This window comes from Sceloporus occidentalis, unplaced genomic scaffold, assembly GCF_023333645.1.
Source record: "Sceloporus occidentalis isolate IW3139 unplaced genomic scaffold, rSceOcc1.0.p SCAF_23, whole genome shotgun sequence".
Classification (NCBI taxonomy): Eukaryota; Metazoa; Chordata; class Lepidosauria; order Squamata; family Phrynosomatidae; genus Sceloporus; species Sceloporus occidentalis.
The window spans coordinates 15,091,638-15,195,735 of record NW_028317003.1 but is presented as its reverse complement, the minus strand read 5'-3'; the positions used below and the strand labels follow the sequence as shown (position 1 = coordinate 15,195,735).

The following is a 104,098-nucleotide window of genomic DNA, read 5'->3' as shown; positions in this document are numbered from 1 at the left end:
TAAAAATATTAAGCCTTTTGTTGGTCGGAAAACACAACCTTTTTTGCAACTATTCAAAATATGCCGACGTTGTTCTGAGCCACCGAATCGGGTTTCTTTTTCAAAGTGGGTTGAGGCAGCGACAGGTCTGAGACCTGAGCATTCTACACGGCACAAGTAATTCTTCGGGCTCAAAGATACTCTTCAAGACTAAGCCCTAGATAAGAGCAGCTGGAACGTATGCTCTGTATATGTAGGCAGCTGGGGGAGAAAAGGCTGGTGACAAATTAAATTAAAAGGTGTAAAACGCACCGAGAAGAAAAAACAAATTGAGATGGTGAAAACAGGTGCCAGTTGAGTTGACTAAGTAAATGGTCACACGTCCTTTTTACTGTTTTTTAATACATGATTAGGAGTTCAGCTGAATTAGGGCAGATTTCATGCCCCTGTGACCTTTTCTTAAGTTTTGTACAGGCTGGGGGGAGGGGGACCCACCTGCAGTTAAAATGTTTCCCAAAGAGAGGTGATTACCTCATTGGAGTAAGGACTCAAAAACATCCAATTAGCTTTTTTTCTGGGAATCTTCAAAAAAGGTGACACTGAGGTAATTTTACACATAATTAAAACAAGACATAAATATTCTTATTAGCTAGTGTCAGAGTCCCTGTAATATTATGTGCTTCCCCATGTAGAAGGCTGCTCCTTTAATGTGGTCAAACTACCTGCAGTGGCCACTTAGCATATATATGGGAAATGCCCACTGGGCATTATGTGAGCGCACTTAGTCATGAATAAGGTTATGATGGTGGCAGAGCCATGGCCATGTCCTATTTTTTTTTTTCAAATCAGTCACTGAAATGGAGGGGCCTTTACCTGTCCTAAGTGCTTTCAACAAATTTAGTTATTACTGAAATATTAATAGCATACCTGGGAGCTTTTCAGGTTTGGCTACCCAGAGGAGGCTTTGTGAGGAGATGGAGCTACCCATGGGTGGAGGGAGGGCTAGTTATAGGTGGGACTAGCCATCATACCTGGGAACTTCACATGGTAGGCCACAAGGAGCCCACTGGGGTTGGGGTGCAGTGATACTGACCAAGTGTGTGTATAGTTTTACCTACATGTAAATGAGCACCATAGTATAAATTGCTAACAGCTTCACTCTTATTACTAAGAATAATTGTGTTGACGCAGGTAAAGCAGTTGGTAATTGTAATAAGGGAGAAAATTGATGCCTAAAAATAATACAGAACTTTTTATATCCAGAACCACAAAATGAAAAAACTTCAAATAATTTAAGTTTTTTTTGTAGACATTTAATTCATTTAGAAAGAAAGGCCAATGCAGACTGCCAATTGCTCTAGCTAAAGAGCAAGCGCTACAGTGGCTGGTGGGTCCTTTTAACACACACATAAATAAATAAATATATATATATTACACTGAGTCACAGTGCATTATAATGAGTCACAGGCAGCAAGAGTGCTTTATAAGACTGCCCTGTTCCTAATCACTAGCTATTGCGCCTCAAATAGAGAACAAACAAAATGGAAAGATGACCATAAAGCAGAGTGACTACATTATCCACTTTTCTCCAAGGGACACGTTAAGAATATATGGCATGCATACTGAGAAATCGATCCCTCCCTAGAAGTTTACAAAGCCCACACCTGCAGGGCATCGCTTTACATGCTGGTCAGCAACAGAGAAGATGTATATCTGTCTTGGAAAGAATCACCATTAAGTCGTTGACCCGGCCTGCACAAGCCCTTTGCAATCTTGCACTTTTGTTTTTGACCGCGGGCTGCTTCCACCTCGTACAATTTAACTTTTTGTTTTGGGCAGTTTGAGGCCACTCCTAAAACCCCTGTTTAGCTTTACTTTAGGATGTTTCTTGACATTTAACATACACGTAAAATGTGTGGATTCGATGGAATTGTCACGTTTCTATGGCAGATGGAGCTTCTATGAAAATAAATCCAGAGAAACTAAACAAAAGAATGAATGTTCTGAGCTTGGATACAGAAGGCAACATTAGAATTTTAGGAAAGGCATTCAAAACATGTTTCTATTGTTCATTTATTTAATGCAGGTGCAAAAGTTAAAAGTATGTGGGATTATTTGGACAGGAATAATAAGGTCGCAAATGTTTCCCCACAGGGAATTTTTAACACCAGTTCCTGCAAAATTTGTTTTGTGGATATGTTAATAAAAGCAGTTTAAAAGAACAAAAGGTACCCTCATACCTGCCAGGGGGGTAATAGTAATAGGTAATTACAATGTACTTTTCTTAATAGCACAAACACAGACGTCCAATAACACTTTACCTGCATATAAATATATATAATTAAACTGAAATGGCAGACGACACAAACATCTTATGGGGGTCTCGTTTTAAGACTGTATGAGCAAAATGCACTCTTTAAAATGTATGTTGTTTATGAGGTTGCAATATGGCACCATTTGGTAAAAAAAAAAAAAAAAACGGGTAATAAAGCCAACAGTTTCAGGATATATCTTACAAACCGTCTTTGCATCACTGATGCAGTCTTGCGGTGGATGCCTCCTAATGTTGCTAGTCTATAAGACAACACTGAACATTGGGGAACTACGCATGTACAGGTAACACGTACACATTTCCACCACGGCTGGGTTTGTTAACCCTTTCAATCCCAGGGGTTTTTGGTACCTCAAAGCCCTGAGCAATTTTGCCATTTTTGGGGTACGTCGGTTTAGCGATGATTCTCTTTTCCTGTGAGTAGTGTACCCATGTAAACTATACATTGTTTTTTCAAGGAGAGATAGAGCTTTCGTTTGATACCATAGTTGGATGATTAGCATAATAATTTATTATGAGAAATTTAGTAAAAACTAGCAAAGATTAGAAAAATAAACTAATTTTTTTTTTCATTTTCCCTCTGAATCCTCAGAAAATTAGGTAAAGTGATGGAAAATCCCCTCCAAGTTTATCAATTCAGGTGTCCTGATTTCAGAAATACCTAATTTATATAGATTTTCCAGACTTTCCCAGCATACTATAAGGCAAGGGCGTCCAAGTTTTTTCTGCAGTGGGCCACTTCACTGCGTGAAAAAATGGCCTTTAATAAAATATGCAGATTAAAATAAAGTAAATGACACAAAACCTTTACTTTTCCTCCAGGGCCGGCCCTACAATGGAGCCGACTGGGGCAATTGCCCCAGGCGGCACTTCAGAAGGGGCGGCACTTCAGAAGGGGCGGCACTTCAGAAGGGGCGGCACTTCAGAAGGGGCGGCACTTCAGAAGGGGCGGCACTTCAGAAGGGGCGGCACTTCAGAAGGGGCGGCACTTTGCCGCCCCAAGCGTTTTTTTTTTGTTTTTTTTGAAGCAGAGGAGAGAGAGAGGGGCACCGAGTGGTTTTCACTTACCCGCTCGGCGCCCCTCTCTCTCTCCTCTGCGGCGAGTTTCCCTGTTCGGTCTCTGTGCCGGCTTGTAATGCAGAGCGCCGGAAGTGACGTGAATTTCCGGCGCTCAGCATTACAAGCCGGCACCGTGGCAGCACAGGGAGACTCGCCGCAGGACTGTTTAAGGGTAAGTACCGGTGGGGGGGGTAGATAATGCCACCCCCCCCCGGCGTCGGCGGGGGGCAGCATTTTAAACTTCGCCCCAGGCGGCGTTAAGTCTTCGGCCGGCCCTGTTTTCCTCTCACTGATTTCTGGGCCTAGAAAGTTTTGTGACTACAAATTCAGGATTCTGGATAAGTCAAAAATTTATTTTAGGGATACACCGAAATGAAAATTTTGGACCAAAACCGAAAATTCAGGGTTCACTTAGCCAAAACTGAAAATGACCCCCCCCCACATACTTTTAATAAAAGTTAAAAAAAATTATATATTATGCTTGTTAACAGCAATCTCAGGCATACCCAGATTTCAGCATGTACTGGTTGGCTGGGCATTGTACCAGTAATTTTTATCCAAGTGTGTAACCACACTTTTATTAAAAGTAACACACCACAATTGGACAAAAAAAAATCAACAATATGACTTGGCATGATAGGAGTGTGATTGCTAACAGCAAACACACTCTTTTCATATCCAGGCAACCAGTAAATGCTGGAACCTAGGCATGATGGGACTGTGATTGCTGTTAGCAGATTGCTGTTAGCAATCACACTCCTATCATGCCAAGTCAGCCAGTACATCTTGGTACAGGGTGGCTGTAAGTGCAGACCCCATACTGCTGGCAGCATCAATACACAAGCGGGGCAGCTAGCCAGGTTTCAGCATGTACTGGCTGACTTAGCATGATAGGGGTGTGATTGCTAACAGCAATCACAGTCCCATCATGCCTAGGTTCCAGCACTTACACATCCATGCTATCACACACACACTCATTCATATAGTCATTCATTCACACATTCATTCCCACATTCATTCCCTCAGAGGCATACTCATTCAAACAACCTCCCCCACCCCCTACCTACTACAGCTCTCGATGCCGCTCACAGACTTCAGCAGGGGGCATGGCCTCCCTCGTTCTCCCCACAGAGGAGGCAGGACTGGAGCAGAGATCCTGTTGTACGCCCCTGCTATAAGGTGTACAATTTTGTATAATTTTTATGCCTCTGGCTTAACGGGTTTGGGGGTTGTGAACGGGGGCAGGAGGGTTATACTGGCTAGATGTTATGCTAGGGCAATGGGAAGTAAGGTTTTTTTAATTTATCTTTTTTTATATATATTTTTTTAATACATTTTTTTTGTATTTTATATATATTATTTTTACACAGAAATGGTTAGAGGTCCTCCTAGGGACCTCCTGAACATGCCAGTGATGTCACAATGACACTGTATAGAGATCGCAGCGTCTCTGTGCCTCATCGGAGGGCAGGATATCCCTGCAGGGATGTGTCCCTGACGCTGCACGAAGGGCTGGACGTACCGGGACGTCCATAGGGGTTTCTTAATAGGCGTTTTTTGGACGTCCCGGTACGTCTATAGGGGATTGAAAGGGGTTAAAGCTAATGGAACTCTGCCTGGAATTGCTTAATAAATACACACTTAACTGGGATGCTTTTGGGTGTGAAAGGCTTGTAATTTAGTAAAGCGTAAAGGACATGATTCATATATGAGGTTGCAGGGTTGTTGATACAGTTGACATTTTACACAATTGGGTGGTGTTTGCACGTCAGAAGGAGAAGACCCATCTCAGCTTCCTCATTTACTTTATTCACTAAAGGGAGAGTTTTCAGGAAAGTTGGGAATTCAACTCCCACACTTCACTATTCATTAGGAAGGGCCAACGTTGGCACGTTTCTTCAGCGGCCCTGTATAAAGCATAACTTAACGAGTAAGTAGACTTTGAAGGAATCAGATGAGCAGAACATGACTACGGGTTATAACTTTATAATACATAATCAAGAAGTTAAAACCACATTTTGGATAACCATGTTTTAGAACTTTCTTCCCAACGTCTTTACATTGACCTGGGGGTAGGGGTAGCAAGTTGTTCCTAACAAAGGATACTCAATGGAGCAGAAACCCTTGAAAAAAGGATGGTGGAAAATAGAAACTCACCCTATTGTCATATTATAGAACATAAAAGATTTTTTTTGACAAATGGTATTTAGCAAACTAGTTGGTCCTGTCAGCGATTTTGGAATTATTTAATATTCGATAAATTTAGTGCAAAGTAAAGGTGGCTTTACTAGAATGTTAAATACTTTATAACAACTAATTGGTCTCAGTCCCTTGCCAATAAAAACAGTGTTTCTTCATTGCAAAGAAAAATTATTCCTGGAGAAACAGAAAAAACCCGGAGTAAAACGTTTCTGTTAATACTTTATTAGTGTAATCATTTATTCCAGCTTTTCAGTTGGAGAAAACATAATGCAAATGGCAAATAAAAACATGGTGTTTTTTTTTCAACCCATAAAATTTAGCACAACATTCGGTTTTGCTCTTTGTTCAGAAAAATAAAATTAAAGGGTAAAAAAGGGATGGAAACAGTATTGATAGAAAAAAAAAGTTAGGCACATAGCTAACATTTACTGTACAAAGGTATTGTCAAACAGTTCTATTTGTTAATATAGAGTATTTAAATACTTGGAGGGACCGTTGAACCATTCTCTAAAAATGCAAAAGACTAAAGAGCGATAAAGAAGACTTTTAAAACAAGTCCTTAAATAAAAAGAAAGTGGCGCATCCAAACGAAGGAATGTACATTGCAGAGGATGGAAGGAGATAACCATGTTTAAAAACATAATTAAATCTGTATTGCCACCCTTACAAAATGAATGATACACTCCTTTAGTTAACCATGCGTTTAAGCAGCAGTTTAACCCCTTGAGAACTTTTAGTTATGCCGCAGATCGGATGAGCCTATCTGTGTATGCAGCTAGTTATTTACAAATGTTTTCTGATAGAAGGAAGAAAGGGCGAGCGAAATGTGTCAAATTTGCCTGAACGCTAACAGAATGGCTCCATTTACCGTGAAGAATTGTATGGCTATTGCAGACTGTTTAACAAATTGACATGCTATTTTTTTTCCAGCATTGTTTCAACCTCAGCATTCTTAACTCAAAGTTTATGCCGACGTACAACTGCGTATGCGAATGAGAATATTGCACTTTTGTTGTTGGACTTCAAATTTTCTATGCTCTTTTCCAGCATTACAAAGGTTTAGCAAATATCAGCAGCACAAGTTTGGAAACCAGCTAACAGAAATGTTTCATTCCGTGGTATGTTATTTTTTTTCTTTAACTATTAAGGCTAAAACAAGTGCATTTATTTTCAACAATGGCACAATAATTTCCGGCAGCTCATCAACGCACCCGTATGCTAAATGATACTTGGCCAGCCATAAGTGCTTCATACATGTAATATACAATCAGTTTGCAGGGTTTTACAGTTCATTAGTAGGAATTTCGCACAATTTCATAGTCTGGAACATAATATAATTGGCTACATCAGGGTGATTCCACAATTAAAGACATCTTTTATTAAATAGGATAAAACTTTTTCACTTAAAAATTAGATCAGATCCTTCTACGTCAGAAGATCTTAATACACCCAGAATTATGCAAATTCCACACAATGTGTAGGGATTGAAACAGAATGTGACATCTTAAAGATCTGCGTGATACGTAGTCTATACGATGGCAGTACGCTTCTTTCTATAAGGCTGAATCCATAGGCCCCACCATCGTGAGAAAATGGGAAAGGTAAGCCTGTAACACAGTCCCTGGCAGCTGTGGCCCACCTGCTGTCGCACTATTATTCCCCAAAACCCTCTGCTGCGGCATCAAAGGCTGGCTGAGAAAAATAGTAGTTGGAGTAGAACAGCTGTAGGGTTCCAGATGGACTTGACAATAGGAAGAGCAACAGAACGATCTGTGGCATTATCCGTGTTCTACACAAAATGCTTCCACACAACCAAAGAAAATTGTAGTAATGCACACAGCCCTCTACAAGATTCAAACATGTAGTGAATGCTGTGCAAAAGGTGTATTTTGTATGTAAAAAAATAAAATACCGTTTATTTTTGTACTAAAATTAGCCGGGGGTGTCCTAATACAGTTCAATACATTTGATGTGCAAAAATACAATGCTTCTAACACAGAGTCATCAGAATAAAGGAGTGCTATACATATCTACGATGCAGACGGATGGGAAATAACGTAACGGATAACAGCGTTGCTCCATTTCAGAGTTTCTTAAACACACACATACACGTTCAGATGGAGGAAAAGAAAGTTAGCTTTTATGCGGATATGACAACCCCAGAGAAATCCTTTCTACACCAAAGGTGAACCAAATATTAAAAAGGGTGAAAATCAGGTTCTTTCCTTAATTTTACAATTATATATTTTCAAGCACATATTTTTTGTGAGTACAACTCCAAACCAAAGGTTTCTTTACTTAGTAAAGACAAACACCACCATGGTCCTAACATCACTGTCAGGCCAGCTCCAGCTTCTACAATACACTGCTCTATTTTGTTTTAAAAGAGCAACACATTAGTATTCTGGGTCAAAGGCATGCACTGAGCACATTCATTAGATCCTAAATTCAATCTGTATTAAAGTTTATTCATTGATTTGTTAAAACCGATTTGTTGAGAGGGGGAAAAACCTGCACTGGTGACCACCAAGCCTGATGAGAAAATGATGGAGAATATAACTTACTCCTCATTAGGGTTAAGCTATTGAATAGGCTAAAAACCCCAGGCAGGAACTGTTCTGCTTTCAGCAACTGACCTGTGGAAACAATGTGAGATACTACTAAGTATATCGTCACTTCTTGAACTCCGTGGAATTCCAACACGCCAACTCACCTCATCTACATCAATGCTGACCTAGACCTACCAGGCCACGATGTGAGCATCACAATGAATGATACTAATCAGCAGTTACATTGCACAATCTCCCAGCTCCAGCACATGCCAGCTTGACTCTTCAGCATACCTCTGTATTTGTGCTTGTACTTCATGTAGAAAAATACAATCTGGCACATCTCCAACACCAGAAATCCCACATTCTCATTCCCCTTTGTCAGAAATGAGAGGCCCAACATTGCAAGCTGAACATTTTGTAGATCAGCCGTCTTCTCAATGTCACAAATGCACCAAGAAACGCTAAGACATACAAACCCAACCAGATGATGATCGAACAGTAGGTGAGAAGAGTAACACGTTTTATGGATGTGTTAGTAATATCTATGACCGTAAATGACTGGTGCAGAAATATCAGGAGATGTTTCTAGGCCCCAGCAAACATCCATGACATTGTTCAGCATTTCTTGGATAAGTCTTTAGGGCACTGCTTTTCTATTTTTATTTTGGAGTGTCACCTTTTCTGTAAGGAAGGCGCTTGAGAAGACTGTAGTCTCTGTTTATATTTCCGCATTCGTTCTGACCTGGAGTGCAGTTTATTGAACAGCTCGCGGAATTTATACTGTGAAAATAAGGTCTCCAAGAAGCCTTCTAAAAAAACATACACAACTCTCCGGTTCAGCTGGTTGTGCTGAAACATTTCAAAGACCCGAAGAATGCCTTTTCGCGTTGTTTCTGCCCCGATAATGTGTTTTAGTTCATCTAGAGAAACAAAAAAAAGCAAGGTAAAAACACAACTATGCCACATGTACACATTTCAGCATAGCGACGAGAGATAATCTACATAGATGGGATCTACTGTAGACACAGTAATGATCTTTGCAAGAAATAATACATAAAATACACAAGAAAAGTTAGGATTTATAAAAGTTGTGTTTCTAAATTTCCTAAATAGAAATGAATAAAACAAGAGAAAAGTAAACTGTATTAATTGTAGGTGCTCTTTTTCTTAAAACGAACACGATAATGGCTTAGGCTACCTGGCATAATCTCCAATAGCTTTGTTTTAGCTGCCACTCTTGTTCTCATACGAATGCTCCGGTCTCTTCGCAGAGCCGTCTCGGCTAATATCCCATTTGGCCAAAATGAGTCCCTGCAAAACAAGAATATACAAATGAATCAGACATGGACGGCAATCTGTGGGATAGGCCTCTTTAGCAAGAAAAAATTCCTTGGATTTAAACTTAAGGCTGCACGACAACAACTACTGGGGCAAAGTTTGTGTTCTGTCAAACCGTCCTGTCTCCTCTCCAAGCTATATGTTGAGGCCATGGTTGTTGCCACTCATAGGCTTTTTAGCTGGCATTTCATAAATAGGTACTGAATTCCACAAGCCCTGTATGGACACTATGCCACCAGTTTACTGTGGTGCAGTAACACACACTATCTCTGCAAAGCCTCATCCAGTCTTCCGGTACACAACAAGATGTCAAGATGAATTATAAATATAAAATCAATAACCAATTCTGTTATACAAAAGGCTGCGGGGCTATTGGTAGGGACGGCTGTGGCTAAGGGGTAGGGACATTCAGCAGTGCTAGAAATGATGACATTAATGTAGCATTTAGTTTTAAATATGTTAATACATGTCAATAACACATCCTTATATAGCAAACTCATATTTAAGATGCCATTGCTTATAGGTATGCCTAGTCTGGAAAGAGAAAAAAAAATAGGTAGATGTCCCTTTTCAGTAATGAGCAGGTGAAAAAAAGTTAAGGTGATCATAGCCAACGGCATAACCACTTAAGAGCCCCAGTGTGAATGATCATTTAAGTAAAGAATACATATGTATTTCATTATAAACATCCATTCTGAATATTATCCCTATGAAACTATTTAAAATGGATCTTTCTTGCCTTCACCTAAAATCTATACCTGAAATGCTTCACATAATCTGCTACTTGGTCTGGTGATGTCATCGATTCCACATGATCAACAATTTTCCTAAAGAAAAAACGAATATTAACATTTATCAATGTGCCATTTAACAATCAGGATACTTATTTCAAATTCACTTAATGAATGACATTTCCGACAGTGTACATTATACAAGGGTGACTAAACATTAAACAACATACATGTATTCTAATTCCATGTTACCCCGACAGACTTCAGAAGACACTTAGTAATGCAAAATGGCTAAAAACTGAACTTCAGGAAATCACAAGGAAAAAAATCATGATAAGTATGACTTTAGACACTGACTGCAATGAAGAGGTAATGTAAAGTAATATATGGCACGCAAAAGATAAACTAAACTCAAACCTATTAATTGTGTCTCCATATGTGGCTCTAATTAGCTGCTGAAGGAGGCTTGTAATCTGCCTTCTTAACCACTGATTCCGTTCTTTTAGGTCAAAGACTTCATCCATAAGGAGCAGCATAACTCGAAGAGGAATATTGTCATCAACCTATCAAAAGAAGATTGCTTACAAGTTAATTTGCTTTTAAAATTATCAGTTTAGAAAATTTTTCAAAATAAGTATATATCTATATATATATATTTTTTTTTTTTATTTTTTTTTATTATTATTCTTAAAATTATAAAAAAAAAAAATCTCTAGTAGCATCAGGTAATTATTTGAAGCATAAGAGAATAGATTTTAAATTCTTACATTTTTACTAGATAAGTAACAGTTATATAAAGTTGTTATAACAAACCAGTCAGTAAATAAGACATACTTCAACATTAAAAAAGGGAAGATGCAAAAACATCCGGAAGAACACAAGTGGCCCCATGACGGAAATTCCAAAGGACTTTAATACACAGTCATTTGTCAAAGTGATGGGAACATGGGTATACCCAGTAAGACATCACGGAATGCTTTGATGTGACATATAAAATGTATAGGAGAAGACAGGTGCAGAATTAATGACGATGACCAATATGCATAGAATCGCCAATCTTTGAGGCACAAGTTCTAGTTAAAGATAAAAGATCTATTGTATTCTCTGAACTATGAAGGCTTCTTTCAAAAACACGGGGGGAAATTCCACATCTTCTTATAAAAATGACAGCAATTACTTTTTTTTCTTCCAAGCCAAACACCTATATTAGTTAAAATGTATGTAACCTATGCACTGTAAAAATAATGATAAAGATTTAATTGGAATAATAAGATACTTACATGAACTAAGTGCATTACAAACATCCTTTAAAACCTTTATTCACCCACAATTAACATTACCAATCCCCCAAACATATAAGGAAGTTGTGAAGGAGATTTACTTAAATACAGAAGGAAAACTTATGTTTACTTTCAAATTAGTTTACGGTGTTTCGTGGTTCCTAAACCGTGTAATTCTAATTTTGGGCGTTATCAGGATAACTGTCACTGTATGCACACATTCACATTTTGTGCTTGCTTTATTTAGTTTGTTCTAACATATCAGGTAGTGCGCCATGTATTTGACCCTTCCTGATATCTTGTACTTTTGCATATTTGTTACACTTAAATGTGTTAGATCAAACAAATTTTAATATTAGACAAAGATCACTTGAGTAAACACAAAATGCAGTTTTTAAGTCATGATTTCATGTGTAGAGGAGAAAAAAAGGTATCCAACTCTACCTGGTACTAGGTGAAAAAGTAATTGCCCCCTTAGTTACAAAATCATCCAATTAATCAATTAACTAATGTAATTAATTATTGGGTTGAATTTCACTAGACACGCCCAGGCATGATTACTGTCAGCCCTGTTGAATATGAATTAGAACCTGTCTTGCAAAGTGAAGTCGGCTAAAAGGTCTCAAAAAGCAGCATGGGATCTAAAAACATTAAACAGATGAGAAACAAAGTCATTATCATCTATCAGTTTGGAGGGGGTTACAAAGCCATTTATAAGGCTCTGGGACTTCAGTGAACCACAGTGCCAGCCATTATCTACAAATGGAAAAAAACGGAGGCGCCGGCCTGCCTAAATTCCTCCGAGAACGTATTGATGATTCATCCAGGAGGTCACAAAAGAGCCCAGACTAACATGTAAAGAAATGCATGGGAGAGTAGCAACACTGCTGATTAAAAGGCTCGTCTCACATTTGCCAAAAAACATCTTGATGACCCTGAAGACTTTTGCTATGATATTCTGCAAACTGATGAGTCAAAAGTATAACTTTTTGGAAGACCAATAAGAACATTATACCAGCAAACACGTTGTTGCCTGGGGCTGCTTTGTTGCTTCGGGACCTGGGCAACTTGTCAATTGATGGAACCATGAATTCTGCTCTCTACCAGAATATCCTGAAGGAGAATGTCCGGCCATCAGCTCATGACCTAAAGCTCAAGTGCAGTTGGGTTATGCAGCAGGACATTGACCCGAACCAAGTCCAACTCTGAATAGCTCAATAGAAACAAAATGAAAAAGTGGTCTACTCAAATTTCTGACTTAGTCCAACTGAGATGCTGCAGCATGACCTCAAAAAGGGAGTTAATGTTCGGAAACCCTCCAACATGGCTAAGGGCCAAGAATGGGCCAAGATTCATTTCACAGCGATATAAAAGACTAATTGCCAGTTATCGCAGCCAAGGGTATACATGGGTGATATAGGTCTCGATTAACTCTTTACCTTCAATAAATGAAATGATCATGTAAAAAAGCTGCATTTTGTGTTTACACAAGTTGTCTTCTATTAAAATTAGTTGGATGATATGAAACAGTTAAATGTGACAAATAAGCAAAATAGAAACCAGGAAAGGGGCAAATGCTTTTTCATAGCACTGAACAAATGATATTTCCTATAAAGATGGGGTAATTACACAGAGGGAATTAATTACAGATATCTTGAAGACAACACAAGTAGATTTTTCATTTATTTCAGATATACAGCTTTTTATGCAATTCATCTGCACAGTAAAAGCAATTTAAGATATGGAAATAACTGCTATGTAGCAAACAGCAGATTCTCAAAGGGAAAACTACTTAAAAACAGAATCTCAATATTATATCAGAAAAACATAATTACTATCAAAGATAGAAGTGAATTATCCATAATTGTATGTTATACAAAACTTTAATTCATTTAAAAGAGGTTTAAAGCTGAAACTCACATTGTCATCCAGCTGTGCTGATATTTTAAAGTGCTCTGGATCATCGGGTTTTGGTACAAGGATAGGAGCCTTTGAGGTAAAATAATATTTAAATGTTATGTCATAGCTACACATACAGCTACATATTTAATTAGGTCATCATAAGTATAAAGCAAAAGAACCACAGCAAAATCTTGCATACTAAAGCACTATTACAACGTTAATGAGACAGGGACCAGGTATTAACAGTCTTAAAAGGTACGACAGGTGTATAGCCTATATAGTCGTCTTAGACAAAATCTAGCATGTTAAACAAAGAAAGCCTTCGTGGTGATTTTTTTTTTCAATCCACTGAAAATGTAATCTTGCAGAAACAACTACTGAAACATTACAAATGAGGAAAAAATGACACTTAATTTGTGTGTGCAGGGTTTGGATGTTAGTACTAGATTTGACTTTTTTTATTTTTTTATAAAGGTTCAGGACAGAAGGTGGAATAGCACCTTTAAATGGCATACAGTATTGGGTACAAGCAGTAGGAAATCGCTATTGCTAGGCATCGCACCCGGCACCTTGATGACGTAAACTAGGTAGTGATTAGTGTCAGGGTGAATAGGCAAGCGACAGGTTACTGTGCTGAAGGCCATTGTCCTGCTCACTCAGACAATGTATGGATTAAACACCAGAATATCAGAGAGCCACATGGAGCCCAGCACCCACCGCCTACCATGTGTCACCCGACTACGTCCAAACGCCAAAAATATAGTACAGATACACAGTTAAAGCATGGGGATCAAACATACACTTATAGACGTGCCTTTGACGTCGAGAACCGGTTTTGAGCTGCACGTACCTTAAAAAAGGATTGCTTTAAATCTTGCCCTATTTTTTCTGACATTTTACCCATATTATCAGACATTTTATTCATTCCTTCAGCCAAGCTATCAGGGATTGATTTAACGGCATTGGAAACATTCCTCATAGAATTGCGTAACGGATTCACAAATGTGTCCATCTAAAATAAAAAATAAACAGAACCTCAGAATGATAGATGTAAGTGAAGTCAAAGGAGATGCACAAAGCCCAACTTTGGCAAAAAAATATTAAAGAACTACTTTTTATACATTAAGACTTAAAGTTCTTGACATAATTTGATTGATGTTAGAAGTTTTGTTAGAGACCAGGTACATGGAATTCACTGCCAGAAGGGGAGGATGGTATTGACAGTCCCTGTTCTGTAAAGAAAAATAGTTACATAAATGTGTTTCAACATACTTAAACCCTTCTTTTCTGCTTAACCAAATCACCGCATTATCTAATCTCTCTCTCTGAGGTCTAGATTCAATAAACTATTTCCTGCCCTTGGTAGTAGTACAAACTACAAATGAGACACCATAGAGAAGCGCCCTGGCCCCAGTTATGAAGCCATTTTATTATATTTTCTATTAGAAAGAAATTGTGCCCCCTGGTGTTAAATTCATGTCATATTTTAAGGTTACAGCAATCAGAGCACAAATGTAATCCATGGCAACAACATACTGTGGGATGTAATAAAAACACAAAAAAATAACGCTTCAACAAGACCCTTTTCATAGTTTCACTGGGGCCATTAAAATAAATTTTAATGAATTGTGACAAGTGTTTCTTTAAAACAGTTCTTTTGGCAAAGACTGGTCTCTCTGTTTTTGATATAATTAAGACACACTATTAAACTAATAAAAGGACACGTTCACTTGGTTCAGTGACACTTAAATCCGTACTATAAGGACCCATATACGTCCCACATCAAAAGAAACACAAAGTACCAGACACAATACAAACATACAGGCTTGCAAAATTTGCTTAAAGCCACACAAAAAAAGGCAGAAAAAATACAGGCTGCGGGCGGTCACACAGTCTTAAATGTGTAACTGTTACAAAAAAAAACAAACAGATTCTTGCAAGAAAACATTTTAATGAGGGTGAAGAAAAAAAAAACACGTAGGTGAGCAAAACTGAGGCATCTACTGATTAAATTATAATGATTTTTAGTGCTGAATATACCCAGTTATTTAGTGCACTAAAGTAGGTTTTATTTTATGTTGTTCCAATAAACCTTTATCTACAGACCTATAGGCTGCCATTGTAGGCAGTAGATTTGTGCATTCAGATCCACATTTTACCTGTAACAAAATTTGGCAATTTCGTTCATACGAGGGACCCCCAATAAAACAAACAAAAACAAAGTGGAGAGCTCTGAATTTTCATTTGCATCTTGGAGTACTTCCACAAAAGGGCAGAATCATGGGGACTGCCTTTCCACCATTCCGCCAATCAGACGAAGAAAGAAAACAGAAGAACAAGAAGCAGCAAGAGAGGAAGCGGAGCGGTGAGGTCAAGGAGACAAGGACATGGAATCATTCGACGGACAAGGTGGAAACACATTGAGAGAAAGTGTGTAAGAGTGAATGAGAGAAAGTGTGTAACAGTGAATGAGAGTGTGAGAGAACCTGAATGAGTGTGAATGACCACAAATTTTGTTTCAAAATCCAAAAAGCCCTCCCGATTTCTCCCGAATCGAAAGGGCCGGAAACTAAATCTGTTGGACTAAAAACGAACAGACCAAAAACGAAACAAAAAATTTGGTCCATTTGCACAAGTCTAGTTGTCAGCCGTGTGATTGGAGGACATAAACAGCCCAGTGCCATGGTTGTGTATGGCAAATCAGACTACTAAGTCTGAGTGTCAGGCTAGATAAACCTAAACATTCTATTGTTACCTCAAAGCAGTATAATGTGCTTACAAAAAAATAGCAAATATACAGATGCCAAACAATGTTTTATGTGAAAACGATATTTTTTCCCCTTTTTTTTCTTAATGGGAAATTAACCTTTTTAAAAAGCTGATCCTTTTCAAGTGATGCTAGTAATAAACAAAAATGGTGCAAGTTCTTCAGGAAGCACATGTAGTTGATTAGCGTGAATGTTTATCTGACAGACTGACATGTAGACTTTTAAATTGGTCATTATAAATTCATGATTTGCCAAGCCTGCACATACAACTTTTATTGTTCAGGAACGGTGTATAACTTTATCGTGGGCATTACAGGTTTGTTTAGCCTTTTTAACTGAAATGAAATGGAAGCCATACCTTGCGTGCAAAGTCTCCTTTCCCCTTATTATAGGCTTTGTTCTCCAGAAAGTCCATTACGTATGGAGCAAGTGCCGGGCATGCTTTTATCAGCTCAGGGTTTAATAATAACTAAATAGATTGAAAAAAAAGGAAGTGTCAAGACAAACGCTGTATCCAATATGTAAAAACACATGAATATGAATTAACAAAGCAAAACAAATAAGGTTTAATGCAAGTCTATTACTCTTGAACATGGTAAGGCACAGTCCTAGAACATGCTATTACGAAATGGAAAATATTTATGCCAAAAATTAGTCACATGTCGGACAATTACCTGTAAATATGCGTTCAGATCATTTTTTCTCTTTTCTAGAAATTCCTTATCCATATTGTTGAATGTTTTCTTCCCTGGAAGCTTCAACAGACTGCCAAGGTTTTCAAACTGAAAACATAATTTTATTTTATTTTTTTAAAAGAAAGCCCTTGAAAGATAACATGGGAGATATTAGAGTATAACTGGGCAAAAAAGCATCAGAGGACAGGTACCGAATTCTAGTATATTCCCAAGCTGGAATCATCCGCACAGAAAGACACACAAACATTCAGCACAAACTAGACTAAATAAACACTGTGGGAACGGAGAACAGTCATTCCGAGTATAGAATGTTGAATGTGAGTTTATAGTCTCCCTGAGCATTTTCCCGAGGTAGAGATGCTTGCTGAAAACCAAATCCTGCACTTCAACAACGAACGCAATAGAGGATACAACAGAACAGCTTTTAGAGAAGATTATCATCTTCAAAACGTATACTGGACAGACTTGATTAAGTTACAGACTCTGAATCGTTATTATAAATGTTTTAAAATGACTGATGAGGGCTTGAACCAACACAATCATTTAAATGCACGCTTTAAAGAAAGTAGTTGAGATATAGAGCTGCAGTATGATGCTGGTTGGTCACACTGATAGCCTGAACAACATGCCTGGCTTGCATCACGTTTTTGCCAAAATGAAGAAGCCCTGAGCACAGATGCACTACAGTAAGCACTATATAATCTGAGAGCGGATTCAGGTCGAGCCGGGACAGGCAACCTTTTGCTCTCTAGCACCAGCATACTAGAACTCTCATGACATCCTGACAGCAATACGTCAGCATAATGAGTTGTAATCAGTAACAGAAAAAAACCCACCAAAAACTACCATCCTGATGCTAATCTGAGCATCTAGTAGTATATAACACACTGTAAGGCAATAAGCAACACATGGATGTGTTTGGTGCTTTGGTCTAGTGTAAGAGTCGACACTCAATCCAGTGGGTAGGAACTTGTGCTAAGCCCTAGGATCAGGAGTTTATGGACAGCTGGAAGTACAATGTGTGTTCACATTGCCTCATTCACTTTAACAATGGCTTCGGTGAGTTCATATGGGGTTCATATCTTTGCTGAAACTATTTTACAACCCAACTGTACCCAATCTAATTCTAATCTTAAAGGAGGGTCTCAGGGGGTTTATTTTAATATTACAGGGGGAGCTGATTCTACTGCAGTGAGGAGATACTGAACACCTACTCTGATGGTCCATTTTGTCAGAACAGAATGCAAAAAAAAACAATACAACATTATAGCATACAGTATATTTGGATTAAGAGTAGACCAGGATTAAAAGACTAGAAAAATGTACAATTAAGTACCTAGAAAATGCAGATTAAATGAAGAAAAATAATCACAGCAGGAGCAAAAAAAGAATAAAATGATAGAAGAGTTAAATGGTTAATTGGCCACTGAGCCTCCTAAAACCAGGGTGAATTGCGTTACACGGTATCCATTTCCACCATGCTCTGAGCTTTGATCATTTTGTTGCCTGATCAATCAAGCTCATAAGACCATATCTTACTGCACAGTTGATAAGAAATTGCCCGGCTCTTAACCCTCAAGGAGGTCCATTTTACTAATGAAGGCATCAGAGGGAATGTATTACTAATCTCTGACATGAAGTAATCATCTAGGCATGGGTATGACAAACACCAGAACAAACTAAAAACGTCAGCTCGCAGTCAGCAGACATAATAAAACTATTTCCAATGCTTTAGTGTACTTACAACTTTTATACATCCTGGGACTTTGCCTTGAGAACATTTGACTTGATAATGTGTAATTTCTTTCAGACTATTACTAAAATAACTTATTTCAGCCACATGCCTGTGTGTCCATTTTGTGATATTTAGGGACATTAAACCCCTTCCCCCTCCAACATGGCGCCACAGCACTTCCACCCAACTTAGTCTATTCCAGGGCTTGACAAATTTGTTGTGAATCTAGGCGCCAGGTAAAAAAGTTAGGAGCCAGGATTTTTTTAAACTAACAGTTGGTTAGGAGTGATCGGATCATCATCAGCCCACTTACTAAACTCACAGCGTTTGACCTGGAAGCACCCTGGACTTTCAGGTCAGTGCTGTTTTTTTTTAATTATTAATTAAATTTTTTTTAACCCTTTCGATGCTGATGTTCCATTGGAGCACAGCATTGACTGATATTTAGTCCCCACAAGCTTGTGGGGGAAAATGTTAACCCCTGCAATGCCACGAATGTGTCATACACAAGTGTGGCATTGAAGGGGTTAACGCTGCACTGTCGCTCTCATGGAGCGATCAGGCAGCAGGGGGGTGTTGGGGCTGCCCTCCACACTCATGTGGAGACCAAAGAGCCCTCTCCCCTGTCCCTGAAGCTGCCTCTGGCAGCTGGGACTCAATAGCTGGTCTATAGAGCAGCCATTGCAGGGAGGGGAGTCTTTGATGACTGCTGTAGGCTTCCATGCCTACAGGAATCATCAAAGGGCTTGTGGGGGCTCGTTTTTGCTGTTGCTGGCCTGCCTGGGCCTCCAGGCAGACCACCAGCAGCAGAGCCCCGTACTAAACGGGAATTAACCCCTAAATGCCGCGATCGCGGCATTGAAGGGGTTAACGCTGCACTGTCGCTCTCATGGAGCGATCAGGCAGCAGGGGGGTGTTGGGTCAGGTCCCCACACTTGTGTGGGGAACCAATCAACACTGAACCCCCTTCCCTGAAGCTGCCTGTGGCAGCTGATAACACGATTGCTGGTTTTGCAGCAACCGCGGTTTCAGCCTACAGGATCACCCCGTGGGAGGGATCTCATGCTCGGGGGCGGGCTCTGAGTGGCTGTGCTGTCTGCCCAGACTCCTGGGCAGACAGCAGCAGCAGCGCCCCCGTGTGGTGACTCAGCCTCTTACATCCACATTTTTTTATGGATGTAAGAGGCTGACAAAACCTAGGCGCCAGGACAAAATTCTCTGTCGCCATGGAGACCTGGCGCCTGGGATTTGTCGAGCCCTGGTCTATTCAGTTTCATTATTCAGTCTCTGCTGATAAACTGAGATCACCCGAGTCTGGGAACTAGTAACTAGAGATGGGGTTACTGGGGATGAAACGCAGAGAAAGACAACAGCAGTGTTTCAGGAAATTAGAATAAAAACGGAAACAAAAAGCATTCCTCCTATATAGTGAAACTCGGGAGAGAAGATGATACCAGGTAGAGCGTGGGACATCTTCATCACATAATGTCCTGCCCCGTACATACCATATTGCACAGGGAAATCTGCTATTACGATTGTAAGAGTGCAGAATCCATGTGAGCTACAGGGAATAGATATCAAACTTTTCTTTTAATTTGATCTTTCATATATTTGAAAAACAAGCAAAAAAATAAAAGATAAACATAGGTTCAAATACTTCAATACATAAAGATGCTTAAATGTATTTTAAGAATCTGCTGGTGCTATGCACTTACCAAGTAGACATATCTTTTATCCAGGGCTCTCATCACATGTATCGTATTAAACAGCTTCACAACAGTGCCTTGTATCTTAATTAAAGGTTAAGCTTTGTATCTAAAACATACTTCTAATGATATTTCCCCATCCAAACATACCCTTAGTACAGTCTTCATCATACATTTCTACAGACTTGGAAACTTTTTTACATCTACAGAAAAGCATTAGGCAGGCAGGTCTATCCGAGGCCTCACTTCAGAATATCTTTTGATCTCCAATATAAAACACGGGGCTTTTGACTTTTTACCAAATCAGTCATTATTAAGATGCATGTATAAGAGCACTAATAGATTGCAAGAACAAGGCCCTCTTCTGCTTTTGTACCAGTGTATCATAATGTTTGTGAACATGATCGTCAATTGTGATTTATAGGCCAGCTTCTCAAATGCTTCAAGGTGTGGAAAATGGGCTGCGAAAAATATATCTGTGTTCCAGATAACTAAAGAAAGAGCCAATAGAAAACAAGAAAGAACAGCAACCCAAAGGTCGTGTATTAACAACTCCGCTTCCGACTCGGTGCCAAGGGAAAGGGTTTAGGAAGTTCCATAAGACCGTGCACATGATAACTACATGTCAATAAAATGAAACAGGAAAAGATTTACACAAAAGATACTAAGTCTATTACAGTTTTAGGCAGCCAGAACATAGATTATAAGAAACGAATAAATGAAATACAACAGTTTTGCATGTCGGGCTATTACCATAAAGAATGGCCACTCAAGTGCATACTAGCCTGAGTTTGTATTTCATGTATTTGAAGCAATGAAAAAGGCAGATTTCTGTTGAGACACAGGCATGTCCGCAGCTGTCTTGAGCCTAGACCTCACAGATCCGTAAGCTTTCACCTAAAGCCCGTCTGATCAATTCCCAAGCTCGGTTTTTACATCCTAAGCTCTGTGACCAATACAAGAAACGACCCAAGCCACTGTTACACACCCATTACTAGCTTACTCAACATTCGTCTAGATCTCTGGACTAATAAATGACCAAACGACTTATGTTACAAGAAAAATAGAATTTTACTCTGCTGCAAAGCTCTGCGATACATTATTGTCAAATTCCATAAGTATTACACCACGAGAATGCATTCCCTGATGAAAAATCAGGAGTGCAGAGGAAAAAGAATACATAAATTCAGGCACTGCATAGATTCCGTCTGTTGCCAGAAAGCTAGTTCTGAACTATTTATGAAGTAAAGGGGGCTAGAAGATGTGAATGTTATTGTGTCCCTACACGGTGCTATAACTTCAGAGTATGTGCTAGAGGTGTGAAGCAAGATGTTATGCAATACTGGAGTCTACCCACAAATCACAGAGATTTAAGACACTGAGTTAGAATAGCAACAACCTTAGAGAACCTACATCAACTCCAGCTAATCAACCAAATAAAAACTATATGGGCAAAAGTATTAGGACACCTGACTATTACACCAACAGGGACTTTGGCATCATATTCTAAATACATAGACATTAATACGTAGTTGGCCCCCCTCCTATGCAGCTATAACGGCTTCTACTCTTCTGGGAAGGCTTTCCACAAGATTTTGGAGTTTCTGTGGGAATTTTTGCCCATTCATCCAGTAGAGCATTTGTGAGGTCAGCCACAATCAGTTTTTAAGCCCAGAGGATTTGGGGATTTACCTGCTCAGTGATCCGCATGTGGAAATCATGGAAGTCGCTGTAGCGGCGATAAGTTTTCCACTGATCTTCGAGACCTTCCAAGCTTCGTCGCTGGACAGTGATGGCATACAGTGCGTAAGTTTTGCCGTGCTCGTTACAAACCCCTGTCACAGCATATGGGTCACAGTCAGCATGGACTATCAATGTAAATACAAAATAAAGAGAGAAAATGCATGGAAATAAAAGTGAAAGGAGAAGAAATAAACGAGGAAATGGTTGCAGACCTGGGTATGAGTGTTTAAAACAGGAGAAAGGGATTTGTGAAAGGTTAATGGATAAATTATACCCAGTATGTAGATGACAAAAAAAGGAATCAGTGTGGCAATACTTAAACATAAATATATTGGTTTATATATTTTAACCAAAAATGAATTATGTAAATAAGGCCACTATATTGGTAGCCTACCTTCAGAACCTCAGTGGTAATTATTTGCTGTACTAAGCATTACCTTAACAATCTACTGAAGGCCAGAGACATTTAAAGGAACCTCAAGAATGTGTTGGCTTTTGATCTGTTTAGTCGCCGGACACATATTTCATGTAGAGCTGTTAGTTTCATCTTCCATATGGTATTTGACTTGAAAATTAAAAGATTTATGGTTCGAGGAGAAACATTCAAAACTGTCAGGAACTTTAACTGTATTTCAGCTAGTTAGATATTACACAGTTATTTCTTATTCTTTCATACACATAAACCGCATAAATCTGAGGGCACGTGTAAATACAATCTGACGGCACAACTTGATTAAAAAATAAAATGATGATGTACTTTAGCTTTACAAGATAACGAGAGCAAAAGATGGGAAAGGACAAGGCCAGTGCGGTGACGGAAACATCCAAATGGTTTCTATGGCTCGCTATAGTCCTGGACATATTTAAGCAGCATTTTTTATTTCAGCAGGACATTTTCTTAGTCTTAGCATTGTGGAAATCCACTTTGATGTAATTTATTGTTGTTGTTTGGTCTTTTTGACCTCAAAGAAAAAATTCTGAAGAATGAACATAGTAGATTCACATTGAACACAAATTTATTATGTGTGTAAGGCGCAATGAAGTACATTGTTAGGTCTCTTTTCTCCACAAATGATTTCCAGATCTTTTTCCACAATTTACAGAAATTCACTCAAAGTTCAGCTAAGGCACTTCTCTCTGTCCCAATTTAAAATACCTTTCTTATAAAATGGTGCAAAACTGTATTATATAATGTATGTAAAGACATGTGCTCCCCCCTAAAATGATTGTTATGCAAAGAATAATTCCTTCACATGTATATAATTATATATATATATACACAGGGCCGGCCCGACAATGGAGCCGAGTGGGGCAACCGCTCCAGGCGGCACTTTTGAAGGGGCGGCACTTTGCCGCCCCAAGCCCTTTTTTTTTTAAAAAAAGCGAAAGAGAGAGAAAGGGGCGCCGAGTGGTTTTCGCTTACCAAGCTGTCAGTACCCGCTCGGCGCCCCTCGCTCTCTCCTCTGCGGCGAGTCTTCCTGTTTGGTCTCGGTGCCGGCTTGTAATGCTGAGTGCCGAAAGGTAAGTACAAGGGGGGCGGAGGGAGAGGAAGGGTAGATAATGGGGGGGGGGGGGGCCGCAGGGACGGAGGGAGAGGAAGGGTAGATAAGGGGGGGGCGGCATTTTAAAATTCGCCCCAGGCGGCATTTTGCCTTGGGCCGGCCCTGTATATATATATATATATATATATATATATATATATATATATATATATATATATATATATATATATATATATATATATATATATATATATATATATATATATATATATATATATATATATATATACACATGCACACACACACAAACAGGATAATGTATAAAAAGAATGCAATCCATAGCTACAACTGCTCTTTGGGATATTCCATTAGTTGCTATGGTGGCAAGTCCACTTTCACAACATTGTGCCAGAATGGCAAAGCATGTCTATCAATTAATATGGGTTATCTTGCTTCCCATAAAGTATAATGTTCCATGTACTATGGATACCAGGGAAAAACAAAAACAATCAACCCATAAAAAATCTCTACTTTTGACGGAATAACTTATGACATCAATGCCAAGCGTTATTTTGGTTTTTACTATACAGATATATCATGGATATTTTGGTAAATCACTTTGAATACCTCTTTTTATTTAGGATTACCCTAAATAGCATTTGTTTACATAGAATATGGAATAAGGTTTGGCACCATTTTGTAAGAAAGGCAATGCTAAGGAAGTATGAACACGAGCAAGCACAAAGGTACAGCGCTGCAGAATATGATGGTGCTATATAAAACAATAAATAATAATAAAGAGGCAACGCAACATAAATAAAAGTAATGATAAATAACAATGAAAACAATAAACCTGTGCTTACATAAATAAAATAACTTACCAGTGTCGGAAATGTATGCGCTAATTTGCACTAGCTCGTCAGGACTGACATTCGACAGGTCATCCAGAGACTGAAAGAATATAATAATCGTCATTTATAGCTTCCAGAACAGGAATAGATTATATATATATATATATATATATATATATATATATATTATAGACACACATGCATATATTTTTACTTAAAGGCACTTAAACAAATCCAAATCCCTGTATGCAAGATCATTTTCCTATAAAAAAACGGCATTTTACAATTACAACTTTTAAGCAATGTGTGTGTGAGGAATTTTTATTGTGACAATGAATGCATGCAATATAATTATAATAAAATCAAAATCTAGAACATGATGTCGTTTGAAACAGTTTGGAAGTTGGAGGCTTTTTTTTTTTTTAAGCAACTTTATAAGAAAAAAAAACAAAAAAAACTGTGGAACATCCCTTTGAAATGACTGACCTTAGGAATGCCCTTGTCCCTATTCATTGCCTGCTCTGTTTATTGTAACCGCTCGACACAGGGGAGCTGTATTATTTGAGTAGGCATTTACTCCAGACATGGAATCACGCCAGAAACAACTAATCTGCTGGTGTTCAAACACCTGCACAAGCACGGCAGTCCCAGAATAGCACTAAACATTACAAACCAAGGGAAAGTAAAACGTTCCTTCATAGATATATACACGCTATTGTTTCCCAGACCTCATACCAACACCAATGTTTCCTTCACACCCCGTGAAATAATGCCTTTAATTCACAAGACACAAAAAGTGCCATTCAAAAGGGCAACCCGACACCTTCCTTTCCTGGAACGTTCTTACACCAAACAGGATGGTAAGGGCTCGGTTTGATTACTTGTGCACAAGAGATCAATAAGATCAAAAAACAGATATATTTTAATTACATAGAAAAGAAAAGTTAACTTTTAAAAAAAAAATGGGATCAAATTGCCAAATTTTACCTAGCTAAGGAAAATCGTTGCAAGCATATTAATGTTTGTTTCATTAATAAATGTGGTTTTTTTTTAAATCACTATAGCTTTCTTAGTCATTTCACAACCTATTTAATTTTTAGTTTATAGCTATGTATTTTACATAATGTAAAGTGGTTTTAGCTCCAATGAGAAGTAAAGATAAGAAAAATTAAGATGTTAAATTTTATATAACTACAAAACATTAAACAGCTGTGTGTATGTATGTGTGTAATTATATATATATATATATATATATATATATATATATATATACATACAATAAATTCATGTTTTTAATATTTGGTGTGTGTATGTATGTATCAACATTAAAGTATTTCAAATAAATGATTAAAGATAAAAAGCTTACCAAATTTATGCTGCCTGTTGGAGACCCATTAAAAGATTCTATGGGAAAAATAGCATGTATTAGGTGCTTAAAAAAACATCAAATCATGCCAACAAAACATTCCTAAAAAAAAAAAAAAAAAAAAAAAAAAAAGAACAATTTAAGGCACGCAGTCTTAATTTCTAAATCTCATGGTCTCCAAGCAAAACATCTCAAAGAAAATGTATGTGGCACCTGCAACAAGCAAAGAAAAGGGCATTCATAAAACGGAGAGTGCTTCATAGGTTTCAAACTCTGGTCTCTGATAAGGCCGTCTTATATTACAAGAGAAACAATTGAACTGTTCTGTTCCTGGGAAGAGCAACATCTTATAAAGTGTACAGAAAAAGTGAACAAGTTACAAAATAATCTTATATATAACAAGATGTAAAGTACACCACTAGGGGGCAACAAAACACAAGAGAACGCTTCAGAGTTCAGTATTTCCATACATGTAGGTAACATTTAAAACAACAATATATGTCACCGGCCCAAAGTCATCTCATAAACCATTAGATAACAAATATATTTTAATGTTTTAAAATATCGAGTGCATGTTCTTGCTGGTAAATTTATTTTTAAGTAGAATCACTCCCATCCTTTCATGATTATCTGATGGTCTAATGAGAAGTATATTCGGTCTAATGGCCCGCATGTGATAAGGGACACCGCAAGCGTTTTAATACCTGTCTGTAAGGACCAAAATCTGTGTGCAATTGGTTTACCGAGTAATATTGCGAAAGATGAAGGTTACCATACAAAAAAAACAATGACAGACCACCATGTGAATAACTTAAAGGCAAACAGAACCACCTGCCACTTTTAAGGATTTGGTTCTCAGGATTCATGCTCGACTTTTAAATAAAATAATATTTGCTTTGGTGGTGCATCTTACTTCCTTAAATAGGTTTACAAAAATGGAGCGTATTCACTAAAGGCAGAGCCGACAGAAGAGTTCTGGTTTTCCAACTCTGTCCCTTTACTGGTCATTATGAAGGGCTAACAATGGCAGGTTTCTCTAGCAAGAGGAGTTGACTTAACTTTTATTACACAAGGTCAGCCATGCTCTTCCTGCACCTTCATAACATAAAGCGAGTACAAAGAGTACAAGTCAGAGTAACGACTTCTTCCCAACTGAAGAAGAAAAGCTTTGGTTACGGGTTCCCTACTTTAAAACGGGAGCATGATTTTTAAATGGACATCTACTGAATAGTATTTTGACAATATCCGACTATCTAGGGTGGCGTAGACGACATTTCTATAGCTTGTATGATGACGGACTTGAAATGTGAGGGGCTATTGATATAATAATAATGTTGGTGAACAAAAAAAGTAACATTTGCATAGTTTGGGTTCCAAAGCAGAGGTAAGCCCTTAATAAACAAACACTTCTGCCCCTTTTTCAGAGCCAGAAATTATCTAGGTTAAAAAAAAAAAAAAAATTATGTTCCATATGACTAGTGCATAAAAGATTACATACAAACAATACGTTAACCAATTACCTCCATCGCCATCATCAGATCCTTTAAAACTAGGCTCTTTTAACATGTCTAACTCTGCAAGCATTCGGACATAAAGAGCATTGTAACGGAAAGAAGGGTAAAACCGCTCGTCTCGCAGCATCATGTCATATACCTGGTGGTAAAAAAAAATAAAAGGAAGAAAAATAAAACTACAAGACGTATTAAAAGGCAATATACAAAATTTTGATTTGACACATTGTTTAACAAAGTGTTGCTATTTTAAACCACACTTTTGCGACCCAAATATATTAATACAACAGACTGGCAGCATCCAACATTAAATTGAAACAGACTACTAAATACTAAAGAAATAAGCAGTTTAATGTACAAAACCTCCTCAATGCACAAGATTCCACTAAACGGTATTCACTAAACTGAAACGTTACATCAATTTGCAGAAGACCAAAACACTTCAACTCCATAGCAGCACTATTCATTATTAAGAGCCTTCCAAGGTAAACTTGTCTTGCGAGAAAGGCTGAGCCAGCCTGCATAATGCATATCAGTAAGATGACTTTCACTTAAAATATGCATTGTCTACCCATCTCCTCCAAACCATTTCCACTTAGGGGTCTACTCACTTTTGTTGCCAAGGTTTAGACATTAATGGCTACACCGTTATACAGGCTGTACACTCACTACTTTACATTGTAGCAGAGTGTCATTTCTTCAGTGTTGTCACATGAAAAGATATAATAAAATATTTACAAAAATGTGAGGGGTGTACTCACTTTTGTGAGATACTGTGTATTCACACTTGTTCCGTAATATATATAACACAACAAATACAATGCAATGGGATTGGCTTGTTACATCTATGTGCAAGCGAAGAGCAGTGCTGATCAATAGATTTATCAATATTGCTTCAAGTAGACTGACCTTTCTCTGTATATCATCAAAGATCTCAGGCGTTGGGTCATCACTGCTCAGCACAATCTCCAATTGTGTCAACAAGTACTCATCTGTGTGAACTCTTGGTGACGCCTGTTACAGATTTTAAAAGAGATAATAAACCTTTCTGGTTTTATCATTACATTAAAGAAATATGTAGAATTTCCTAGAGAGGAAGTAAACAGCTCACTTCTATTTACTGGAAGTTCTATCTATATTCTGTTGATACATCTACTCCCAACTGTACTGCTTGCTATAGGTTATCTTGAATTTCATATTACTACTCAAGTTGGTGGTTATAAAGTTAGACTTTAGCACTAGTGACTCATATCCTGAACATAAGATAGGACAGATGATCGAGTAAGCTTTTAGGTGTCATGTTAGGGGTTAAAAAAATGGCAGACCAGATGAGCTCAATGTAATATAAGGACAAATTTATTCGTCCAGACCCAACAGTTAATATCCTGGGGTTAAAAAATGCACATAGCTCAGAACTTCTGCAGCAATGTATCTGTACCTTCTCAGATAAGTACTGGTCATAGATCCCGACAGCCGCTGCTCGTAACAGTCCCTTCGTTTGGTTGGTCTGGTGCTTGCCATCCCTTTGTCGACTAAGTAACACCTCAAGCTGCTGCTTCGCCGTGACCCGGTAACCTTCCACTGTTAGCCAGAAAAACAGATGAGCTTGCCCTCCGGTCTGCTGCATAAAATCTATGGGAACCAAAACATACACAACTGAGACAGATCACCGTTTTATAAAGTGCTGCACTTGTGTCTTAGGTCACTGTTACCATATAGGAGTAACAAGTACAATTAAATAATCTGACTCTATAGATGGGTGTGGAAGTAGAATGATCTGATTATGTTTGATAAATCTAGACTACCCAAACAGAAGAAGCTTTAGCATATGATACAGAGAGATACACAGCAACAGGTCATTATAAAATATTTGCAGGAAATCCAATACACCAAATTAATATTCCATTTATATTCCAATATACTTCTCTCATGCCTTGGAAAATAGGAATCTACTCTTAAAGGACGTGGTTCCATAAAACATCTACCGTGCTGGCCTCGCTGCTTTAGAGTAAGAGCAAAACGTATTGGCAAAGCAATGGACACATTTAATATTTAAATAGCTAGCCAAGAAAATGCTACCCAGAATGCTGAAGATGCCTAGTAAAGGTAACACTGTATTTTGTGTATGTTTATTCTGACTTATGTTAAACACCATAATTAATAATTACCCATGAAAAACTGTAGTGCAACATTGTCTACAAGAATTTTGTCCAGGGGGACTGTGCAAAGTTTTCCAAAGTTTGCAGCCAACTTCACAGCATCGATTTCCTGGAGTAAAAACATATTAAAAACACATATTCACTAATAAAATGAAGGAGGGAAGTCTGTGCTGCTTATATACACGGGCGCAGTGTGTACATTTTTGTTTCACTACATACTAATTCATTATCTACACAATTGTCATGGTCAACAAAACAATTCATACTGCTAATTATCATCAGATAATTCTGCACATCCACTTTGTGGCCGCATCGGAGAAACCTCGGTTATGTTATGTTATGCTTTTTTTTTTTATAGTCCAAGAAACTTGCTGCAGAAAAGGGCACAGATTCTCGTGTGTTTGGGAAACTATTGATTTTAGCTGGACACGATGAGAATCTGCCACATGTTAATCTAAAGATTCTTGGCACTTATTACCTTGAGGGCTTGTACAGCAAGATGACATCATAATACACGAATGTAAAAAGTGCAAAGTAAATTCCCTTGCCTCCATTGACTAATTTAAAATACAAAGTGTCTGTTCTTGCAGCAAATACTAGTTTTGGCACATTGACATACCTTGCTGGAGTTCCAGGATATAAACCCAGAGGCTCCTAACAACCATAGTCAGGGGAGGGCTGGCAGCCTAAGGCCTGGGGGCAAGTCAAGTGAAGTGGCTCCGCCCCCTCGCACTCACCTTTCACCCCTCACGCTGCTCCCATCACTATGCGGCCATCAGACTGCTGAAAAACTTATCTAAACGGCCGCTGGGTGCTGGTGCCACCGGCCGGAGCTACTTTTATCCTTTTTTTTATTTATTTAATATGCTGGATCGGCTTGCCATATTAAAAATAAATAAATAAAGTATTAAAGTAGCGCCGGCCGGCAGCATCAGCACCCAGCGGCCGTTTAGATTCGATTTCCAACAATCTGATGGCCGCATAGTGATGGGAGCAGCGTGAGGGGTGAAAGGTGAGTGTGAGGGGGCGGAGCTTTCACCCCTCACGCTGCTCCCATCACTTGGTGGCCATCGCACACGGCCGCTGGGTGCTGATGCTGCCGGCCGGCGCTGCTTTAATACTATTTATTTTTTCCATTTAATAGCCGATCCGGTTTGCCATATTAAACTTTTTTTAAAGTATTAAAGTAGCGCCGGCTGGCGGCATCAGCACCCAGCGGCCGTTTAGATTAGATTTCGGGCGGCCTGGCAATTTCCCCCCTGCCCCCCGGCCCAGCCCGCCCCTGACCATAGTTGACAAACAATAACTAGTAAAATCAAAGCTAAGAGAACATATCACCAAACTTAACAAAACTGTGATAATAAATTGAGCATAGGGTATAACAATAAATCTGAATATAAGACAAAAAAGCAAATACTGCTATTATTGTAGAGCAATAGATTGGTTTTCTACAACTTACTTTTCCAGACTGCAATCTCTGTATTCTTGTTTCACATACTTTCTTCACAAATAATAAACTGTTTATTTGATTTTTTATCATGTTGATATCTAGAGAAACAAACAAAAATAGAATGCTGAAAACATCTTCCTTGCTGTTGAAAAGCAGTGCCTTTTAGATTATGTGTGTTCATATTTACATATTTACTGTGAATTTCAGTTTCATATTAGAAGTATTTAATAAAGTATGCATTTTAAAGTCAGCAGCATATCAAATAGGCCATCATAAAGCCAAATGAATCAATGTCCCAACCTAGATCTAATTTGACAGTAGTGTTTCCCTGTATGAATAGAGCATGGAGAATTAATACATGTATGAAAAGCCATTGGAACCGTCTTACATGTGTTTGCAAAATAAATCTAGTGATTCCTAACCCAACCCAGCAGTAGGCCAAATTGAAATCTCAGTACTGGATCAAAATGGGATGACCGTCCTGTTCGTGTGCCTTGAGGGCTGGGAACCACTGTTCCAGTGACATGATCAAAAAAGAAAAATGGTTCTGTCCAGTTTCTTCCATACAAACTTGCATGTAAATCACTCACATAGATATTCCTAATTGGAGAACAGCCGCAAACAGGATCTTTTGGTCTCCCCAAAGTAAGTCAGGAAAGACAATCTGAGACCTCTATGAATTATACATGCTCATGTCCTGAAATCCTTTATAATGTTTTCCATTAATGTAATCATGTATGGTGGAAGAGACTGGAGGAAATGGGAAAACCTATACTGTAAGGCCTTCAGATAAGATGGATTCCATACTCAAACTTTTACTTATGTTGCATACCATCTCCCCCTGTATCCAATGAACGAAGATACTGCAGTTCCTCTGCAGATTTGTCTCTCACAGCTTCCAATTCACCAACATTATCACTTAACTTGATAACATTCATGAAGGCCTCATAGTTGCAATTGGAGTCATGAATCTGGAAGTAATGAAAGAAAATTTCTTAGAAAACAAACGCTAAAACTATATGGAAATTTGAAGAATATTTGCAGTACAGAAGTCAATTAATTACTGAAATGTACAGGCAGACGTTTCAGTTCATGAAGTGCACATTATGCTAATTCTGGTGAGTTGAGGATCGGTTAGAAGTGGTGGGATGAAGACTTATGTTACCACATCCTACTTACACCACATTGCTTAGTAAACAAAGCTCTTAACAAAATTCTTCTCAGAGACCAAAAATGTTACCTCATACAAAAAAATCTATCCCAGAAACTAATTCTGACATAAAACATAACAGTGTCATGATTAGGTAACAGGGAATAAACATATTTAGTAAAGACCACTCCTGCTAACTCATCAAAATAAGACGAAAGAAACAAAGCAGGCCATCAATCCAACTAAATAAAATAAAACAAAATTGTATGAAACCCCCAAAAAACAGTGCTCATCCGCGAGGATATAATGCCGATTTATAACGTGACTAGCAGCTTTTTCTACATTGGCACAATAAACCCGTATCACCTACAAACAAAGATCCATCTTTTCTTAAGCCATTACAGATATAGCCGTTTTCCTTATTAAGTATAAGAGTAAACTGAAACACTTAAATAGATGGTAAGTCTTGGATCCTCTCATTCAAGTTCCACAATTATTTGGGTCCAGGGAGGATCTTAACCCCTTCGAGACAAAGGCTGATTTTACTTTTTGTACCCTTTGTGACAATGGCCTTTTTAACATTTCTGCGCTGCTTGTGTTTAGCTGTAATTTTCTTCTTTCCCGTTTACTGAACCCACACACATTAGATATTGTTTTTTTCAGGACAAGAAGGGCTTTCTTTAGATGACATTGTTTTGATTGTATCATATTATTTACTATTAAAAAAATTATAAAATATGGTGAAAAATTTAGAAAAAAATGACTGTTTCTAACTTTTAGTTGAAAAATCTTTTACTCATCTATAAAAGGTAATGAAAAAACCTGCTAAATAGATTCTACTATTTGTCCTGAGTTTAGAAATACCCAATGTTTTTATGTTTTTTTGCTTTTTTCTACCCATTATGGGGCAATAAGTACAGGTAGCGTTTTGCTATTTCAAAGCCATTTTTTCCAAATCTGGTAATTCTTCCCCCCATGTGCCATTTCGGGTATCTTTGAACCCGGCCAATGCAATTTACCCCATCAAGTCATATATTTTTGAAAACTAGACAGCCCAGGGTATTCCAAATGCTAGTATTTTAACTCTTTCCATGCACCATATCTACCACCAGTCTTTGTCAAACTTTATGGTAGTCATTTTTTTGCATTTGTTTTGTCATACACATTTTACTTCAGGTATGAATTAAAATGTTCTAGTTTATGTCACTATCACAAAACACCCCAATATGTGTTCAGCAACATCTCCTGAGCGCAGCGATACCCCACATGAATGATTTTGCCTGGCTGTTTGGGGGCAAAAGGGCCACATTTGGGGCATGCGCATTTTTCAATGTTGAACTTTGGCATTTGGGGATCCACTGCCCATGCCCTATTTGGTACATCTTTGAGCCGGGCCATTTCAGTGTGCCCAATAAAGCCATATATTTTTGAAAACTAGACACCCCAGGGTATTTCAAATGCTAGTATTTTAACTCTTTCCATGCACCATATCTACCACCAGTCTTTGTCAAACTTTGTGGTAGTCATTTTTTTGCATTTGGTTTTCCACACACATTTTAATTCAGGTATGAATTAAAATGTTCTCGTATATGTCACTATCACAAAACACCCCAATATGTGTTCAGCAACATCTCCTGAGTACAGCGATACCTCACATGAATGATTTTGCCTGGCTGTTTTGGGGCAAAAGGGCCACATTTGGGGCATGCGCTTTTTTCAATGTTGAACTTTGGCATTTGGGATCCACTGCCCATGCCCTATTTGGTACATCTTTGAGCCAGGCCATTTCAGTGTGCCCAACAAAACCATAGATTTTTCAAAACTAGACACCACAGGGTATTTTAAATGCTGGTATTTTAACTCTTTGCATGCACATATTTTACCAAAAGCATTTTTTCAAAGTTTGCAGTAATATTTTTGTGTGTGTATTTTTCCCACACACACCTACTTTATGTATGAATTTACAGCTCCTGGTATATGCCGCTGTCACACGACACCCCATAATGTGTTCAGCAACATCTCCTGAGTGCAGTGATACCCCACATGCATGGGTGTGTCATTTTTTGGGGGAACTAAAAGGCCACATTTGGTACGTGTGCATTTTTCTAATTGGAAATTAGATGTGTGGCCATCCTTCCCCCCGTGTTAATTGGGACGTTGTTGAACCTGGCCCATTCAATTTACCCCATCAAATCATACATTTTTTAAAAGTAGACACCCCACGGGCATTTAATATGCCAGTATTTTAACTCTTTCCATGCGAGAATTGTTTTAAGCTAATATGCTAATTTTAGGACTTGCTCACAAAAATATATTTTTTATATATATATATATTTTTTTTTTATTATTTTTTTAAAAAAAAAATTTAACATTTTTTTTCAACTTGGAGGTTCCCCTGATAGTGACATCAGTGGGAAATGATTTTTACATTTTACTGTTTTTTTACTATTTTTTTCTAATTATTATTAATTTTATTTTATTTTTTAATTTATTTTTACTAATCACACTGTGATTAGAAAGCTGGGCTCCATTGACTTGCATGGTGAATGCAGTACCTGTATTCAACCTGCAAGTGGAGCCAAAGTTCTCTAGATGGTCTGGACTATCTAGCGAACTTTTAAAATTTGTGGTTCCTGTTACAGGACGGCGGCCATCTTCCTTGATGGCGAAGATTGCCGGCAGCTGCGGCTGTGACCGCTCTCCGGAGCGGTCACAGCCCATCAAAAGGTTAGTGTTTGGTGTCGCTGGATGCCTCCTGATCGAGGCATTCCAGCGACACCATTTAAGTTTAGGAGGCGATCGTCGATCGCCTCCTAAACGCTTTTAAAACGGGCGTCCGCCGCCATACAAAGTATGGCGGATGTTGACGCCCCGTGGAGGGGCCAGAGATGGCCCCTTCGTGCCGATCGCGGCGTTGCTGAATGCCTCGAGGTCGAGGCATTCAGCAACGCTTTTTGGGTGCAGAAAGCGATAGTAGATCGCTTTCTGCACCCGTTTAAAGACGTGCCGGTCCTGGCACGTCAATTGTCGTAAAGCACATGCTTTTCCGTGCCGTGCCAGGACCGGCAATTGTCATTAAGGGGTTAAAGTGCAATACCTTAAAAAAAACAAAAACATAAATATAGTTTCATGGACCCATTATTTATGCCTCCGTATATTCCCTGAGCTTCCATAATCGCCAGGTTAACCAGCCAACACAAAACCCCGCCTGTCCTATCTTGTGCCATAAAACTCCAAAGTATATTCATTTTATACAGTATCATTATTCTAACCAGGTTTTATGGGTTCTTCTGCAGAGATAAGAGCAGATATTTTACCAGCCTCCATCATTGGTCAATAAAATGATTTTCCAGCACAAACATCGAAAGGGAAATGAAGGGCAAACATCTGAACTCTATAGAACTTGTCAAATTCCTTCACTAATCAACAAGGGAGGTATGAGGAAATTGTGTTACGTACGAAATAACGTTTCCATTTCCCAGTTCACTTCCTTTCTTCTTCACCCCTTTAACTGTAACTCTATATGCCTTCCTCCTTCGTCAGCATTATTTGCCCGTACTCGCTTGCTGGTTACGTTCTGTATCCCTTCACTCTATTTCATTGCCTAAGCTAAGCATGGAAAACATAACCGTTTATAATGTGCACTCATGATTCACGTGTGAACAGGGGACAAAAAAACATTTGTCTACGTACGATGACTCTTTCTCAAAGCACAGCGAGTGGTGCTTTCGTTTACTCACCATCCAAATGATATATTGATTAATATAATCAGGATCACTGAGTTGATTTATTAACGGAAGAAGAATTCCTTTTGAAAGGACTTCCTAAATGAGATGCACAGGAAAAACAAAATAAATACAAAAACTTTCACAGGAGTTTCAAAATTACAGCCCCAGGGAAATGAGCTCAGTTTCTGTCATCGTTTGCATTGCCTGTATGGTGAAGTAGATATCACGGGATTGCTTGCGATGTCACAACACATGTTGCATTCATCAATGCTCCCGGAGGAGTTACTGGGGAAGCAGCATAATGTCCACAGTAATTCCCGGTGCAGCATTTTTCCATGTTTCATCCTGCTAAACTTAAAATATAGTCCTGCCCTCACTCAACATAAAATTCTATGAGCATAGAAAGTACGGTACATGCGATGAATAATATACAACAGAACAGGGCAATCTTAAGAACCTTTTAACTCGGCCTACTCACTAACTGGCTGTTCCTTGTTTACTTTTTCTTAGCCTCTCAGGTTATTACATTATTCAATAGTCACTAAAATATGAAATTAAAATGACTCTTGGCTCACCCCAAAAAATTTGGACAGCACTGCGATAGTCTTACCCTCACAAAGTATCGCATGATCTTATTTTGGAAGTCTCCAGGAGGTAGCAATAGATACAGTAGAACTTCACACAAATCCTTTAGGAAACCTAAAAATACATGCAAAAAGCTGTCACTTCCATCTTCAGTAACACAGATATGTAATCAGTATTAGCATTGTATACCCAGAGCCACCTGGTTTCATACAACCTTCTTCGTCTTTGGAAGACGTGCAGACGAGATCCCGGCAAACTGTTTTTTCCATCTCAATTTCCACTTCAAAAAAGGTATCTACTAAATCTTCGGTCACATCTGCAAAAGACAGAAGGGAAAAAAGCTGGGTCATATCAAGCATATACGGGCTTTCAAATTATGAGACAACAGTAGATTCATACAAATGTTGAGTAGGCTACGTCTTGGTTAGTAAATGGAAATGTACCTTTCTTTTGCTCTTCCTTTTCGGCCATGCGTAGCTGGGCTTTTCTAAAAACTCGAAGGTGTGTGGCAAAATCATCCACCAAACGTGTAGTAAAATAAGGTTGCCAATCTATTTCTTTTGACCTTATGGGGGGGGGTATAAAAAGGGCTATTTAATACAGACAGAGCAATTCCAAATTTCTATATTACATATAATAAAAGCAGCTCATATTAACTTACCGAGTAGAAAACTGAACAAGTGCTTTCTGTACAGTTTGCCTGATTTCAAGAAGAAAAGATTCATCCTCACTCAGTGTATAATACCAATACTGGACATAATCTCTCAAGGAAAACTGTATTACCTAAAGCAAAAAAATGCATGTAAACATTAGCCCTTCTACAGACAACGGATACATCCCTACATAAAGCCAGCGGTTCACACGTACAACACAAAAGTGACTCAAAATGTCTACTTACATATGAAATATAATTGGAGAACGTATCAGTAGCAGTAATCTGCCCTTATATACTTCTAAATAAGGACATTTGACATAAAAATTAATTTTGCCGATATAATATACAATGTGCAGCAGGGTGGTTATTAAGACAAGTCTGTTCTATTAATATTAATGTTTTTCTTTGTATCGTTTTTAAACATTGACTATTGACCTCAAGATAGTGTCTCCTAATCCTCCTATTTAGGAAATTATTCACAAAACCCATGTGTTTGTTGGTGAAATGAAAATTTCCTTTTAGGAGCGCCTCAACAATTGTGACTTATGTATACAAATGTTTTAGGCAGGTGTAAACAAATGCTTTCAACTAAGAATACTTTCAAAAATAGACATGTTGACATGAAAAGTAGACATGACTATTTTTCATCATTTAACAAAATGTAAAGTGAGTGAACGGAAGAAAAATAGATGTCCAATCACTATCTGCTGTGACCAACATTTGCCTTCAAAGCAGCATCAATTCTTCTAGGTACACTTGCACAAAGTCAGGGATTTTTTATTTTCTTTTATATCTTTTATTTTCTTTTTATGTGCTGTTATTTCCATAGTAGTTTTAATATTTCAGACACACTAACCAGGCATAGTAATCGCTATAGAATACGAACTTTAACAAGTTAAAAAAAATAAAGTGTACCTTTCAGATCTAACTTCAATGTTAGATCATATCTCTACAAGCACTGCATTTTATTATGTTCTAATGATATGAATCAATGAATAATTGTAACCTTTTAAGCACTAACCTGCTGTAGGGGTTCATCGATCATACTGGCCCCTGTAACCCTTCGGTCAATTTTAATAGGTCCAGCTTCACGTTTCATTTCCTCCAGACACTGACAAAAAATGAAAAAAGAGGTCAATAAAGTCAATCTGTAATATATTTAGTGCTAGTTAAGATGTGAACGGTTTCCAAAATATTAGAGAAAAATGTGTATATATCTCGGGTTAACAATTTAAACTGACCATAATCATCCCAACACTACAGCTTCTTAGAATATAACACAAAAGAATCCTACCACACTCTTCACAAATAACATAACGGTATAAATATTGTGGCATGTATAAAGGATCTCATCCTGAAAACAGGGGAACTCCTGTAAACTTATACACCTAGCAAAAAAAAAAAAAGGAGTTCTACGCAAGCCCTTATATAAAATATATTATTTTATTATACAAAAATTTGAATCATAAAAAACATATAATGCATTTCATTGTATAGACAACAGAGGTTTGTTTAAGAAAATAATCAGAGCATATGGAGGCAATATGGCTATATATATATATAAAGTGTCTTGAGTGCATGTAAACCATCATAAGAATTATACCAAAAAATGTTTTTGATGGTTATAGAATGGATAGGTGCACTCTATATAGAGTAAGATACAATTATACTTGAATGATTCAGCACTTTATAATTCTTATGATGGTTTACATGCACTCAAGACACTTTATATATATATAGCCATATTGCCTCCATATGCTCTGATTATTTTCTTAAACAAACCTCTGTTGTCTATACAATGAAATGCATTATATGTTTTTTATGATTCAAATTTCTGTATAATAAAATAATATATTTTATATAAGGGCTTGCGTAGAACTCCTTTTTTTGCTAGGTGTATAAGCTTCTAGAATATGTATTTCCCCAGAAAGGACACATTAAGGTTTCTCTTGTTTTAAAGTATGGGATGTCATGGAGAGCATTTCCAATTGAAACAATAAAGTACACTGCAATACGCTACACCTGTAAAATCATTAAACAGAAGGGACAGAGTAAAACTGAACGGACCAAAGTAAAAAAAGAATATTGTCAGTGTTCCTACAGCTAGATCTAATTTATCGAGGCGATGACTTCTATAAAAATGATTCTGATCTGAAGGGGCAGTTTACTGACATCCCCACTAAAGAAGGTATATTAAAGTACTGTGCAAATTCTTTACCATTCATTCCTCAAAACATAATAAAGGGCTTATCTGAGGTAGAAGCTGCAGCCCCTGCACAGCATATAACTGGAGTATGGGGGAAATGCAGAATCCGCCCCCCCACACACACACACATTTGCAAGAGTGGCGTCAAACATTTAAAGGAATCACGCCGCTACATCTGCACCAAAGTGAATGTGATGGCTGGAGTTTCATCTTAACCGAGTACTGTGCAAGACCAGCTTTTCCTACCCATAAAGCTCACTCAGGTTACAAAACAAAAAGTTGGTAATGTTAAGATTCACAACATAATAGATGTCATGAGACAAAATACAAAAAAATGAGAGTGCACTGTATATCTCCTGGACCTTAAATGGTTAAAAGAACCCACAATACTATGCATGGCAGCTGCAGTAAGATGTGTGTTAGGGTATGCGGCACCATGATTACGTTCATGCAAACTTACCCTTGAGATTCCAACAGATGTTGGAGGAAGAAATGAGTGTTCACACCTTTCAAGGTACCTCTCAGAGTTTGTCTTTCCAAACAGCATAATAACTAGAAATCCCCTGGGCGAAACAAAATAAAATGCATGTACCATAAATAATGCTAGAAAGGAATATATACATATATACACACACACACACACACACACACACACACACACACACACACACACACAGAGAGAGAGAGAGAGAGAGAGAGAAGTTGAATAGAGTGATTCTGGCAAAAGTGCCTTTTTAGCCATAACAAATGGACTGATCACGATACCAACTTTGCAAAAGAATCGCTCTTTGTAAATAATATCCCTTACCGCTGGAAATAGGCCAGCTTTGTAACAATAAATGTTATGTGAAAGTACTGTTTTTTGTTTTACTGGATTGTTCGAACGGTATGCTGTTGCAGCTTGTCCTGTGTGCTGGTGCACTGGAGACACATCGCTGCTGGGTTCAGCCTACGGGAGACGCTCAAACAGTTCAATGAACTCCACTTGCTTCACTTTTTCTTGTATAAGAAAAGGGAAACGCAGAGTTTGACAGCAGATTAGAAGCATTCAATAGTCTAGTCTGCCCGTTTCCCCCCCCCCCCCCCCCGATTTTAAGACTTAAACCTTAATTAGTGTTCAGTCTCTTCTTTCAGGAACCATATGCCTTTCCCATACATGTTTAACCCCTTAATGACAATTGCCGGTCCTGGCACGGCACGGAAAAGCATGTGCTTTACGACAATTGACGTGCCAGGACCGGCACGTCTTTAAACGGGTGCAGAAAGCGATCTACTATCGCTTTCTGCACCCAAAAAGCGTTGCTGAATGCCTCGACCTCGAGGCATTCAGCAACGCCGCGATCGGCACAAAGGGGCCATCTCTGGCTCCTCCACGGGGCGTCAACATCCGCCATACTTTGTATGGCGGCGGACGCCCGTTTTAAAAGCGTTTAGGAGGCGATCGACGATCGCCTCCTAAACTTAAATGGTGTCGCTGGAATGCCTCGATCAGGAGGCATCCAGCGACACCAAACACTAACCTTTTGATGGGCTGTGACCGCTCCGGAGAGCGGTCACAGCCGCAGCTGCCGGCAATCTTCGCCATCAAGGAAGATGGCCGCCGTCCTGTAACAGGAACCACAAATTTTAAAAGTTCGCTAGATAGTCCAGACCATCTAGAGAACTTTGGCTCCACTTGCAGGTTGAATACAGGTACTGCATTCACCATGCAAGTCAATGGAGACCAGCTTTCTAATCACAGTGTGATTAGTAAAAATAAATTAAAAAATAAAATAAAATTAATAATAATTAGAAAAAAATAGTAAAAAAACAGTAAAATGTAAAAATCATTTCCCACTGATGTCACTATCAGGGGAACCTCCAAGTTGAAAAAAAATGTTAAATTTTTTTTAAAAAAAAATAAAAAAAAAATATATATATATATAAAAAATATATTTTTGTGAGCAAGTCCTAAAATTAGCATATTAGCTTAAAACAATTCTCGCATGGAAAGAGTTAAAATACTGGCATATTAAATGCCCGTGGGGTGTCTACTTTTAAAAAATGTATGATTTGATGGGGTAAATTGAATGGACCAGGTTCAACAACGTCCCAATTAACACGGGGGGAAGGATGGCCACACATCTAATTTCCAATTAGAAAAATGCACACGTACCAAATGTGGCCTTTTAGTTCCCCCAAAAAATGACACACCCATGCATGTGGGGTATCACTGCACTCAGGAGATGTTGCTGAACACATTATGGGGTGTCGTGTGACAGCGGCATATACCAGGAGCTGTAAATTCATACATAAAGTAGGTGTGTGTGGGAAAAATACACACACAAAAATATTACTGCAAACTTTGAAAAAATGCTGGTGGTAAAATATGTGCATGCAAAGAGTTAAAATACCAGCATTTAAAATACCCTGTGGTGTCTAGTTTTGAAAAATATATGGTTTTGTTGGGCACACTGAAATGGCCTGGCTCAAAGATGTACCAAATAGGGCATGGGCAGTGGATCCCAAATGCCAAAGTTCAACATTGAAAAAAGCGCATGCCCCAAATGTGGCCCTTTTGCCCCAAAACAGTCAGGCAAAATCATTCATGTGAGGTATCGCTGTACTCAGGAGATGTTGCTGAACACATATTGGGGTGTTTTGTGATAGTGACATATACGAGAACATTTTAATTCATACCTGAATTAAAATGTGTGTGGAATACCAAATGCAAAAAAATGACTACCACAAAGTTTGACAAAGACTGGTGGTAGATATGGTGCATGGAAAGAGTTAAAATACTAGCATTTGAAATACCCTGGGGTGTCTAGTTTTCAAAAATATATGGGTTTATTGGGCACACTGAAATGGCCCGGCTCAAAGATGTACCAAATAGGGCATGGGCAGTGGATCCCCAAATGCCAAAGTTCAACATTGAAAAATGCGCATGCCCCAAATGTGGCCCTTTTGCCCCAAAACAGCCAGGCAAAATCATTCATGTGGGGTATCGCTGCGCTCAGGAGATGTTGCTGAACACATATTGGGGTGTTTTGTGATAGTGACATAAACTAGAACATTTTAATTCATACCTGAAGTAAAATGTGTATGACAAAACAAATGCAAAAAAATGACTACCATAAAGTTTGACAAAGACTGGTGGTAGATATGGTGCATGGAAAGAGTTAAAATACTAGCATTTGGAATACCCTGGGCTGTCTAGTTTTCAAAAATATATGACTTGATGGGGTAAATTGCATTGGCCGGGTTCAAAGATACCCGAAATGGCACATGGGGGGAAGAATTACCAGATTTGGAAAAAATGGCTTTGAAATAGCAAAACGCTACCTGTACTTATTGCCCCATAATGGGTAGAAAAAAGCAAAAAAACATAAAAACATTGGGTATTTCTAAACTCAGGACAAATAGTAGAATCTATTTAGCAGGTTTTTTCATTACCTTTTATAGATGAGTAAAAGATTTTTCAACTAAAAGTTAGAAACAGTCATTTTTTTCTACATTTTTCACCATATTTTATAATTTTTTTAATAGTAAATAATATGATACAATCAAAACAATGTCATCTAAAGAAAGCCCTTCTTGTCCTGAAAAAAAAAATATCTAATGTGTGTGGGTTCAGTAAACGGGAAAGAAGAAAATTACAGCTAAACACAAGCAGCGCAGAAATGTTAAAAAGGCCATTGTCACAAAGGGTACAAAAAGTAAAATCAGCCTTTGTCTCGAAGGGGTTAAATTCTCCCACTGTGTTAACCTGGAAAACGTCTGCTGGGAGACTCACTTCCCTTTTTGTGTGTCACGTGACTATAGGTAACAATTACATTTTTCATAAAAAATTAGGAATGTGGAAAAAATGTGATTTATTAGGAGTAGTGTGAATTATATTCTTATTTTTATAATTGCTTATAGTATAAACTGGGCAGGGACCTCCTTACCTAATGTAAACATACCTATTGTACCCTGATCACAATGTACGTTTGACTACTGTACATACTATAGAAGGTATTGTTCTTCTCCTTTATTAAGCTGCAACCAGTAAAGCACCAAACACACAAAAAATAAAATTGAATGTTGCATTTATGGAAGAAGTCTGTCCTACTACTACCCTCCATTGTTTGAAGCAAAGGAAAACAAAGATGACCCAAAGGTAGAGATATAGCGATAATAGGGGGGGGACCAATCTAAGACTGCTGGCTTATACTGTTAGCAAAACACGTAAATAATTGTATGGAAGAACAGAACATACCAAGAGTAACAGTAACGGAATCATTTCTGAAACGTAGGATTTTCTACAATATATACAATATAAATATGAAATTGTTGCCATTCGGTTAAGGGTACTTTCCTCCAAAACAACATTTTGACTAAGTTAAAGTCAAATGTACATTCTCGGTTTTGTGCTTCACGTTTTGTGTTTGTCATCACTACTTTAACCCCTTCATGACAAAGGCTGATTTTACTTTTTGTACCCTTCGTGACAATGGCCGTTTTAACATTTCTGCGCTGCTCGTGTTTAGTTGTTATTTTCTTCTTTCCCATTTACTGAATCCACACATATTAGATATTGTTTTTTTCAGGATCATATTATTTACTATTAAAAAAAGTATAAAATATGGTGAAAAATTTAGAAAAAAATGACTGTTTCTAACTTTTAGTTGAAAAATCTTTTACTCATCTATAAAAGGTAATGAAAAAACCTGCTAAATAGATTCTACTATTTGTCCTGAGTTTAGAAATACCCAATGTTTTTATGTTTTTTTCTACACATTATGGGGCAAAAAGTAGGTAGCGTTTTGCTATTTCAAAGCCTTTTTTTCCAAATCTGGTAATTCTTCCCCCCATGTGCCATTTCGGGTATCTTTGAAGCCGGCCAATGCAATTTACCCCATCAAGTCATATATTTTTGAAAACTAGACAGCCCAGGGTATTCCAAGTGCTAGTAATTTTAACCCTTTCCAAGCACTAATTCTACCATCAGCCTTTGTCAAACTTTATGGTAGTCATTTTTTTTGCATTTGTTTTTTCACACACATCTTTTTACTTTAGGTATGAATAAACAGGTTCTGGTATATGTCACTATCATAAAACACCCCAATATGTGTTTAGCAACATCTCCTGAGTACAGCGATACCCCACATGAATGATTTTGCCTGGCTGTTTGGGGGCAAAAGGGCCACATTTGGGGCATGCACATTTTCAATGTTGAACTTTGGCATTTGGGGATCCACTGCCCATGCCCTATTTGGTACATCTTTGAGCCGGGGCATTTCAGTATGCCCAATAAAGCCATATATTTTTGAAAACTAGACACCCCAGGGTATTTCAAATGCTAGTATTTTAACTCTTTCCATGCACCATATCTACCACCAGTCTTTGTCAAACTTTGTGGTAGTCATTTTTTTGCATTTGTTTTTTCACACACATTTTACTTCAGGTATGAATTAAAAAGTTCTGGTATATGTCACTATCACAAAACACCCCAATATGTGTTCAGCAACATCTCCTGAGCGCAGTGATACCCCACATGAATGATTTTGCCTGGCTGTTTGGGGGCAAAAGGGCCACATTTGGGGCATGCACATTTTTCAATGTTGAACTTTGGCATTTGGGGATCCACTGCCCATGCCCTATTTGGTACATCTTTGAGCCGGGCCATTTCAGTGTGCCCAACAAAACCATATATATTTTTTGAAAACTAGACACCCCAGGGTATTTTAAATGCTGGTATTTTAACTCTTTGCATGCACACATTTTACCACCAGCATTTTTTCAAAGTTTGCAGTAGTATTTTTGTGTGTGTATTTTTCCCACACACACCTACTTTATGTATGAATTTACAGCTCCTGGTATATGCCGCTGTCACACGACACCCCAATATGTGTTCAGCAACATCTCCTGAGTACAGTGATACCCCACATGCATGGGTTTGTCATTTTTGGGGGAACTAAAAGGCCACATTTGGTACGTGTGCATTTTTCTAATTGGAAATTAGATGTGTGGCCATCCTTCCCCCCAGTGTTAATTGGGACATTGTTGAATCCGGCCAATTCAATTTACCCCATCAAATCATACATTTTTTTAAAGTAGACACCCCATGGGCATTTAATATGCCAGTATTTTAACTCTTTCCATGCGAGAATTGTTTTAAGCTAATGTGCTAATTTTAGGACTTGCTCACAAAAATATATTTTTTATATATATATTTTAATTTTTTTTTGCCTTTTTTAAAACATTTTTAACATTTTTTTTCAACTTGAAGGTTCCCCTGATAGTGACATCAGAGGGAAATTATTTTTACATTTTACTGTTTTTTTACTATTTTTTTTCTAATGATTATTAATTTTATTTTATTTTTAATTTATTTTTTTCTAATCACACTGTGATTAGAAAGCTGAGCTCCATTGACTTGCATGGTTGAATGCAGTACCTGTATTCAACCTGCAAGTGGAGCCAGAGTTCTCTAGAGGGTCAGGAGACGTCTAGCGAACTTTTTCGTCTTTATTATTTTTTTTCCCGGGCCGGCGCCATCTTGCTGATGGCGAAGATCACCGGCAGCTGCGGCTGTGACCGCTCTCCGGAGCGGTCACAGTCCATCAAGAGGTAAGTGTTTGGTGTCGCTGGATGCCTCCTGATCGAGGCATTCCAGCGACACCATTTAAGTTGATCGCCTCCTAAACGCTTTTAAAACGGGCGTCAACGGGATGTTGACGCCCCGGGGAGGGGCCAGACATGGCCCCTGATTCCGATCATGGCGTTGCTGAATGTCTCGAGGTCGAGGCATTACAGCAACGCCGTTTGGGTAAAAAAATAAATAAATAAATAAATAAATATTGCCCGGACCGGCAATTGTCATCAAGGGGTTAAAAAATTATGTTTTTAATTATGTGTTTCCTACTTTAAAGCAATTCTAGTTACTCTGAGTAATTTTACATGCATTCTTCCAAAATGAAAAATCATTTTTATCTAAGCACTGACTGATACAGAAGGGGCTACCCTGCAGCAGCAGCTGCTAGCCTTCTCCTCCATGGTCCCACTATTCCTGCCACTGATTGGCTGCTTGAAGCAGTCAATCAGTGGCAGGAATGGGATGTGCTCCCATTAAAATCAAGCGCTGGAGCGGACTGGAGAGGAGTATATCAGGTGCAGGGAGATGTGGTTGACCAAACACATTTCCAACACAATGGGGTGGGGAAAAGGATTTGGAGGATTCTGTAAAAGACAATTAAAAAGTGCTTGTGATGTCTGGAGTGTCCCTTAAATATCGAATGATATTATGCCACTTATACTCCACTGATAAAGGTGCAGGTCCTCGTTTCCAGGGTGTCTCAAGTCAAACCGAGTCCTGGACAGTTTGGTTGACGGCTCCACATCATACATTTTAAGCTCTAACATTGTTCGACAACAAACTCAACTGTGCACCACAAACAAGCAGCAATAAAATGTTCCCAAGAACGAGTAGAGACTTCAAGTGAATTCAAGTATTTGATAATGTGGTTAACCTTTTCAATGCAAGCAAGGTATTAATTGCAGAAGATACAGCATGTCATAGTGGGGAGACAATTTCCAGTTCTACATTAAAAACAAGATTAGTTCTAAAAGTATTGATATGACAAAGGTGCTGGCCAACGTAAATTGCAATCTTGCCACAAACTGTTTAAACACATAAAATCAACACACCTTGAACAGCCTTCTCCATTATTGTTACATGATATTACCATCCATACATTCTTATCCTTTAGGTCTATTCAAAAAAAGGAGGGATTTACAGGAGTGTGGAACTCCCTGAAGCACACAAGTCCACCTCTGAAATTAAGGTTCTGGGGTGGCCAAGTAAAAGTCCTAGTTTGATGCTGTGTGCTGACCTTAAAAGCCAGAAAACCCTGTTCGAAATCCCTCCAATGTGGCTGAATTGAAACAATTCTGCCAAAAAGCGTGGGCCAAGATTCCTTCACAGCGATGTAGAAGACTAATTGACGGTTATCGCAAACATTTGATTACAGTTGTTGCCGCCAAGGGTGGTACAGTTATTAGGTTAAGGGGGCAATCACTTTTTCACATGGGTGATACAGGTTTTGAGTAACGCTTCGCCTTCAATAAATGAAACGAGTATTTGAAAGCCGCACTTTGTCCTATATTAAGATTAGTTGGATTATCTGAAACATTCAAATGTGACCAATATACAAAACCAGAAAACATCAGGACGGTGGCAAATAGCACTGTAAAGCAATATGGATTAGTTATTCATTAACTGGTTTGGAGCAAGACTACATTAAGTATTTCAAATATTAATGATATGTGACTGTGTTTAGGACATATAGAGGTTTGATCAGCAAACTTGGTTTTATTTACACAATGCAAAAAAAAAAACATGCAAAACATTCACGTTATACTTACCCAAACACAAAGCAGACGATGTAAAATGCATAATAAAATAAATAAAAAGGTCCAATTCCTATCAAGAGCAGCACAACACCAAGGCCTCCCCATCCCCATACGGAACGGCTGACCTGCAAGTAAGCAAACATCACATAATAACACACTGACCATGGGAATCACTTGGCAATGTACATGCAAATTGAATATGAAAGACAAGGTGAAAATATAGCATTTATTTGCATTAAGCAAGAATAGAGGCCGAGACTACTGAGTGAACACACCAGGCATACATATAAAAGGAGATCATTGATCATGGGACTTTCGGAAACTTCATCGCGCTGCGCCCCATTGGCTTCAATGGAGATTAGGCACTGCAAGTAACACCATCTAGGCTCTCTCAGGAACTCATTGCAAGAAAATGGATACGTTTAGAATAACTTTATAATATCGGTTTCAACAAAACCACTTTTTACTTGTTATTGTGAACTGAATACTATTTTAACTCTCCGAGATAATTCTTCTGCAAGCCACATTCTATATTGGGAGTTGAAGGAAAACCAAATACTGAATTAACATTTTTGAAACACAACAAATGAAGAGAGAGGTCCGTGGCAGTTTCTATTGTGATTTCATGGAAAATAAAAATAACCCACGCAACAGATTATTGAAGAAAATGTAGAGCCATTTCACTGGCCCCGATTGAAGCATTAGAGCTGGAATACCAGAAAGGGGGATTTGATACTTGGCCATATTGTCACCCTGTAGTGTTATCTGTGTGTGTTCCATACAGCATATGTTCATAAGAACTTCTCTGCCCAAGGGCTAGCAATCTACTTGAAAAAACAAAAAACTGACACCATCAAGGATAACATCCTCCTCCATGGTGTTAATCATATGGTACCTGCATACCAGCCTCCTTGTCACAAGGCGCCCTCATCTGCTTCAGTCCAGGCACCCCTACTGAAGTTTCTGAGGTCCTCTCGTCCTCCAACCTCACCACCTGTCCCTTTACCCCACACCTTCACATCTCCCACCACCCCTATATAGTGTCCTTCCCCATTCCTAACCAACATGTTTAATCTTTTTTTTCTCTCTGATTTATTTGGCCTGAAACCGAAAATTCAGGACTTGATGGACGCATCTTTTTTCAGCCTATATAACTATGTAACTTGGCCAAAACCGAAAATGACCCCCCTCCTTAAAAAACACAACACACTTTTAATAAAAGTAAGTAACACACCAAAATGGGACAAAATTGTTGCCTTCCAAAGCATTCTAGCAATACTGCAGGAAAATTACTAAATTTTCTCCTTGCAGCTAAAAGAAAAGTCATTAATTATACTCATAGACCTCTCTGTAGCCTTTGGCACAGTTGACCACCCACTTCTTCTACAAACCCTCCATGGCATCCATGACACAGCTCTTTCCTCAAATCCTACCTCTCTGACCGTACTTTTAGTGTCTCATTCACTGAAACTTGGTCCTCAACCCCTACTGTTATCTGTTGGTGTTCCTCAGGGCTCATTCTCCATCTACACCTCTTCCCTTGGTCAACAACTGGTATCTTCCTTTGGCTTCCAGTACCCTAATCTTTATTTCCTCTCACCCTCCCTTCTAACTCGCCTCTTTCTCCAAGACTGAGTTCATGGTAATCCCGCCATCCGTAAAACATGGAGCAAAAAAACAAAACAAAAACAAAAAAAAACAATTTTATGTTCTCCAGCAGTATGTACACAGAAGAATAATGTGTATATAATACATATATAACATATGTTACCCAAACATTCTTTTGCTTTTATTAAAGGCTTGAGAAAAAAACCTCTCTTCAGGAGGTTCAGCCACAAACCAGAATGGTTGCTGGGTATCAATGGCCCTAAAAACAAACCCCCACAAAATTGTGATATCACCACTGATGGTTTGTTTAATCGGTGAATAATGAAATAAGTTCCCCCTCTCCCACCCAAGGCTTTATTGACTTTTATTAAAAAAGTAAGCAGAAGAAACAACAACTGCTGATTCCACCTTGTTTGAAGTAAAGATTTCCTTTTCTATAATGTTTCTGATACATGCAGCTCTGCAGTTGAGGGATGAACAGAAAGATACAGAATGACATGAGCATCTGGTTTTTGGGGGGGGGGTGACAAGAGGCTTTATTCCCCCCCTTGAAATGAATGGAGGTAATCTTACTGATATGACGTAAAGTAAGATATTTTTTTCACTTAGATGGTGACTAGCTACAGAAACGGTGGCAGTGGCACTACTCAATTTTACTTGGGCGTGGCATTCACAATACTACTAGATATTATTATTATTATTACTGATTTAAGTGTTTTGTGATGTACATCTTTCACAAAGAAACACTAGCATTCAAAAGGGCTTTCCTAAATTTTTTTTGTATTAAATAACATTGATATCAATTGTTTTCAGCAAAAAAAAAAAAGCAAAAACCCAATTTCTTTCGCACCTGAATTTTTTTTTTGCGTTACACAGCCTCTTCTCATTACAGACACCCAGCTAAAAAAACTATTACAAAATTTCAATAAAAAAGTGCACTGCAGGTGAGGCTCTACCCAAGCAGTCAATCACTGCCAAGTGTTCTTGGACAAGGGAAGAGGAGCAGAGGAGCAGAGTAGCAGCAAAGGAACAGCTTCTACCTTTTATATCCCCTTCAGGACCGGGATTTTTAAACTAGGGTGTCGCTAAAGGACCGGAGCCGTTTTTTGTTTTTGCCATGTCTTTCTTCAACTGTAATTTCTCTCTTATCAATTGGTGCACCCACACAAATCATATATTGTTTTTTTCAGCACAAGTAGGGCTTTCATTTGAAACCATATTAAGCTGGGTAGTACATTGCTTTGTTTGAAATAAACTGGAAAAAGTGGGGGAAAAATGAAAAAAACGCATTTTTTTACAGATTTGTATACATACAAATTGTACACACATTGAACCAATGGGAAAAAATTATCCCAAATATATTCATTAAGTTGTCCTGATTTGGAAACCACCCAACATGGCCAGGATTTTTATCTATTTTGACCAGTATATGGCAAATATTGCAAGGCATGCATCACGTTTTTGAAATGGAATTTTTTTCAAATTTGGCACGGTAGTCTAATAACTGCAATAGTTGTCACAGATACTGATTATCCCCCCAAAATTATATGTTTATGAACAGTAGATAAGTCAAGGTGTACAACTAGGGTCATTTTGACACTTTTCAAACAGGGATTTTATCGCCAATTGCTGCCAAATTTTGAGGTATTTTTATATTTTTTTGTTTTTTTTGCATATGTTGCAATGTTGCTTTAGATTTTATATTATATTTTGTATAGAATATGTGCAACTGCAGAAAAAAACACCAAATTGTGTTCACCAACATCCCCCGGTTCCAACAAGGCCTCACATGCATGGTTCATGCATTTTTTGAGGAAGCTATGAGGGCAAAACTGGAACATGCGCATTTTAGTTTTCACATTTGGAATTTTCAGAAATTGGTTTCCTGGGCCCATATCCCATTTGGGACATTTTGGAAGCCCCCCACTGTAAATTACCCCATAAAAGTATATATTTATGAACAGTAGACGAGTCAAGGTGTTCAACTAGGGTAGTTTTGACACATTTCTTCACTGATGTCTGCCAAACTTCACAGGGAAATTATTTTATTGCGTTTTTAACGCATACATTTCAATGTTGCAATTTATTTCTTGCACAGCATATGTGCAACATTGGAAGAAAACACCACATTTTGTTCACCAACATCCCCCGGTTCCAACAAGGCCTCACATGGAGGGTTCATGCATTTTTTGAGGAAGCTATGAGGGCAAAACTGGAACATGTGCATTTAAATTATTTTTAATATTTTTTTTTTTATCAGATTACTTGTAAATGACAGGTTTAGGCCGCTGACATGAATCAGGGAGACCGATCAATAATCAGCGACTTAAAATGTCACCAACAAGTCATCAGGTAATAATTATGATTTTTGTATTTATTAATAATTTGTGTTTTTTCATATTTAACCTAGATGACCCCTCTCTTTGTAGAGCAGGGTCCTCCGTGGGCTGCCATAATGATCCGATCACTCCTATTGGCCAGAAGCGATCTGATCAGCCCAGCATTTGACCTGGAAGCAGCCTGGACTTTCAGGTCAGTGCTGTTATTTTTTTTTATTATTATTATTTTATTATTTTTTTTTAAAAAAAAATTTTTATTATTTATTTTTTTAAATTATTATTATTATTTTTTACATTTTTTTTAACTCTTTCAATGCTGATGCTCCATTGAAGCACAGCATTGACTGATATTTAGTCCCCACAAGCTTGTGGGGACAAATATTAACCCCTGCAATGCTGCGATGGGGGTCATACACAATCGCAGCATTGAAGGGGTTAATTGAGGAAGAGGGGGTAGGGGTTAACTTAGCAAGGGAGGGGGTGGGGGGGCTGGTCTCCACACTCATGTGGAGACCAAAGAACCCTGTCTCCCTGGCCCTGAAGCTGCCTCTGGCAGCTGGGACACAATCTCCCATAGACTGGAGATTGTAGGGGAGGAGTCTCTTTGATCAGTCCTACAGGACTGATCAAGGGACTTCTGGGGGCTCGTTTTTGCTGTTGCTAGACCACCAGCAGCAGAGCCCACTACAAAACGGGAATTAACCCCTTCAATGCCGCGATTGCGGAATTGAAGGGGTTAACGTTGCACTGACGCTCTCATGGAGCGATCAGGCAGCAGGGGGGTGTTGGGTCAGGTCCCCACACTTGTGTGGGGACCCATTCAACACACCACCCCCTTCCCTGAAGCTGCCTGTGGCAGCTGAAAACGCGATTGCAGATTTTTCTGCAATCGCGGTTTCTGCCTAGAGAATAACTCCGTGGGACTGATCGTGGGCTTGGGGGCGGGTTTAGAGAGGCTGTGCTGTCTGCCCAGACTCCTGGGCAGACAGCAGCGCCCCCACGATCACCATGATTGTGGCGATGTGGGGGCGGTTTTTGGAGGAGACGTACCTGGTACGTCCCAGTCTACCGGTGACCTGTAACCAGGAAGTACCAGGTACGTCCCGGACCTGAAGGGTGATATACACAGAGTACTTTAATGTGCATTCTTTCTTAGTAGGGCTATCAAGGACAGTAAACTACTTTAATACCGAGGTCTGCAACGATTAAATATGATAAAATATTTCTTGCTCTCTACAAAAGTGATACGCAAACACACCAGTAACTAAGCGACACTTTAAGACCATTAAAAAAAAAACCTTCAAGGGCATATTTTAGCATGAGATCACACAAGCAGTTGTTGAACTAGAATGGTTTGTTTGAGGGCTAAAGAAATCACCCAGTAACCTTTCACAGGCACCTGTTCAAAACAGAAACCACACTATACACGTATGTGAGTCACGATCAGAAGCAACTTAAAAACTCTTTACCTAGTTACCTTTTCATGCTATGCACAAATATGTAGTTTGAAAGGTCATTATTAATATATTAGATTCCAAATATTACATGGTGCCCCACCATGCATCATAAGCACTTTGAGGGATTATTATAAACCCGTTTACTCCCCTATGTATGCACAGGCACATCCACAAAAAAGGCGAGAGGTTGCCTTTTTTTCCAACAGTTCCATCTCATGAGAGCCTGTTAGCGTTGCTGGCTTATCACTGACAGATTGGGTGTAACGGTGCTTGGTGTGAGCACCAATACATCGTTGCAACATGAATGAGCGATAGGTCATTGCCATTCAGAATGGGTCAATGCCGACAACTGTTGGAAGGTCTCGGGAGGAGAGAAGAGACACAGGAGGCATCTATGGAGCCCAGCTTGCTGATCAAAGTGCCATCAGCATTGGATACATCGTAGGGAACAGAGAAAGTGTCCCGCTCTTAAAAAAAAAAGTAAAAAAAAATGTAAACGTTTTGAACAAATCTATGTATAATCTATGTGCATACATCAAATAACAAACACGGCAAATATTACCGAAAACCTCGCTTCTTTAGGGTATGAAAAAACCCAGTCCCTAAGGGGTTAATATATACATATACACAATTCTCACCAAGCATCATACGCACATTGCTGTGTCAGAGGCAAAGAGGTGCAAACGCAAGCTTTCTATATTAGGAAAATCTTATTGCATGTGACTTGAGAAAATCAAGTGACAAACCACCTTCCTAAAATATCTTGCAAGTTGCAATATGCTTACTAGCCGAATAATATAAAATGGGCCAAAATGTAGGCTGCTCAATGTTGAAAGTACAACATCCTTAAGTATTTTGTAACAAGATGAACTACCATATTTTAGGGACACTTGGGAACAGTAAAACTTGTATATTAAAACGAGCTACCAATGCTTTTATTCCTGAGGTTTGTGTGTATTGTCAACTCAGGACGTCACATCTATTCCATAGATCCTAAGCATCAGTTACACACCATATTTTCGTGTGGTTTGGAGTTTTCAAGTCTTTCCCACCAAATACAGAGGTGGAACAATCCTAGAAACCCCAAGTTAAAGAATAACATATCATAATGTCCTTTTAAGAACATCGTCAGCTTGCCTATTTTTTCTTCTTCTTAATTTAAATATGCTAGTTCTCAGTTGCTGAAGGAGCAGGTGACCGTATCAGAGGATACTTTCTTTTCATGATGTGTTTCCTTAGTTCTAATGTAGAAGAAATAAGCTGCAGTATTGAAGGAGCTTGGGTATATTTCCATATTTTCTTGAGAAACCTTTTACAGCAATGAGCAAAATAACTATTGTGTTCAATATTACAAATATTTCTGACACACTAAATAATTCACTTCATTATAAGCAAACTTATAGTAGAATGTATCCAAATAAGCTAGTCTTAAGGTTCTTCAAAGATCATTGATTAGGCCAAACAAGAGGTCACCTGCATAGACCCAATATATTACATTAGCGAGCAGCTGCAGTTCAAGAAGAGGAAAGTACAATGAGAACCACTAAGCGTTAGATAGTACAACCCAAGAAATGCGATCACAGATATTGGGGATTCATGTATGGGATATGTATTGATTGATCCATATTCCTTTGGACTACTGCTTTACAGCTTGGCATCCTATTGTGAAAGTGACTTCTGACCAATCCCGAAATGAAAAAAACAGATTACAGATGTACAGAACAGATGTGCATTTAATCTATTAAAGATTGTATAACACAATCAAAGCCTTCTAATAAACTTGCAATTGAACAGACCTGGAAGATGACGTTTATTCATTAGAGCAGAAGAGTTGTGGTTTCAACCAAGTGACTTCCCCAGGACTTGACAAATCCCGGTCGCCAGGTCGACAAGAAACCACTTCCTGACGCCCAGGGTTTTGTAGGACATGAGGATAAAAACTGTCCAGGGCTACTACACGTTGCACCCTATGCTTTCCTGTGGGGGCAATGGTGAAGCAGGAAGATATAGGGTGCAAGATTCACGATGGCCGAATATATGCAGCGGGGTGGTATTTCTCCACGGTGGGGAAGCTGGGGAGTGCGAGTGTGTGTATACTGTAGCGTCAGTGTGTATGCGTGTAAAGGTATAGTGCCAGTTTCAGTATGTTCACTGTACTGTAGTGTATTGTTATGTATAGTGTTAGCCAGGGCATGTGTGTGAGTCTATGTTGTTGGATAGCGTGTGTAAGAGTGTGTATGTTACAGTATGGCATTAGCATGAGTATGTATATCAGCATATAGTGCTAAAGAGTTTGTGACCATGTCAGTGTGTATTTAAAAAAGGTCCAGGTATATGCTACAATAAATCATATTTAGCATGAATACGGTTTAATATGAAACCTTGAAGTAATTTAATCTCACACAAAAAAAAAGGAATAATGGGTAAAGATTTTTAGATTTTTTGGTGTAAAATACCCTTTGTCATTTGCTGGCTCCTAGATCCAAACCAAATGTGTTGACCCCTGGACTTTACTATACATTGTGAAGAGCCAATGCCACTCCCTTTCAGCTGTAAGAGCTTGGTTGGCACCAATAATTCCACTTTAGTGAATAAACACAAAGTCTACTGACCTATATGCTCTACCTTCGTACAAAAGTCTAAGCATTAAAGAGTTTTATGAGGATGAACAAGAAATGTATTGCGGACTCTGCAGCAGCTAATTACTATACTATCAATTCTCCATTTAAATAACCGCAAACATAAGCCCAACATTATCCACATATGCGGAGAACCTACCAATATACAGCTATTTTGACACTGGACTCAGAATCAAGGCTTTAAAGCAGCATTAGACAAAAAGCTGCATTAATTAAAACGTTACGGGGGGACACAGCCATATCGGGCCCGATTCAACAATCCATCTAAACTTTATCGGTTTAACGGAGGTGAATAAGAATGGAAGGCGATTTAACAGCCTGCCTCGCATCCAAATCCCAGGGGCAGCATCAAGACAATCACAGCTAGAAATGCTACAATGAAAGCTAACGGAAGCATCTGCACCGAAGCCACTCAATGAGGTCCGTACAAAAACGGCCCATCTAAAACTAATTTTAGTCCCATTTTCTAGATGATCAAAATATACATCTGCAACATTTTTTGACAGGTCTAAATTCAATTAGCGATCATCCTTAAAAAGTAAAGATCACATTCAGCACATATGTAGAGGCGTCTCAATACACTTCAGCACCAAACAAATGAACTTACGTTCACTAAACACGTACACGAGTGAGTGACTAGCGTGTTGCTTGACCATATGTCCTGGGAGTTAAAGCACTTTTTTTTTTGTTTTGCCCCAGAGTGTTGAAGCGAGATGGGTCATTGAATTGTGCCCTATTACTCGTTAGAGCTGTCTAATGCATTAAACAGTCTTCACATCAAGTTAAAGGCTAAACATGTAACGGCTTGAATATAAAACAATGTTTTTGGATTTTGCCGCATCATAAAAAGCAAAGCTTAAAAACGCTGACTCGACAGCAAACCTATTGTAAAAACAAAATGAATAATAAATCAGATTGCCATCAGGGCAAAGTAACAGGTTCCATAAGATCTCTGCGGAGTACTCAAGTACATTTTGAGCTTGATCTGTTATCTCATATACTGCTCAATTGTTTGGCGCAAATCAATAAAGCACTCATGTTATTACTGGCAGCAGACAGACATTAAAAAGAAAAGAAAGAAAAAAGATTTCATGCAAAGAAACACACGGGGCTGAAAACTTTACGCAAGGCTGGATATGTTAATTTTCAGAAAGCCAGACAACAGACACCTGCACAGATACGCAATCTAATTATAATTCTTCAACATGCCAACTGCATTGTGGGCCAGCATGGATAATAAGTAATTGGATAAAGTATGTGTGTATATACTGTATTTGCTCGATTATAAGACGACCCCCCAAAGCTGAATATTAATTTAGGAAAAAAAAGAAAAAGCCTGAATATAAGACGACGCTATAGGAAAAAAAGTTTTTCCAGTAAATGTTAATTCATGTAAACTATTTTTTTTTAATAAAAGCTATGATTGAGAAAAATATTTTGGTTTTATTTCCTTCTATTTTCCAACCTGCCCCCCAGTTATGCACATCTGCCCCAGAAATGCCTAATACCCCCTTATATGCCACTGTGCCCCATGATATGCCTTTTAACCCTCTAAATGCCACTGTGCCCCATGATATGCCTTTTAACCCTCTAAATGCCACTGTGCCCCATGATATGCCTTTTAACCCTATTTGCCACTGTGCCCCATGATATGCCTTTTGACCCACTATGTGCCACTCTGGCATTTAGAGGGTTAAAAGGCATATTATGGGGAAGAGTGGCATATAGGGAGGTTTAAGGCATTCAGGAGGCAGAGTGGCGTATAGAGGGTTAAAAAGGCATTTCTGGAGGCAGAGTGGCATTAAGGGGGTTAAAAGGCATTTCACAGAGCACTGTCTTCAGAAATGCCTTATGCCCCCCATTTAACACTCCCCGTCCCCCCCCCCCAGTGCTTCTGACTTCCCTGTCATGTAGCCGGGGCAGTGTGTAGATCCTACGCACTTACGCGGCAGCCGGAAGGAGGCGTGGCTAGCAGCGGGGGTTGTCTGCGTCCATCGCGCAGACCTTCCCCGACTGTCAGAGATCAGAGTTCCCCGCTGCTAGCCACACCTCCTTCTTGCTGCAGCGGAAGTTGTCTATGCGAATTGCGTAGACATCTACACGCTGCCCCAGCTACACACCGGGGACTCAGAAGTACCGGTATGTGGGGCGGGACAGGAGTATCCAGGTCCCCTGCAGCGGTGCGGGGGATCTGGATCTTAGTCGTCTCATAGTCAGACCTATTTGAGGTCTGATTATAAGACGACCCCGATTATAAGACGAGGGGTATTTTTCAGAGCATTTGTTCTGAAAAAAACCTTGTCTTATAATCGAGCAAATACGGTATATAAAAGCTTTGAACATAACTAAAATGAATTTAATAAAAACCACCTATAGGTAATACACCTGTGTGTTCTGATCTGTACCAATTTTAAAGAAATTTGCCAATTTTGTTATTTAGTAGGAATGTCTGAAAATGAGTAACAACCCCAAAGAAAGAAAAATAAAGCAGAGAGCTCCGAATTGTCGTTTGCATATGGTTGCTTTTCCCCACTCTCGCTCACTCTAAGTAGGGAGAAAAGGGAAGAGAGAGAACTGTGGGAGAGGAAATTTATCAGATAATTTTGGCTTTGCCACTCCGAGTCATGGATTTCAGCTTCCATAAGTGAACTTTTAAACTTCCAAACAAAAAAGTACAAATGATAGGAGTGGTTTAAGCATATTAATTCAGATATGCTAAACTCTGCAACAGTCACAGCTCCCCTTTCACTGTAAAATTTAACAGATCAGCTTTTTACAGATTTCACACTTTACAATTCATGGATAACCAAAATGCCTCTTTCATAATAGATTCCACTGGCAATCAAATTTAAAATGAACTGTTTGCACTTTTGTGGGTCTCCTGTGACAGTGTTCATGCCCCCCCCATAAACTTGTACCCCTTATTCAAAGGATATACATGATTGGCGTGCATGTCAGATCTCGATGGCTTGAAATTGTTTGAGTCTTGTTAAATCAGTAATTCTTTGGTTAAGACCCCAGGGGAATGCTTTGTCAATCTATTAAAAGAGATTAGCCTCTTTATTGACCCCTGTGGAATATCATTGGAAACCACAAACCTCTTATGGCTCACTGCTTATCAATACATGACAAGGAGCTGTGTTTTGCGCACCCATAGCGTTAAAATATTTATACAATGTTTGTTAGTGGAACAGAATGAAAACCAGTTCTAAAATCTTTATAAGCCACTACTTAATCTGAAAAGCTTTAATAAACCATTGAAAACACTCCATTTTTACAGCATTCAAACTCATTTATCAAAACTACCTATTGCTTGAGGTAATTAGTTTCACCTTTGGAAATAGAAGGCCTTCTGTGACAGAGCTAGGATTGGCTGATTACGGCCCATCCTGAAGCTCTCTCCCTTCTCCCAACCCACTCTTTGAAGCTGATTGGCCCAACATCCAACAACAACTTAACAAGTCATAATATAATATAAGATCATGGGGAGGAAGAATACCTACACAAAAGGAAGAATACCTACACAAAAGAATATGACCAAAACCATGCGGACAACAGACTGTTATACCTATATGCACGGGTTGGACAACTGGAGAAGGCCTGGCTAAAAATCGCAGTTCCAATTCATCTCAAAGTTGTTCAATGGGGTTAAGGTCAGAGCTATGCACAGGCCACTCGAGTTCCTCCACATGAAGCCATCTTTAGACCTTGCTTTGTGCACTGGGGCACGGTCATGTCGGAAAAGGAAATGGCCTTCCCCAAACTGTTCACACAAAGTTGGAAGCATCGCATTGTCCAAATTGTCTATGAATGCAGTAGCATTAACATTACCCATCACTGGCACTAAGGGGTTCAAACCCTGAAAAACAGCCCCGCGGACCATTATCCTTCCTTCATCGAACTTTGGTGATATGCATTCTGGTAGCTAGTGTTCTCCTGGCATCCACCAAACCCAGATTCATCTATCAGACTTCCAGATCAATTACATGCTTACACTGCTCCAGACTCACCACTCCACCCGGCACTTGGCATTTAAAAACATAACAGCCCTACGCAGTCAAGAATTTTTCTTGCACACCAATGAAATGATGAGTTTGTTCTGTTTTAATGGTTTGCTTATTAGTAAAGAGTTAACCTGGCAGTCCTAGATATCAGGTTTCAGTACTGTCCTGAGCTCACAGGCTTTCCCTTCCTTACTACTGTACCCTGTGGATTATTTGTGACGGCCGTCAAATAAACGTTTGGGTTAATTCGCTAATCGTGCCGTCCTAAGTATGCATTATGATTGAGCTTGCAAAATGTATAGTTATTGCGCTGGCATCAAACTATTTAAAGGGACACTCCAGCCATCATATAACTTAGGTGGTGTTCCCCTTGCAGAATTTCCCATATGCATTTCCATCTTTGGCTGCCTCTCAGCCATTTTCCGCAAAGTTTGACCAGGGTATTGTGGGAGTTCCTTTAGCCAGACATCATAAAACCTACAATCCTTGTGGGGGAAAAAAAAAAAGTACATATTGGTAAGACTCACCAACATTTTTATCCAGATAAATAATACCTATACATATCCTGAATAAACAACAAGCATGGCTAAGTGTTACTCGTATTTACTGCATGGAATGGAGACGCTTTATAAATAAGCTACAGACACGATACACAAACTGCTGCACCACAAGACTTAATCGCTTAGCGTTTATACATCAGTGACATTCAAACAAATTTCCGGAAATCTCTCAAACATTTCCTCTGTATTAAAACAGCTTTCTGATGCTGCAGTTTTAATCTGCTCTTCATTGTTTTACAGATAGGAAGATACTAAATGCATTTTTAGAAGACTTGTTTCTGTTATATGACCTGAAAGGTAAATATATCAAATCAGGCAAAATCGTGTGTGATTCAATAATTATTTCTGAACATGAATATTTGCAGTTTAATATTCGTATGGATATTTTCCCTAATGTTAGATTTTGTTGTAAAAGTATGATCAACACACATTATATGTTTATACCATGAAGAAAGTGATCTTTAATTCCCAAGCTTGTCTTCTGAAAAATGAATCCTCACCTTTGCAGCTAGCTAAATTGTTTCTTCCAGAACACCACATGCTCCCCCCACCCTGGGAGACGTGCTCATTGCCCCACTAGCTGCCCCTGGGAGATATGCCCATTGCCCCGCTGGCTGCCCCTGGGAGATATGCTCATTGCCCCGCTGGCTGCCCCTGGGAGATATGCTCATTGCCCCGCTGGCTGCCCCTGGGAGATATGCTCATTGCCCCGCTGGCTGCCCCTGGGAGATATGCTCATTGCCCCGCTGGCTGCCCCTGGGAGATATGCTCATTGCCCCGCTGGCTGCCCCTGGGAGACATGCTCATTGCCCCGCTGGCTGCCCCTGGGAGACGTGCTCATTGCCTCGCTGGCTGCCCCTGGGAGACATGCCCATTGCCCCGCTGGCTGCCCCTGGGAGACATGCCCATTGCCCCGCTGGCTGCCCCTGGGAGACATGCCCATTGCCCCGCTGGCTGCCCCTGGGAGACATGCCCATTGCCCCGCTGGCTGCCCCTGGGAGACATGCCCATTGCCCCGCTGGCTGCCCCTGGGAGACATGCCCATTGCCTCGCTGGCTGTCCCACCTCTCAGTACCATGGAACATCTGAGCCCAGTAATGGAATTCTTGCAGATATTCACACCCCATTGCTGGAAAGCAGAGCTTGGGATGACTACCTGCTCTGGGTTATCAGCCAAATGTATTGACCATTTTAGAGATAAATTCTGAGAAAAATAAAAGGAAAATGTCTAAGCATGATCACCCTGCCTACATACAATTGCATAATATCTGTAAGCTCAATATTTTTCAAACAACTTGGAGAGCAAGTTAAAAAATATCTACAAACCGCTCCCATCACACGAGTGCAACTGTGAACAATGAAACAATACAACGCCCCACAGCCATAGCAACCGCTTTCAACCGTTACTACGTTGGATGTGCCACCTTCCTGATCGCAACACGCAAAAGTGGGGACAAGGCATATGAACAATAAAAAGACTCAGAACTTCCTGAGGCCAAATCTATTGCTGAGTTCTAATTGACGTCAGAATCCCCAAATTAAGTAACAGCGTGCCTAAAAGTCACGTGGCTATTCATTATGTTAATGACAGGTGCACCTGAATTTGTGTGCCCCATTGCTAATTTAACGAGTTATTGTCTTATGGTTTAATATCCAATGCCTGGAAAACAGGAGCTTAGTAACGAACCACAGACTTAGGTCTTTTATTTCTGTTCTAATGTTTTGGAAAAATGCATCCAAAATGGCATGAAGCAAATTGGTGTTCCTGGTGCTTTCTTCTGTAATGGTCTATGATACAACAGGCCATAATACCGGTATTTTGTTTCCCAATTTGAAATATTCTGGTGTAAGCAATTTTGTTACTAATTATGAGATAGAACCACTGGAAGTGATGTTTTCTCCTTGGGAGACTCCTTGTGGAGTCTCCCAAGACTTAATTGTTGGGCTCCTACTCTTTTCACTATTTATAAGTGACCTACTTAAGTGCTTATGCAGATAACACCATAAGCTAAACTACAAAAACAAGCGTATGACAATGTTAAGCCAACACAGGACCGGTTTGCAGATGGATCCCAAACCCATAGTTGCGTATCAAACTTTCAAACGTCTTTCTTAAAACCCTTTGTAAGAAAATGAATTCTGAAACAAATGCGTGTGCCAGTAAATGTGGGTACAGAACATGCATCTTCCGCACGAATCCATGTTAAACTCATCGCTTCCAAAAGCTCTTTCAGCCCCCTTAATTCTATGATGTATCATTGTGATATGCTAAAATATCTTAACCGGTTAACAAATGGTTTCCAGTCCTACCCTTCACCTTTAGTGCCTTGTGCAATAAAACTGCCTCTCCGTCTGAGCTGTATAATAATGCCAGCTCTTCACAACTCTTACAACCGCTGCTCCACTTCCACCAATTTACTCACCGTGCCATATTACAACATGGGAAAGGGCGAGCTTCCTTCCCCCAAAGAGCTCCCCAAATGTGGAATAAACTTTGGGAAATCTCATAGGAACAGCAAACGTTTAGTTTAGCTTAAGAAGCTTGTCTATAGGAATCACGTGACAATACATAAAATCCAAACAGCTCCCGAGAGCAGCAGGAAGATAAAAAAAAAGAGTTTGTAAGAAACTCTAGGCTCACTGCAGTTGAAATATTATACATACATATTACGCTTGTGATCCATTTGTATATAAAGTTTACGGACTTGTTAAAACTATACCTCTCGCCCCACCCCAAATAAACTTTACATACATCCCGTATGCTAGAAAATACCCAGTGTGAATGCTGACTGACACGGCTAGAAGTTTCCATTAGTCTATTACATGTAACAAAGGAGTTGAAAAGCAAACACAAACGACAATGTCGATACTATGTGTTTCCCATTTTACTGACTAGTTACTTTTTGCCTTCCGCACTGGGGGACCAGGCACCGGAACCTATCAACGGGAGCTCTAATGGAACTGAAGCCCCGTGGCCAAAGAAGTGTTTATAAAGCATAAAACATCAAACATTCTCTCACCCATTTACAATTTTCTTGCCCTACATTAACATCATTCACCACCACGCTGTCCTCACCTCCTGTTTCTCACCCCTTATCCACCTAGATTGTAAGTTCCTGTGGGAACAGGGCCCTTCATGCCTCTTGTATCTCTATGTCAATTGCTGTATTGTACTTGTCATTATCTGCAACATTTTCCTCTTTGTACAGCGCTGTGGAATCTGTTGGCGCCTTTTAAATAAAGTATAATAATAATAAAGCAGAGTATTCTATTCAGAGGTCAAAAGAGACTGTTTAGGAGACCCACGTGTCTCCCTCTGCCTGTCCTCTTGGTAAATGGAAACAGAATCACACATCCCGTCATAATCACTCTGGCTCTTATTAATCGATTGAGCTTTCAATTTCAACGGCAGAGGACACAATAAAAATGTGACACTTTTACTGAATTAAAGCAGTATGTCTTTTAGAATTTCTAAACATAAATAACTTCTGATATATCACGAGACACTAATTTAATGACCCCCTCTCAAATATAAAGCGACAGACCTTCTGGATGGATCATATTCAAAGCTGACTCTTAAGTCTTTATGGCTATACATGTTTCTCCTTGCTCTCTGCATCGATACTGAGGTCTAGCTGTATCGATCAAATAGAAAACACAATTCCCAAAAGACGATAGCAAAACACTATCAAGTGTGCAAACACAGCTCATTCCAAAGCGTCACCTTACACCAGCAAGATTGTCACTAAATTATCGGTGATGTTACTCTGGAGCAGTTACTAAAACATGCACCATCAAGTCATCAAGGGGAGCAGATGACCACACTAAAAAAAAACAGGATGAGGAGGGTGCAAGCAGACAAATGGCTTTCTTCTTTATTCTAAAACATGTTGTTGGACATCTCATTACAAGCTGCCTGAGCGACATCAATATACAAAGACACAATAAAAACACTACAGAACGTAACAGAGGTCTAATACAGCAATTACATATAACGCTCTAGAGAAAGCTCGCCAGAGATGATGGCACCAGTTAGACTTGTGGGATGTGAACTATAAATAAGAAAAGCACCTAAAAGTCAATAGGATAAGGAGCCGCCTGCCAAGAACAAACTCTAGATGGACTAGCGTAAGGTGGGTACTTTCCGAAATAAATCCTCTACGACAGCGCAGAACGACAGTCTGCCTAAAACCGGCTGTGATAACCTACGGCTCCTGAACCAGCGACTAACTCCAGCTATACGGCCAAATACAAACGAGGGAGGTGGCAGTACAGCCTATGCTACGGATCAAAATTACGACAAGACGGGAAACCTGCAGTCGGCACAAAACTGATGAAAAACAAACACGGAAAAATAATCCAACTTTTATTGACAAACTTTCCCTCTCCAATAATAATAATAACATCAACAATAATAATACATGGGGCGACCTTCTGGTCTTTTGCAGCCTTTCTTATTAAGTCTTCACGTCATCTACTGACATTGGGTCACCTCGCTGGTGGCCACCGCCGCCTCCAAGACCTGCCTGCTCCTTGTCATACCTGATACCCTGTACCATTCACACTGGCAGCTGGCTCCGTGCCCTCCTGCCCACCTCTTGCCATGTCTATCACCCCTGTGCCAGTCTCCCCAGGCAGCCCATTAGTGTCGCCTGTTCTGCAGCTTGTGACATCTGTCATCCCTGTCACAGACTCTTAGACGCTCTTATGGCTGCTCGCCACCAATACTGCCCCGCCTGCCCCCAGCGCCCCTCTAACACCCCCTTATTCTCGTCACCTGTTTATTCTCCTCTCTTATGTCCGTCATCCCGTCCGCTGCCTCCTTATCTCTTCCCCACGGTTTCGCCTCTCGCGGCCGGGTTCCCTCTCTACCCGAACAGCATGATAAATGTTTTGAAGCAGCGCTGGTCACGCCACGGCTTCTCTTCCGGCTTCCCGTGATAGCCCAGACCCTGTCTGGTCCCGTGTATCCGTGGCCTCCGGTCCCTTCACAGTCTGACCCGCCCCTACCCTCCGGCCGCCTCCGGAAGAGCCGCCATGTTGGAGGAGCTCATAACACATTAGACACTTTTTTTTCCTGCTCGTAACATCATTGGCTGGTTCCGGCCGTGACGCAATCGTCTGGTCGGAGTCAGCAGGGTAGTTTGTATCCGCCGATCTCTGCCGCTTGTGTAGAGAGTGAGGGGAGGACCTTTAGTGGCTGGAGACGGTTGGGCAGCTTGAGTGTCTTCTTCAGGTTTCCTGCACAATTAAAGGGGAACTCCCATCTTTTTATTCCCTGTGCCATATTTGTACCTAGTAATGTGTGCTGAGTGGGGAGCATATTGCTCCAAATCAGAGAACACACTGTTATTTTTACATGGTTTGCGTAAGGACTGATGTGGCACAATCAGGGCCATTCTAGACTCTCCAGATGCTTTGCAGAAAACAGGATCATGGAAAGATGATGCCCAAATGAAACACAGAAATAAACTATTTCTATGAAGGTCTTTCAATAAAGCGACTGTGATTTTTTGTGATAAATATATCCATCTTCCTTACAATTGAAGGACGATAACTAATGGCTATCAGAGTGCGGTGGGAGTTCCTCTTAAGATAAATCAGCTTCCAGTAGCTGTTTGGGTTTAGGAGGATGACCCAAAAAAAAGGGACAGAAAGGATAAAAAGTATATGACATAGAAATGGACATTATTACATTTACTAACGTGAAAGAGTATATTCCACTCTTATGCAGAACACGTAAGCTAAAGTTCCATTTCATAGCATTGCGTTGAGCGAAACATTGGAATTTGTTATATTCATACTCATGAATGTAAATTAGAGAAAATACATTAACAAATGTTAAATATTTGAAAAAATACTATACACAATGATTTAACTCTTGAATTGAGGATTAAAGTGAAAATAGATGCATGGTTATTTTCATGGGAGAGGTTTGGGGCAAAAAAATCTAATATTTATATGTTAATTGCACCATTTAAATGCTAATATATCTTCAAATTACTCCACCGTAAGAGGCAGAGCTCCTTCCCTGAAAGGTTCCTAGGTATGTGTGTCAGAGACTAGCTTTGCAAGTCGACTTTTCGTTCATGGCATTAGTTCAGTTTTCTCTGTAGAGCATTGCCTTCTGTCCATATGGCTTTAAGTGGTCAATTTGAAAAAATATTTTTCAACCTGAGCATAAAATGTAGGCAATAAACTCTTTGGGTAACTTTTCCTGCATAATCAACCCATTGAGCGTATTCTGTATGGTAACGCTATGAAGTCCTTCCTACATAGAATGTCCAGCAGGTGAATAACACTGAGACATTCTATTGTTTACCACAGACAGTATGATACGGAGTCAGTGTATTTGTCTATTATATTTGCCTAGTAGAGGAAGAAAACATACAAATGACTAATATGTGGCTACGTGAAAATATTCTATTATGCAAAAACTAGAACCTGCACGGTATTTTTGAAAACTTGTTTTTAATCTGATACTAGTAATAAATTGTGGGACTTCCCCTTTTAAAAACCACAATAAGAAACTCTTTTTTATGATTGAGTCAATAAAAATAAATGCAATTTTTTGGGACTTCCCTTTTAAAGAGCAGGTGATTGAACTAGTTAATGCTAGAGGAGGCCCCTGCCGGCGACCAATAAAGTTGTTCTTATGGACATTTAACGCCTGACGGCACAACTTGCCCTGGGGAGATCCCGCTCCAAGCGTTAATGTTCCATACAAGCGACTCTATTGGTCGTTCGTATGGACCTTTAACTCTTGGAGCGGGGAGACCAGTGGTCTCTCCCCGTCATGGTCTGGGACATCGGGGTCCCGGGCCGCAACACAGCCGATCCCCCGAGTACCCGCGGCTAGCCGAATGTGAAAAAAATGAGCTTAAATTGTAGTTGCCTCTAAACAAAACAACAGGATCATCTAGGTCTTTGCTACCACTTGAACATGCAGTATGTTAAGAAATGAGGGCAAAGCAATAACTAAGTATCGTGATCCTGGGTAAAAAGTGGATAAAAGCAAGAAGGGCTATAGCGAGAGAAAGGGCAGCTCTAGAAGAATTAGAAAGAAGAGCTATCTGCAAGAGCAATTTAAATTCAGTATACCACTGGCCCAGAACTAGAACCTTCTAGTCTACAGTAGCCAAGACTTTGTCCAAGACTAGATGACCATGATGAAGAAGGTTTTTTTTTTTTTCCTTCTTACTAAAATAATTGGCAATGTGGTGAATCAAATGCTATCGAATCAGCCTCTTTTGCCCGATCTTATATTTTGCAGTTCTGTGCATGAAATAAATACGTCATGGGGTCTACATATTAAAATAAGCATATATTCTTAGGAAAGGAAAAATCATTTCTTACCATTGAGTTACCTTGCCGCTTTTGTTGAGCTGCTTATTGCTATCGATTCAGGCAGCCTTTGTAAGGGAGACGTGAGGAGAAGAGCGGGAAATTCAGGACAGGACATTGATTTGATATTGTTAGTTGTGCCACAGAACTCAGCTTCCACTTTGTAACTAAATTAATGTACTAACAAAACCCACAAGCTAGATAGAGCTGTAATAATTTAATTTAGTTAAGCTAAACACTGTGACCATGATAGTTCCACATTAATCTCATTATATTAACTATGCATTATGGAAAGCCAAACATGCCGATTTTTTCTTTGATGTATTATTATTATTATTATCCTTTATTTATATAGCGCCAACAATTTAAGCAGCACTTCTTACAATTCATATATTCAAGGGGGATGACAAGACGAGAATTGACAGACTAAGACAAACCGATACATTAGATGGAGAGGGCCCTGCTCGCAAGCTTACAATCTTGAGGGAATAGGGTACTGACACATTCTCTGAACAGTGTTATATAAAAGCCATTTCACTCATATGGTCTGCCCATTCTTTCTACCTACTTGATAAACTCAAATCTTTGGTACCTGTCCTGTCTTACACCCATCCCAGACATGACTACATTCCTTTAAGGCAATAACCCCCACTACTACAAGTAGTAGAAGAAGACTATACCACTACTACACCCTCGCAGTGGATAATTATAACATCACATCTAAACCTATGACCTTCTAGTTTTAGCCAAAACTATATGGTTAAAAAAAAAATCATTTTTAAATAAACATTATTACACAACAGTTTGCTTATTACTACTTGTTATGGTACTTGAGACCAAATTGGAACCACCGCCAATATTTTTGGCTTGGTTGCCATATACAGCTACACAAAGCATGCCTTCCTCTGATTGTTCTGTAAGAGTAACTAAGTGCTATACAGTACCTTCCTCCAATTTTATGATCTTCAAAGGGCAAAAAACAGTCATATAACAATATGACAGCAATAATAGTCACTTTTGTTTTTACCTGAAGCTTTAATAAGACATGGTATGAAAGTTAAATATTATTTCTACTGTGCAAAATTTTAGTTAGTTTTAAAAGCACTGGTATTGTGGTAAATGTACATTTAAGATACTTTAGAGATCATGCTGTCTAGTTTAAAGTCTTAAAGTTACTGCAGCTATTTGATTCTAAATTCTGTAGGGACTTGCAAGTATTCAACTTATATATTATTACTTACTTATATAGTTTTTTTTTTTATATTTTACTATATATATATATATATGTATATATACTTCTCCGAAATCTTAATTTATATAAGCTTTTTGGACATCCCATTCTAAAACCATGGGCATTAATATGGAGTTTAACCCTTTCTGCAGCTATAACACCTTCCACTCTTCTGGGAAGGAATTCCACAAGATTTTTCAAGGTGTTTCTGTGGGGTTTTGCGCCAATTCAGGCACGGATGTTTTATATAGAAGGCCTGGGTCGCAATCTCTGTCCTGTTCATCCCAAAGGTGTTCGATGGGATGGAGGTCAGGGCTCTGTGTGGCCGGTCAAGTTCTTCCACACAAAACTCATCCAACCATGTCTTTGTGGACCTTCCTTTGTGCGCTGGGGCACAGTCATGCTGGAACAGCAAAAGGCCTTCCCCAAACTGGTGCCACAAAGTTGGAAGCATGCAATTATCAACATTGTCTAAGCTGTAGCATTAACATTACCCTTCATTGGAACTAAGGGGCCCAAGACGATTATACCTCCTGCGCCCAGTTTTACATAGGCGGAGCATCAGATCTGGTGAGTATGAGGTGCCAATGGCCAGCAATACACCGGCATTTGCCAGGTGTGCCAGAGGGTCAGTCCGGGCCTGATTGCAAATGAACCAAAATCATTATTTGCTTTCTTGTTCCAACAATTTATGAATTTAATTTCTTAAAAAATACAAACTTAATAAAATGTACTTACACATAATCAGAAAATATTTGTTTGTGCTTTCATTTATCTCACCCATATGTTTCCTAATTGTTCAAATGATGGATATCAGAAAAAGTGTATAAGATTATATATGTACAGTTCATAGACACTAGGTGGCGGCTCATTCCATGAAACAATTTAAAAAGACAATATCAAGCAGTTCTAAACATTTCTTAAACTCATGTTATCACTTTTGACACTTCCACATGTAAAGCTGATTCTATAGAGACTAAGGCCCCCTTGTTAGCCATTAATTCCCAGAATTAGGGTCTTAAATACCAGACATGGGGGTATATGGGAGTTCATTTTGCTTGTTGCCTTACACTTTTCTTTAACCCACTTATATATTTCAGTACTCTGTAAATTAAATGCTACACAGAGGCTTCATCAAAGGCAAAACATAAAAGGCATACTCATTCAGATTTGCAAATTGGTGCTGGAATAATAATGACAAATAAATACACAAAGCAAGAATTCAACATGTACCCAGTGAATACCAGTTAAAAAACACCTACCTGAGGCATAAATATTGGGCATTCTGTTACACTATATGGCCATATATTACTTAGCCGGCCACTACGTTAAAGTACTCCAATTTTGGCGAGTCCTATCTAATTTTTCATGGGTGTTTCTTGAATGGCATTTACAGGGTATGCTATGAATTCTTTCTTTGTTTTAGGTAATCTAATAACTTCATTTCATATCATTTTAGAATTTGAAGGACATGACATGTTTTTGCGTGGGTTGACAAATAGGTTTGTTACCTGGGGTGCTATATGATTAAGGATTGGCCCTGGTCTCCCTTAAAATATTTCAGTGCCATTTGTTTATTAAAAAGTGATTTTTATTTTAGACAATTAAGTAGCTAAAATACAACGGACATCGAGAGCAATACAGTCTTAACCTATTGTAGAGTATTTACTAGTTTTGTTGATATACTGCACTGCTGTCCCTGCTTACAACATAAAGGGAATCATCTCCCAAGTCTACTACAGATTGACCCACTTGGAGCAGTTCTCAATGCACTTTGTGTTGACCTTGGTAATGCCCAAAGAGCCGAGAGGTGTTCTTGATAAAAATATATAGCGCCTCTCGTGAGGAAACTTTTCAAGGTTTTCTACAATAGGTTTGCTAGATTGATTTGGAATATTCTATAATGCATGCCCTGGCTCATGAAGAGAGAAGGTGTACGAGCCAGAGACACCGAGACTCTCAGAGATTTTGCATCAACTGAGAAAAGTAATATTAATGACCACAAATTTCTTATGAAGAAAAAGACTCATTCATATTCAGCTCATCTTATGCCATTCACTGGACATCTCACACTCTAGCTTTATTTATCTGTATAGGTCTACATTTTATGGGATTTTTTCTTGCATTTTTCTTTCATTGTAAGCCGGTGAATAATTGTCATTTCTTAAAATACTACATTTTATATTTCACTACACTAAGTGAACATGTGTTATTCCTTAAATTCACTCTAAATGTGAGCTGGCCAAAATTGCATATAATATTCTTAGAAAGGGGAAACAATGGAGCTGTACAGTGCCGTTTAAAAGTTTGGGGACAGTTAGAAAACAAAGCACATTTTGTGCACTAAAATAACACAACATGGATCAGACATACAATGCAGACATTGTTAATCCCATAAATGACAATTGTAGCTGTAAAAGGCTGGTTTTTAATGGAATATCTTCAATATCGGCATACAGAGGCCCTTTATCAGCAACCATTTCTCCTGTGTTTCAATGGCGTGTTGTGTTTGCTAATCCAAGTTTAATTTTAAAAGGTTAATTGATCATTAGAAAACATGAAAGTGTTGTACGATCATTATAGTTAAAGGTAAGATTCTCAATTGAAATGCCAAGCTGTATATTGGGCATATAACTTATTCTGAGCTAGCAAAATAATTAAAAATAACTTCAGCCATACTGTAAAGCTTTTCCGCAAATGTATCCTTAAACTTCGTACTACGTCTGGTGTAGGCATTCCCTGTAGCTTCTCCGTGGAGTTACACAAACAAGAGTTTCTGGAGCTATGTCATGGAAGGGTCTCTGAGCCTGTGACACATCTTCAGGATTAAAGAGTGGAATCTTAAGGAATTGATACTCTCTTTATCTTGTTTTAAGGTCAGACTCCGTGTTACCTCTGTAATTACAGATACCTCTTCAGCTCCGGTACGCAATGTATTATGCACAATGAGGGAGCCACCTGAGATGATTAGCATGAATATATATTCACATTTATTAAATATAAATAATATTGAATCAATAATGTATTAAATTGCAAATATATTTATGTATGATTTATGTTCCAGGGTGTATTTGAACGCTTTAAAATTTTGTTAATGCTTTTAGCGATAGGGTAGAAAATAACACATGCCTGCATTTCTATTTTAAAGAGCAAAATGTATGTGAGCTCAAAGTTGTAGATTCTCCTACACAAAAAAGAAAGGTGCCATAGTATGTTAAGAAAATAAAGCTGATGTGTAAACTTAATCTGAATAACTGAATACACTTAACATTTATTATATTAATACAATAAGCAATACAACACTATTTTAAATAGTGAGTTACAAGACAGGTTAGAAGATGGACATCTGGAGAAACATATCTAATGGTAATACTCCTGATCGCCAGGGAAAAAGAGAAGGATTGATGTTTTACAAAAAAGAAACAACCAGGCAACTGTGGCCTCCATCAGGGACAAGAGGGAAAGGCATTGGTATCTCGTTTTCAAATGTTTAACCTAGCCTACCAAAAACACAATTAGAAAGTGGAAATTGTAACAGTGTCATTTGTAAGAAGAACCCAAATTGATGCAATACATCGAAATAACAAAATCCCTTATGAAAAGAAATACAGTGTAATTGGCCCAAATAAATGCAGTGTATCGAGAAATAAATGCCTCATATAATACATATTTATATTAGGGGCTCATATAACAAAATATACTGTATGTGCACACCATCTCTACTAATTATTGAGAATGGTTATTTCAGCCACACCATTGCAAACAGGTATATGAAATCAAGTATAGACTGACAGTATAATGGGCACTAAAGTCTACTGAAGACTAAGGTATGCCTTGCTCTCTTCAGGTTTAGTTGACTTCATGGGAGGTTCAGTCTTATACAATGATAGATTATTATTCTATGTAGTAGAGGAAGTGGCACAAAAAACATTGGGATGCTCTACCCCTTCCTAAACAAGCTAGTCTCAGACGTGTTTCCATGATTTGACTTGAAGACAGAAGTGCGTCCCAAAGTGTACAACTGATGATGCAGATGCTCGATGTTATTCCAGAAACACGAATAACACCTCACGGCACAGTCCAAAATGTCTGGATATGAATCCATAGACCATACCTATAGTAGTTGGTTTTCTCATGCAGAGGGAGGTTGCCTATCACTATTGGACTGGACTGGACTAGACTAGACTGATCTTAAAAGTGTAATCAGTCTGACATACTAAAAATGTTTTTTCTTCTGCAATGGCACAAGTCAGATACTGCAGATATTCCCAAATGGGAACCAACCATAATGTAAGCTAATACAGTTAGACATAGTCAACATATTTGTATTTACTTTAAGTGGCAACTCCCCAGTGCTGAACTATTTCCCCACTAGACATAGAAAAAACAATGAAATATATAACCGATGAAGTTTAATAACTTGCACAGTTGTATAAAGGTAATGTTCATAGTCTCCTAACCTATTTATCTCTCATACCTTTAACCTCCCGGGCTCCAACCAAAAACTTGGTCTCTTTCTCTGACAATACCTCCTCTGCTACACTGTCCTTCAGGAACCTAAACTTCAGCCACATTCGTAGACCTGGTGATAGAAAGTGTGGTGGTATTGGCCCCTTTCAGCATACACAGAGTCTTCCCTCCCTTTCATTCTGTTCTTTTGAAGTTCATACATTCCGTCTCTTCTCTCCACTTTCTATTCATGTTGCTTCCCCACCCTTTACTGTGTCCCTATTGCTATTTAAGTTAAATATTAAATCCTTACACTAACAAACAAAGCCCCCCATGGATACTTCACCCCATACATTTCTGCTCTCATAACAAAATACTCAGCTGTTCGAGCTTTATGTTCCATCCTCCTCCCTTATCACCTCTTCCTTTGCACTTTTACAAAACTTCACACTCCCTTCCTCTCTCTAAATAAGCATTTTGGGGGAAAAGGGTAATTCCAAATGAAACATGAAAAATCTGGATCTGGATGCAGTTCCCTGTGCTTACCAGCAGATGTCTCCCAATAATGAGCACACTCTCCCATAGCAAAGGTCTGCAAATAAAAGTTAGTATCATAGTGTCTTGACAAAAAGCAGCAATGCTGAACACCTATGGAACTTAGCTAGAGTGAGACTTATTTGAATATTCTTTAAACATTAATAGGGTTCTCCCTAATAGTGAAAAGGGTGGTTCAGACATGGACCCTTCATTGTGTCTTGAGAGTTGCCAGTTGCTGTAATAGTTGCAGAAAAGGCTTGTTATTTAGTTACAATATTATGTTAGTGCTTCTCTGCCTTTTGACTAAGATCAAGTGAGCACCTGTGAGAGAGTGAAAGCTTGGTCCTCGACCTTAAGGCTAAGTTAGCTTTGAAGCACCAAAGTCGCTAGAAGTCCCCAGACTATGGTACAAGTTGGCGCAGATGGTTTTGTGTGCGGGTTACACACATAACCTTTTTGTTTTGCGCTTGTAGTTAGAGCACCTGGCTAGTGTGTGGTGCATGTCATTTTTATCACATCAGTCTAAATTTGTGCTTAATTTGAGAGCATTTTCATACATAGTTTTTTTTTCACATTTCTGCAAATGTTTTTTGTGTGATTTAAATTTTAGTTTTATCTACAAAAAAAATTTTTGATTTCTGACACAGAAGTCTATGGTGGAATGGTTCAATTTTTTTCTGACCCGTTTTTGGTGAGGGAAGAGATAGGTAGCCCTGGAGTAGCCCTCTTCTTCTAACAAAGATTCCACTGGTCCTTATCCTCTTGGGAAGTGCAGCCCCAATAGAAAAGAAGAAAGGGACCTCACACACCTCAGTGTGAACCTCAGTGCTTACAAAAAAAAACAATATTGTGTAGGCCTGGTGCGGTGGTCCCTCTGCCAAAAGGCCAGGGCGCAGATCACCTTCTTAGAGCAATCAGTGCTCTGGTTTGCTGCAGTTTAGTGAGCTGGTTACGAGGGAGATCCCTCATCTCCAAAACTGTCACATTTATGCTATGGAGGACTGTGGTAGGCCAACATAGCTTTTATAGCATGTGTTCAAGACGGGGAGAGCTGCCATATGAAGCCATACCTTTGTGCTCAACAGTGTACACCTGTCTTTCCTCTAATTTCTTCCATGTTTTTTACAGGTAGATTTTTTTCTCCAATGTATTTTATTTATTGTGTGGGTCTTCTAGCAAGTTTCCTCATTTCAGTCAGGCCAGAAGATATGTTCAAGCACAGACCGATAAGCTGGATACCCAAGAACCCATATTAATAGCCTCTGTTGTTCCTTGATTGGTGGACTAAATGTTTATGTTAAAGTATTAAAAAATCTTTTTGTTTTAATTGGCTTCTATTGGAAGTAATAAGGAAGGATAAAGCCTGATATTCCCCTCCTGACTTTCCTACACTACTCTAGTAAAATCCCTTAAATTGGTACTTACAAAAACAGTATCTGAGTATGGACAAAGGCTTCCAAGGTTCTCAACTTGGAGTTGCAAACAGATACAAAAATACATTTGTTCAGTGTATTTTATACTCGCTTGATATTGGATTCTGTTTGCAACTCCACTTTAAGATTCCTGCTCTTGGGTTATTTATGTATCTATTCCGGCACAAGTATTCCTCAGAAAGAAAAACTAAACTGAACACATAAAACAGTAAATGAATAAAAAATAAAAATGTATCCTCAATCCTTAACATGCCCCTTTTTCCATTGCATTTTCATAGTAGCTCTCAAAATTGTTCATAATTTATAAGTAGCGCTCATTAAATGAAATGCTGGAGATCACTGGGCACATCCTTATGCTTATCGGCTACAGTAATAGTTGAAAAACTTGATCCATACAGCTAATTAACTCTTGTTCTACACAATCAAACGATCTCAGCAGTTTTATTTACATATTTCTTTCAATAAAAGTGTTTGTAAACATTTCTTTATACGTTTCCTTGGAAACTGATCTGTGTGCCATTTTCATTGTTTGTAACTGGCAAAACTTGTCAGAAAAGCATGGTTGTTGCCTGTTATGTGTCATTAGTCAATATGATATCCTGGTTTCCCCAAGGTTCTTGGACATTCACTACAGGATTACATTTGCCAGCCAAATAGATTTTTAGAATCCCTTCTACTGAATAATCTGACAAAAAAGCTAAAAAGTTCCAAAAGACCTGGTGTTCTGAATGTCAGGGCATTGGGTGGTACTCCAACCCAGCAGAACCACCTGCAGTAATAGCATGGCCGAGTCAAACACTTGATCTCTTCCATGATGCAAAGGGGGACGTGGGACAATCATCGAACATAACAGATTTACAACATCACATGACATCACGTGAAATGCACAGCCTCGCTCAGTACCCAGCGAGCTTATATAGCGGGGTGGACATTGACCCCCTGTGTGACCCACAGTCTCTCTTTTATGTTGATTTAAAGCAAAATGGTTAACATTTGCAACATACCTCCACTTTAGACTTGATTTCAAATTACATTTCTGCATACTTTAACATTTACATAGTTTTTCCTAGTGTAAACCCGGGACTTTTGGTCCATACCCACTTCTTTAGTGCTTCTTCTGTTTCTAAATGTATTCTGTAGTATAATTGTGGTGGCATAAACTAAAACAAGAAATATTGTTTCCGTGTCATCTTTTGAATCTCAGTTTTTTAAAGTATGAAAAAAAATATTGAGAACTTAAGAAAGTGTATGTAATTAAGTGTCATGGAGTCGGTCTTCTTCAGGACATCTTGACTCATTTAACAATACACTGAATTCTTTGTATAAATGAACAAAAGAACATTTTGTAGTATACGAAGTCATAAACCATGAATGGTGGTGCAGTCAGTCTATTCAATTGCTGGATTTTATTATAACAAATGTTCATCTATAATTATACTTTATATTCTGTACTTAAATGCACTTTGTGTTGGTTAAACTGATGTCTTTATGGTCCTCGAATGAACATTTTAGACTGGTGTATTGTTTATTATTCAGGAAATTGCTATACTCATATTAAATCCCATGCAATATTAATTTGTTTATTGCAATCATGATATTACTATGATCTTTTAGTTTTCAGTACAAAAGTGTTTGGTGCTAAAAGGCTTTCAAATGTTAAATGCCTTTGGTGAAGTGCTTCGAGGTTACAATTACAGTTCCCTTCAGACGGTTAACCATTTCATTAATGCATAGCAGTGGCATAACACAAAATTCTGGGACCTCTCTGTAAGTTGTGCTGAGGAACCCCCCAACCTACATGTTCTGTTTTAGATCTAATGGCTGTGTCTTAGAACATTGATTGTGTGAAACTAGTGTTCACCAAAGTACACTTATATTATGAAGCAAACAAACACAATTCTGATTAAAATATAAGCCATATGGCATTAACAGCAGATAAAGGCCAGTCTGAATAGGGCTGACTTCTGTACCAAGATGCCTTGGAGAGGGAGTCCTAAGGGCTCTTGCTACCTGGAGCCTACCCTTGCGGGACACAGCCAGGACTGAACAGTGATGTCCCCACTCGCCAGAGGATTCGGGTTGACATGAAGAACTGGAGCTTCTCATGGAGCTGTCTTGCCAAGACTCAGAGAGATCTCAGGTATGATGCTAAGACCTGGGGACCCCTTGCACTGCAGGTGCTACAGGTGTCTGTGTTATGACCTTACTGCTTAGGGTGCACCTATAGTGTGTTCCGGGTCACAACTGGGTTTTCTGTTGAATCCCTTATTAAATGGGAAAACCAACATTAGTTCATACAAAGTTTGGAATAGTGAAATGTGGTAGCTGTGTGAGTTTTATCATTGTTTCTGTAACAATTATGACAGGTAAATCTGGTTGACTAGTCAATCGCCTAGTCCAATAGAACACAAAAAAGACCCATTAACTCCCATGGTGGCATTTACCAGCTGACCACTCTCTTTTAATTAGTTTAAGAGTTCACATCAACAAACAAATCATTCACTTCTAGTTTAGGGATTCCAAATGAGCAGTTATTCTAGTAAATCCTCACACACAAAGAAACAAGACTATATGCTCTACAGTTAGATCAGCTGGTTGATACACTGAAAGATGCAGAGATTAGTGACCAACTGATTGCATGATAAGTGTCCACATGGTCCTAGTGAAATACCTGACGTGTAAAGGACGTCTTCTCTCCAAAAATATATACTTTTGTGGGGGTATTTTAAGCTGGTGGGCTGCTAAACAGTCCTAAATTTTATTTTTAATCTATATTGAAATGTCCCATCTTTGTTTGGGGCTTCCATTCTATGGAGAAATTTTATTATAGCACATAGCCCGTAGCCCTGTGAAGTATTACTTTAATGAAGAACAATGTATAGCTAGTATCAGATTGAAAGTATTTTTCCAAACAGTTCTAGTTTTTCTGTAATATAATCCTTTCAGATAGCAGCGTATTAATCATTTGTTCTAGTTCTGTTACCTTAACCCAGTCTACTAGACACAACTCTTTATTATACTCTTATTGTATACAACAGAATGGCTCAGTCACAAGCGTCTACCTTATTACTTATAAAGTCTGTGATGGAATGGATTTCATTGTACAAACAGGACTTCATTAGCATTGTCATAAAGAATGAATTCAGTGTGATGTCTGAGCAGGGAAAGTCACCCAACATTGACAACCTCCAGGGCTGCAGATAAAGGAGGTTTATATAAGCAAAAAGAGAAAAATATCTCCACTGAGGCTGAGCGTAACATAGGACTGGCTCTTATTTCACATTTCCATGTTTGTGTCAAAGTACTGCTCAAGTAAATAAGCTCATAAAGTCAGGACTGGAAAAACAATCTTTTTATGATGGAATATTTTAAATGCCTATAAGATAGTATCAGCGAGGTCCACAGTTTTCTAACAACAACAAATGATGTTCTTCAAAGTTCTTTCTGAAAATCTATATGAAGAAAAATAAAATTACACAAAGATTGTATTTATACAACGTTTTTAATTTTTTATAATACAAAGTTTCAATCAAACAACTTAATTACATTAAAATATAAATAAAATATATGAGAAATTATGGATATACCACATGATTCATAATAAAGCACCTCTTTCAATATTTTGCTTAGCAATGTTCTCTACTTACTCCATTTCATTAGATAATTTATTTGTCTACTTTCTTTGGACAGCAAACTGTAGTTATGTTTCTGGAGCACTGGACAAACAACCAACATTTCATCTGTTTTCTTGTTGTCTTCTGCTGGAGTCATCAAACTTAAAACAAGCCAATAAAAGTGTTACTAATGTAGCTGTAATTGCTGTAATGCCTATATTCTTGGGATTTATAGGTGCGTTAGTATAGTTTATATGAATTATATAGTGAGTTTACTCAAGTGGAGTAGAGGTATGATTATTCCTAAGAGGAATGCAAGAAATATAAAGTAAGGGACCTTGGTTGTATCCCTCTGTGCTTCCATTACCAAGTTAAACATCATGTCAAATGTGTTAGAAGAAGCTGTTCTCAGAAGGAGCTCCACAGCGATCAGTGATTCACAAGAACAAAAAAAAAAGTACACTTTACCGTTTTCTCAAGGAGATATTATGACTCCTACAAGAAAACAATATATAAAAAATATATGAGAAAAAAGAAGTGAAGACACACAATAATTGGGCATATTTTGCACATTTGATAAATATGATGCCTTTATTGGGTAACTAAATTGCAATAGATTGCAAGATTTGATAAAAAATGTAATACCCCTGGAAATATTTAGAAACAACTTTTGTAAACATTGCAGTACTGTGCAATAGTTTTAGGCAGGTGTGGAAAAATACTGTAAGTAAGAATGCTTTCAAAAATAGAGGTGCATTTATTTCTGTCATTTAACAAAATGCAAAGTGAGTAATCAGAAGAAAAATCTAAATAAAATCAATATTTGTTGTGACCATTATTTGCCTTCAAAACAGCATCAATTCTGCTAGTTACACTTGCACAACATCAGCAATTTTGTAGGCTTATAGTTAGGTTATGATTAAACAATTATACCAAACAGGTGCTAAGGATTCTACACCAAGTTAATGTGTAGGTTGAAACACAATAATTAACTGAAACAGCTGTGTAGGAGGAATAAAACTTGGTGAGGAACAACAAAACCCACCAACAAGGAGAGGTTGCTGAAGACAGTTCAATGTCAAAAGTCATACCCCATGGCAAGACTGAGCACAGAAACAAGACACAAGGTAATAATTATACTGCATGAGCAAGGGCTCGGGAGAGGTAGAATGACTGTTTGCAGGCAGCAGTGAAGCATGGTGGAGGTTCCTTACAAGTTTGTTGATGCATTTCTGCTAGGGATGCACCGATATATATGGACGAAATATATCGGCCGAAAAAGGGCAATATCGGCCAAATACCGAAATAAAAAAAGACGTCCAAAAATACTCATCTGCGGGGGCCAGGCTGCTTACCTGTGCGTTGGTCGCACACACTGTGTGACGAGCATCTCTTGTAGAGGCCAGGAGAAGCAGAACCCAGCAGTCACGTGAATGCATGTCATATGACTCTGCTCTGTTCCTTCTAGCCCTGGGGCGGGACAAGAGAAGTTGATCGCACAGCCTGGCCTCTGCAGGAGTCTGTGAGTGAGAGATCTGCAGTTCAGGTAAGGGGGTGGGGGAGGGTGTATGAGCAAGAATGCGTGATTAAGGGAATGAATGAGTATATGCATGAGTGAATGTTTGTGAATGAGTGTGTGTGATAGCATGGATGTGTAAGTGGGGGGGATCATGCCCAGGTTCTAGCATGTACTTGTTGCCTGGGCATGATAGGAGTGTGATTGCTGTTAACAATCATATACATATATATATATATATATATATATATACTAATATTGTTACTGATTTTTTTGTCCAATTTTAGTGTGTTACTTACTTTTAATAAAAGTCGGGTTATTTTTTTTTTAAGGTAGGGGGTCATTTTCGGTTTCAGTCCAGAATTTTCGCTTCGGTGCATTCCTAATTTCTGCAAATGGATTTGGAGATTTGGTCAGAATTAATGGGCTCGTCAATGCTGAGAAGTACAAGCACGTATTTATTCATCATGATATACCATCAGGGAGGCATCTTATTCTGCAGCATGACAACAACCCCAAACATACAGCCAAAGCCCTAAAGTACTATCTTCAGTGTAAAGAAGAACAAGGAATTCATGAAGTGATGGTATGGCCCTCACAGTGCACTGATCTCAACCTCATCGGGTCTATCTGGGATAACACGAAGAGAGAGAAGCAACTGTCTAAATCCACAGAACTGTGGTTAGTTCTCCAAGATGCAACCTACATCCCGAGTTCCTTAAAAAACTGTTTGCAAGTGTACCTAGAAGTATTGATGCTGTTTGAAGACAAATGGTGATCACACCATATATTCATTTAGATTTTTCCTTTCTCACTTTGCGTTTTGTTAAATGATAAAAAATAAACTATTAACAAGTCTATTTTTTAAAGCATTACAGCATTTTTCACACCTCCCCAGTACTGAATATACACCGATCAGCCATAACCTTATGACCACCTGCCTAATATTGTGTACATCCCCCTTTTTCCAGCAAAAAGAGGCATAGACTTCTGAAGGTGTGTTGTGGTTTGTGGCACCAAGACATTAACAGCAGATGCTTTATTTCCTGTAAGTTGCAAGGTGGGGCCTCCATGGATGCATCCTGGTGCTATGTGTTCTCTAGGTAAGAGGCGCACACGTACCTGGCCATCCACGTGGTGCTAAAGAAAATGTGATTAATCACACACGGCCACCTTCTTCCATTGCTCTGTGGTCCAGTTCTTATGCTAACGTGCCCATTGTAGGCGCTTTTGGCATGGGCACCCTGACTGGTCTGCGGCCATGCGGCCCCATACACAACAAATTGCGATGCACTGTGTGTTCTGACACCTTTCTATCAGAACCAGCATTGGGTTCATCACTTTTCCTTCCTTGGACCACTTTTGATAGGTACTGACCACTGCATCCCAGGAACACCCCACAAGGGCTGCAGTTTTGGAAATGCTATAACCCAGTTGTCAAGCCTTCACAATTTAGTAATTTCCTGCTTCTAACACTCAACTTTAAGGACGAAATGTTCACTTGCTGCCTAATATATCCCACCCACTGACAGGTGCCATGATAACAAGATTATAGCTAATCGGTGAATATATCTGTATATATATATATATATATATATATATATATATATATATATATATATGTTAAAATGTGCAACCAATCTTAACTACATCATATGCTTTATAAATCTATTATATCTGAGCTGAAACTGAACAGACACACAATTTTTCTTCTTGCAAGAAACATTTTTGATCCCTACAGTGGCAATGGTGTTACAGAGTAACAAATGGAATAATTTTCGCTATTGTTACATTTTATGTGATTTTTTTTACAGTTTTCATGCTAAAAATGGATTGTTGAGAATATAAGAATAGCAAGATCCTTAACAAAAATGAAAAAAGTTGTGCTAACAATGGATAATCCTTATGTGAAAGACCACAGACATGAGGTTCTCTGACTGCAGGCACTCTTACTTGAACCAAGGCTATTTAAAAAAAATGAACTTGACTTGTCTTATCTGAACCGTTTTTTTCTTTTTAAATGGAAGCCAATTAGCTTATTTCGGTATGATTTTCTCCGAGTTTTCCCATTAATCGTATGGGTCAGTTTCTTAATGTTGCAAACCAGCATGCCTAAAGTGCTGCCCTGCTGTGTATGGGATGTTTAACTGGGTAACGGATTCCCTTCTGTGAGTTTATATATCCCACACTTCATATGTGCTGGTCAGCTGCATATGAACATCAATGTGGTCACCTTGCTACCAATAAATAACATTAGAACATTAAATATATATATATATATATATATATATATATATATATATATATATATATATACATTATATAACATTATATAGATAATGATAACCTTAATAAACATGTGGTATTATATTATACAGGTTTCAGTCCTAAACTGTCCTATATGAGGTATCTAAATTGTGTCTGACAAGCCACTTCTTATAAGCCCACACTTTGAGTACGCAAACCCATCATCAAATAAGAAAATATATCATGCATTAATATAAAAGAATCTCACTCATAATATAATTAAAATAAAAGGCCTGATGAAGAGTTCAATGAAGTCCCTTTGTCCAGTAGCAACAGCAGTAATGACTCCCAGACCCCTCCACACGCTACAGGGATGACTCTGTACCAGTCCTTCCAGACCATTTCTCTGTGCACACTCCACAATCATAAAACTAGCAACTGCTCTTTGTTTTCAGAATGGATTTGCAGACCATTGCTCAGAAACTAGCTAGGGGCTGCCCATGAGAGAGGGCACCATTATGGTGCTTTGCCCCCAGGTACGCCATTGTGATAATGCCCCAGCTATCATCAGCGATAGCAGCTGGCTGAGGTTGCCCAGTTCACTATCTGTTTCATGGGGAAGATGGCTAGTTGAGCTCCTAGCCTACCTCTCGGACCCTCTTGTTATGCCAGATGCAGGGCAGTCTTGGCAGTGACTGGACGCCGGGGGGGGCATTTCCAAAGAGGATGTCCCTAACACCTTCTGGACTTACTTTTCACTTATAGCAACAGAAGCATCCCAAGGTTTAGGGCAGGATCCAGACTTGGTTTTGCACTGCAGGACCACCAGCAACAGGGACACTATACTCTCATCAGTCTGTAACCGCTGCTACAGACAAGTTAAAATGGCGTCAGCGCACTTATATATCTAATACTTGTCCCTTCAACTTGTAAATGCTGATTGGCCAGAGTGAAAAAAGTAAAGAAAAACTTCCACATGTTGTTGGACCCATCCGTCACAGCCATAACCATCAATAAGACCATTCTCCCAACGTTTTGCCTACTTGCACCTATCAGTCATTTATATGTGCCCTCCCTATACTCAGCCCCTTCCCTCTATACATCATGAAAGAGTGCCAAAACGGGTTGTAATGGCACCAAAATGTGGCAAACGAATGAACGAATCTTAAACATTTTTTGGAGATTTTCCACTTTTTCTGTTTATTTTGTTAGGCACCCTCCTCATTATCAGAGATTCGTACGAACCCATGAAATTGGCACATTTTGTTAAAAATAAAGTTCTTATGAATCCACATGCACACGTCTAGTATTAAGGTACTTTTCAAGTATTTCATCAGTAGTGGGGCACATCACTATTCCTTAAAACACATGATAATTAATCAATGTCTAAACTATAAAGTTAGCATCTCCCTGCCTAGACAAGGATTTGCCGGCTCTCCGCGTATTACCTGAAGTGTTAAATCCTGCAGTCTAGCCTCACTCGGCCTCGCGGCATATAAAAGGCCAGACAACCCTGAAAGATGTTAGTTGAAATTGCTTTTATGTTCTTTCAAAGTGTAGCTGACATGGGTGCAATCGTGTTAAGTGAAATAACGATAAAAATACAAGTGCTTATTTTTATACACCATAACATTGTGCTTACACAGTTTAATTGGGATTATATGTGATGTGTTACTGACATCAGCTACGGCCTATGGGTCCTATGCAAAGAGGACATATCTCTATGAGACGGGACACAAATGAAGGTAAATTCTATGTATATGGCAGGCAGAGGGGTTTTGGGTTGGAGTTTGCAGGGAGTCTGAACATTTCATTGCCATAATATTATTGTGTATTTAAGAGGTCTTATCCCAGTGAGTTTGGTTGGCCCTGTACCAGGCATAGTAAAATCAGGAGCATTCTTCAAAGTCAACAGGATTGGAGATCCTGGCATCACATCCAAAAGCGTGAAGATCAGGGGCGTAACTAGACGCCTCAGGGCCCGGGTGCAAGAATCTGTTAAGGGCCCCCCCACCCCCTCACCCCTCACCCCCCCCCCAAAAAACATGATTTTTACCCAACAATTATTTTTCAACTAATTCAACAAATTCAATTTACATATTGAATCATATCTGTAAAAAAATCAAAGAAAAAGGGGCGCATGTACAAAGGGCATAATCCAGGGGTGTCCAAGTTTTTTCTGCAGTGGGCCACTTCATCAGAATTGTATACGTGCGCGGGCCGCACTCATTTTTCACTGTGACAAAAAATATGGCCTTTAATAAAATATGCAGATTAAAATAAAGTAAAATGACACAAAACCTTTACTCTTCCTCTCACTGATTTCTGGGCCTTGAAAGTTTTGCGACTACAAATTCAGGATTCCCTAGATTTATTCTAGGGATGAACTAAAATGAAAATTCTGGACCAAAACATTCAGGGTTCACTTAGCCAAAACCGAAAATGACCCCCCACCTTTAAAAATAATAATAAAAACTCACATGTTTAATAAAAGTAGGTAACACGCAATTGGACAAAATTAGCAATATGACTTGGCATGATAGGAGTGTGATTGCTAACAGCAATCACACTCCTATCATACCCAGGCAACCAGTAAATGCTGGTACCTAGGCATGATGGGACTGTGCTCGCTGTGATTGCTGTTAGCAATCACACTCCTATCATGCCAAGTCAGCCAGTACATGCTGGTACAGGGTGGCTGTAAGTGATGTGCAGACCCCATACTGCTGGCAGCATCACTACACAAGGGGGGCAGCTAGCTAGGTTTCAGCATGTACTGGCTGACTTGGCATGATAGGAGTGTGATTGCTAACAGTAGTCACAGTCCCATCATGCCTAGGTTCCAGCACTTACACATCCATCCAGTAAATGCTGGAACCTAGGCATGATGGGACTGTGCTCGCTGTGATTGCTATTAGCAATCACACTCCTATCATGCCAAGTCAGCCAATACACGCTGGTACAGGATAGCTGTAAGTGATGTGCAGACCCCATACTGCTGGCAGCATCAATACACAAGGGGGGCAGCTAGCCAGGTTTCAGCATGTACTGGCTGACTTGGCATGATAGGAGTGTGATTGCTAACAGCAATCACAGTCCCATCATGCCTAGGTTCCAGCACTTACACATCCATACAGTAAATGCTGGAACCTAGGCATGATGGGACTGTGATTGCTGTTAGCAATCACACTCCTATCATGCCAAGTCAGCCAGTACATGCTGGTACAGGGTGGCTGTAAGTGCAGACCCCATACTGCTGGCAGCATCACTACACAAGGGGGGCAGCTGGCCAGGTTTCAGCATGTACTGGCTGACTTGGCATGATAGGAGTGTGATTGCTAACAGCAATCACAGTCCCATCATGCCTAGGTTCCAGCACTTACACATCCATGCTATCACACACACACTCATTTATTCATATAATCATTAATTCACAGATTCATTCCCTCAATCACACACACTCATTCAAACACCCTCCCCACCCCCTTACCTGCACTGCAGTAGTGATGTCCGGATCATGAACGAATCGTTCATTTGATCCGGTTCTTTTTAGTGATCCGGATGAGTCGGTTCACTAGACTGAACGATTCGTTTGTAGCGGTTCAGTCTGTGAATCATCATGCAGCTGTAACCTGATCCTAGAGCTGTGAGTCATCTGCAGAGCACTCTGGGGTCAGGTTACAGCTCATTAATTCTCACAGGAACGATGACTCATAGAGTCAGAGATTCGTTCAAAGAGTCGAATGATCCGAAGAGTCGAATGAACCGAAGAGTCGAATGAACCGAAGAGTCGAATGAACCGAAGAGTCGAATGAACCGAAGAGTCGAATGAACCGAAGAGTCGAATGATTCGAATCTTACAGGGATCCGGATCTTACAAGGATCCGAATCTTACAGAGATTCGAATCATTCAGAGAAAATCACTGATACCATACTTTTATAAATAAATACATTAATAATGTTCACACTGCCCCCAGGATTTAGATTCCCCTGAGTTTGCCCCCCTTTACCTATAACTGCACCTACAGTTAACTTTATTAAATTAATTAAATTAACCCTCAATCATCAGCATAAAATTAACCCTTATACCCCATCAACCATAACTGCCCCTGAAATTAACCGTAAAGATCCCATTAACCATAACGGCCCCTGAAATTAACCCTAAAGACCCCATTAACCACAACGGCCCCTGAAATTAACCCTAAATACTCCATTAACCATAACTGCCCCTAAATTAATTGCATGTACTCCAGATAAATTACCTAATAAATTGGTATGGTTGATGGGGTCTTTAGTGTTAATTTGGGGGCAGTTATGCTTAATGGGGTGTTTAAGGATAATTTAGGGGCAGTTATGCTTAATGGGGTCTTTAGTGTTAATTTAGGGGCAGTTATGCTTAATGGGGTGTTTAAGGATAATTTAGGGGCAGTTATGCTTAATGGGGTCTTTAGTGTTAATTTAGGGGCAGTTATGCTTAATGAGGTGTTTAGGGTTAATTTGGGGGCAGTTATGCTTAATGGGTCTTTAGTGTTAATTTAGGGGCAGTTATGCTTAATGAGGTGTTTAGTGTTAATTCGGGGGCAGTTATGCTTAATGGGGTCTTTAGTGTTTATTTGGGGGCAGTTATGCTTAATGGGGTGTTTAGGGTTAATTTGGGGGCAGTTATGGTTAATAGGGTGTTAAGGGTTAATTTTAGGGGCAGTCATGGTTGATGGGGTGTTAAGGGTTAATTTTAGGGCAGTCATGGTTGATGGGGTGTTTAGGGTTAATTTAATGGTGAGGGTTAATTTAATTAATTTAATAAAGTTAGCTTAAGGTGCAGTTGCAGGTAAAGGGGAATGTAAATCCTGGGGGCAGTGATTATGAATGTATTATTTATAACAGTATGGTGACATTCTCTGAATGATTACAATGCCAATGAAGGCAGAGAGTCGTTCAAAGATCCGGATCTTACAGTGATCCGGATCTTACAATGATCCGGATCTTACAATGATCCGGATCTTACAATGATCCGGATCTTACAGTGATCCGGATCACTGTAAGATTCGGATCCCTGTAAGATCCGAATCTTTGAACGACTCTCTGCCTTCATTGACATCACTGGAGGCAGGGGGGAGGATTCATAATGAAAGGGGCGGGGCCAATCGTTAGTGTGCCTGCACGGAGTTACTGGAAAACAGTAACTCCGTGCAGACACACTGAGTGATCCGAAGATCCGGATCATGAATCGGATCATTTCAGTGAACGAATCGAAATGATCCGATTCACTTTAATGATCCGAACTTCCCATCACTACACTGCAGCTCCCTCGATGCCGCTCACAGACTTCAGCAGGGGGCGCGGCCTCCCTCTGCCTTCTCTGCTAAAGCACAGAGGAAGTAGGATGTCACGTGAACTCCGCTTCCTCTGTGCTGTCCAGAAGACCCTCCCGCAAGTAAGTAGCAGGGCTTGAGGTGCGGCTCGTGTAAGATCGGTTGCCCTGGCTGCCGATCTTACGCGGGCCGCACCTCGAGGTCTCGCGGGGCGCATTTGGCCCGCGGGCCGCATGTTGGACGCCCCTGCCTTATTAAAAAAAAAAAAAAAACTTAAAAAAGATTTCAGGCGGCCCCTTGGCTTGGGCCCCCCTGCCGCCGGGGCCCGGTCGCAGTCGCGACCCCTGCGACCCCGGTAGATCCGCCACGAAGATCACTTTGCACCTCCTGGGCAGCTGTCCTTCTCCTCCCTTGGAAGTTGCAACCATGCACTGACTACTCTTAGTTTATGCTCTTACTGGAAATACAAGGGAGCTAAAATGTTCAATTCACTTGCAAACTTCCAGTGAAAAAATCTCAAAGAGTGATTGTCCATAATGCAAAAGTGGTTGCATCTCCATAGCAACCAATATAATATGCTTAATAACTGCTTATACCACTCTGCTCCTTTCACACGAACCTCATAATATTACACATATATATATACATGTTCATGGGTAACCTGCCATATGTATAATGTGCCATATGATATGTAATATATACCTCTGATCCAAATTAATGGTTTATGTATATGCGCAGTAGCGTATCATACAAAAGACATGTGTCATGTGAATTATTGCATCCTATAAGATACATGTGTCACATGCAGTATGGCATCCTATAAGATACATGTAAGTGTCATGTGCATTACTACATCCTATAAGATACATGTAAGTGTCATGTGCAGTGGTGCATCCTATAAGATACATGTAAGTGTCATGTGCATTACTACATCCTATAAGATACATGTAAGTGTCATGTGCAGTGGTGCATCCTATAAGATACATGTAAGTGTCATGTGCAGTGGTGCATCGTATGAACGTCTCCGTGTGCCGTGTGTAAGCTGCGATGCTGTGAGCGCTGCCACCCCTGCTCGTGTTGGGAAACCGATCCCCGAGTGTTGGCTCAGCCAGCCTCTCCCTCTCTCTATTGAGCTGCTATTTTTAGCAAATCCTACTCGTGTCGCCACGGGCTGTGATCACATCTTTTTCTCTGCCTCCCTCCCTGCCTCTCTCCCCTACCCACTACCTCTATCTATCCGCAGATTTCCACCCCCCCCCCCCGACTCCTTCTCCCTCTCCCTCTCCCTCCTCCCCGGTATTCGTGTAAAGTGCATTCAGCAGGAGTTACACCTCCAGCAAAGCAACTTTATTTCCTCTCGTCCGTCTCCTTCCTCCTCGTTCTGAAGATGGCCAATTCGGATGAGCATGGACACAACAACTGGTAAACAATTACAAGGTAAGTTTCTATGGAAAGCAATCATCTGATTCTCATTAAGGGCAAGTTTGTTCTTAGAACTGTCAGAGGATAGAATTGTCCTGCACGCCTCTCCCTGGCTACAAATGATTTAAGGGTGGTTGATAAGTGGAACAGTCTCCCAGCAGAAGTGGTAAAGGCTCATACAGTAAGGGAATTTAAGCATGCATGGGATAGTCATAAAGCTAGCATAAATCTAAGGCAAGATGAGCGAAAACAGGCAGACTAGATGGGCCGATGGTTCTTATCTGCCGTCAAATTCTATGTTTCTATGCTAAACACTGCAGCCTCCGTGTCCTGTTACTGCAGATCTGATTGCTGTATTACACATTGGATTATTATTCTGATCTCTTTGCAAATAATACAATAAATGATGCTTTTCTTATTGCTCACGGAAACTGTTAATCTGAGTTTATTGATGGTTTGGTATGCAGTGGTACATGGAAAAAAAAAATGCGATGTGTTAGTGACAGTTTTCTTGAGTTATTCTGGTTTACAGAAAAACAGATCAATGTTCTGGCCAGAGGAAGGAAAATAATAAGTGGTATGGTAGCGCGTGTAATTAAAGCTTCCACTGGGGAGTCACACTGGGACCTGAAGGTAGGAAACAGGTGGAGCAGACTTTACCATTCAAAAAAAACATTTCTCCTGCAATAAAAAGTAACCATGCTTGGGGGGGGGGGGTGCTGGCTGGAGTTTGTAGGATTAAAATAAACATTTTGTAAAACAATCGGTTTTTGTAACCAATCACTTGCTTTTTGCAACATAAAAATATACAATCAATTCTGCAAAAAAAAAAAAGCAGATTTAGGAATGTCAGCCGCTGTGGACTACAACTACCATCACGCTCAGCCAGAGTACCATGTGGACTCTAGACTTATAAAAGAGCAGTTTGCGTCTTTGAACGGATGAATCCATTGGCACAGACAGGGTTAACGCTAAATATGTTTGACTGTGAAAGAAATGGCTGCCCTTTGAAGACGCTAATTGTTAAGGACTGCATTAGGCTACGCAGGAATAGCGTATTTCTTTTAACGTGTGTGAGGTGGGGCGGAATGTCTGATTAATTTCACGTATATTGCGCGGCTGATACGGCACAAGCCTGGCTGTCAATCCAAGCTGAAGGCAGCGGTTAGAAAAATAATTAACATTCTCATTCCCAGTTTATATTTGGCATAAGTTGATGGTAGAAAGGTGAGTAGGTATGTGCTATAATTCTGTTATACCGCCTTGCAGGAGAGAATACCATCACCCTCAGCCAGTTAGAATTTAAACATGGAATTAATATTCTGTGTTGGTTATTGATGCTTCTGTTTGCTGACTGTAGTACTACACATCTAATTGATCTGTCTGTCTGTCTATCTCCATCCAGCTTTTATTGCGCTTTTATACCAAGTCTTTGGCAATGTGTTCTAACGTACAAGATAAGGCTGGTATGATATAGGGTATAATATATTTTGGAAAGGAAGGTTTTATCTGGTTTTATCCGGCATTTAATACATTTAAATGAATGTGGTAATTAACCCTTCTTGATCAATGTATGATTTCATGGATGCAACATATCAAGAATATACCGTCAGATATACTGGAAATATTACTCCGATAAATCAGGAAAATGCTTATCTTACAGATCCATTTATTTTTGTTCTAAGCTGATTTCACAAATAGGATTTTCACATCTAAAGATACTATTGGATCCCAAACAGAACCAGAGTTTTGTGTCTCACGTAAAGTTGCCGCGTCTATACGTGGAATATGTAAATGCTCGCCGGGGAAAGTCATAAATTAACACAGATTCTTAAAGGTTCAGCCCTTTTAAAAAGCTCAGGACACTTCACGTCACCTGATTTTATTTTATTTTTCATTCAGTGTCAATTGCTGATTTGCATACTGGTATTTTTATCTACATAGTTAAAGTCCATGCTTGGACAACGATTACTTTATTGCCAATTAATTTAACCATTTGCCTTATTAGGGTAGATTATAAGGGTCCTATATAAGTATATAAGGGTTAATGATTTCAGTCAGTTCATTTACAGGGTTTCCGGGTATGGATAGGCCAAGCATAGCACTAACTGAGGTTTTGTTGACCCCTCCAGGAGTGAAATGGTTAACTATTGGGAAACTTAGATGACACTTAATGAAGTGCATTAGATCAGAGCTCACGTACTACAGAGGTATATAACATTTCTGTTTTAGTCTGCGTGTATCTGACTAATAAAGATTCCAAAGCTGACCACCCTTTACATGTTTCTTGTACTGAAGCCCGGTGGTACTGATGGTTTAAAAGGGAGCTACGCCATTCACAGCTTTTAGATTGTGCTTTTTTCCGATTGGTGTAATTATTTGAAGATATTTACCTTGTGAAAGCAGTTGCCTAAGTGCATATAGCCAACATTTATCCAATCAATTGCCTGTAATTTCACCATTTTACTTATTCATTCTTGCAAAGTCTGCATGAAGCAACCAACAGCAATTAGCAACTTAACAATGGGGGAGATAACATCTAATGGGGAGAAATAGGGCAGATGGCAGCTCCCTGTGGTACAGGATGCACGTGTGGTTGAATGGGATAAATCCTTCCATAAAAATAGCATATACAATTATACATAGATTAGACACAGAAACCAAATTAACAAAACCCTCACTCTTTAACAATGGCGCAAATGCGTCTCTCTAGGGGGCCCGGGCAACCCCTGCGACCACTTATTCCCGTCTCCTGGTGCCTCAAACTGGACTCCAGGTCAGAAGGGCCCTTGCTAAACTATTAAGACCTGGGACGGGGAGACAGGAACACAGCAGGGTCACTGTTGGGGGCGATGGTGGCACAGACAAGCTGTTTGAGGGCAATGGTGGCACAGACGGGCTGGGGCAAAGATGGCAAACGCAGGCTTTTTGGGGGTTAGCATGGCATTGATAAGCTGCTTGGGGGCAAATGTGGTCTTCACAAGCTGTCCGTTGTAACGGTGGCACTGTGTGACATATTGCTTGGTGATGTTGAGGGCCCAGGGGCAATTTCCGCACCAGGGCCCTGTGGTTTCTAACCCTTTGTCTTTAATTTAGTTTTGGTAGCATTAAAAGTATAAACCTTTGCTTATATTACATTTGCTTATTTACACGAACTGCTCTTCAAAATACCAAACATTATACAAACTCATGACCCAAACTTAGAGCGCATAATAATAAAGCCCTCAGCCCTGTGAGTCTGAAGGCTAAGAAGACCTTGCACCAAGTCCACCCCTCTTTGATAACCTGAACAGGTGACAAAAACCCAAATAAAAGCCAAAACAAAATGATTTATTTATTTCTATTTTTAATGACAAGATGGGAGTGCAGCCTTGGGCACTGAATAAGTGAATAATCAACTGTCACACACCCTACTTATAGCCTTAATTGCCTCCAAAGTGGTGCAAGGGCCACCTAGAAACATTACTCATTACACACGCTATTGGTTTATTTGTTGTAATGAAGTTTAAATTGTAGAATGAGATATAACGTTTATAAAAGCAATAAATCAATGGCACAGGTCTCCTCATAGACTTTTATATGCTACAAATGGGGGTAATTTTGTCTCCACAATATAGGGTTATTCCGTAGTTCACTGTTTGACGAGCAGCATGTTTGGTCTCCACTGATTTGAAGGAGGATGTGGCTCCATTAATTCCCCATACACTGCAAGAAATACCTAAACTGATCCAAATAAAATGATTTTCTAAAGAAAACCCACCTGGCAAGGTAAATTCATCATATACATGAAGTGCTACGTGTAGATTGCACACACAGCCAATGCAGCTGAAAGCACTTTTGTACAGCGAGGTAGAGGCACGCTATTCTGGATTAATTTACAAAATGATGGTAACACCACAAACTATTAGTAGAAAGCCACTTGTCTAGCGCCACTTTTGTGGGCTACAACTCATATGATTCTTATCATTATTCTGATTGAGGGTAATGGAAGTTGCAGTCCACAAAAGGTTTTTTATAATTAAAAAATCATTTGATTATTTATAAAATTTTATTAGGTTTTTAGTTATTTATTTTTTGACATTTTTTAAATGTGGTTATAGTGGTGGAGGGGCACTTGTAACATCCAGGGATAGAAGCAGGCATCAGGCTGTTTTGCCATCATGCTGGGACTTTAATCCCTCCAATGTCATTTACCATGGTACCAAGTATCCATGTTCGGAACCTAGTGGAGAGAACGAGACTTGCTCTGGGGAGGCAAGATGGCAAGGAATGGCTTCTCTGATCACTTATGGAGATCATGGAGAGGAGACCCTGCAGTGCCACCACCTATGACATCCGTGGTCAGCTATTTGGGGGTCCACTTTGCCAAACACTCGTATGTGGCTAGTAGTGAAAGGTTTATTGTGCTGCAAGCAAAAGTTCTTTGTTAAAATTAGCAATGGCATAGCATGTATGTAAAAGCAATAGAAGAAAGTTCGGTTTCAAGGAACAATTATAAAAAAAAGCTAGAGATGAATCAGCTAGGTGTTGTCTTTAGAAGCCATGAATTCCCCCTGTAGAATATAAAATATTAACAAGGAAGTTTTTAAAATAGTTCAATGAAAAATAAATATCTTTGAGGATTAAGTATTGTAGTATACAGTAGCGGCAGAATTGGTCCTTCTTTCCTGATGAGCCACACAAAGTGATGGGATGAGGCCACAGTGACTCCCCAACTCTGGCGTGCCGCAGTGTAACTTAGTATTGAATACATTTCATGTGATATAGTTACTTTATACTTTGTGGTTTATTCACTAAAGCAAGGGTTTTCAGGTGAGTATGTTGTGGTTCCACCTCATATACTTCATAATGCATCACGAAGAGTCAACCCTAAAAAATTTCTGCTGCAAGAAAGGGCGAGGTGGGTCTGTATAATGCATTGTTTTATAGGCTAGAGGTTTTTTATTTAAAATCATTGCTGATTTCACAATGGAGGGCCAGTCAAGCTCTTCCAACAGGAGTAGCTCACAGTGAAGTTTGGCTCTTTATAATGCTGATCCTAATCCTAACCCTCTTTAGTGAATAAACCCCTTTGTGTTGCAATGGATTACACCATGGTAGGGTTATGATGTGTTATCTACCAATGCTCCGCCGGTTCCTTTTTGCCAGTAGTGGTGTGAATACTTAATTCCCTAATCCATCTCATTAGCAATAGGTATTCCGTTCTTTACTGCAGTAAATCCAGCATCCTGTATACAAAAATACACATATTTTGTACTGTGATATCATTAAAATAATTCTTTCCATCTAAGTCTACAGCTATAATATTTAATAATAATAATAAGTTTTATTTCTTGGTTTGCAATGATTACAGATCCCTGCTAACTGCCTTTTACCCCCTTAAAACAACAGGGAAGAATTCAATTTGCTGTTTTACTTTTCATTCTAGAATGTAAAATTTGGCAAATTTCCTCTCCTGATTAATTTTCCTTAAAATCTCTGTTTCATGTTTAAGATGGTGATTAAGTTGTTATTGTTAATTATTGTGTCACTAGGGTGTTTTTTTCAGCGTCAATGTAAAATTCCTTTTGGTTCTACAATGTAGCCATATAATTACTCTGTCTAAAATCTGAATTTGATTCAATGGGGAAGAACAGGGCTTTGCTTCCTGTGTATGATCTTAACCCTTTTCGCAGCAAAATGATGCACCAAAACAAGGGGAAAATGCCGTGATTATAAGAAATGTTCATTTAAAGAGACAACATGGGCATATGTGAGCCAATGTTCAGTATATTGTACTAAATAATAAATATACTTTAATAAATGTAACCAAAAAATCCAAACCTTGTTTTCTGCAATTTTTTATGTGTCATGTTCCGCAGAGGTGGGTTTTTTAAATTGGAACGTATAAGATCGCCTGAATTTTAGGCCTTTACTTTACATTGCATTTCAGAAGATTAACCGTTTCATAAACGCTGTCCCACGGACAGTAAGGTCTGGTGGATGGTGCTAATCTCTAGCTGGGTTGTGAGTAACAGTGACAGCAGTCAACATTAACCCTTTGCGAGGTTGTCCCTAAAGAAACTGAGCTGTCCAACTCAATCCTGCTGAAAATCACCACTGGTGCTGAGCAACATAGGCTATAAAAGATGGAGAAGACATAAAATAAGCTGCTATATTCTATAGGAATTTTATTTTTATTCCACGCGTTGCAATTTTTAAACAGTTTATGCAGGTTCACTAATGAAGAATATTTTGATACACATTCGGCACCTGAGTGACTTACCTTAAACATAGGTCGCCGCTCCATAGCTGCAGAACCACTGGCCACTCCGTGGTCCGGTTTTCTTGCCACTTGGCTGCTTTGATCAGTTTTTCAGTGGCTACAAAGTACTCCCACTGAAATCAGGGGGAGCGTTTTCTGCGCATGGGGGGGTCTCATTAGTCAGCTGGAGCTGGCTAGCAGTGGTCATTGTAAGCTCATTTGACCAGGACCCTCCTTACCTGTTGTTTATGTAAGTGAAATAGTTATGTTATATACTACTTATGTCTCATCTACCCATTGTACAGCGTTATGGTATATGATGGCGCTATATATAATATATAATAAAAATAATGTTCAATGGCAAGCAGGATATGTGTTCAGTTGAACATATTTCATGCAAGCCAAGTTGCCAAGTTCCTAGGGAGTGGGGGAACGAGGCAAATGCATAGAAGGTGATTCCGCTGACTCCCTTCATACATTTGCAGGAGGGGGGGGGGACAAAACTGTCAATTTAAAGGGGGTACTCAATCATATGCATTAAAGTCAGTATGATGGCTGAAGTGTCCCTTTAGGTAATCAGTAATAAATTAACAAAAATGAGGCAGCTCCAAAAAAAAGGTTAAATCAGGAAGAATTTTGTAAAGTGTGAATTAGCAGGGAGAAAAAGACAATTTGTGAAATCTATTCTTTTTATGTTGAGTCATTAGAGTGAATAATTCATTTTTGCTAAAGTTGTTGCATGCTGAATTAAATGAAAACTGGGATCATGACCCGTTAGATAACAGCTGTATCATGTTACTTGAATCATCAGATAAAACTAGGTTGCTGGCCCTGCATTATGCCGCATGCAACATCTGGCGAATACTAAAAAAGCAGAATCACCCAAGCTATACCTAGCACATAATTCATTTATTCTTCTATGTTTCCAGCGCAGAACAATCTATGGAGTGTTTTGCACGTGACACACAGCAGATACAATTAGATGCAATTTTCCTTAACCTTGCAAATCATTTACTTTTATCAGTATCATCTTCCCCAAAATAAATTGCGTAATAATGAACAGAGCTTGAAAATGTCTACAAGTCTTGTTATTAAAATAAGTCATTTTATTCTTTTCTCTGAAGTTTAATTTTAGTAAAATGAAACAACACCAACACATTCTAGAAGCCCTTTCAGCTTATATAGGAATAACTTTTGAGCCTTTGCTTTTGTGTCACATGATAATTATGTGTTCCCAGCAAAAATGACGAATGAGACAAAATTGTAAAGAATTTCTGTGGATAAGGCTTTATATATATTGAGAAGTACTGGAAGTGATGTGTTTACTGTTGTGTTTAGTTCAGGCCTCGACAAGTCTTCATGGCGTTTAGAAACCACTTCATGTCACCCAGGGTTTTGCAGGGCTGCCATCATGAATCCGGCACCCTATGCATACCTGCGGTGGCATGGTGTAGCGGATGCAGCCAGGCTCCCAGCGGGACCACATAATGCATGGCACTCTCCTCACCACACTTCAGCAGGAAAGCATAAGGTGCTGGATTATTGATGGCAGAAGATAGGCAGGAGTGTGTCTGGGCTCCACGAGATGAGAGGAGGAGGGAGTGTGTGTATCCTATAGTGTCAGAGTCTGTGTGTATGTGAGTGTATGTACAGTGCTAGAGTCAATGCATGTGTATTATAGTGCTGCAGTCAGTGTGGGTATACTGTAGTGTCAGGGTGTGAATGTATGGTGCTAGGGTTAGTGTGTGTATGTGTATACTGTAGTGTGATAGTCAGTGTATACTGTATATGTATAGTGCTGGAGTGAGTCTGTGAGTGTGTATATTGTAGTATCAGTGTTTATGTGTGTATATGCTATTGCAGCGGCAGATTCATTGTGAATGTGTCTGTAGTGTTAGAGTTAATTTTATTTCTGTGTAGTGCTAGCCAGTGTGTGTGTGTGTGTGTGTATGCATGTGGTGCTACTCTGTATTGTGTTGTTTATGTTACAGTATGTCATTAGCACGAGTGTGTATGTCAGCATATAGTGTTAGAGTGTGTGTGTTAGTGTATGGTGTTAGCATGTGTGTACATGAGTTCAGAATGATAATGTGTGTTATTGCATAAGATATTTGTGAGCATAAGAGGTTCGAGTGTGTCTGTAACTGTATGGTGTTAGAGTGTGTAAATGTACGCTAGTGTATGGCAAGACTTGACAAACCCCGGGAGCCAGGAAAATAAAAAAATTAAGCTGCCTCCTAATTTTTTTGGCTGGCTTCTAAATCCAAACCAAATTTGTTGACCCCTGATTTAGTTACAGAAGTGTTAAATCCAACAAAATAAAGGTATGTGTCTTCTTACGCTTTTGTAGGAAGTAGATGTGTATGTGGGAGCAACATTAGCAAGCAAATGCAAACTGAATTACTATAGTTTGGTAAGTAATGGAGTATAATTGTTGTGTACAAGTAAAATAAAGCAGAGTGAGTGTTAGGGTCTGAAACATGAAAAAGTAATGAAGGATTAAATAAGTAAAGGCCTGTACCCTCTACAGACTTACAAATATATATCACATGGTAACACCAGCCATCCGGTGAAAAATCTATTGTTGAAAAGAAGAATGGAAAGTCTTTCAGTGTCAGTATGACTTATACGTTTTTGGAGATTAGATTATTATATTTGTACTGAATATTTTATATCCAGAAAACAAGTAAGGCTTCTGGGGAAGTGATTATTATATGTTTGCAGTAAATAACAATCTGGAGGGATATAAATTGCTATGTGAAAAAAAGCTAATGGAACTTAGTTACTTAGTGTTATGGAAAAAGCCTGAAAGAGATTTTAGTCAATAGGTTTTAAAACTATTACCCCTGGGGATGAAAATTTACCATTAAGTTTTCATTTTTTCCTGTTTCTGCTGTCTTAATTGTAATTCACAATAATTTACCATTGTGTTGTGTATTGTTTTAGGCTTAAGCATAGTGCACTATATGTTAATGGAACAAATGATTCGTAAACTCTGACATGAGCTAATGATAAATCAGGATTAGGTCTTGAGAATAGTAGCTTGTAGAATAGTAAATGTATCTTTAATCTTTTGTGGGTCATCATCACAGTCAGAGACAACCTTAATGATTGGGGGGGGGGGTGCAGTTTTGGTTTTAACTAGCATTCCAGCAAGAAGGGCCGAGCTAGCCCTGTGATATATGCAGAATTCAAAGACTGAGGAGACTTCCAAGAAATCTCACTGACTTTAACTATACATTATATACATTGTATGTAAATAATGCCAGCCAAGTTCATCTTGCAGTAAAAGCTCACTGGGGTTTTCTTCCTTGTAATGTAAAGGAGATGAACACACAACTCTCCTGCAAATACTTCTGTGAACTCTTCCTTTGTGAATAGACCCCAGCTTTGTGTCCTTTAAATACCATGTATTTGGTGCCTCTGTAGGTAGACGTCCCAAGCTCGTCCTTATGAATGCACTAGCCTGATCACATCCCTCTACCCTACTTTAGATAACTGAAACATGTTGGTTACATTCTCCACCCTCTTCTCAACTATAAGGCTTTATAAACAAAGGTTTGTCACATAGGAAACATATCATCCTACCAATCGCACATTACTTTTTTTTTTTACAGAGGTTGGAAAAGATAACCTCAGAAGAGCATCGTGGGGGCCTCGGTTCCATAGCAGTTGGTGACTTACATGTTAATTGTGGGATCATCACAATATAAGAACTTTTTAAAATAAATAATTTTGGAACTATTTTAAACTCATTTTATAATTAAAACAGTTTGCAAATTTCATTTATGTTTATTAAACAAAATTATTACCAAAAGAGTAATAATAATAATAACTTGGTGTATAATTTGTGTACTGTATCGATTTTATAAGACATTAATGACATTTATTTTTTCAAAGAACCACGTTTACTTAGCAAATCTTTTGAAGAGATGAACCCATTCCAATTTCAACAAGATTTCAAAACCTTGCAGATGAAGGACAAAAAGTGTCTTTCCATTGGACATGCTGTAGTTAAACATCATAAATCAAACTTTAGCTATAAGACATGGCTAAATGAGTGAGATTAAGATATTTTATGCATAATGCGAAGAACAGCAATAACTGCCTTTTTTAGGGGCCTCAAATATGTCTTTTATTTGTGACAAGATGTGCTACCAAAAAAACACACAATGAAACCCAAACTCCTACACATGTTTATGCTTTTATAGGCTTTTATTTTTAACCTACCCTTGATGATATCTTATTATTGAACCCCAATTTAAATTATTTTGAGACTTTTTGGGGTGATTGTCTTCATAATGTCATCACTAGCTCTAACTTTTGTCAGTGAGTCATTATCTTTCCAGTAGCAGGAACAGTAAATATAGCCCTTAACCAAGTCCATCCCTTATACAAATAACAATGCTTGGTTAAAGAGGGAGTGTGTCACCATTCCTTGTGCCTCTTGAGCAAAATATAGTTCCCAGTATGGTTAACTTGGCTTTCCCCAATATGGTAGAGTGAATTGCTATACTACTTTTAGCACCGTTGAGACTGTAAGCTGTATAATTATCTACAGTTTCGGCAATGTTTCTACAAGCATTACTTGCTATAACAGGTAAAGACACTGAAGAGCAAATTCACAACTGAGCACCTGGGACAGAAGTAAGACACACTGAGTATCTATTTGTTATTTTTTCCTGTAAGTAAAAATCTGGATGGAAACCAACTTTTATATGTGTATGGTTTTTTTTTTACCATATGATGTAGGGAATGTATAAGTTATGGATTACAACCTATTTAATTGTTTTTTGTCTAAAAGAGAGAATAGTATGCATAATTTATAAACTTTTCAAATTTTATCTTTTGTGGATATTACTAAAAATAACCAAAAGAGCTGTGATATTCCCTGAGAGATAAATTAGGCATGCCATCCTGAATGCAGGAAACTATGTTGACCTTGATGGTAGGATCAGAAAGAAAATATGGATATAATATTCATAGCCTTCACAGCCTAAAATTATTCATGCACTGACACTTGCCATTGAGAATAAGGCTATTTATACTCACACATTTTCAATTCTGACAAGAACGTCTTTAGAAATAGTAAGTTACTTTATCTTGTATATTTTTAGCCTGTCACAATTGAGCAAGAATATTCTATACTTACTGGAAGCAAACTTTTACCGCATTATTATAATTCTTTATTATTCTCACAAATTACCCAAAACGATGACTTTGCTTTTGTTATATATGTCTACATGTTTGTACAGGGCTAAATTCAAGAAGTAGTCTAAAGTACTGTCTATAATTCAGGGGAGCAGATGGAGAAAAGTACTACAAGCGTTGCTCAGTGGTAGTTCCTTCTACCATCCATTTCTTATGTTCTCCTGATGGTAGAACATAGGTGCTTTGGTCTTCTTTGGGCAATTTATGCGTTACAGACTTACATCTAGTCATCTATTCATCAAAGAAATTTCTCAGCTATAAAGTTTATGATAGCGTGACAGAATAATTCCGCCAATCAAGATATCTCAAATCACTCTTTGTCATTCTTGATTGTTTACCTGAAATGTCTTAACTTCCATCTGGTTTTGTGTTTGTGTGCAGACACTTCCTGCCATGTTCCACTTATTTTGATTACTTTGGTTGTTTGTTTGCTGCTATCCTCAATATAGTTAATTATTATAGTTTCCTGGCTGTGTAATTCTTTGGCTTTTTGTCCTTCCTGTCTACAATATTTTATTCAGTTTGCTTATGTCTGCCAGGCTGAAACATGCTACTCAGCGGTAGTTTCTGTTGGAAATGCAAGTCTTGACCTGACTTCTCGACACCAATGAAAGGGGAATTATAACACTCTTCTGTTTTACTAGAGCCTCTGAATTCTACTATCACACATCTATAATGTTTGCTGTGGTCAATGGTTGGTCCAAACAACCTCAACAGTAACTAAGGTTTTGTTAGAATTAGTCAGGGCCTAAAGGGATGGACTGACAGAGAAAATGAAAAGAAAGACAACAATGGCATGGATGGAGTATAATATTGAATCTTTTAAGTGCCAGACATATGTACCCTTTAAGCAGTTTAAGAGTTAAAGACCACAAAGATCTTTGTATTCTGTATAGGGTTAGTGTAGCTAGTTGTACCGTTTTAATACTGAATTTCATTTTTTTATATTGTTCCCATGGGTATGAGATAGGAAAAAAGGTTGTTTTCCGTTTAGTGACCATCCAGGAAAAATGTCAAAGAGAGACTGACTGAACCAGTCTGAGAGTGAGAAGCACTCAGGGGACCCCGTCATTCCTGAAAATGCACTTCCATTAGAGACACTGACAAATGAAATATTAAAATTAAATGGAATATTTTTTTCCATAGACTATTGTCTTGAAGGTTCATCTGAGATGGAAAAATCCATTGATATTGTCGTGGTAATAAGGGAAATGTTGCTTGTACAAGGAAAATATCTCAATAATGAAATTATAAATCACATTTTTTTTTGAAAAAAAAGGCTTTATGTTCCCTGCAGTGTTATTCGATGTGCTTTTATGTGTCTAAACCATAATTTCCTTAATTCTGTTCATTACAATTGTCTGTTTTGTCAGAAGTTTAAAAAGAAATAAATATGAGGTTAGTCTGACTCAACACAGACTACATTTGATAGCATGTTGAGCCCACACTCAGAAATGTCTCTTCCATTAGGTGGAATATTTATGAAATAGGTACAAAGGGTTCAAATCTGAAATAACCTTTTAATTTTAGGAGAGAGAGAGTGCCTACAGTGTTCCAAATCATGGAAATGGCCCTGATTATCTTGATTAAGAGTGGGCAATGCTTTAATGCATATGATGGCTTTTAAATCAAGTGTCCGCCGCCATATTGTATATGGCAGACGTTAATGCCTTGGGGAGGGATCACATGAGGTCCCTGGAGCAGATTTTGGTGTTGCGCAATTTCTCGACTTGCCAGGTACATCATCAGTCGCTAAGGGGTTAAAAGGCGCTTGTATCCCAGCACTCCTTGTTTTAAATACGTTTAATGCAATTTATGGAGGCTGTGCTGAACCAGCACCAAGCTAAAATAAATGACTCTGCAAGCTATGTGCATTGAGGAGCATTACATTGGGTAGAATTATTAAAATAATTTGGTCTATCTGCGTTCTTATCTCTACATTCAGTTCCATGAAAAGCCACACATTTCTGACTGTGCAGCTTATTAAATTTATTCCAGCTACATTGTGCGCTGAGATTACATATTTACCATCCAGGTGTATCTATGATGATTGGAGGATTCAGGACAGAAATACTTTCACAAATTTCAATGCTGGCACAACTAGACATTTGAAACAGTAACGCTCTATTTCTCTTCCATTGATAAAGTATACTATTAGTTTTCCCACCTATTGATTTTGCTGTTGGCACTGATGTATTAACATAGTGTAAAGTTATGTATGGCCATTTTTATGAGGGGGGGGGTTAATATTGATTATCATTATTTTCCTCGATTTAACATTTTCTTTTTCTTACAGTTGAACCGCCTGGTTGTTTTAATAATTTATGATATATATATAATATTGATATAGATTATCATATATTGAGAATTCTTGAATGGGATTGTTCCATTCTAGTATTCTTAAAAGCAATCATAGTCATCACGTAATGAATATGTTGTTCCTTTGTATTTTTTGTCTCCAAGACATTAAAGGAAGAACCATTTCCTGAGGATAGTTGGCAGTGGATGATACTTCGGGCTTCAGTTCAGTAGGTGTCTTGAGGATTGCTCTATCAACTATAATGCATGGTTCAGTTCAACAAGCTTTTAACTGTCCTTGTCTGTTTGAGGAAGTGACTCTAATGAGAATATGTTATTAATAGATGAGGGGAAGTGGTATTAATGGTGTAAAGAAAAGAGCAAAGTAGGAACAAGAGGCAGAATGAAATGTAAAAATGAGGGCAGTAATTCAGGAACATAACTGCTTACATTGGCATAGATCTCTTCTTTATGTTGCAGACAGGACACATCTGTACCTTGTATACATTCAGAACTTCACTTTATGTTGCTATAACCCAGCAACCAGAATCTCCGTGTGATATGGTTCAACAGGGAGCAACACAGAAGATAACTTTGCTGATTAATCATTACCCACCACAATGCAAGTCTCAGGGTGCATCAGAACTTCCATTGAGACAATCTTTTGGTTGTAATAATATGATCTTTATATATTTTCAATATATATTTCCTTGAGTGAAGGAAAAAGAAATTGAGCGCATTCATACACTCACTTGTTAAATATACTTCGCTCAAAACATACTTTCTTTCTTCCTACTTTGTAGGTTTGCCTTTTGAATCACATGATCATTTGTACAGAGCGTTCTACCAGAGCAATCACTGGGATTTGCTCTCCATCAAAGATAAGCACCATGTCTTCTCCAGCAATGAGCTCCACTGCACAGCCAGGTTAGCAGCTCTTATACAATTTTACACATATATGCGTGTATATGGGAAATATCTGCAATATATAACACACTTCAAAACAAAATAATTGTTATTTATTAAAAAATCTAACTGTCCCTTCAATAAATAAATACTGCATTATTACTGT

The 104,098-nt window shown here is 38.9% G+C and overlaps 1 protein-coding gene across 2 annotated transcripts; it reads right to left on the bottom strand.

Moving 5' to 3' along the window:
* Window positions 1–8,796: 8,796 nt before the first annotated feature.
* Window positions 8,797–47,671, bottom strand: LOC149300860 (sorting nexin-13-like). Of its 2 annotated transcripts, XM_089484842.1 has the most exons (25): window positions 47,574–47,671; window positions 39,646–39,748; window positions 38,001–38,090; window positions 36,986–37,107; window positions 36,768–36,889; window positions 36,539–36,640; window positions 36,350–36,438; window positions 35,752–35,835; window positions 31,694–31,832; window positions 30,871–30,959; window positions 29,421–29,520; window positions 28,691–28,884; window positions 28,162–28,266; window positions 27,262–27,394; window positions 25,742–25,779; window positions 24,406–24,475; window positions 21,972–22,114; window positions 16,818–16,925; window positions 16,502–16,612; window positions 14,226–14,387; window positions 13,394–13,462; window positions 10,611–10,756; window positions 10,221–10,289; window positions 9,323–9,435; window positions 8,797–9,044 (listed from the first exon to the last, which is right to left on the bottom strand). In XM_089484842.1, the coding sequence occupies exons 2-25, from the start codon at window positions 39,730–39,732 to the stop codon at window positions 8,797–8,799; spliced, it is 2,733 nt and encodes a 910-aa protein (XP_089340968.1). In that variant the 5' UTR covers window positions 39,733–39,748; window positions 47,574–47,671. The 2 variants fall into 2 exon arrangements, with proteins under 2 accessions (XP_089340968.1, XP_089340967.1); XM_089484841.1 differs by lacking the exons at window positions 38,001–38,090; window positions 39,646–39,748; window positions 47,574–47,671 and having other exon boundaries at window positions 36,768–36,914; window positions 36,956–37,049.
* Window positions 47,672–104,098: the final 56,427 nt, after the last annotated feature.

Coding starts and splice junctions, on each gene's coding strand:
- LOC149300860 (XM_089484842.1), bottom strand. CDS start 39,732: ATGCTGTTTGGAAAGACAAACTCTGAGAGGTACCTTGAAAGGTGTGAA. Junction 29,521..30,870: donor AGAGATTGCAGTCTGGAAAA/GTAAGTTGTAGA, acceptor TTTTTACTCCAG/GAAATCGATGCTGTGAAGTT. Junction 13,463..14,225: donor TAAAGCAATCCTTTTTTAAG/GTACGTGCAGCT, acceptor TTTACCTCAAAG/GCTCCTATCCTTGTACCAAA.